This window comes from Phascolarctos cinereus, unplaced genomic scaffold (assembly GCF_003287225.1).
Source record: "Phascolarctos cinereus isolate Bilbo 61053 unplaced genomic scaffold, phaCin_HiC Scaffold_726;HRSCAF=1367, whole genome shotgun sequence".
In the NCBI taxonomy this organism is placed as follows: Eukaryota; Metazoa; Chordata; class Mammalia; order Diprotodontia; family Phascolarctidae; genus Phascolarctos; species Phascolarctos cinereus.
In genome coordinates, this window is record NW_027556098.1 from 194,562,997 (window position 1) to 194,707,175 (window position 144,179).

At 38.4% G+C, this 144,179-nt stretch overlaps 2 protein-coding genes across 2 annotated transcripts; one reads left to right on the forward strand and one right to left on the reverse strand.

The window, feature by feature from the left end:
• Positions 1-1,059: 1,059 nt before the first annotated feature.
• On the reverse strand, positions 1,060-65,200 carry AKAP19 (A-kinase anchoring protein 19). Its single transcript, XM_020993638.2, has 2 exons — positions 65,112-65,200; positions 1,060-6,468 (listed from the first exon to the last, which is right to left on the reverse strand). The coding sequence occupies exon 2, from the start codon at positions 6,305-6,307 to the stop codon at positions 6,035-6,037; it is 273 nt and encodes a 90-aa protein (XP_020849297.1). The 5' UTR covers positions 6,308-6,468; positions 65,112-65,200; the 3' UTR covers positions 1,060-6,034.
• Positions 65,201-122,611: 57,411 nt separating this feature from the next.
• Positions 122,612-130,497, forward strand: MSTN (myostatin). The gene is made up of 3 exons (XM_020993644.2): positions 122,612-123,024; positions 124,897-125,270; positions 127,602-130,497. Exons 1-3 carry the CDS (start codon positions 122,652-122,654, stop codon positions 127,980-127,982), a joined length of 1,128 nt encoding a protein of 375 aa, XP_020849303.1. The 5' UTR covers positions 122,612-122,651; the 3' UTR covers positions 127,983-130,497.
• The last annotated feature ends 13,682 nt before the right edge of the window (positions 130,498-144,179 follow it).

The window sequence follows — 144,179 nt, forward strand, 5'->3', positions numbered from 1 at the left end:
TTCGTTGTTCACAGTTTGACATCAAGGCTGACTCTGGTGGAGTACTGGCTGTTCCCAGGAACATGGGCTGATGTCACACGCAGCCTTTGTCCCTATAGAAGGATCAAATCCAGAAGATGAAGTCAGATGAAAACAAGAGAGCTTTTGTTCAAAATGGGCATTTGCATGACTGGGATTGACAGAAGAGCAACTAAGGCTGTAAAAGCCATTTCGGAAGGTGAGAAAGAATGTAAAAAAATGAATGGTAAGTTCCACTGCCAGACTTGAGAGGCTGGATTCAGAGTACAGCAGCTTTATGATCAGAGGTCAGTTCTGCTAGGGAGCACAGTGGATAGAGCCCTGGGCCCAGAGTCAGGAAAACTTGAGTTAAAATCCAGGCCCAGATACTTACTAGCTGTCTGACCTTGGGCAAGTCACTTAGCCGCCTCTTGCCTCAGTTTCCTCATCTGTAAAATGGAAATGATAACAGCACCTACCTCCCAATATTGTTGTTAGGATCAAATGAGATATTTGTAAATCTATATGTGTGTGTGTGTGTATATATATATATATATATATATATATATATATATATATGTACATGCACATGTATGTCTGTATGTGATAAAGGTCCTGTATAAATGTAGCTATTTTTCTTCATTCATTTTGTCAACAAGTATACTGTTCCCCCTTCATAATAAATTTATTATTTTTAGAAAGCATCAGAGCTGAGACTCAGAGAATGATGGAACAGGAAGGGACTGTAGGGATTATCTGTTCCAGTTCCTTTCATTTTAGCTAATAGTTGACAGCATTTTTCCTCCAAAGGATTCATAGCAGCAATGTGGAAAATAGGCTCAAATATCATAGTAATGGATACATTTGTTGGCACATATTTAAATTTTTACTTAGAAGTTCTTATAGTGGTCCTTCAAATGATCTTAGAAATTATTTTCAGAAGTTAAACTGATTTATACTCACTTTTTTTGTGGGGGAGGGGGGGCAAGGGGTCATTTCTGCATTCCTGAAAGAAATGTGAAGTCCTTTTATGTTAAAGACAAATGCCAAGCACACAACTAGGTTGATTACTTATTTTAATTAGGTAAAAGTTTGCAACTAGTTAATGGCAACTGAATTTTATTGTACAGTTTCAAAGAAAATTTTCACAAAAATACTTGTAAAAATATACTGTCATATGTATGCTTCAGTCATGGGGAAGCGAAGGAGCTTGCCAACAAAACAAGAATTTTACAAGGTAAAAAGCAGCCAGTGCTTGTAAGTAAACACAGATCCTACTCAGGCACACAACTACAGCCTAGGACAAGTGGTATTGCTTCTATTTAATTATGAGAGAGAAGAGAGTTATGTAGGAACCAATTTTGGGGGATAGCAAATCTCAGTTATAAAGTATCTCTGGCATGTCTGGTTTCTAAAACAAAAAATATGTATAATAACACTTTATTGTCTCAAATCCAATTCCAATAAAATGTTAGTCAGTGTCATGTGATAGGAGGATCATGCTACTTCATTTATTCTTCATGCTACTTAAAAATAACAATAATGCCATTGTATGACTAACTATCCTTATAGTATTCTTTTGGGGGAGATATTATAGCCTCTCTTTCACTTTTCCTCCCCTCCAAAATTGTGCTTTTAGTGCTAATAAACCAGGGGGCAGTTTGTAAAGAGATACTAAGGCAGTTGGGAATTGAGGACCTTGGGATCTTAGGTAAGTGATCTGAAAGGTAGGAAAATGAGCATGTTGAATTTGCAGACACATAGTGGGTTGGATAAGTGAGGAATTACCTTATTTCTTTGGGCACTGTGCTGTTCCCAGGACTGTCACTTAAGTTGTTTTTATCAACTTGATATGCCTCTGCCTTCCCTTGACATACACTGCCATGCCTGGATTTTTCTGAGTGAATGAGTTCATTCCAAACCCAAGTTTCATAAAGTAGAAGTTTTATATTATAAAGTGACACAGGCTTGGGAGATGGAAGAAAAGAAATGCTATTCCATGCCCTAAACTTACTGCCTTCATTTATAGCATAGAAAACTGCCCCATCTTCAGCCAGACTGTAGTATCTACACCCCTCTGCACCCCATCCCCTTCCAGTTTCATCACAGTTTTCCTTGTAATATATCAATGCCCAGGCCTGAATTGTCTCTTCCTTTTAAGCAGTCAGTATCTCACATACCTCCTCCCATATGTCTGTTTCCTCCTCCAAGGACACATGAGCCTGACTTCTAGGATGGGTTGCTGTTGGTCTCCTATCATGTCTCTGGCTGACCTCACAGGGTCTAGAGTTGGAAGGAGCCTTTGAAAGAAGATCATCTAGGCTAAGGTGTTTGTTTCACAGATGAGGGAACCACAGCCTAGAGAGGTGAAGAGACTTGCCTGAGGTCACTTGGGTAATAAGCCAGGATTGACATGTGGGTTCTTGGGCCCCAGAGATCATGTTGCCCCCACCATATTGCCTGGGAGAACCAATGAAGGACAGCAGTCCAATGTGAACGTATGAAAGAAACCAAATAGAGTAAAAGTCTATTGCAGAGATGATTGATCCATCTTATAACTAAGCCATATTATCCATTTTATATTTAATGGGAGGTGGCCTAGAGAAGCTTCTATGAAAAAGGGGCCTTGAGAACCCAGAGAGCCAGAGGAATCTGAGGTGCATAAATAAGGTTGCATTGTCTGTTGGTGATTGTGTGTGTATACATGCAAACACATGCTGGCCAACAGCAGTAGAGCACAAACAATAACTGAGCGACAATACAGCCTTATTTTTACACCTCAGATTCCTCTGGATCTCAGGTTTCTCAAAGCTTCTTTGTCAGAGAAGCTTCCCTAACCCCTCTCCCATGAAATATAACATATGGATAAGACTAGAGGGGCAATCTGGTCGAATACAGAGAGCCCTGTATCAGAACATCAAGATTTGAATCCTGGCTTTCCTCCTTTATACCTGTGTGTCCTTAGACAAATTACTTCATCTTCCTGGGTTTAATTTTTTCATCTGTAAAAATGAAGGTTGTCCCAGAATGAGCTCTAAAATCCTATGGCCTGTGGAGTTACTTGGGAAGAGCCCCATTGGGTCAGTTCATGCCTATTGTATTGTGAAAAACACCTAGGAGGAAGTTCTCTCACACTATACTGAAATATGGTTCAGGGCTAAGGCTAGGGATAGGATTTTTGGATAATTCTTGTCTTGGAAAGGCATAGCCAACTGTTGCTCATTTATCATCCCAGTTGCTAATGTTTTTTTCTTTACTCACCCACCAAAAGCCAGGGGACTGAAACAAATGCAATAGTTTTAGAACTATGAGATCACAGAGGTGGACCCAAAGTCCAGATGGATAGATATACTGTGGGGAGGGGTTATATTGTGGATATGAGGTGTGAAAGGCCATTAAATAGCTTTGTCTGGTTGCCACAATCCTCGTATAGCTATCTCTTTATATATCTGTATAAATATATATCTATATAAATACACACATGCATACATAGGGGTGTGTATACATATATATATGTGTGTATGTGTATATGTGTGTGTATATATATATATATCTGTATGTATGTATGTATGTATGTATGTATGTATGTATGTATATTTTACCCATTTCTTAGACTAGAACTGGAAACCAAATTTTATCAATTTCTTGACATTCTTAAACCTTCAAGGGCATTGTGGGAAAGTGAAATGATATATGAAAACTAAATGTGTTCTGAATTTCAGATACATATAACATACTAATTAAAAGCAGCAACTCTGAGGCTTTGGTCCGACTTTAAGCATGTATAAACTTTCTAAGCTTTTTCACCAGGAATTTACCACTATTGGGAATATTGTTATCAGCTGGAGCTGAGGGACATTCCATTTAGCATCGGACCCACAAATCTCAGCTCCTTCCATGAACAGGAATCATCTACATTTTCCTTGATTTTTAGCTATAACAGTAGGGAAAATGGAATGTTAAGAATCATACACTCCTTAAAAAAGGGCCTAGGTGGTGTACTTTTTATTGATCACGGGTCCAAATTGCAACTGGACTTAATGCACAAGATAATATCAATAATAAAGGTGACTTAGCACTCATTTTTAAAGAAATACGCTAGGTAGGATTCTCTTGTGTTTAAAAGTAATATTTTTTTAACTGAGAAGAGGTATCTTTTTTCTTTTTTTTTTTTTGGCTGCTTTGCAATGCAGGATACATATATCCTTATTTATATGCTATATCCTCCCTTTCCTTCTCTTTAGACTTTTTGGATGAGGGAAATGGAAACTGTGGGAACACTAACAGCAGGTCTGCATGGCTCATTTCAGTGCTAGATTGCAGTAAAGCATGGACCTTATCTACTCCTCTATGGTTAGTCCTAGAATTCATACCCAGTTTTTATTACAATGCTTTAAACAAATGGCCTGAAAAATATGTGCTTAAAGAGACCCTCCATGCCCTCCCCCATCCCCATGAAACTGAACAGGGAATAAACTTGCTAACAAGCTAGTACTCTGAACACTGGAGTCGGCTCCAGTTTAGACTCCATGGGTATGACCATACAAATAAATGATTCATTCTGAAGTTTTCTTGTTAAGTTTTTGGTAGCTGCTCCCTTGGAAAAGTCTTCGAGGGTTTTGCCATAAGGTGTTCACTCATCAGGATTTTAGTTTTCAGAACCAGGTCTGTGAAAGTGACAGAAGGAAACAGTTGCAAGGCACCCAAACATACCACATCAGCTTAGGCGAATGATGCTATAACTTATGTCTCTAAGTCCCCCATACTCTACTCTTTTAAGTAGAGGAAACGTGTTCATTTATGCTGACAGCTGTAATCAAACACACTCCATAAGATAAACTCATATATTCTCTGAAACAAATTACTGGGCCCACCTGGCACACATGCAGGCTAGCTTTGTAGGCAAGGTAGTGAGGAGGAAACAGAGCTTAATGGGTTTTTTGTTGGTTTGTTTTTAAAGATTTAAGCTCTCAATGCTTAACATCTCATTTATTACGCTAGCCAACCATAATCCCTTTGGGAATTTCCTTGATTTCTAGACTCAACAGAAGCTGCTAGAACAGCAATTAGGCAGGGCTCTAGGGGGAAGATGAAGGAAGTCTGCCTGCCTTGGCAGACATTGAAAACTTAATGCAAATTCAACATCAAGACTGGTGCCCTCCAGCTGGGGGTGGTATAAGCACCTGCTCATTCAGTTTTAGCATTTACGATCACCTCAGATTTGATGTTTACCAACATTTTAGGATTCGAAATATACTTAGGGAGTCCAAGTGATTTGATGACCTGGGGGTATGGGGTATGCATCATAAGGAATATGGTAGTTTAACTCTGCCATTGAAAAGTTAAGTGCTTTTCTTTAGTGTATTTGATAAGTTTTGTTAAGGGAAATCCTTAAGGGCCTCTTCAAAAATTCAAGCATCACTATTTTCTCATGATGAAAAAAGCACATAGGTTCTCTTTAGCTGTCTATTTCTGGACAAACAAAGGCTGCCCATGAATGGCAAAAGGGGCATTCTTGCTCTAACCAGCCCCAAATGTGGTGTTGTTATGGGAACCTACCCTTTCATATTGATGATCTTTGCCTGTGCAACGGTCAAGCATCATTAAATAGTAGAGCTAAAAGCATACATAAAAACAACAGGCATGAACAGTGATGTTTTTCATTCTTTGGCGATGCTGCATGGAGTGACAGGCTTGTCTCATGATTGTAGGAGAGCAGCCAGATAAAATGCATCAGTGCTACAAGACCCCATGTGGCCATTTAAGCTACATCAGACTACAATGAAGGCAAACAAAGCAGAAAACAAACATTCTTGACCTAGTGCTGATCACAACAGATGTTTCATTTATAAAGTACCTTACTCTTCCATCAGAGCAACTTTGGTACCAACATAAAAGATATTTTACATACAGCTGGAGTTCTATGTACTTAATTACACCAGTTTTTGCTTTCTTCTGTATTTGGACTAGCACCAATGTACACTGTTTAAACCTATAGTTTCACAGAGTCATCCATTCTAGAGTGAGCCAGGGAGCCTCAGGGCACTGCCTCATTCTCAATGTATGGGATGTCCCCATACCTGCTGTCATTGGCCGCCCACTGCTTCACCGCTTCATCCATGATTTCCTGGGACAGACGATGGGCATACTCCAACACCACCACCCTGGCGGAAGAATCCTTCACGACCTCTGTTCTGACAGAAACCATCGAAGGCTTTTCGGTTAGAAATCTCTCCTCATTTTCTTGTCTCTTCTCAGTTGAGATTGTGTTTGGAAAAGGGAAAGTTTGCTTTGACTTTATGCAGCCCATAGTAATCAGGAATCAGGCAGAGGAGGAGGGAGATGTCCAGGGCTACTTTAGCAGCATCCTTGGAATACTCTGATAGGTAACCTGATTGATAAACCAGAGCTTTTCCTCCTAGGAGCAGGAATTGACAACTCCTTTCACCACTCTTCTCATTTATGGTTTATCTGTCAAAAGAACAAGGGTGCAGTTTGGAGGTTACAAAATGCTCAATGACTGAACATCATTTGGTTCTCTAACACCTGTGTTACTTTTACAATGAAGAGTTGATACAAGATACAGAAATTACTTATTTTGCAGATAGAAGGAAAAACAGGCTTTAAGAGCTGGGATTAAAATTTTTTTGCAATTATTTGTCATCATAGTAAAGACATTAAACTTTAATTATGGGCTAATTGTTGTTAATTGTTTTTCCTTCTCCCATTAAGCAAAACTGGATGCTTTTTAGCTAGGGGGAAGTTGTTGATGCTATTGAGGGAAAAAGGAAGAAGTTCTTGATTTATAGACACAAAAATTTAACCCTTTCATCCTTGTCTGCAACTAGAAGGAATGTAAACTTTTTTCTCGTAAATGTTTGGTGTTTTTGTGTTTTTCCTTGCTGATCATATCTTATAAACACAGCATCCATGCAAGCCAGATATTAGAAGACAACAAGCATTGCCTATTTCTAACACAATGTTTGGTTTTTTTTAATTTTTGATAACTTTGTGGAGAACATGTAAGAGATTCTCCTCTTCCCAGTGTTCAGTTCATTTGGTAGTTGTTTTAGTGTTTTGATTTTTGGAGGGGAAGTACAGACCTGTGATTTATTTGGAGGAGAGAACTACTGGCTTAGGAGAATCAATGGATATAAATCAGCAACTCATTTGTCTATATAGTCTTAGTACCAGTGGCAGTGAGGCATAAATTTACTTGCCCAGAGTCATAAAGTTTCCGTAGATCAGAGTCGGAATTTGAATCCAGGTTTTGACTCCCAGATAGCTCTCTATCCACTAAACCAGTACTTTTCAAAATGTGGTTCCCAAGACCCTTTTCAGGGAGTCTTTGAGGTCAAAACTATTTTTATAATAATACTAAGACATTATTTGCCTATTAAAATATTCTTCTCTTTCTACCTATATATCTGTGTTGGGTCAGATTTTGATACTTCAACTAAAACATTGCAAGAGACTTACTGAAAAAGTAGTAATAATAACAAACATTTGTAGAATGCCTACTATGTGCCAAGTACTATGCTAAGGCTTTACAGATATTGTCTCATTTGGTCCTTACGACAACCCTGCAAAGTAGGTGCTGTTATTATCTCTGGCTAACAGTTGAGGAAACTGAGGCAGGCAGAGATTAAATGATTTGCCCAAGGTCACACATCTAGTAAATGTGCGAAACTGGATTTGAACTCGGGTCTTACAGACTCCAGACATAGCACTCTATCCACTTAGTCATTGGCCACCCCTAATGAATATGAGAATCTGTATGCTATTAAGCCAGACATTAGAGAGATTTGCAAAAATTATTTTTAAAAAAATGGCACTCTCTTTACTAATTTTTTTGTTTGACAAAAAAAATTTCCGTAAAAATGTTATTTATAAAAACATAATAGGTTTATTATTATTTTTGAAAATTAATAACTAGTTTTAAATATTGAGTGAAGTTCTAGTATGATACCTATTGATAGGGTTAATCCACATAAACAAAAAGTCCTTTGGGGTCCTTAATAATTTTTATGATTGTAAAGGTATCCTAGAACCACTGCACTAAGTCATGCCATCTTTCATGTTTGTTTAGCAGGTAAAATTTAATGTAGATGATGTGTTCATAGAATTTCAGACTTGAAAAAACCCTCAGTAGCCATCTGGTCTAATTCACACCTGAAGAACTCTTAGTGTTAGGAAGTTTTTCCTTACATCAGGCCTAAATTTGCACTTCTACCATTTGCTCCCAGTTCTCCCCTCTGAGGCAAAAAAAAAAAAAGTCTAATGCCTCTTCCAAAAGATAGCCCTTAAAATATTTCAAGACAGTTGTCATGTCTCCTCCCCTCCCCAGCTCCTCCGTCAATTTAAGCTTTCTCTTTGTGCTATACATCCTCTGTTCTTTCAGCGAAGCGCCTTGAGGACAAGGACTCTTCCGTTTGTGTTTTTGTACACCCAGAGCCTGGCCCAGAAGAGGCACTTCATAAAGGCTTGCTTGATTGCTACAGCATGAACTCAAAGCCCTTTACCATGTCTGGATGTTCTCTAGCTTAGTGATGCCTGTAAAAAATGTGCAGAACTGAGCAGTGCTGTAGGTGTGGTCTGACTAGGGCTGAGTAAGGAGCCTATCGATGACCTCCTTCCTCTGAGTTATCCCTCTTGCTTTCTGTAGCCTAAAATCCTTCTGTCTCTTATATGTGAGGCTGATTGAATGCCTTTGTTCTCCTGAGCTTTCAAACTGCAGTGACAGCCCATGAGAGGACTGACAGATAGAGGGGAGGAGGGAGCACAAAGAACTTCCAAGTATGGAGGGGGATGAGAATTAGGATCATAGGACTTGGATCTGGGAAGGTCTTTAGAGGTCACACCATCTGGCCCCAAAATTTCACAGATGAGGAAACTGAGGGGAAGTGACTGGGCTGAGGTGAAAAGGTAGTAAGTAGAAGAGCTAGAATTTGAACCTTGGATTTTCTAGGTATAAATCTAGTCATTACTACCTTGTTTACATGGCGCTGCAGGGCAGAACAGGAGCCATGGGTGAATACTGCAGAAGCTTATTGAGATTTAGTAGGAGGAAAAAATGAAAAATTCAAACTGTCACAAAATGGATTGGGCTGTCTCAAGAGGCGATATTTTGTGTTAGGTGGCTTCTCTTTCATGTCATGGGAGACCTGTAAGTGGCGGTTAAGTTGACCAACCACCTTTAGGATTTTATACAGGAGATTTATGTTTCAGGGTAGTTGGGCTGGATAACCTCAAAGGTCTCTTCCAACTCAGATTCTGACCAGTAAATTAAGTTCTCTCATTTGGCAATATTCTCAATTTTTCAATATTCTCCTGAATATCTAAATCTTTGCCAAAGATTTAAGGGAAAAAAACTTAATTGCCTACAAGAGTCATGATTCTGAATCTGATAGTTCTAAAAATGTATGTTGGGAAAAAACTCAGGTTCCCAGTTCCCATTTACCACCCCTGCTCAAACCCCAAAGGTAGCTGACAGAGAATCTACGACTCTATACAACAAGCTAAGCACAGGTTTGTGTGTGTGTGTATCTAATGACTGAGCCCTGTCAAGGTCAGGCTTTGTGTAATGCTCTAACTTCAGATTTTTAAAGTGTGTAATGCTCTAACTTCAGATTTTAAAGTGAGCAGGAGTTGCTAAATTCTCCTTATTATACTAAACATGTTAACTGTACTCAATGATAGTAAATTATTCCCTTTGGAGTGTATTTCCTACATAAGGATTCTTTTTTAGCCAGTTATTCTGAAACACAGATAATTTTTTCACAGACTTGACATAAAGTCACTGTTAAAATCCAAGGTGTCACATATCTTCAAATATTATCAAAAAGGATGTATCAAAAGCCGTCATCCTGGGCTTCTGAAGGAATGTGGGATTTTTAGCTTGTAAAAGAAAAAAATATCTGACATGTATACGAAAGGGTAGCCTGTAGAGAACAGCACAATCCAAAGTGGATGCCAACCACATGACCCCAAAGGGTATGTGGATTAACCAAATGGAAGATGAGTGACATCCTACAATAGGCAATCATTGGCTTATTTCCAGTATCATAGCCTCTACCCATTGTCCCACAATACTCCCTCACTCTGCTTCCCCCTTCCCCTCCCTCCAAGATTACCTTGTGGTTGTAGTAGTTGCCAGGCTCTGCACTCTGGGGGAGGGGCAGAGGCCTGCGACTGCCCCCCCCATATTTGCTGGGATAGAGTGAGCAGGCACGAATGGGTTGTGAGCATTATCTTTCCCCACAAAGGCCACACCTCTTTACAAAGGTATACCCCCATTCCTCTAGTCACCCAGGTTTGCAACCTCAATGTCATCCTTAACTCTTCACTCCCCTTCACCTCACATATCAGTTGTCAAATCTAGCCATTTCCATCTCTATGTATCTTGTATGTGTCCCTTCCTCTCTACCCATCATCATTACTGCCCTAATTCAGGCTGTCATCATTGCTAGACTATTACAACAGCCTCTTGAAATTGATTTCCTTGATGCAAGTCTCTTCCCACTTCAAATCATCCCCTCCACGTCACTCCTCTACTCAAACTCCTATTGCCTCCAGGATCTAGGATCAAATATCTTTTATCTCATCTGTTTAAAATTTATCTTTTCACATCAAATTATGAGGTACATAATTACTAGTACAGTAGTATATGTATGTAAATTCATAAATCAGTAAATTGACATATTGGGTAGTTGATGCTCTAACACTTTTTACTGCAGATGTGCATGACCCCAGAAGTTTGGAGAGCACTGCTGTAAAAGATGGAGTAGATTTAATCTGTTTAGTATCAGAAAGCAGAAGCAGGCCCAATAGGTGGAACTTACAGGGAGGCACGGTGATACAGCTGACAGGGCATGGGACTTGGAAGTTAAAAGGACCTGGCTCTGAATTCCAACTTTGCTACTCACTACTAACTGGACAAGTTATTTATCCTATCTGTGCCTCAGTTTCTTTCTGAATTCCAACTTTGCTACTCACTACTAACTGGACAAGTTATTTATCCTATCTGTGCCTCAGTTTCTTAAACTGTAAAATGAAGGAATTGGAGAAGGTCCCTTCCAGCTCTGTGATCAGCAAATCTTACCTCATTAATAAAAAGTCAATATGAAGAAGTTTCTAATGGAGCAGTTGAAAAAAATGGAAGGGTTCCCAGTGAGATAATTAATTACCTGTCAGACTCCTGCACTGGAAGATTGGACTAAACCTATTTCTAAGGTCCCATCTAATCAGAGGTGTGCTGGAGCCAGCTCATACACACTCAAAACAGCTGATTGTTAAATTTTCAGCATGAGTATTTACACCTCAGAAATTGGCAAACCCATGAAATTGGGGTTTAATTTATTTTGTTGGTTGTCTAGATTTAAGAAAGTCATGTTAGTAATGTGTTAAATAGTGCAAGTTAATCTTAGGAGTATATGTGTACTTTTTTTTTTGAGAACCAGTTGTTAAACATCTACCAGCATTCCACTGCTTCCAATACTGTGAAATTATCTCATGGGATCTGTGCCAGAACTTAGATGAAGAAATCCATGTTAGAGAACAAAATATCATTCTGACTGACTTAATATTATCACTTAAAAGTACAATAAATAATGTGCTTTCCATATGCTGTTAGCTAAAACAGGTGGCTCTGTTCCATAGGTAACCCAAGGTCTTTTCCTGAAAGGAAATGATTGGCAGTTACAGGGAAGCTGATTTCAGCTCAACCTAAGGAAAAAACCTTCCAACAACTGAAGTTATCCAAACAATGGATGGGCTGCCTGATCACTGGACCCAGTACTATATCAGAGGAGGACTGGTTGCAGAATGTTTATAGCCTGGAGAAGACAAGACTTGGTGGGGGGAGGAGGGAGAATCATAGCTTTATAGATTTAGACCTGGAAGGGACCTTAGAAGATCAGAGAGCCCAACCCTATCATTTTGTATTTTGCAGCAGACTTCAGATATTCCTAGGACTGTCAGGTGGAAAGAAGGATTAGACCTATTTTGTGTAGCTTCTTGGGGTAAGTAACTACAATGTGAAGTTCAATGACAGATGAAAAACCACAGTCACCATATCTGGGGGATTAGAGAGAGGGCCACCAGAAGAAATCTAAGTTCTAGGAGAACATTTTGTGACCTAACAAAGCAAAAGTAGACACGTAAGAGCTTCCAAGTCTATAAAGAGATTTGTATGGCCTTTACATGTTACTTGGCTGTATATTCCTACCAGCAAGAGCTACACAAGGCATTATGTTTTTTGTTTCTGTTTTTCTTTAAACTTCCAAGCTTCCACCTAGAGCCACATTAAAAATAGGAACCAATAAATCACCAAATAGATTATTACAGCTACTTGCATAATAGCTTTTAAGCTACTTGTAATTTGAGGTAAGAAGAATTATGTAATAAGATCATTTTATTAACCAGGTAAATGTTAAAGGAGCATAAGGCATATGATAAGAATGTGGAATCAGACAAAACTCTGGAGCCCACTGCCTGTAGATGGTGGAGTACACTTAACTTTGTGTAGCTCTAGAGGGCAGGCCTGGGGCCAAAGGTCGGAGCTGTCAGGGAGGCCTGGTACAAACAAGGCACATAGGCCTTGGGAGTACATTAGGACCTGCCTACAATTTCATGGAACTTCTTGAGAATTAAAATAGAATTCTTGCTTTGAGGTATTAAAGTCCAAAATGACCAAAAGTATGCTGATGTTATTGTTTGAAAGGCACAAATGAATTGATGGGTACTATCCCAGGAAAAGCAAAGTAGAATTACTGTCTGTAGTAACTAACTAGTGTCATCTCCCTTCCTTGTTAACCAGCATGGTACCTAAAGGAGTCATTAAAAAAAACAGAATTTTCCTTGCAACCCCCCTAAGAACCAAAATACCTTACAACTGCTCACAAAACAAGTTTTTTGCTTGTTTTTTTTTAATTCACTAATAATGCAGAACTCTTGAACCAAAGCATGGACACCTTGGGTCTTCCTTATCTCAATTACCACATCTTGAAGGCCTTTCTATGATTACATCTTGCCTACCTTGCACACTGCAGCTCCTTAATGATTTCTTTTGGTAGTTTCAGTTTAAAAGTCCTGTTTTTGATACTGCCCTAATTCATTCTCAACTTTTAGGGAAACCATATTATGGTTCCCTACTTTATATTCTTACTATAATTCTCCTATCCTGCTTGTGGACTCCAGTCTCTAAAAGGGATCTGCCACTGTCTGATGGCAAAGCCACTTCTTGCCTAAATTGCAAGAGGCCCCTCCACCCCATACATGTGCCAGTCAGCAGTCCTTTGGAACCGGAACTCCATATGCTGCACTGAGTATATACCTTTGGCATTACATAAATGTTAAGTACCATTGAGATTGAAAATTTTATGCATAGACCCTGCCACAACCTCTGCACACAAATGTCTGTAGGTCACATTTTCCCCTGATGAGTCTTCAGCCAAGCTAAGGGACTCCCTCCAGACTTTAATTCTGTGATAGTCATACTCCAAATGGAGTCCACATCCACAAGGATGTTGACGGCCTGAGGCTGTGTGTATAGGTAGCACCAAAACATGCAGATTAAAAGCTCAGTAATCCAATCTTCCTTCAGAGAGTTATTTCCATGACCTAGGCTCTGAACCACAATACCACACACAGGGCCACAACAAAGCAATAAGGGTGCTACGTACCCACAGAATAAGGCTTCTTCCTCACCTTCTGTATCACTTTGATATTATTGCTGTTTAGCAGACTACCTTCAACAAACAAGGAAATTCAAAGAAGCAAAAAGAGGGGTGGGAGGAGCCTTCACAAGCCTGGCATTCCTCATGTCAACACAGAAAGCATATGCTAGCACTGAGTATACTTGTAAGCAGAAGCTATAAATAAATGTTCTACTTTCAGTTCATGGGCCCTTCCCCTTGACCAGCTGTGAATCTAATGTTTGTCAATGAAAGGGAAGGCTCTGCCTTCATCAGCCCCTAGAAAGTAGGGGCAGTACTGGATGCCTCCCCAAGCTACTCCCCCCCCCCAGAACAGGGCCTAAACATCACATCTGTTTTGTAGTAGCTTGGGCAGAGGTCACCACTGTGTATTAACAGTAGCAAAGGACCAGACCAGTAATTGTCTAACAGTATCACAGCCAGCCACAAATGGCCATCACTATGCTACACATTATCAGGTAAGGGTACTATAGAACAAGAAACATTTTGCTTGGCAAGCTGTTCCAAAATTTTAAGTGAAGGTGGGTAGGTAATGCAATATAGACTATTGCACTTGGGAGTTAGGAAGACTTAAGTTCAAATCTTGCCTTAATCGATAAGTGATCCTGCCAAGTCACAACCTCACTCTGCTTCCGTTTCTCACCTAGAAAATGGAGATAAGAATAGCACCTACCTCTCCGGATTGTTGGGAGGAACAAATAAGATAAGTTATGTAAGGTCCTTTGTAAACCTTTAAAAAAGTAGTTAAATGCCAACCATTATTGTTGTTATTATTATAGAGATCAGCAGCCTCTAAGCAGAGAGCCCTTTGGATTTTCATCATTAATGAAAAATTTTAAATCCTTAAAACATAGTTAGAGTCTAGAGGTTCTCCACAATAAATGGTGTGCCACTGTGCCTAATTCAATGATGAATACTTAGCCAATGCCTAATAAATATTGACTGATTTATTATTTTAAAAGGTGATTATAATCTAAACTTATATCTCACTGAAGATCAGCTGTGCTTTATAATCATTGATCCCACTGACAAGCCTTCAGCAAGAGGCTGGTTTATTATATGTGAAGGGGTTTGTTGTTTTTTTTATAGTATTTTATACAGCAGGAAAAAGACTCCAAGAAATGTATTAACCATTAATCTAAGTCAACAGTCCAGCAGGTTATCTGGTTGCTTTCTGGGACAGTATGTGCCAAATACACATGAGACATTTCACTTTTCAGGCATTTTGTATTCATCTTGTTAAAATGGGCCAAATTGGTTGACTGCAATCATATTTTAAGTACTCATATACTAAATGCTGGGTTCAAATCTTATGGCCTTTTAGTTCACTTAAAAAAATTGAATAAAACTGGCATATATGTAGTAAACAACAGCAAAAAAATAAAAACCCAGTTTTCATAAGCTTCGTATGACTTCAGGGCTACTCCTCAGACCCTTTAAAGAACTAAAAGTTAAAAGATTCCCTTGCCACTAAAAACTAACATTTACAGAGCACGATGTAATGAAAATCATGCTGCATTTGGGAATCATGACAAACTGCAGAATTATGGTTATCCTACTTCCAAATAGTTCACATGTCTGCAAAGGGCCCATGCTTTTTCTCCAGATCAAGTGGTCTTTTGCACTTGCCAAAATACTAAAAGTGGCTTCCTCTTGGTGTGAGGTGGAATGGGAAAAGAATTGTTTTTTCAAAGATTTTTTTTTAGGTGCTCTGTGGAAACACTGAACGTTCCTAAACAGTAAGAACATTAAGTCCTAAGCCACAAACGGCATCTCCAGTTGTCAGAGAAGAAGGACTCTCTGGACCACAGAGCCAGCAAACTAATCTGCCTTCATCAGGTCCTTAAAGGAAGTAAATAAATGGACGATAGGGTAAACCTTCTCTGGAGATGTTACCCTCCACTAAGCCTTCTTTGGCTCCTAGCCAGATTCTAGGGGAAAAGTTTGCCTTAGGGCCCATCGCAAAAGTACCTGGACGTGAACTAGGCCTAAACCATACCAGACTCCAGCAGAAGGGGGAGCTCTAGACATGTTGTGGAAACAACTCGTTCTCTGTAAAGTACCTGACTAATTAAGGCTCTTATTCAAATATATTTTGGAGACTAGTACCTATCTCTTATCCTTCATCCTTTACCCCCGAAAAATAAAGCAGGTTGACAAGGTACATTATATGCTAAAGCTGCTAGAATGAACAATGAGTGCATAGCAGAGCTGTGGATAGAGGGGTTGGTCAATGGAATCTCACTGAGTTACGGAAAGGCTTATAAACACATACCAGGTCTTCTACTCAGCTAACACTTTTAAGAAAATGCAATGGGGGCTTGGCCCATGTATAGCCTAACTTCATGGGAGATTTTCACATATCTGGACTTGGTAAAATAAGAATAAACTCATGCTTTCTGCTACTAGAAAGAAGTTTCCTTCTCTCCTCCCTGGAAAAAAATACATGCAGCTAAAAATGTAGAGTCTATCATGGTTATCTGAGAGTCACAAAAGCCACATCACAGCAGAGACTTAGCAGCTTTTCCTTCCAAAACAAAGAGGGCACGTGCAATTGCTCATAGTTGGAGTGTAAAAATAATTTTTTTCCAAGTGCCAATTGGTGGCAAGAGGGAGGGCAGAGTTTTCCCATCCCTTTACTTCTCCCAGATTTTTGCCTAAATCAACTAATATTCATAGAAACATCTACTAGTCTAATACTTAGACAAAGGTTGTAGAGATGGTAGACACTTAAGAGACATCTGGTCCAACTACGTTTAAAAAAAATTTTTATACAATTTTTTGTTTCCATGTTGCCTAAAATTTCTCCGTTTTGAGACATCCCATATAGCAAAGAATTCTACTCCATTTTACAGACGAGGAAATTAAAAGACTCAGGGAAGGGAATATCTTGCCCAAGGTAACGCAGATAGTACACAGAAGAGCTGGGATTTAAACCAACGTCCACTCATTCCCAAGTGATCTTATAAATGTCTTAGTTCTTTTAGTACAAGATTTATCCCCACCCCTCAACTTGCAATCTAAAAACACCTGGCATTTGAGTCCTAGATTGTGACCTGCCCTGTGTAAGCTTACTTAATGACCAAGTCACTGCTACATCTCACTTTCTCCTAAATTCACTGGGATTGCTAGGAGGTAAGCCAACAATCAGAAGTAGCACCCAACCCCTTCCCCTCTCAACTTCACTTTAATTCATAAAGCCGGATTTTTTTTTTATTAACCACTTTTAGAATGCAGAAATCCTTGATCCAAGCTGGCTATTCCCCTGCCCAAGCTGGCTCAGGGGTTTAACTACTCATTGATCCACACAATCTCCCCTCCCCCCAACAGTTTTCATTTGTTGGGATATAATGTCTTACTCCAAAAGGGTGCTGGATTTGGAGTCAGAAAACCTAGGTTCTAATCCTGCCCTATATCTGTGTGACCTTTGGCATGTCACTTAATAAAAATAACAAGAGGAACAGCAATGATAGCTTGCATTTATAAAGCACCTTAAGGTTTGCAAAGCACTTTACAAATAACTCATACAACAACCTGGAGAGGTAGGTGCTATTATTATCCCCATTTTACAGATGAGAAAACTGAAGCAGGGAGATTTAATGACTTGCCTAGGGTCACACAGCTGGTAAATATTTTAGGATAAATTTGAACTCAGGTCTTCCTGACTTCAGGTCCAGCAGTCTTTACTTCACCTCCTAGCTGCCTCTAACAACTTTTCCAGGTCTTGGCTTCCTCATCTACAAAAAGAGGGGGTTGGTCTGAATGACCTCCAAGGTCCCTCCCAGCTCTAAATCAATGATTTAGCTCACCTCCTCTCCCGTCTGAAATTCAGGAAATAAAAAATAGCTGCTTTTCCCCAAAAGGACTTGGGCCCCTGATTTAGAACATTTCCTGGGACCATATGTCCCACATAGTGACATCTTGTCTTACTGATGTTCTGGCTAAATGATAATATGGTGTCTGGCACATGAAAGAGCTGATCTTCACTCTACATACTGAAAAGCGCTTTATGCAAGGGCTGTATGTTCAAGGAGCAGACACATAGGAGCAGGGTGGCGGTGTCAGAACATGGCCATCATTGTTTAGTGGGATACAACTGGGCCATTCTTTTAATTAGTAGCTGAGGCAAGGAATCTGGGCATGAATCAGAACTTGGATCAGAACTGGCACAGATCCCACCCCCACCCCATTTGCAATGCCACCTTAAAACTTCAGAGTCCCCAAACACTAACAATCTGGGGAATCATGTTCAAATTTCCTTCTTGTGACGAAGAAAAAGTTTATTCACTTCCCTATTACCACCTTAAGGTTTTAGAGGCCTGGCAGTTTACCATCACTTTGACAAACATTACTAACTTAGCTGATCCTCTTAACACTCTCCTGGGGTAGGGAGGTAAGGTATTACTTGCTCCATTTGGCAGGTAAGGAAATTGTGGCACAGACCTATTCTGGAAGGGTGCTGAGGTTATCTCTATAATTCTATAAGGTTTTTTTTGTCTCATTGTTTTCTTATGACATCTCAGATGGGTGGATAGTGCTGGTTGTTTAAGAGAAATGTGAGGATGAAAGAGACAGCAGTTTTGGGAATAAATCCTCTTTTCCTCTGTAACTGGCCAGCCCACAGCATGAAATCAGTATCCCTCACCTCTCCCCACTCCTGAGATTTCATCATGCCCCACATCCCATAAATGAAGGCAACTGTTCTCTCAGAAGTAATCACAGACAAACACACCTTGCCATGTTAGAAAGTAGTCTATCTTTGTTCACAACTGGTATTTCAACTTTAAACATTTCAGCCTACAGGCAAAATACAACCTAATGCAACAAAACCCAGTTCAAATACAGGAGGTAATAGTGGGTCCCAATCGCTAAACAGAAAGTGACATGTACTATCAGCTGCAATTGCCTTATGAGGTGGCTTTGATTGACTTGATTTATGAGAAGGGAGGAGTGTTTGTTGAAATGACTGTCAAAATAAAATATACTGTCAATAGGGAAAAAATAAACCAAGCCTAATTTGCATGGGGGTTTCTCAGCAGTTTAGCAGAAACATTCCTTTAACGATGAGAGGGCAGCAATTGGTGAAGATGAGAGCGTAGGTCTGGAACATACCCAGTAGGAGGGGACTCTTCTTTTTCATGTGTCCTAGATTTCTGTGGCCATGGTCTAGCAAAGCCTCTAGGCTCTTTCCCAGAATAATGTTTTTCAATGCATAAAATAAATGCATAGAATTGCAAAGGAAACCAATTTTACTGAAATACAGATAACAAATGTTTAAAAAAAGTTTGTAGACCTGAGGTTAAGAACTCTTGATTGAGATATTAAAACTAAGTTCTTCACTGGGTCAGATCAATGATGCAATTAGCCCTGTGCTTCTGCCTCTGAATAGTGTGCCAACAGCACACTATTCAATGAGCTAATGTAGTTGGAAAGTAGTTGGGTGCAATGGATAGAGCACTAAGCCTAGATTTAGGAAGATCTGAGTTCAAATCAAGCCTCAAACACTTACTATGTGACCCTGGGCAAGGCACTTAACCCTATTTGCCTTAGTTTCCTCATCTATAAAATGAGCTGGAGAAGGAAATGATAAACCACTCCAGTCTCTTTGCCAAAAACACCCCAAATGGGGTAACGAAGAGTTGGGCATGGGTGAAAAACAACAAAAGTTGTTTTATATGCCGGTGGCATTTCTTTGATTAAGCTACAAACCCCACAAGGCCAACAACAGTATATCTCATTACTTTTAAGAATTCCATATTGTAGACACTTAATGCTCACTGGGTTGTTGGAATGGATTAATAAAAATTAAAAGCTGTCCCCACACCAAGTTACTGCCAATAGTTATTTGTTTCAAAACCCACAAAGCCCCAAACAGTAGTAGCAGGCTCAGTTTCTTATTTAACACTTATTTAATCTTAGATTCCTTGTCCTTTCACTTGTCATGCCTTAGCAAATCCCAATTAAGCCCATCCTTCCTGTTCTCCCCTACTATGCTACTAATTCCATTGGAGGAAGTCATACTGCCATGTTGCTTGGGTCCATAACAGATTCAAGTTATTTAAACTCAATGGGGTCCTCCCTATTATATGGCAGTCCTTTCATACTTCCTCCAGTGGCTCTTCTAAACTCTCTCTTCCCTCCTTACAAGCCCCTTAGACCACTCTCATCCCCCAACTCCACCCTTTCTCCACAGAGGGCTTCTGCAGTTAGAAAATCAAGGCTGTCATGAGCATCCTCTTCCATTCTACTTCAAACCCCAAAGCCCCTGTCCATTGCCCCATAATTCTTCTCTACTACTCTAGTTTCTCAGGGAAAAAGTGGCTTTCTTTCCTGGTGAGGTCAAACCCCCTATTCATGCCCATGATCCCATCCCATCCAAGATAATGACCACTTGATTTCATGCACACATCTCCTTCATCCTTAAAAAACTTGCACTTATCAAATCTGGCCTCAGACAACAACACTCACTAGCTGTGTGACTCTGGGCAAGTCACTTAACCCCATTGCCTAGCAAAAACAAACAAAAAAACTTGTACTTGATCCCTGGCATTCTCTCAGCTGTCGCCCTACATTTCTTTTTCCCTTTCACAGCCAAACTCCTAGGAAAAGTCCAATGCTTCCATTTCCTCACTTTTCAACCCTCTGCAGTCTGGCATGGGACCCTAATCCTCAAATGAACTTACTCTGTCTGAGCTTAAAGTAATATGATTCTTAACTGATAAATCCCCCATGGCCATTTCTTTGTCTTCATGTTATGTGACCTGTCACTTGGTTGAAAACACCTCCAGGCACTTGTATCATTCTTGACTTTTTCCTTTCCTTGCACACCCCCTAGAATCAATCTGTTGCTAAGGGTTGGCAATTCTGCCTCCACAATATCTCCAGCATCCTTTCCCTCCTCTCTACTCATGTGACCACTATTCTAGTTGAGTCCTTCAGCATCTCTCCCCTGGATTATTACAGTAACCTCCTTTTTGGTCTCCCTGCTTTCCAGTCTCTTCCCTTTTCCAGTCTGTGCTCCATATACATCTGCCAAAATATACTTCCTAGTAACAGGTCTAAACACATCCTTCTGCTCAAAATTTTTCATGAACTCTAGTGCCTCTAGGATAAAAGACAAATGCCTCAGCCTGGCTCCAATTTACCTTTCCAGCCTTATTTCACATTATCCCCCCCTCCCCCTTCATGTAGTCTACGTCCCCCACCAACTACACTGCTGGCTGGTCCTCAAATTCCACATCTCACCTCCAGGCTCCATGTTATTGAACAGACTGTTCTGTGTCTGGAATTCACTTCTCAACTCACTTCCTAGAATTTTTAGTCTCTTTCCAGGTTCTGCCTTCTATGAGAAACCTTTTCTGATCCACCAGTTCTCTCCACCTTCAAATTACCTTGCATTTACTTATCTTTGTATGTGTTGTATCTCTCCAGGAGCATATAAGCTCTTTACAAGGGAGAGATGAGGGGGACTGATGACTAACTTATATTTGTGCTTGTATTCCAATTCCCTAGAACAATGCCTTCTACACAGTAGGTAGTTAATACATATTAATGTAAATTAACTTCGTGAATTCTACTTAAGATAACATACTGGTAATATATATACATATATATACACACATATTATATATATAATATACACACACACATATTTTTGCTGAAACTAATATCTTTTAAAATTAAATTTTACTTAAGGATCTCCAAATGTCACACGTTCAGAAAATTTCCATTTATCATAGATAGATTGGTAGTATTGACAGAGGCCAGAAAGTAGTACTATCAACTCCTCATCTGTAAAATGATGATGGATTAGAAACTGGAACACCCCACATGTGACCTCAAGGCCGAAGGTTCCCCACCCCTGGATTAGATAATCTCTAAGGTCCCTTCCAACTCAAAACTGATGATGGAATGAACTGTTTTGTTTCCATCATCATCATCATCATCATCATCATCATCAAATAGCTGTGACTTATAGAAGACTTTTAAGTTACAAAGTGCTTTGTATATCTTTTTTCATTTGTTCCTCCCAACAAGCCTGGGTGGGGGTATTTTGTGGTATCGTTGGGAATAAGAGGGAGGGAGATTCAGACTTTGCAGCTAGGTGGCACAGTGAATAGTGTGTCAGGCCTGGATTCAGGAAGACTCATCTACCTGAGTTCAAATTTGGCCTCAGACACTTACTAAATATGTGACCCTGGGCAAGTCCCTTAACCCTGTTTGCCTCAGTTCCTCATGTGTAAAATGAGCTGGAAAAGGAAATGACAAACCACTCCAGCATCTTTGCCAAGAAAACCTTAATGGGGTCATGAAGAGTCTGTCACAACTGAACAACAAAAGATTCAGACTGGAACACGCTATTCAAAGAGCTGCTTAATGGATTTATCTCAGTCTAGAAGGAAGCCTGAGGAGTCTATGCCCTATCTTCTACAACATTTTCATAGGCATTGATGAAGAGAAAGAAATGATCAGATCTAGTGGGGATAGTTAATAGGTTAAATGAGAGAATTAAGACTTTAGAAGTTGGCAAGTTGGAGACAACTAGCCAAAATGCACAAGATGAAATTTCAGTGGGATGGGTAAATACGTTTAAGTTTAAAAAACAAATTCTACAAGTACAGAAAGAGCATACTTAGCTTAAGAATAGTTCATATTAAAAGGCTTTGAGGGCTGCAGTTGAATAAAAGCTCTCTGAGAGACAACAGTGAGATGTAGCTACTGAAAAAGCTAAGACCATGTGCAGAGTAGTAAATTTAGTTCTGTGCAGCCACTTTCAAAGAGAGACACTGACAAGTTCATCCAGAGATGATATGCTGAATTGTTGAAGAGACAGTATAGTAATTGTTTTTTAAGTAGTTGAAACACTTATAATATGGAAGAGGGATTAAATTTATTTTGTGTCCCTCCAGTTAGATTAATGAGTAGAAGGACAGGAAGGAAGGTTTCAGCTTAATGTAAAAACATTTACTAGTAGCTGTCGAAAAGAACAGAGATAGGTTGCCAAAAAGAAGTGAGCTGCCCATCGTGGGAGGTGTTCAAACAAAAATTGAATGGCTGGTCACCTGTCGGTAATGTTATAGGAAAGGATTCCTGTATTGTTTGACAGTTTGGATAAGTAATTTTTTGTATCAGGGAAGATCAGGAAAATGAAACAACGGGTTGTGTTTTTTTATATTTGTGTTTGATAAAATTTCCCCAAGGCTTGGGCTTACTTAATCTTCCATTTTCTCCTGATGAAAGCTTATTGTAGAGCACCTTAAAGTTAACCCAAAAGAAAGAATAAAGAAACAAGTAAATGATGTTCAGGTTTATGTTCCATTATCTTAAAAGTCGATTTTTCATGCCTTGGTACTACTAAATTGAAACATGCACCATGGCAAGCATCCTGTGCATCATACTGAAAGAACGAATGCAATGGAAACGACTCCCAAACTTCCAGTGTATGTGTGATGCATAGGACGCTGGCATTTCCCAGGACCACCCCAAAGGCTGATGAATCTGCTAGATCAGCCTCAGTTTTCCTTCACATCTGCATGGTAATTGATTGCTGGATCTGTCTGACCACGGTGCTCACGGAACGAACTGCTAACAGCCTCTGACCGTATCCCACCCAACGCATTCAATGCAATCCTCAACAGCTCTGCCAGACGAATAAAATGTTTTAGTACCTAAAGCTTTGTAGATGTAAGATACCTCCTCATAGGATGAGTCACCATCGGAGGGGAAAGGAAGGGGCATCTGCAGAGTAGCGTGTAACCACCCTTTCGTGCCAGTGTCTGGGGGGCTCGGAACCACCCGGGCCCGTGCACCCGGCCCTCCGCACCACCTGCCTGGCTCCCTGCCCCGGACAGATCAGCGCCGCCAAGTTGGCGAAGACGGACGGACAGAGGACACGGACACACAGACACACACGCACGCGCGCGCTCCAGATGAGCACTTACTCGCCCGCGGCCCGGACAGCTGCTGCAGGAGCGTGCGGGGGGCTCGGGCCGGGCCCGGGAAGCCCCGTCTGCGGCGGGCTGTGTTCATAGCTCTGGGTCGGGTCGGGCCGGGCCCCCGGGCCGAGCTCCCGATGCCAGCCGGGGCCAAGGGTCTGTCGGCGTCACGGGCGGAGAGGAGGGAGGGGGCGCCCAGCGGGGCAGGTGGGCAGGGAGCGAGCGAGCGCAGCAGCAGCTGCAGCTGCGGCCGATGGAGCCGCCGCTGCCTTCGCTGCCCCGGGCTCGGAGGGGCGGCTGCGGCTGGAGGACGGGGCGTCCTTCTGGCCGCACGGGCGCCGCCTCCAGCCCGGCCCGCTGTCCTCCCCGGCTCTCGCCTGGCGCAGGCGGCAGCGGCGCCGCAGCACAGGTGGCTCCTGCTCCGTGCGCTCCCGGAGCGCCCCAGCCAGCCGAGGCTCTGCAGCGCCCCCTGCTGGGCCGCGGCGGGGGCGGGCGGCCAGGGTCCTAGCCTGCGGAGCCCACAGCGAGCGCTGCTGCCGCCGCTGCCCCCGCTCGCTGCCCCCGCCGCTGGCCCGGCCTGGGCCACGTCAGCCTGGCTGCAGAGGCAGCTGACCGCAGAATTCGAGAACGCTTCCCGTCCCATCCACCTGGCATCCCACACCCTCGGTCCACCCACACCCACTGCAACAGGTGAGCCACACCCCTCCTCCCCATTACTTTGGAAGACAATTCTGGTGGCATAATGGATGAAGTAAGGAGGTCAGGAAAACCTGAGTTCGAGTCCTGAGTCAGACACTTACTGGCTGTGTGATCCTGACAAATCACTTAACTGTCAGCCTGTTTCCTCTTCTGTAAAAGAGGGCTAATAATGGCACCTACTTCAATGGGTGGCGTTGGATCAGATGAGAGAACACGTGAAACCCTTTATAAATATGAAAGTACTATGTAAACGCTAGTTACTGTTATCACTGCCAAGCCTGTCCTGGATGTAAACCCAGTGGCAGAGGGTGACCTTCTCAGGAGGAAGACGAGTAACCTTGAGGATTTGGAGTGTTCACTACTGTTCAATTAGATTCAATTCAACACACATTTATTAAACACCTACTACTACGTGCAAGGTGTAGAGACAGAACATGGTACAGAGGACAAAGAACTACATTTGGAGTCAGGGGGCCTGGGACACTTATTTTTCTGGGACCAAGTTTCTGTATGTATGAAATGGAGTAATCCCTAAGGCCTCTTTGAGCTCTCAATTTATAAACTTTTGATATAAAAATGAAAAAAGAAACCCTACCACTCTCAAGAAATTTATCATCTAATGGGATGCAGGGGAGAGGGCTTTATTTACATGACTAATAAAAAGGAGAATGGGGCAGAGCTCCAGATAAAGTACTCTGACAAATCTGAGGAGGGAGAGATCAGCTCCCTTTTGAGGAGAATGGGGAAGCAGGGCCAGAAGAGACTTATCTGAGGGAAGAGTTGGCCTTGGCCTAGGGAGAGACAACAGACAAGCAAATGGAGGGGGCATTCTTGACATAGAAGACACCTAAGCAAAGGTGCCAGGAGGTCTGACAAGAACTGGGGGTAGAGAATTGTTCAGTTTGGGACAAACGAATAAAGGCAGAAAGGTAGAATCAGAGGGTTAGAGCTGGAAGGGACCTTGGAAGGTCGTGTAGTATGACCCCTCTCTCTCCTCCTTCATGGTAACAGAGGATGAAACAGGCTCAACATTTGCCCAATATCACACACTCCAAGCTTTGGTACCACAGCGACGGAAACCTGTTTCCTCTGACTCAAATCCAGGATTCATTCCATGATATGACATCATGGCAGGTTGGAGCTAGACTGTCAGGTGTTTCAAATGTCAAGACTGGAATGTAGTGAAAAGCATTTATTAAGTCCTTACTATGTGCTAAGCCCTGTGCTAAGGAAATTTAAACTTTATTGGATAGGGAGTGTTAAATTATTGAAGGTTTGTGAGTAGAACAAACTCTGATCAGAGCAATGTATTAGGGAGAGTACTTGGATATCAGTGTGAAAGATGGACTGGAAAGTGATACTACAGGCAGGCTGCTGGAGTGGCTGGGGTGGAAGCAGAGGTGGCTTTGAAACATACCGAAAATCAATAGAATTTGGGAATTAATTGGCAGGGGTGTGAGAGGAAGGTGTTAAGGATGAAGTAGGGGTCAAAGATGATTCTAAGCCTGGATGACTAGGGTGTATAGTGGTAGTGTAACATACTAAGTCCTCCACAGGAAGAGAAGGCAGAAAAGGAAGGATTCCATGCCATGGCAAAGAAATTGCAGATGCTAGAAAAAACACAGAACCCCGGATGGGTTTTATATTAATGATAAACATTACTATATTTTCACCATGGCAAACAAGGACAAGTCCCCCCCCACACACACACACACTAATCCCCACAAAAGATCAGAAATCTTAAACCTATCTGGTTTTCAGGGCCAGCGTAAGTATCTATCCTCTCTACATGACCAGGTTGTAGCGCTGCTTTCCATCTAACAGGAATGGGACAACACAATAGGACAGAGACAGATAAGCAGAGTAGGGCACTTTGGTTCCATTTTGCAGGTTGGGGTCCAGGCCAGGGCAGGCCCAGTTTGACCTCAGGCGGTCCATGATACCATGGACCACAATCAGCTAAGGTCAACCCTCGAGGAAATCTGTGGTTCCAGAATTGATCTGGATGACCTGTAACCAAGCCAGGGAGGGTTTTAGGGCTACTGGAACTGAACCATTCTATTGCCCTAAGAGGCAGCATGGCATAGTATCAGGAAGATCCAAGTTTGAATCCTGCCACAAATAGTAGCTTTGTGAAGCGAGGCAAGTCAATTTATCCCTCAGTCTCAAGTTTCATCCTCTCTAAAACTGAGATATGGGCAGCTGGGTGGCGCAGTGGGCAGAGCGCCAGGACTGGAGTCAGGAGGACCTAAGTTCAAATCTGGCCTTAGACAGTTACTAGCTGTGAGACTTTGGGCAAGTCATTTAACCCTGTTTACCTCAGTTTTCTCATCTGTAAAATGAACTGAAGGAAATGGCAAACCCAGTATTTCTGCCAAGAAAACCCCAAATGGAGTCACCAAGAGTCAGACACAACCAAATACCACCACAAACTAAGATAATAGCACCTGCCTCCTTTTGCAAACCTTTAAATGCAATATAAGCCATCCATTTCTCAATTCTCCCCCGCCACCCCAATGTTTTCTTTCTCTCTCCTGTCCTCCCTGTCCACTTTTCCTTCTCTCATATGCCAGAGTTCTAGAGCACTAAGGAGAGATTACACCACTATAAGTCAACCAATAATCATTTATTAGTCACCCACTTTGTGTCTGTCGCTGTGCAGGGTGTTAGAGATACAGACAAAAAGGAACTAGCCCCTGTTCCCAAGGAGTCAGTCCAGCAGGAACACTGGCTAACCTAGGGTCATATTAGAAGAGGATCTATCTTTTTCCTCCTTTCTGCACAGCACCAGTCCTTTATGTCTAATAGCCATGGGAATGCAATATTTTTTTTAGCAACATTTCCTTCCCAATGTGTGTAACAGAAGTCGGCAGACAAGTCATTTGGCTGAAAACCTCAAACTTTTGTTCTACCTTTTGTTCTACTCCAGTGATGCAACAAGGCTGAGGATTTGATCTCGTGATTTACCTTGGCTCTCACTGCAAGTAAACAAAACATATGTGCTCTCATCTGTAGGGTTTAAATGCTTGAGAAAATTAATTTATCTTGCCCCTCTCTTCTTAAAAAAAAGACTGAAACATATTTTCCATTTGAGATATTTGACATTCTCATTTAAAAAAAAATCAAAGGTCAACAGAATTAATGCCCATCCCCCTCATCCTAAGAATTGTTTGCAGTGATCAGAAAACAGTACAGAAATTTGGCCTGACTCTCATTCTTCACAGTCAGTTAAAAAAAGAAGGGAAAGAGCCCCTACATCTTGAAGCAGAAGGTAACAGAGCAGAAGCTAACAAGCTCACTATGATGTAGCATGCATTCCCTTCAAAGTGCCAGCTTAGTGTGGTGGGAGGAGCAGGGGAAGGATGGTTGAAGACCCAGGTTCCTATCCTGTGTCTAGTGTTTTCCAGCTGTGTGACACAACCTTTTGGAGTTTCAGTTTCCTCATCTGTAAAATGAATATACTATTATATGCACTACTTACCTCACAAGGTCTGTTCTGAGAAAATCAATGTAACTTTAATAAGAGCGAATGGCTAAAGCCCCAAGAATGTTCTTTAAAATGTTCAGTCTTAAGAATTAAACAATTGTATAACTTTAGAGTTGGAAGGAACCTTAGCAATTACCTAGCCCAAACACCCTATTTTACAGATGAGAAAACTGAGGTTAGTTATAGGAACAAAGAACAGAAAAGGATAAAACCAGGCTTTGCAATGTTCAGTCTGGTGTTGGATTTACCCTGTTTGTGACCAAAGGGTGTACTTCAATGCCCCTTTCAGGTTTCAGCAGGTCATATCTGCACATGAAAGGGCAAGAACATGGTTACGCAGGTGGAAGAAATCATGGCCTTTTCCCTGCCCAGTCATTCACACTGGAGAACAGAATAGGTTTAAGATTAGAGGACTAAAGAAACCAGAATTGTAGAATGGTCAAGGAATTACTGGGTAATTAGCCCTTAAGTCTTTTATAGCTGAGGGTAGCAAGGTGGCACAGTGGACAGAACACTGGGCCTGGAGTCAGGAAGGCTCATCTTCTTCAGTTCAAATCTGAGTTCAGACACTTACTAGCTGTGTGACCCTGGGCAAGTCACTTAACCTTGTTTACCTCAGTTTCCTTATCTGTAAAATGAACTGGAGAAGGAAATGGCTAACCACTCCAGTATCTTTACCAAGAGAACCACAAATGGAGCCCCAAAGCATTGGACACAACTGAAACAGCTGAATGACAAAGAAAGCTCCTTCTCCTTTGTTTAGAAAGAATATGAGGGAATAGGTCAAAGTGGGATACAGAAGAGTGTTTGATTTAGGGGAATGGGAGGATAAGGGAAGGATCTTTGGAGCGGGGGTAGGTTATAGAAGGAAAGTAGAGGAGTCAGGAAGGATAGGAAATAAGAGATATGCACAAACAGAAAAACAAAGATTAGGGGTAGAATCTGTTAGGGAAAGCATATGTTTATATGTGTATGGATGGATGTATAAAGAAAGAAAATTACTTTTATTCTATTTTATGATTCATGATAGGAACTTTCTTCTTATTGTTTTCTTAAGCCTAGATGAACAAAGTTTAAAAAATAGATGGCTTATTAATAACTATTTCAGAAATTTAATATTTCTTTAAGATTCAAATTACTCAAATGGATCTGTGATCTCATCAATGAAGATGTTCCCTGCATAGATGCCACAATTTTGCCATCAGGCCTCTTCCTTGCTTTCTCTTGACATCAGAGGGTTCTCAATGGAGCCCATGGCCTACGTGGTGGTTATTCCCTACTTTCAACACATGACCAGTCTTGTACATCTATCTTCTTTGCAAAGAGGATCGTTCCTTATTTGTTAGGTGTCCCAGGTCGCTAACACCTATCATACATCTCTTCATTGCCTTCTGAGTGGTACTCATTTTTAATTCTTTGGAGACCATAGTGTTCCACAGCTTTCATCTAAACACCATCACTGGTAGGATACAAAAAAGGTGGGCCTTTCTCTTTGTGACACTTTGGGGTTATTAAAGAAGCTTTGCAAGAGTTAATCCAGCTCATTCTCCCTCTTCAGTTTAACAATGCAAGCATTTCCTCGTCCATTTACACGGTTGGTCCAAATACAGGCATACTGATTTGAATGGACTCTAAAGATTGTCCATCTAACTGCATTTCCACTCTAACACAATGCCTCCCTAAGCAGGAGTTGGGGCATCTCCCTCCCAAGAGGGAGATAAATGAGAAGCAATACGGTGATAGCTTTAGTTCCCCTAAAAGGTCAAATACTGTTGTACTTATCAGGGGCACGTTGGTAAATGTTTAACAATCCTCTCTCTGAAACTGAAACATGACAAGCTAAAATGCAAGCACTCACAATGCACTTTTCAAGTGTAATCTGAATTATTAACATTTTCTCCATCACTTTCTTAGGCCCACACAATCACCAAAACAATAAATCAAGCTCTAATTTGCCAATTTTTCAATCTGAGGTGTATAAATGTTCACACTGAAAATTTAACAGTGGACTCCACAAGCTGGTTCAAGCTGGCTTCAGCCCACCCTGGACTTATTCTTAATATCTTTCACGCTGATCTCTGGAAGAAAAAAAATTTTTAAACACCACAATCGTTTTGCTGAAATTCTGTGGACTTCCTTCAGGTGAAGCATTATTGTTTTAAATTTTGGGAAACAACAATTTCCAAAATTTCAAAACTACAGATGACCTGAAGGACAATAGGAGGATTTAAATAGGCTGTGACGTTGCTAATGATTGATTTACGTGCAAGAAGTGACATAAAACATATTACACGTATAACCTCTATCAGAGTGCTTGCTGTCTTGAGGAGAGGGGAAGGAAGGGAGGACGGGAAAAAAATTTGGAACATAAAATCTTACAAAAATGAACGTTGAAAACTGTCTTTACATGTAATTGGAAAAAATACTATTAAGAGGGGCAGGAAAGACAGCTGATGATTTTGGGACAAGATACATGGTGAAATAAGAGTATGACTCTCTTAGGAGAGACATTTGTTGCAAGCTATATTATCCTTAGCTAGCCAAAGGACCAATAAGACCATGTGAGATGTTCACTTGTGCCTGCCTCAATAACATCCATTGTCCCATATTAAAAAACATGGAATTCAGAGAAATAAAAAACCTTAGGGATAATCTAGTATAACCACCTCATTTTATAGATGAGGAAACTGAGGCCCAGAGGAGTTGAATGACTTGCCCCAGATCATTCAGCTACTGAGGAGCCAAGGCAGAATTTGAACTCAGGTCCTCTGATCCCAGAGGCAGTGTTCTTTCCCCCATGCCTGCTGCCTCTCAAGGATATTCAGACCTGATACATCATTCAAACAGGAAGCTGACAGGCAAAAGAGAGATGGAAGGCATGGCTTAGGTCCCCAGCAATATACCAGCCCATCAGAACAAGCTGCCCCCTTTAAACGTATTCTGTGTCAGGCAAAGAATCTGCATGAGACAAACCATCCTTTCACTGACCCTACTCTCCTCTTTCAAAGTTAGTTCTCATATGTTCTCCCCAGCCTACTCAGTGCCAGCTTTCCCAGATTTAGACCCTGCTAAAAACACTTCTCTGACCTTCTGCCTAGCACCTGTGAGGGCTTACTTTAGGAAGTCTGGTTTGATTGGCTATGGAATCGAATTTATTCACTCGGTTCACAACCAGGACCCCAGCCCCACTTCTCAAGAAGAGGGTCTTTTCTTCGGCACCGTGGTACTGCTCCTAAATCACCAGCATACATCTAGGGCCCTTAGGGGTAGGGTTCAAGTGTATCTCATGCCAAACCCAAACAAATTCTGCTCCCCCATCTTGGGTAGAGGAAAGAGTACTGGTTTTGAAGTCAAAGGACCCGGGTTCAAATCCTAACTCTGCTGTTTACTATCTGTCTAATCTTAGACAAATCACTTAACCCCTTTGGGCCTCAGTTTCCTCATCTGTAAAATGATGGGAGTGGACTGGATTATTACTAATGTTTTTGCTATGTACTGAGATGAATTTGAAGCCTTGCAGAAAGCAAACAAGTTGCTCTGGAAGTGGGCACAGCCAGCTGCCTTTGTCTTAAGGGTACAATTAATTACCCAGATTCATTCATCCTATAGGCAGAGAATTTCCTGGTATTTCTGGACTAATGCAAACTATTTATGGAACTCTACCTTTGGGAACTCCCCATAAACGATCCTATTCAACAAACATTTATTGAGACCTTTTTGATGTACAAGATACTGTTCTAGGAACTGGATATAAATACACAAAACATAAATCATCCCTGCCCTAGGGGAGCTTATATTCTATTGGGGCAATACAACATGTATACAAATAAGTGAATCATCAGGAGATAACATGAACAAGTAGAGACAGGGCTCAAAGAAGGCTTCTTGGAGATGGAGCTGAACTGTGCCTTGAAGGAAGATAAAGAGGCTATTGAATAGTCTAGGTAAGAGGTGATGAGGGCCTGAACTATAGTGGCACAAATGTGTATAAGCAGAGAAAGGAATGAGATGTAAAAGATGTGGAAGTAGAATTGACGATTCTTGGCAAATTATTTAAATGATTGGTTATGAGGTGTTGGGAGTGAGGAAGAGGAAGGGATGACTCTGGGGTTACAAACCTGGGTGGTTGGGAAGATGGTGATAGAGGAGGGGATGGTTTAAGAGAAAATATTGAGTTTCTTTTGGGGGTATGTTGATGGGATGTTCACTGGAGAGTTCTAGCAGTCAGTTGTCAATGAAGGATTGCAGTTGAGAGGTTAGGACTGGAGAAAAAGATTTGGGATCATCTGCAAAGAGGAGGTAAATAAACCAAGTAGGTGAGATCTGCAAGAGAAAGACTGAGGAGAGAAAATGAAAGGTGGCCCAGAAGAAGGCACCAGGCTCAGGCAGTGGGAGATAGATAATGAACAAACAAAAGATGAGAAGGAACAGATAGGTAGGAATGAAAGACAAGACCTGAGGAGAACAGTGTCAGAGAAGGCAATGAGGAGAGAGGGAAAGAGGGGGAGAAGGGGGAAGAGAAACAGGAGGGAGGGAAGTGCGAGAGCACGAGAGGTATATATATATAGAGAGAGAGAGAGAGAGTGAGAGTATGTGAAGAACATTGGGTAGTGGATAGTGTTAAAAGGCAAAGAGCAGTCAAAGAGGATGAGGACTGAGGAAAGGCCATTGGATTGAACAACTTAGAGATCACTGTTAAGTTTGGAAAGAGCAGTTTTATTCAAATGGCAGGCTCAGAAGCCAGACTACAAGGGACAGAGAAATAAATGAGGAGGTTTGAGGAGAATAGGAAGTGCTGGTTCTACCAAACCCATAGAGCCTAAATGTCATCTGCATTTGGGATGAGTACCCCTTTCCCTCAGTACTTGACCTGTTAGATTGGTTGGTAGGGATAGGCCTCCTGGGGGCATACAACATGATATTAGTGTGGATTCCACTTTGCATTAGGACACCCCTCCCAGGAGAAGCTCATCACCTCTAATCTCACCACCATGCCTGTAACTCCAGCCTTAATTGACACCACCTCACTCAGCCCCACCCCCCTCTAATTAGAGGGCTGGAGGGTAGAGCACATCAATTGGTATTGGACCTGGTCAGTACATTTGTATAATTTTCTCCAGCAATTTTTGGCAGCTGAGGAATAGAAGCAAGGAACACACATGGTAGGTAGTGACCCTAGACCACTAAGGTAAGTCAGGAATGATGGAAGAGCAAGGGGGCAAGGGATTCCAGGAAGAGGACAGTGTATAGTTGACCTCACTGCTATAGAGTTAAGATAGTGACAGTAGGAAAGGGAGGCCAGAGAGGCAGTGATGGATTGGGAGAGCTATGCTTCTCTGGCTGGTTCTTTTGCTCTCCACTTTAGCAGCAACTGGTTGAGAGTTACAGTCCTCTTCTTTTTTTTTTTTTTTTTACTTCTGTGAATTTTCACCTTCTTTTGGAAATGAGAATGGTAGTTGGAGAAGAAAGGTTGCAAAATAAAGATCCCCTATATCAGCCTGACTGCAAAAATGTAGCATTGATATATATTTATTCTGGAAGTTAAAAAAAATACCCAAACCAAGCTGCATTCAATCAAATCTGAAGCTGTGAGATAATCTACAAGTCATCATCATCATCATCATCTCTCTCTCTCTCTCTCTCTCTCTCTCTCTCTCTCTCTCTCTCACTCACTCTCTCTCACTCACTCTCACTCACTCACTCTCACTCACTCTCACTCTCTCACTCTTTCACTCTTTCACTCTCACTATCCTGGTCTACCTCTTGGTTCAATACATGGTTAGGGGAAGCCTATGCATTTAGGGGTATCAGGTCTGGCTCATCCTGAAGCCTACCCTTCAATATCACCCTGATTCGTGGCCACCCACAGATCAGCCTACACTGCAGTCCATCCAGAATTATCAGTCCTAACAGTCTGCCTCAGTCTACCTATTCCTGACCCTTGAAATTGACCTTCCAAAGCACCGTATTTTACAAATCACAGCTTCAATGGATTTAGAAACTCAGTCGTTTCTTGACATGAGTCAGTCACCCTGCAGTCCCAAATTTCCAAATGGCAGTAGAAACAACAGAGAGGCATTTACTTCAGTCTAGATCTGTGATCCAGGACGTTAAAACCCTGTTTGACCAAATATGTGGTAAAACATTGTGAAATGTTAAGTCTGAATATTAGCCACTCCTCCCTTTTCCAAGTGTCAGGAAAGATCTGTTGCTTGCTTTTGGATAATCCAGCCATTGTGTAGGACTCGGGGAAGGTCATGTTCCACACTGAGCACTACTAGAAGAATTGCCAAGAGGGAAAAAAAAAAACCTGCTACAACCAGCTTTGGCCTCCTGCCAGACCCCAGTTCAGAGCTCCGCCATCAGAACTGAGGCTGTCAGGATGTTTTTAGCACTATCAAGGCAGAAAAGCTGCCATCTCATTATGATTATGGGATTAGCCTATTCCCAGCAGCACCAATACCAGCCAGGAATCTACTTACTGATTAGACTTGGGATTGGGGTTCTGCACTGAGGTGTTGTTGTTGTTTTTTCTTAGAAAGAACCAGCAGAATGGTTTATCCAATCCTGCATTACTCATAAGAGTGCTAGGGAGGTTTGTTGTGAGGAGTAAGGAGTTCTGTTTCTGCTGTGCTCATAACACCTAAATGTTGCCCACATTTGGAATCCTCAATACTTGCCCAAGGTGAGTTAATTGAAGGGACAGTGATATTCATCAAATTGTACTCTTAGGGGTATACAGCATGGTCAAGCATGGAAGGCTGTCAATGGAAGGCTATTTTCCAGACCTGACCTGTGTGCTTTTGATTGAGTTATGCTTTTGGTTTGGGCATCACCCTCAGAATTCAGTATTTTAAGACCTTATGGACCAGAGTGGAGTAGTCTATTTCAACAGTATCCTCAATGGGCTCCTGGAACTCCACCTACCATACTATATGGGTCCAGGTCACCTTCTAGTGCTTGGCATCAGTGGCACTTAGATGTTAAATTATGACGGTCTGAAGAGCATGAATTTCAAAGTCATACACAGACACATCCATTATCAGCAGATGGGTAATAATGATTTATATTAATGCTTTAAATATACCATCTCCTTTCAGCCTGACAACAACTCTGTGAGATAAGTAACTCAGGTATTATTATTGTTGTTTTTGTTGTTATTGTTGTTCCCCTTTCACGGATTAGGAACCTGACAATGAGAGCAGTTAAGCTGTCCTGTTGCTGCTCATATGTGACTAAACCCTAATCCTGGGGCATTCTTACTATTCACATTATCTTTTTCTGGTCCTGAAATTTGGAACACTGCTGGAAGCCACACAACAAGGTGGTTAGGAGGCTTAGTGAACAGAGTGCTGGACTTGGGAATCAGGAAGACTCGAGTTTGAATCTTGCCAGCAAATCACTTAACTCCCTCAGCCTCAGTAAAATGATGATTCCAATAGCACCTAGTTTGTATGGCTGTGGTGAGGATCAAAAGAAATACTATATGCAAAGCAAACCTTGAAGTGCTATGTAAATGTTAACTTACTGTGTCAGCCTTGGTTGCTAAGCTCTGAGGATACAGAGCATTCAGCAATAAGTTATAAAGGAGTTTATATTCTAATGGGGAGGACAAAACAGAAAGAGGTGCTGGAAAAGGGGGAGGGAGGCAAACAGGTGGTAACATGGTGTGGAACTGACTGGAAGTGAAGGCCTCAGTGTAGGCAAACCTATCAGGGTTGAAGGATCCAGGGACAAGGTCCAGATTAGGAGTGGAAAGGTTATAGTTCAATTAGAGGTAGCCTGTCTAGAACGAGTCTTGATTTGCCAATGATGAGTCAGTCACTAAGTGGCAGAGCAGATTTTGAACCTATAATCACAATAAATATAATAAAACTTGGATATTTTGATTTTTCACAATATTGAAACAGTTAAGACATACAGATGAATATTTTAAATATTTCCTAGTTATATGCACATATTAGAAATTCAACCTTTTACTTCTTAAAATGCACCATTATCATAGGTAGATTAGATTTCTAATATAAGAACTTAGCAGCCTGCCCAAAATGCTTATCTTTTTGACAATGGGAAGATAATGCTATTTTCCTGTAATTACTAATTGCTCCAGCTTGTGTATTATTCATATTAAAGAAAAAGACTTACATTCTGTCAGATTTTGCTGACAGATTCAGATACCTCCTCAGAGCAGGATGAACAAATTTTCATGATTCATAAATTCTTAAGAGTTGAGAGGCACTTTAAAAATGACCAAGTCTAATCTTCTATAAGGTCACAAAATGGGCCCCCAGAGTTCAAAGTCTGAACAAGTCAGGAACAGAGATGATTGGGTTCTTCCCTTCTCTAGTACTTAAATCTATTTGTAAGCCAACTTGCTTGGTAGCCTAGAGTACTCAACTCAACTTGGGGGTAAATGGGTTAAGTATATGGGAAATTTTATTTCTCTGATCCATAAACTCCTCCTCCACCCTTCATCTTTCTCCTCCCACTTGTTCACTAGTATCATCATTTGAAGAGGCTGAGAGAGTTAGTGGTGTGCTAGTCACGAAGCTAATATGTGTTTGAGGCGATATTCAAACTCAGGTCTTCCTGACTCTCAAAGCACTGTTGGCCTGTTTTAGTGGTTCTTAAAATCTTAGAACTGTTTCTGTGAAAGACTTATTCTTGTATTAAACTATATTTGTAGACTCTTAGAAGGGATCTTGAGCTATTATTTCACCAATTGCTTACTTTCAGGTAGGTGAATGTCTGTTTTCTTGGTGAAGACCTATATACTCAGTCTAGTCCATGCTAAGATTTTATTACCTACTATAATGGGTGAAGAAGATGTCTTGTGCCCAAGCTCATTTTTTCTTATTGTAATTCAGCATTTTTCTTCTAATCAGATTTCTATAAACATTTTTGTTGGTGCTGTTGTTCAGTCATGTCTGACTCTTCATGACCCCATTTAGAGTTTTCTTGGAATGGCCTGTCACTTCCTTCCCCAGCTCATTTTACGGACGAGTAAACTGAGACAAACAGGGTAAAATGACTTGCCCAGGGTCACACAGCCAGGGCATCTCTGAGGCTGGATCGGGTCTTCCTGACTCCAGACCTGGCACTTTATCCACTACACCACCCAGCTGCCCTTTTATAGCCATGGAGAATAATTAATTGGTACATAAAAATGTGCCTTATAGAGGTGCATTATATTGAAGATGCAACCAAATTGCTCCTCAGAGTTCTTTGTTTCTTGTAAACAAGTCTCAATCCCTTTCATTTTTGCTTATAAGAAAAGTTTCCTCCTTTTTATTCATCTTTGCCTCTGTAGTCTAATTTTTCCATATCATTTTTGGTGTGGTCACCAAACTAGAAATAATAGCTTAAAACCACATTTATTAATGCAGAGTCTGGGGGGGAGGAGGGAGAATGACTTCCTTCATGCACACTGTACTCAAAGAGAACATAGCATTACACAGCCTCTTTTTATTCCTACATATGTGACACTTCAGATACTCCCTTCTTCTGACTCATTTTCCATTGTTTCATGATTTTCCAGTATATAAAACAATTTTATGAAAGTTCATCTTATCATAAAACCCCTAAATTTCCACTTTTTTTTCCTCCCTGGGTTACAATAGGTATGTGTTTTTTATAGGCATTTTAAAGTTATGTGACTAGTCATTTGGGGGAATAGGTGACATCCTGTCAGTTTGAGGAATTGGAGATTTTAATTTAAAAAGGAAAAGATTTGCAATAGCTCCCTTCACATAATGCTTTACAATTAGAAAGTGAAATCCCAGTAAATACCATGATGTGGGTACTATCCCCCATTCTAGAAATGAGAAAGCTGAGGCTCTGAGAGGTTAGCTAACTTTTTGAAGTCATGGGACTTGTCAGTGGCTGAGCTGAGCTCAAAACTCCTTTTTCTGATGCTCCCTCTGTCATCCTGACATGTTATTTGGAGGATCATTATGTGGAAGAGTTGTTCAACATGGCTGCCACAGGCAAAACTCAAACTAATGTGTGGAAATAATAGGAAGATAAATTTGGGCTCAATATCCAGAAGAATTTAGTAACAATCAGAGCTAACAACAGCCGGCCAGTGGCTCATCAGATAACAACCACGAGGCATGCTGTAAAGGGGTTCTTGCATTGAATGGGAGCTCCAACCAGACAAGACACACAGGCCCTTGGCATCTCTACAAAGGTTCAGTCTTCAAACATGAGCACACTTCACCTTTAAGTGTTGCAATGGTCTCCATGACAATATCAGAGGCATTCATTTCTCAATTTCTCATTTTGCACCTTTACCATACAGCAAAACATGACAAAAACCACCTCTCCTATGCAGTATGAATATGGTTACCATATTTTTTGAACCAAAGCACATCAGGCATATGGTCTGACAGAATATTCTTTCTCTGAACCTTGTTAAAATAACGTGTTCTTTACTTGAAATTAGGACTATCCCCAGACAAACACGGGTGGTCTGTGTGTTGTAAGTTAAAGATGGCTACCCCCTACAATATAATGTAAACTTTCCATATACCTATAAATCATTTGGATTGCATTTAGTAGCTTAAGTGCAAAATTACTTTCAGACCTATGACATTTCCATTTGGTGGAGGGGGTGTCCATCTATGAGAATTGCTTTTTTATAAATGTGAAAAGACTCCAATGGCCTCTTATTTGACACTGTGGGACCTTTCCATCCATCTGATCCTCTCAGGGACTCAGTTTCTATGATACTGCTCTGTCATGGTGGTTTTTCTACCTCTCTGACTTCACTTTTTTAGGCTTTTTTTTTTCTTCCTGAGAAAATGTAAGAGGACCCCAAGGCTCTCTCTTAGGCCCTTCCTTCTCTTAATAATTCTATTTACTTTCATGATTTCAATTATTAGCTCTATATAAATGGCTCCCAAATATCTATTTCTAGATTCCCTAAGATTTAATTCTGAATTTTCAACTGCCTGCTGAATCAATTGACAGGCAAAAATCAAGTGCTTCCTATGCATCTGGCACTCTGCTAAGAAGAGGCTACAAAAACAAAAATTGAAATAATTCTCAAGGAGCTTACACATATTGGAGGAAACAGCGCACACACATATAAATATATATAAAGATACAAATAAATACAAAATAGAGAGGGAGTAGTTGGAGGGAACAGGGCAGGTTTCTTCTAAAAGGTGGTTCTTGAATTGCATCTTGAGGAAAGGGGAGCATTCAATGGGGCAGAGGTGAGGAGAGAGAACATTCCAGGAATGGGAGATACTAAGTGCAAGGGCATGGAAGTGGGAGTTAGAGAACCACGTGTGAAGAGATGGACTTCACAAGCTTCCAGTTTGACTGGACCACAACAAAGAGTACAGGAAGAGGAGTAATGTACGATGAGAAGACAAGTTGTAGACTACAAGTTGTAGTCTGACTTTAAAAGTCAGACAGAGAAGTTTCTATTTTGTCCTTGAGGCAAGCAATTGGGATTCGCAAGAGCCTATGGGCAGATTTGTGATTAAGGAAAATGAGATTGGCAGTTGTGTGTGGGTGGAGTGCAATGGAGGGTGGGGAGGGAGGGTGTTATCTACCTTGTCCTGACCTGGGTGGGCTTAGGCCCAGGCAAAAGTCTGACTCTTGAGGCAGGAGGGGGTAGATGAAAGAGTACAGTATTTAGAACCAGCTAGTCTGAATTCAAATCCCACCTTTGTTACCTGGGTGACTCTGCAAATCACATTCTTTCTCATCTGTGCAATGAGTGGGTTAAACTAGAATTAAGTCCACTAGATGACCTCTAAGGAAGATGACCCTTCCAGATCCAGCTCCCAATCTAGGTGCTCTGGTCACCAAGAGCTTGCCTACCTGTTTCATTTTGTTTTAATGCTGCTCTCCAGGCTACTTTGGTAAGCCCTTTTCCTCCAGGTTTAAATAGGAATACGGGAACACAGAGAAGGAGGTCTGTATGTCACAATGCCCAGTGCCCCGCCCAAAGCTTGTCCTCACTACACCACTTCTGTAGCTGCTTCTCCCAGCCTCCTCCCTCCCCATCAGTTCTTCTAGTCCCTTAGTGGATTGATCTCAACTAAGGGAAGAAACCCAGACAAGTAAGCTAATTGACATTAAAGTACGATAATGACTAGTATACTTAATAGGTTCACTCAAAGGAATATCCTTCTCTAATTTAATAGTAACCATGGGGTGTGCAGTGTCTGGCTGGCTTCAGGGGGTGGGTTAGGGTATCTGAAGCCCCCTCCCAGAACACCTGGCTCAGATCCCATTTGTCTACATTCTGTCCATTAGTCTGGGCAGGGTCGTGTCTGCACTATACAATCCAATCTCAATCTCACAGTTTAGGCCCTCCTCCCTCTGGCTCCCTCTCTTTACCCTATCCCTATGAGGTCTCATTTAAGGGTCACTTACAAGACATACTGTAGGAAGACTTAAAGAAGTGTGGTAAAAATAAATGAAAGCAGACTGATATTAGAAGGCCCAGTGCTCACTTTCCCAGCTTGTGCTTCCTTTCTGTTCCCTACAACAACCAAGGCAGAAGATAGGACAAGAGCCTGGAAGATCATTTCCCCATCATTCCTAGGCAGGTTTTCACCCTAGGCTTCCCTCCCCATCCTGCCCCAATCTTTGGTGAAGAGCAGCTTCCAGTGCAGGAACTTGGAGCGCCCTGTTGGTTGGTAATGGTGTGGTTTTGTTCCAGGTGAGCATGGAGCTGCACTTCTGCCTCCAGCCCTCTTTTTCTGGTCTCCAGGCATGTGCACTTAATTTGGTTTCTGTACCTTTAATGCTGGGCAAGTCTGAAGGGCTTCTCTCATGATTCCAAGCTGCCTGGGTATCACATATCCCCCAAAGCAGCCAGAGAAGGGAAAGGCATAGGCAAACCTTAACCCAACCTCATTGCTCAGCTTCAGAACTCAGTCAGTCTTTCCTTTAAACCCCCTGTCCTGGCAGTGACCTCTATACCCCCTTGCTTCCTCTGACCCCCAGATTTGTGGGATAGGCAAGGAGGGTCATCAAAAGAACAGGTCACATGTCTGGATCCTTTAACAGTGTACAAAGCCCTTCAGATACAATTTCCCAATTGCTCCTTTCCGTAGCTCTATGAGGTAGACGTGCTAGGTACTGTTATCCTCATTTTACAGATGGGGGGGAGGGGAAGGATCAGAGAGCTGAACTAACATACCCAAAGCCACAAACTGTAGTTGCAAACCCAAGTCCCCCAACTCCAACATCAGCTTCCTTTCCTTTGTTAGCTAACTGGTCTAGGGTAGAAATTTCAGGCTGTGTGACAAGTCCATTTGAAGTTCTACTCTGTGCCTCCTGGTCAGCATTTCTGAAGACTATATCAGTGGAATGAAATCTCAGCAGGTTATGACAAGCTGAGAGGGTTTTGAGTATGGGCCCAGCAACAGAACATGTCCACGCAAGGACTCTCCTAGCTAAGCTGAGAAAGGCTGATTACCAAATTGGCTTTAGGGTGATGAGTTTTGTTTGATCCACAACAATTCTTGGAGAGCATCTCTTAAATTGTTGAGGGACTGTAATTTGCACCAGTGGATTGAGAACTTGCATTAACCAAAGAATGGATCTTTGAGGCATTAAAATGAGTGTGACAGGTCATCAGGAGAAAGATTGTGGGCAAGAGCAGGCAGGGTGTCTTCTCTAAGCCTCCTAAATATTAGAAGTCCAAAGGTCATCAGAGAGGACAAGATGGTCAGAATATTAGACAAGAGTGACACAGTATAATGATAATTGTGGGATAAGGCCACATCTACATTAACAAGATGGGCAAAGGGAGGATGGAGTTGAAAAGGAAAGTGGAGTCAGTAATAGAGTATCTTGAATGCAATTCAATGAAACATTTATCAAGTACCTACTATACCAAGGCTAGTAGTCTGGGTGCTGGAAATACAAAAACACAAACACAGATCCAATACATAGGGAAACTTGAAGAAGGAAACACAATTAACAGTGGGAAAAGTGGGAGAAATGAGTGGAGGTGGTACATTGAAGGAAAATAAGGATTCTGAGGCATGAATGAATGAATAAAGCATTCATTAAGCACCATGTGCAAAATGCTGGGGATACAAATAGAAAAATTAAGACAGCCTCCTATCTCAAGGAGCTCATGTTCTAATAGGGGAGACAACACATATGGAAGGTTTCAACTACAAGTTGGATGGGAAAATCCCATAATCCTTAGGGCACAGTGGCAAAGCAGATGTTAATGCTCCTTCTTTAATGCCATTTCCACTGATAAAATTATATCAAGTTTATGATGTGAACTATTTGAGAGAGCCCAAGATTTTGGTGGCAAGAACTTGCTTTTCCAAGTCTTCAGTAGCTGTGGCTGCAGGCTGCATCTTCCCTGGGGCTGTTTCCCAGGATGACGGCTGATAGCACTGGGCTGGAAGCATTGCTATTCCCAAGGCTCTTGAGTTCAGGATCCCAGGGTTGTCTCCATTAGAGTCAAAGGGAAGATGGTGGCCAAGGTGGTGGTTTGACTAGCCTGGCACCTGATGCCTCCTGGCTCTTCCTCAGAGAGCCTTGAGCCTTCCCATGAGGTAGCTTGCCTGCCCCATGCGTGGCATTTGTTTGGCAGTTAATGGAGATGGCTGGCCCCTTTTGCACCGGAGTTGCCTCCAAAGATGTTGGCTCTGTGGGTTGGGCTGTGAAGCTAGGACTGGGATGGGAAGTGCTGCCACTTTCAGGGCTCCCATGCCTCTGACTCTAGGTAGCAGGTGACCAGCAGTTGTGGCTGGTAGTAATGGGGGAAAAGGCCCTACTCTCCATAACGATTTCTTCACTCGGAGGGAGGGTGGTACGTTCCAAATTTGTATGAATGCATGGAGTTAGGAGAATGTCAAGTTCAGGGAAGAGATAGTAAGTCATTTCTTTTGGCTAGAATATAAAGTATGTGAAGGAAAGTAACACAAATTGGGACTGGAAAACATTGTAGGGAGGGCTTTAAATGTCAGATCCAGAAACCTCTATTTTCTTCTCAGAACAATAAGGAATTGCTGAAAATTTTTGAAGCAGGGAGAATGAGATCAGTCCTGTCCCTCAGGAAGATCATTTTTGTTGCCTGTGTGTAGGATAAGTTTAGAGAAGAGAAAGACTGGAAGAATGGAGAACAAGTAGGAGGTTAATCCAGCTGAGAAACAATGAGGGCTTTCATTACGTGGTAATTGTGTGAATAGAAAGGAGACATCAGATATAAGAGATGTCATGAAGGTAGAAACAGTAAAATTTGGCAACAGATTGGATATATGGAGTGAGTATGTGTGAAGAGTTGAGGATAATAATAATAATAATAGCACGTTAAAGTTTGCACTTAAAAAAAAATCTCCTCCTATCCACACAACAATATTGGGAAGTAGGTGCTATTATTATCTCCAATGTACAGATAAAGAAATTGAGGTAGATAGGTTAAGTTGCCCAGGGTCACACAGATAATTAAGTATCGAAAGCTGGATTTGAACTCAGATCTTCCTAACTCCAAGTCTTGTGCTCCCTGTCCACTTTATTACCTACCTAACTGACCTTGAGGTTGTGAGTCTGGATGACTGGAAGGATGGTGAGTATAGGTGAAAGGTAACAGGGGCCTAAACTCGAGTGGCGGTCCTATGAGTAGGAAAATGTTGTGAAAGTAGAATTTTCAAGTCTTTTTTGCTTTTTGGTGAGACAATTGGGTTAAGTGACTTGCCCAGGGTCACATGGCTAGTAAGTGTCAAGTGTCTGAGGCTGGATTTGAACTCAGGTCCTCCTGACTCCAAAGCCAGAGCTCTATCCACTTGTGCCACCTAGCTGCCCCAGAACTTTCAAGTCTTAAAAATGAATTAGATACATGAAGGATAATGGAAAGAGAAGAGTCAAGTATGACTCTAAGGTTCCAATTCTGAATGACTGGAAGGACTTGGGTGTCTTCAACAGAAACAGCAGAGGTTAGAGGAGGAGGGGGAAGATGAGTCCTGTTATATACATGCTGCTTTTGAGATGCCTGTGGGACCTCCAGGTGGAGATATCCAGAAGGCATTTAGTGGAACAGGAGAGAGGATATAGCAATGGGCGTATGAGGGAACTATCTACATGAAGATGGATGAAATCGTCACAGAAGAGTATAGAAAGAAAAGAATAGGTCCAGAGGATAGGTACTGATCCATCAAAGGCTATGGAGAAGGAGTAACAAGCAGGGCAGGAGGGGAACCAGGATAGTGCCGTGTCACGAAAATGAATCTATCCATGGTGCAGCCTATCTAGAGGAAGTGCTTCCTGAGGAGTTTAAGACGTCATGCTATTTGTTATCACAGACAGGAAGAGAGAATGTTCTTTTTGAATGCCAGGCTGGAGAACTTAGATTTCAAAAGAGAGGTAGAGACAGTAGGGAGCCACTGACTATTCTTCATCTGATAAATAAAAATCGTGTTTGGTAAAAGATGATCTGACTGTTGTGTGAATAATGAATGGGGATGGGGGAGCCTAAAGGCAGAGACACTGAGTAGCTGCATTAGTCACCCAAATGCAAGATGAGGATGGCTTAGATAAAGTTAGTGAGCCTGGAAATGGAGAAGGATTAGTATAGGAGATGTTTTGCAGACCATTCTTCTCATTCATAAGCCTACTCGGCAGCCTATCAAACCGTTCTCTTTGACAAGTTTTTCTGTGTTTTCTCAGTGGTTCTCTTGCTGGCTACTCTCTATCTTTGTCTTTTTCAGTGATTTATAACTCTTGAGACTTATGGCACCAGTAATACATTTAGTGTGATGATTTCAAGTAAATGGGAAATTGATTTTGGTACAAAATGATAGAGTACCTATTAATTATGTATATACAGTTCATAAAAAAGAGACACAGACGGTTTCTGTTGAATACATGCCTAAAAATCGACCTGCCTCCCTCGGCCTTTTAAGGCCTTTTGTCAGTTCCTTCCTCTATGATACCAGTGCACTCCCCTCTCCTCCACCTCCCCACTTTCTTTTCCCAATCAATATAGCTGACAAAGAAGACCTACTTACCACAAGAGGAGCAAGCCAGCCATGAGGAAGGAGACTGCCAAAGCACCTCTTAACTCCACCAGGCCTGTGGTGTTTATCCACCGAACCACTCTCTTCCCTGTGCTCGTTCCCCCGGGCTGTCTCTCTAACACCAATCCATTAATTAACTTCCACCTTTGCACCCTCACCTTACCTTTACCCTCACTGACTTCTCTTTCTTGTCTTAGTTGAACAACTCACTCAAAGGCGACCTTTAGGGGATGTGACCACATGTGTGTTAAGTAGCAGATGGGCAAAGTGAGGATGAGGTTGGAAAGAGGCAGTGGAGTCAATTATACGTGACCTTGAATGCAATTTAACAAACATTTATCAAGCACCTACTCCATGCAAGAGACTATCCTGGGTGCTGGGAAAACAGAAACATACAGGGCAGTGAGGTGGGCAGTGGATAGAGGGCTGGGCCCAGAGTCAGGAAGACTCGAGTTCGAATCCCACCTCAGACACTTGTTGGCTGTGTGACCCCGGCAAGTCACTTACCTCTGTTTGCCTCAGTTTGCTTATCTGTAAAATGAGAAGGAAATGGTAAACCATGCCAGTGTCTTTGCCAAGAAAACTCCAGATGGGGTCACGAAGATTTGGACGTGGCTGAAATGACTGAACAATGACAACAACAACACAATATGTACACAGGTATGTGATACCGAATAAGTTGAGGGAAAGAACATTATAGGTTTTTTTAGAAATAGAACAGCACATTTTTTCAAAAGTTCATTCTATTTCAGTTGATAATAAAGTCGACTTCGGATCATGTCTATATTTCTATCTCATATCTCCAACTCCAGTTTCTCTAAGTAAATGGCTTAAGACTTTTTCTAAATTCTTTAGTCCTGTTCTATTCATTCCAGAACTAGCTTTTTATAACAGCATGCCAAGTTCTGATTTATTATTAATTTAAAGATGTTTGCCGGGAAAGGTTAAGTGAATTATTAACCAGACTGATTATGGCAACATCTCACTAATTCACAGGTCAAAATTCCAGTAACATCAACCAGCCAGAACACAGACCTGGCCCTGTTAGCATGTGAAAAAAGCCTCTAAGCAACCCAAATACTTGTCACAAAAGCCCCTCTATGGAGGTTAGGAAGGCCCTCAGGCTCTAATGCAGATCTTTAACAATTACTAAGGAATAATTCTTAGTTTATGGGTCTCCTCAGATCCATGGCGCTGCTCTTTAGCGACAGATCTAGTGATCACACCGTCGGTCCCTACGGCACCCTGGTCTACTTCAGACAGATGGGGCTGTGCTGATACAATGATGTATGTGCGTGCAGAGGTGAGACTCGGGAGAGGGGCCTGACGGTGAAAGGAGCCCTGTGGGGGCATGGGCATGTGTGCGTGTGGTGTGAGGAATGGTAGTTTAGTGGGAGCCAAGTCTCGAAGGAAGCTTGCTACCACCCTAGAATGGCCTGTGTAGTTAATGGACTGAGGTCTTTAGTCCAACAGACAAAATGGGCTCCCAAATCTAGGCACAAAGTCAACAAGTGTCAGCTGCGGTGAGTGATGCTCACATGAATTCATGCACCACACACGGGTGGTGTCACAATTCTCTTGGATCTCTGTCACCTCCGACCAAGTTCCTTCTAGAAGCACTAGCTTCCTTATTGATACAATGACAGGATTAGGGTGAATGACTTCTGAAGTCCTATCCCACAATGAGATATGTGTGTGGTGGGGGGGAAGTGAAGAGAATAAGCATTTATATAATAGCTGTTATGTGGCAGCTAGGTAGTAAGTGCATAGAGCAACTCTAGAGGGCTAGTCAGGAAGACCTGAGTTCAAATCCAGCCTCAGACATTTACTAGCTGTGTGATGCTAGGCAAGTCACTTAACCTTGTTTGCCTCAGTTTCCTCATCTGTCTAATGACCTGGAGAAGGAAATACAAACCACTACAGTATCTTTGCTAAGAACCCCAAATGGGATCATGGAGAATCAAACGTGGCTTTAACAGCTGAATAACAACCATATGGCAGATGTTATGCTAAGTACATTTTTTTAAACCAGTTATCTCATTTGATCCTTACAACAAGCCTACCAGGAAGGTACTGCTATTATCCCCATTTTACAGTTGAGGAAACCGAGGCAAAAAGAAGTTAAGAGACTTTCCCAAAGTTGCATAGCTATTAAGTGTCTGAGGCCAAATTTGAACTCAGGCTTTCCTGACTACAGGCTGGGCACTCTAACCATTGTTTCACCTAGCTGGAGAAAGTATTTACTGATGAATTGAAGATGTCATGCTATATGCCTCAGAACCCTAGGATTTCAGATTGGAAAGGGATCCTGGTAGTATCTAGTCAAACCCAGACCTGAAAAAAGGTTTCCCGTCCTCCACGATGTACCTGAAAAATCTCTGATTAAAGACTGCATGAGAAGGTGACATTGCACCCCTCCCATCCCCCCAGACCCAGTTTCCCAAGGCCTACTATTTCACTTTTGACTAACTCTGATTGTTAAAGAGTTTTTCTTTACATCAAAACTAAAATTTCCTCTTTGCAACTTCCACTCATGGCTCTTGGTTCTGTTGCTGGTAACCAAACAGAAAAAGTATAATTTTTCTTACATGAAAGCCCTAGAGATAGCAATCAAGTCCCTCCCAAGTCACCTAATCCTTCTCATCAGGCCAAACCCCCCAGTTCCTTTAATTCTGCCTCACATGGCATGGACTTGATACCCTTCCCCACTCTGGGTGCTCCCCTGTGGACACTCTCCAGCTCATCGGTGTCCTTTCTGAACTAAGGTACCCATATTGGAACTCACTACTCCAGATGTGGTCTGACCAGGACAGAATACAGTGGGCCCGTTCCGTGTCTTCCTCTCTTCATGCTGCCCAGTAGGATCACATTAGCTTGCTTGCTGGCCATAGCACACTACTGCTTCACAGAATGTTGCTTAATCTGATAACCTACCCTCCCCACCCCCCATCTCTTTCAAACTGCTATTTGACCCTCACATCTTCCGTCCTGTACTTAAGAAGCTGATTTTTTGAACCCAAATAAGACCTTACATTTTTCTGGATTAAAATTTAGCTTAAATTTAACCCATTGTTCTAGCTCATCCAGATCTTCTGGAATCCTGATGTTGTCATCAAATGTATTCACTATTCCTCTTGGCTTCGCATCATTTGCAGATCTGATAAACATACCATTTATGTTGTTGTTTTTTTATCCAAGTCCAGAGGTATGTGGGAGTGGCTTGGCCACATGGCCAAGAATAGGGCTCAATTTTTTTTGATGACTAGGCTTAAGAAAGTGATAGAGTAAATGTTAATAATGATAGAGCCAGGTACTGATCCCTGAAGGACTCCACCAAACTGTTATCAAACCATTAATCTCCATCTTTTCCATAAGAATATCATAAGAGGTTTTGTCAACTGCCTTAGAAGGAAATAAACAAAAATTTATTAAGTGCCTACTATGTGCCAGGCACTCTATTAAGTAAGTGCTTTGCAAATATTATCTCATTTGATCCTTAACAATAACCTTAGGAGGTAGGTGCTATTATTATCCTCATTTTACATCTGAAGAGTTAGACAGTAGTTAAGTGACTTGCCTAAGGTCATACAGCTAGTAAAGTAAATTTCAATTTGAACTCAGGTCTTCTTGACTATAGGCCGAGGAGGCATCTAGTTGCCTTTTTCGCCTTGCTAAAATCTAGACAAATCCACCTGATTTGTTAGTTGAATAACCTTGTCAAAAAAAAAAAAAAGAAATAAGGTTAGGATGAAGCCAGGCTGGATCTTTGTGACCATCACTTCCTCCTCTGAATGTGTACTAATTATCCCTTTAATAATATATTCTACAATTTTTTTCAGGAATAGAAATCAAGCTTACCCAGTGGCTTATAGTTTGAAGCCTCCACTATCTTTCTTTTTTGAACATTCAGACATTTTCCCATGTGTAGTTCTGCTATATTTCTCCCATTCTCTATCATCTTTCATAGTGGCTCAATATCACATCTACTAGTTCTTTCAGTTTGAGGATATAGTTCATCTGGGTTGGTGCCTTGAACTTATGAAGGACCTGTAGGTTGTCTCCTTACTTATTGTGGGTATCAACTGTCAGCCATTTTTGTTCTGTCTTTTCCAGTGCAAAGATCATTCTCCTTGGTAAAGAAAACAGAAGCAAAATAACTGTTGAGCAGTCTTGCCTTCTCTCTATCATCAGTCATCTTTGTCCCATCCACACCCTGGGCCATCAGTCTCATGCCTTCTTTGTTCTTCTCCCCTTAACACTTTCATAACAATGATACAACAGAACCTAATAGCAAAGGCCACCACCTTTTGTTTCCTTCAGCTTTTCTCGTTCATAGCTCATTCTAAGGTGGATCCCTCCTGATAGTCTTCTTGCAGGACTGTTCCAACAGTGGGATTGTATGTGTATATATATATGTGTGTGTATGTGTATATATGTATATGTGTATATATATATATGTATATATGCATAGATGTATGTATGTATCTCCTCCATCAGCTAACCTTACTTCCACATTTTGTACATTGTTTTTACAATCTGTGTTCTTTAGTGAGTTCCCTGAGCATCTATGTTGTTCTCTTTGGACAATTCTCTTTTTTCCTCCTAGTTGTTTCTCTTTAGGTCTCTAGAGTTTCATTCTTCAGAACTTCCCATCCACTGTCGCTCAATTCCCTTTTAGAATTTTAAACTATGGAATCCTTTCCCCTTTCTTTGAAATCTTTTCTTCCAAAACCCAGGGTACATGTCCCACTATTCCCAGGCTTCTTTGTTTTTATTAAACATTCTACCACAAAGGGGTCACTTCTCCCCGTGATTCCTAGAAAGCAGGCTGCCTAAAATGTAATCAATGAAAACTAATCTATAAACTTGGGAATTATAACGTGTTATGAAAGTAAGTTAAAGGTTATGGGATAAGTACAAATAAGAGATGGTAGAAAAAAAAGTAGGGTTGGAGAATGATAACCTGTCAATATTTCTCAAGCACAGTCCCGGGGGAGTGACACATTATATTTGGGAAAGATGAATATTCAGCCATGGTAGGGCAGGGCTTAAATATCTCTTAAAATTATCTACTGTCCCTGGCTCTGATTCCATACTCATTAAGCAACCTGATCTCTAATTTGGTTTACAAGGTATCCTGATACCAAGAAGAGGGTGCCCTAAATATAAACATAGGAATCTGGTCAAAGGGAACTAGTGTGCACCAGACTTGAAGTAAGAAACCCTGGGTTTGAATTACTGTTCTGCCACTTAACTAGACTGAAGTGACTTTGAACAAATTATTCTGACCTCAGTTTCCTCACATATAAAATGGAGACAATATTTGCACTATACATCACAGGGTTGTTGTGAAGAAAGTGCTTTGCAAACCTTAAAGTGGTTAGTGATTAGAGTGATTACTATCAGTCAATCATTAGGATCAATCAAACATTTACTGATCACCTACTTTTATGACAGTGTTGCATAATGATGGAGGACCAGGTCTTGGAATCGGGAAGACATAAGGCTCAAGCTCTGCCTCTGACCCCCATTACGGATAAGTCACTCAATTTTCTGTGTAAGTTACAAATAAGTTACTTATCTGCATGAAGTCCCAGGTCTTGACCAAACAAACAAATACAAAAATCCTAATAAATTCAAGCTCATGTGTCTGGGCCTAAGGGGGCACAAAGAAGTATAAGATATACCCACCCTGTAACTTAAAGGACTTTACAACCTAATTAGAAATCGAGAGCAATACAAAAAGAGAGCAGGAAAGATTAAAAGAGTTCCGGAGACAGCTCTTAGAAGTTTGCTGTTGTATGAAGCCAGGCTACAGAGGAAATTACCTCAATCGTTATTGATTGTAGCTTATTTCCTCCCCTTCTCGAGTACAAAAATGATCCTATGATCCCAAAATGGGAAAGAGGCAAATGGCTGCAATAGAAACTTCTAAGAGTGTTCCAGAGTCACTGATGGGACGCATCCCGACGTCTCATCAACATCTGCATTCTCACAGTACCTCCTGCATATCATAACATGACCCCACCCCATCAAGAAAACATGACAATATGTTCCATATGATCTTTTTTCTAAAGAGCGGATCTGACCGTATCACCCACTCCTTCATGAAACTCCAGTGGTTCCCTAATACCTTTAGGATCAAACCAAACGCTGTTTAGCACTCAGACCCCTTCATGACCTGAGCTCCTCCTACCTTTCCAGTCTTCTTACACCTCACTCACCGCCACATACTCTTTGGCCCAGTAACACCAGCATCCTTGCTGTTTCTTGCACAAAACCCTCCCTCTCCCAGCTCTGGGCATTTTCTCTGGCTGTTCCCCTTTGCCTGGAAGGCTCTTCCTCCTCATTTCTGCCTCCTGGCTTCCTTCAAATCCCAACTAAAATCTCATCTTCTATGAGATACTTTTCCTGACGCCCTTTAATTCTGGAACCTTCCCTTTGTTTCTTCATCTCCAATTTATCCTATATATAGCTTTTCTGTACATAGTTATTTGCATATTATCTCCCTCATTGGACTGTGAATTCCTTGAGAGCAGAGACTGCCTTTCTTGGTATGCCACAGTGCTTGTGCACATAGTAGGCACTTAATAAATGCTTATTGACTGACTGACCAACTTTTCGAGAAGGTTTTAAAGTTTATGGTATGTTTTAGAGTGATTTTTTTCATGAAAAATGTTCCAGCACCTAATAGGTCAATCTTCAGCTATCTGGAAAATTTAGTCATCCAAAATGATATTTCCTGACAGTTCCAAATAGTTGAGGTCTTGCTGTATCTCTCTATTAAAGACAAAGTTTGGTTTGTATTTATAAAATGAATAGCCACAAAATCTCAAAGCTGAGAGGAACTTCATGGGTTCAACCCATAACAAAAAGAATACCCACTGAATATACCCAAGAAGTCAATATCCAGCCTTTGCTTAAACCACTATTTTACTGAGTCAGTTCATTCCATTTCTGAATAACTGACAATTAAAAAGTTTCTCCAGACTTGAAACCTAAATGTTCCTGTTTGAAGTTTCAACATATCATTCCTTGTTCTGTCCATTTCAGTCAAACAGAACAAATCACATCTGTTTCCCAAATGGCAGCCCTTCAGATACTTGAAGACAGCCTTCATGTCCCCTTATGTCTTCTCTTCTCCAGGCTAAACATAAAGTTCTAACCTATCTCATGTGACATGGGCTTAAAAGCCTTTCCACCATTCAGGTTGCCTTCTTCCAACTGATCATTCCTTCCTAAATTGTGGCAAAAAAAAAATCAAACACAATATTCAGGTGTGGTCTGAACCAGTGCACTCTTGCCTCCTTAGTTCCCAAAGCTATTTCTACCATAATCAACCAGCTCTTCCATTTTACCAAGAATAAGATCCAGAATATAATTCCCCTTTTTTTTTGGTTCCTCCAACCACTGAAGAATTAAATTATCATTAAGGCCAGTCAAGAAGTTATTAGCTACTCTGTTTTTTGGCAGCAAGAGCTTCAGCAGATGGCTGGGTAATTGAAGTATCTTCCAAATCTCTCAGATAAAATCAAATGTCCTGATGACATCTTGGCTAGTGCTTTAGCAGATTTTCCTAGCTTATGGCTGGACATGTGAAGGTACAGAAAGACTAAGGGCCTTTACTTGAGTAGAAATAAACCTAGTAATGGGGATAAAAATCAACCTCATTCAAATGTTGTTTCTGTCATTCTATTTAACGCTGTTCTATATTGTTGGTTGGGAAACAAGGACATTGTCAAAGTCTCTTTTTTCTTCACAATTTTCCTTCTGCACACATTCCACAATGAGAGCATTTCTTTCTAAGAATCACCTCCATAGTGCTTATAGTTCTACCCATAAGCAGGCCACCTCCATGATCTCAAACTCAGAAATTCCCCTCTCATCACGATCGTTTACTCATCCATTTCCCCCATTTCCGTATTGCTCCTCCTTGACTTCTGTGCACTTTTTTGGTACTGTTTACCACTCCCTTCTCCATAGCTCCCTCTCCCTGGATATTCTCTCTTTCCTTGCCTTCCACGTCCCTGCTCTCTCCTGATTTTCTTCTGACGACTTGCTTCTTGGTGTTCTGCTTTTGATCTTCATCCATTGCATGCCCCAGTAGCATGGGTGTCTCCCAGGGCTCTTTCTTGGACAACTTTTCTTCCTACACTTTATCCTTTAGTGATCTTATCAGGTTCAAGTATGCAGATAGATATATAGATACAACTCACTTGAACTCTAGTCACATATCATTAACTCCTTCCTGGACATTCCCTCCTGGATATACCATTGACATCTCAAACTTGACATGTCCAAAACAGAACTAATTTTCTTTCCCTTGAAAGTTGCCCCTTCTACGAAGTTCCAATTCCTCACTTCTGTTGAGGGTGCCACATTCTCCCAGCTCCTGAGAATCATTTTAGACTCTTTTCTTAGTGCCTCCCAACACCATTCAATCAATTACCAAGTCTTGCAGACTCTACATCCATAACATAGCTCACACCCATTCCTTTTTATCTATTCCTGTAGTCACCACTTTAGTTCAGTCCCTTACTTCTTCTTGACTATACTACTGTAATAGCCTCTCATCTGGCCTACCTGCTTCCAGTTTCTCCCCTCTGCAAGCCACCTTTTACACAATTATTTAAGTAATACAGATGTGAACTGGGAAGAACTATGGGCAGATGGGAATTGGGAAGAACCTCTGAGTTATTGTGGACTTTGGGGTCAAGAGCAATGGGAATAAGAGTCCTTTTAGATTCTGAAGCACTGGATTTTATCAGGTGGCAGAAATGGCATGGCTATCACAGCAAATACAAACTTATTTCCAGAATATTCTACCTCAGTCTAACATACTTCCCTTATCAAGGCATGGCGTGTAGTCCAGGAAATCGGCTCTTTTGCCCCTGAGCTCCTAGCTTTACATACACCTACATATATCATTTAATTTCACATAAGCAGCTGTTTCCTCCCCAATTCCCAATCTAAGACATTGGAGTGTCTTATGGGAGCAAATGCTTAAGGAAACTTATCACAAAGCTATGATCAGGGACCTTACCCACCTACCTGGCATTCAGGAGCCAGCAGTAAAGTAAGAATGGAAAAATATGGAATAGACAAAGATGGTGGAATAGGAGGAAAGAGTACAGTCCAGCTCCTCCCACAATTACTTCAACAAAGATCAAGTAAGTGCACCAGCCTGAATAGTGTTTGGGAAATCCAAAGCCAAACCACAGTGACTTATTTTTCCAGTCCAAGTCTCTATAGGAGACAGCCAGAGGGAAAAGGGAGAAAAAGGAAAGAAGTACAATGACAAAGAAGTAGAATGACAAGAAGAAAGGCATCTTTCTTTCTTCCTGATAAGTTGGAAATCCCAAATCTCTGTTATGGTTCAGAAGTTCCATTAGGTTTTAATCACAATTCTCCTAAAATTCAACCCATCATCAGCCCATGGTGATGGGGTTGGGGAGCACAACAACAAAATAAGGAAATGCCAGCTGTGGTGATGAATAATGGAGACTCTGTGCATCCTGACTGCTATGGTAGCTGTGAAGACTTGGTGGGAGCTACGAAAAATAGACCATTCGGGCTCTGACAACGTCACTGATTGAGTTAGCACCCTGGAAGGTGTGATTAGTCCCATGAATCTAAGAAATAGAAGAGAGTGGAATAGGATAGGGTTGCAGGCTAATCCTCTTTGGAACTATGATGATAATTAGCTTGACATAGAAGATAGCTGAGTGGTTATCAGAAGAAAGTCAAGTACTTTGGAAGACAAGTCAAATCTACAAGCAATAATTAAGCATCTTCTATGTCCCAGGCACTGTGCTAAGCACTGGGGATACAAAGATGGCCAAAACATAGCCCTTGCTTTCAAGGAGCTCACTGTGTAATGGGGGAGAAAACATGTAAACAACTATGTACGAATAAGCTACATACAGGATAGATGGGAGATGAGCAATAGAGGGAAGGCACTAGCATAAACAGGAACTGGGAAAGGTTTACTATAGAAGGTAAGATTTTAGCTGGCACTTGCAGGAAGCCAGAGAAGCAGATGAAGAGTGAGAAAATTCCAGGCACGTGAGACAGCCAGGAAAAATGCACAGATAGGAGATGGAGTATTACGTATGAGGGAAGTCAAGGAGCCAGGGTCACTTAACTGCACCACACACAGGAAGTAGCAAAGATGTAAGAAGATTGGAAAGGCAGGAAAGAATCAGGTTATCAAGGGCTTTAAAAGCCAAACAAGATTTTATATTTTATCTTGAAAGCAACAGGGAACCACTGGAGTTCATTGAATTGGGGTATGGGTGATGACATGGACAGACCTGCCTTTTAGGAAGATCAATTTGATAGTTGACTGGAGGATTGACTGGAGGAGGGAGAGACTTAGAACAGATAAGAAATACCCTTACCGTAATGCTTTGTCACAAGATAGCTTTAACTATTAAAATGATCAAAAGTAAGCATGAAATAAACTGAAGATATGCTTTTATTATATGCCAGGACTATATTATAACAAAATTGGAAAGAAATCTTTGTAAGAACTTTATATTGCTTTTTTTTTCACTGCTATCTGGAATTCCAAGTTACACAATACTATTTAATAGCTTAAAACTGCATTTAGAATTTTGGGATACCCTATATATCAGTTAAGGATCAATTGTAAGAAATGACTTCATTTTTAAATCTAGACTAGATGAAATAAGAATAGAAACTGAGAAGTTATTTAAATCTAAAGAAGAAAAAAATGGAAGAACCCAAAGGCATTGAACATCTGCATAAGATAAATTCCAAAAGTTCCACCTAAGAATGAAATGGATGATTAAAACTAATGATGATGTCTCAAATGATTTTGGAAAGATAGGCATACTTTTGACTAGAATTTTTTTTTAAGTTTTATTTTTTTAATGAACAAAAATTTCTCCTCACCGCCTTTCCAATTAGAAAAAAACAACAACAAAGAAAAACAAAACTTGTAACAAATATGGATAATCAACCAAAAGAAATTCTTGTATTGGTCATGTCCAAAAAAGAAAAAAAGCCTTAAGCATTCTGACTTCATCACCTTTCTGCTTTGACTGGAATGGCAAAAAAAAAAAAAGTCCCTTTTAGTTTGATGGCATGAATCTAACAAAGAAACCAAATATACCAAACAAGGAAATATATAAAAGATGGTATATGCTATAAATATCATGACTAAATATATTCTTCCACAATATTTGACAGAGTAAAATATTTATAATCTGCACACAAAAGTATATTCTCTGCCTCTTGCCACAGTAAGGATTATAGGCAGAAACATAGAGCTTTCTCAGAACCTAGTCATTATGTACAGTAGAAAACTTGAATGCCATATCATTGCCCAATTTAATACAATGAAAAACAAATAAGTAGAATGGAATCCAGAAAAAAATATATATATATATGTATATCAGAAATTCTTGATACCTGTCATTAATAACAATAACTAACCTTTATGTACCTCTTTAAAAATATAATCTTATTTAATCTTTATGACAACCCTTTGAGGTAGGTACTACTAATATACTCATTTTGCAAATGAGGAAACTGAGGAACAGGGTAGTTAAGACTTGCTAAGTGTCACAGAGTCTGTAAATGCCTGAGGCAGGCTATGTTTTGGACACTAAGGCCAGCGCTCATCTACCATGCCACCTAGCTGTCTCTGTCACCAAGTGAGGGCAAAAGCTGCAAGTTCAAGGTGATAGGAGGAGCTGAAGACCAAAGAATGAGATAAACAATTCAATATCAATCTATGCTATAATATAGAGATGAAAGCTAAACTATAGAACTTGAGAAGCAAAGAAATTAGAGAAGAGAGCAAACTCCCTAAGAAGGAAAAAGTGGGAAATTTCTGATTGGTAAAAGAAGTTCAACAGAAACAAAAACAGGTTTTGGATTAAACATGAAACAAAAGTTGGTGTAGCTTGAATGTAATAAGCAACAGAATTGGTTACATGAGGGAAGTTATTGAAATTTTGGTTTTCCTGCAAAACTAGAAAGTGGCAGGAGCAGAAAAAATCCTTAATCATTGGCTCAAATGCTTCATAATAGCACATGATTTAATAGTACCTGCTTTCTCTGACGCAAGCCTCATTCCATCTTTCTTAACAGACGGTATCACATATTTATTACCAAAATATAAGAACACTTCTGAATAGAAGCCAATTACATTTTTATATACTTTATACAAATCATTCAAAGTTTGTATTACTTATAAAATCTATAAACACAGGAAACACCAAGGAACAAAACCGTTGATCAGAAAGTGGTGTATAGAGCAGCTATAAATGATTCAATAATTTTTTAATTAGCCACTGAAAAACACCATAATATTTATACCACCTTTTTTGATTATCACAAAGCTTTTGCCTAATTTCCTCACTCATGGCTTAGTCATATACAGCAAATATATAAAATACTGGAGATATAAGCATAGTGGGAAACACTAGAATATTTGACGTTCCCATGGAAATCTGTGCACTATTTAAAACACACCACAACAGAATACTGTCAAGAACAATAGATGTAAAATAGAAGTCTGCAAAATATGACCTGCAGACCACATGTGGCCAACCACCTATTTTTGCATGCCTATAAACTAAGAATAATTTTTACATGTTGAAATAAAATTTTATTGTATTTAAGAATGTAAAAACCATTCTTTTCTGTTAACTGTGCAAAAATAGACACTGGCTGATATTTGGCCATTGGACCATAGTTAGCTGACCCATAAAATATAAAACATGATACTCACCAGGACAGTTTAAGTTTGCTGTGGTTATGCCTGGCCTATGCCTATGCTTAGCCTTAACACCATTATCATCCCTTCTGAATAGAACCAAGTGTGATTTGCAAGGCAAAGAGAGAATCTTACCAAAGCACTATATTAACCACTTGATATACATATATTATATCTAGTTAAAGATCTACTGAAAAATACATCAAACAGTTTACTACCTCATTTCACAGGAGCTTCTCCAGTGCTATGTCTCCAACATGTCATTTGGACTTGGAAAGTGTAAATGTATTTTACACTTAATGCATTCCAAGGAAGGATTTGCACTTGAAGCTGGACAGCAAATTGAACCAAGGGATGATGGTAATACTTACAAATAACTTGCTCTTCTTTGGACAAGACCTACTGAGCATGAAAGCTTCCACAGCTGAGGCTATGTGTACTAAAAGGCTACCTGGAACCCTGAAGTCAAAGCTTAATGGAATAACACAGAGCAATTAACAGCTATACAATACCAGTTGAAAGGTATAATTTGGTACAGCAAAATGGCTAACAAATGGGACCTAATGTTAAGAAACACAAGTTTGTCATGACAAGGTAGCTATAGAAAGATGGCCAGGTCCTCCTTAGTGAGGAAGAAGAACCCATGATAAACAAATGAAAAATTAAGCATCTCATGTCCCAAAGCAATAATTGAGTGTAATTAAAAGTGATTTATCCTTGAACAAAATCTAGATAATAGTTAAGATCCAAGAGTAGAATCAAGAGGCATTCTATGAGTGAAATCCACATGTCACTTAACTAACAATATATCAACAAAGAAACATTGAACAAATATCTATCATATAAATTTGGATATAGAAACAGAGGTTTATTTATGATAGTGATACAAGATTAGGTTGTTGCCAACATATATATACAGAAAGGTAATTTAGGAGCTCTCATTGATTAATGCAAGTCATACAGTGATATAGTGGAAACTATGCAATATAATCATTGCTGATACCAAAAATGTAGCGCTTACCAGATACCTATGAAGACATGTTTAGGCATCTAGAATCACATACCAGAAGCTCTCTGTCCTCTAAAATGAGCAGATGAAAAATTCTTGTAATACAAATACAAATTTGATAATAGCCTTAAGAATTCAGTAAATAGGGGCAGCTAGGTGGCTCAGTGAATAGAGCTCTGGCCTTGGAGTCAGTTCGAATCCAGCCTCAGACACCTAACACTTACTAGCTGTGTGACCCTGGGATCCGATTGCCTCACCCCCCCCAAAAAAAATTCAGTAAATAGATTTTACTGGGATAGAAATTTCTGTAAAGATGATAATAATAATAATGATAATAATAATAATAATATTGATAACTAGCAATTATATAGTGTTTACTGTGTACCAGGCACTGTGCTAAGCATTTTAACATTATTTTCTTATTTGACCCTTACAATAACCCTGGGACATAGGTGCTATTATCTGCATTTTATAGATGAGGAAACTGAGGCAAATAGAGGTTAAGTGACTTGTCCAGGGTAGCCCAGCTATTAAGTGTCTGAGGCCAGATTTGAACTCAGGTCCTGACCTCACGTCAGATGCTCTATCCACTGCCACCCAGTTGGCAATGTAACATTGATTCATAAAAATGTACTCCATTTTTATGGTTTAGTGGATAGAGTGCTGGATCTGGAGTCAGGAAGACCTGAATTCAAATCAGGCCTCAGACACTTACTAGAAACTGTGTGACCCTGGGCAAGTAACTTAACCTCTATTTGCCTCAGTCTTTTCATCTGCAAAATGTGGATAATAATAGCAACTACCTCCTAGGGTTGTTGAGGATGAAATGAGTTGTTTCTGAAGCACTTTGCAAATCTTAAAGTGCTATATAAATGCCTGCTATCATTAATTAAGAACAATAGTTTTAAATAGATATTGTTATACTAAGTACTCACAATCTCAAAACTACATGAAATGAAGTTGTTGTTGTTGTTTTTAACATATAGAGACCTCGCGGAAGAAATTTAAACCACATGGGAAGAGGATGAGATGAAGACCATTCCTCTTGCCCTATATGCCACTGGAGTTGTCCTACAGGTGCTTTCAGTAAGTCTACAGAAGATGAATTACATCCCAATGCTTTTCTTCAATTATTGTACGCAAGCTTTTTATCCTATATGTGCTGATCCACAGAACTAAATATACAACATAATAGCAGCATAATGACTGGCCCTCAAAATGTTTGATGGGGATTTTGAAACTCATCAAAAATAGGAAAAGAACAAGATGCAGAAAATTGTGGAAAGATGACTTTGCATTAGGACCTAAAGGAGCCCAGATCCCTACCCACTCCACTCCCCAAGCATCCCAGTGGTAGGTTCAATGATAAAGAAAACCAAAGAGAAACAGCTATAAACTCCTTCATCCAGTCCAGGGCTACACATTGTCAGATTCCTGTGGAGGCCTGAATGGAGACAGGTCACAGTGGATGGAAAGAAGGCTTGCAAACAGTGGGCACTGAAAGCATAAGACAGCAACAGAGCAATGCCTCACTCAGGGTTAGACTCATGCCCAGGGGGCTTGGCACCAGATAGCCCTACCTGAGGCAAAGCAAGGGACAGGGACAGGCCCGACTCCAGCAGCTTGCACTTGAGCCACAGCAGGATGCAGATTCAGCATCCAGGCAGGCCAGCACCCAGGCAGGCCAGCACCCATGAAGCCCATGGTCTGAGCCATAGAAGAACCACACTGGGACAAAGAGCCAGGGCAGCACCGAGGAAGCAAAGCACTTGCGGTCTTGCAGGAGGCACAGACTACAGTATGGGTCCTGTCAGATTCACAACAAGGGGGATGAGAGCAACTCTAGGTTTGATACTATCCAAGAAGGAGGCAGAGAGGGGCCAAGCCCAACCCCCAGGTCATCCATCAGTAGAAAGCCAGAACTCTCAGTAACCACATCCATGACCAAGGAGAGTCTACTCATTCCATGCAAGAGCAGAATCTGACACAGGAACAAAGCCTCAGTCCAGAAAGAGAGGCCGGAGACATAAGCAAATAGAAGAAAATGCCAAACAGAATGAAGAAATACTACAGACTGATGCAAGCCTGAGAAGCAGACCCAGAAGAGAGGGCACCTCCATATAAATCCAAGTAGAGCCTCTGAGAAAATAATGGATTGGCCACAAGGACAAAAGTACGTGGCAGGAATGAGTGAAAAGATAGAAAATATGGTATTAGGTGAAATGAGGAGAAAAGAAGGGCAAGGAGAATTAAAATATTAGGACAGTGGTAAACCTTACCCAAGCACTGAATTCCCTGAAAACTTGAAGGGGCCAAACAGAAAGCAACAACCCTATGAGACAACAAGAAGTTTGTGATAATCAATATCTGATTTAGTGAGAAAGTTACAAAATGATCCTGTTTTATAATTGATTCTATTTGATGTCATTGCTGACATTTTATTTAACTGGCTAAATCATGTTGCTTTGTCTGAATTAAGTTCAGAAGTTTATAGGTTTCTAAGTTCATTCTTCTCTGAGTTAAGTTTAAAATTTTAGTTTCCCTATGAAATGGGAAAGATCACTAATCAATGCTTTGAGTGCTTTGCTTTATAGTCATTTGTCAGTTGTAATTATCTTTATAGAATAAGAAGTAACTGGGTGATCTGTAGGAAGAATATAGATCCAGGGAAAATCTGTGTCTAACCAAAGTATGATATAGTCCTAGGGAAATTCCTGTGTTAGTTGACCTAAGGAATATAACTATAATTATTATAAAGTGTGTAATCATTTAATCATCTTTATATTAAAACATAATGAGCTTCCCTGAACTGACAATGTCAAAGGGCCCTGCTTGAGCCAAAAGCCCACTTCAGTAAAAGGGCAATGACCATTTACAACATAACTAGCCCATTTGTACCATGCGTGAATCAAGAGAACTATAAATAACTGTGAATCTTGTATCTCAGGGTCTCACACCATACTGGGTGGACTATAGACCACAACCTTTGTTTCCCTTAATGAAAGTTGGTTTCTTTTCCAAGAAAGACTTCTCAGTTTCTTTTTTACACCTCTAAATCACTTTAATTCAAAGCAACCTGTTATCTCTAGACTACTAGCTGACCTTGTACAGAGGATATTTGTTATCTATTATATTATTAATTATTCTTGCAGGTGAACTAAATCAATCAGAATTCCCAGGCAGCAAGATGGAAGGAGGGGTTGTTGCTGGCTCTGCATTCCCTATTTCCAACTAATCATATTGTTCCATCACACTTGTGATGCTTCTGACTTTGCAACCAATTGTACTGTCTTCCCCATTTATGATGATGCCTTCTGTTTTTTGTATGCTCCTCCTTTTTTCTATAAGAATGACCTGTCAGCCCTCATTCAAGGTCTTAGCTTGCTTGGGAGGCTGAGACCCTGCTTACTGGCAAATTTATACTTTGTTAATAAATTAACAGAGCTCACAGCTTGTGCCTCAGTTTAATTTCTATCATGACATTAGATCATCAATAGATGGCTTAGATACAAAATGATAGCGTTGATGTAACAATTTATATAACACTTAACACATAGTAGGCACCTTACAAATATTACCTCAGCTGATCCTCGTGACAATCCTGGGAGGTAGGTGCTGTTATTAGCCCCATCTTACAGTTGAGAAAACTGAGGCAAAAAGAAGCTAAGTCACTTGCCCAGGGTAGCGCAGTTATAAAGTGTCTGAGTCTAGATTTGAACTTAGGTTTTTCTGACTCCAGGCCTATCACTCTATACATTGCACCATCTAAGTTACATAAATTAGAGGAATGAGAAACAAAATACCTTTCTCAGCCATGGATGGGGAAGAGTTCATAGCCAAACTAGAGACAGATAAGATCACAAAAGATAAAATAGAAATTTTGATTACATAAGAATTTTAAAAACTCAAGCAAAACCAACGCAGTGAGAATTAGAAGGCAAACAATTAACTGGGGAACAAAATCTTTGTAGCAAGTTTTTCTGATAAAGATTGACAAAGATGACAAAGAAGGAAAATTACAATTGTTGGAGTGGCTGTGGGAAAACATAACATTAATGCACTGTTGGTGGAGCTATGACTTAATTGCATAGTGATTCTGGAAATCAAATTGGAACTATGCCCCTAAAGGCATTAAACTGTACATACCCTTTAACTCAGCGATAACACTACATGGCCTGTTTTTTGTTTTGTTTTTTTTTTAAAGAGTTCAAAGAAAGAGGAAAACGACCCACATATATACAAATATATCAGTTCTTTATAGTGGCAAAGACCTGGAAACTAAGGATGTTAGTCCCCATCAGCTGGGAAACAGAGAAACAATTCGTGGCATATGAATGTAATTGTTGTTAGCGACAAAGGCAGCTGAAGTGTTAGAAAGTTCAGAATCTCAGACATGTCCAGCACTGGCTAGTCAGAAGTATTTATTGTATCTCAAACTTTTATTCATTCTTACTTTATTGGACTTCTTGACTTTTTTTTCTCTTTGATATATAAGCATATATAAGTTTCTGAGTTGGAGAATTAACCTTTTTTTCCCCTTAGACTGAGATTTTTAACTAAGGTAGCACTCTATCGGTCATGTGCTTTTATTTTATGTGATGCTAGCTGGATAAACAAAGTCCTAAGAGTAGGTATCTATTCACCAAAAATCACCACAACAATAGAACCGAGGGCATTGGTCCTCTTCAGAAATCAAAAGCTTCTGTCAGGAGGAACTGAATCAAATAAACAACAATGAAAATTTTCAATGAAAATAGCAACAATTCAATGTGATGCTTTTTTTTTGCAGATTTTAAAGTAAGTTTCTGAATTCAATGTAAACTATAAACAGCGTAAGAGAAAGTCAGTTCTTATACATTTTCAATGAGTAAATGGTGCTCTTACCATCCATAGTATAAAACTTATTTTAATAGCAATTTACATAGAATATAACAATACAACATACTCTCAGATCTTGACCAGTGTGTATACTGCCCATACATGTATCTACATGTAGTATACACATGCATGACATGACAATATAACCTGCATGGTTTTTAGCCTTAAGAAGTTCTTACTACTTTACAGAGAATGAGAGAGCTTCCACAAAATTAAAATCCAGTCTTCTTTTAAGTGGACCAAATTATGGTTTAAAAGTTTTGAACTTTACAAAGTACAAAGTAAAGGTGCATTGCAAAGGAAGCAAATGGGAAATATTGAAACCTGGATAGAATGACTATTCTTTGAAGATTTAACATCTAATTCTGATAAGAAACATTTGTAAAAGCTTCAGCAAAGAGCAATTATTTTAGATGTGTGTCTGAACCTTAATTTGCTTGTGGAAATCGTGATTTGCCCACGGTCATACACATAGACATTTATAGATATATTTTGTATGAGTAGATCATGTATATTTTGCTGACAACCATATACTAGGTGTCAGTTTTGGGTAAGTCCCCGGGTTTTTGACTCTGTGTTCAAGGATGATATAATCACACACGCTTTACCATGTTTGATATTTACATATGAAAATGCAAAGGATCTGTGATTTCATCAGTGTAGGAAACTACCAGTGTGACAATTTCTTTCACTAAGCTGTCTATGACTTAGTAGTTAACCCCTAGGGAGTAGCCTGAGGCATAAGGAGAGCTTGTGACTTATTCAGGTCACATGTAGCGCTAGGAAGTGTTAGAGGTAGGATTTGAACCTAAGTCTTCAGGCCCAACACTCTATCTATTATACTACATTGACTCTTTCTATATGAATGGATGTGTGTATATATTTACATATACCCACACAAATATTTTATGTGATATAACCATAGAAAAACAGTGCTTTATTTTTTCAGGAGAAAAAAATGGGGTTGATGCCAACTGGTATCAGGAGGTATTGTCCATCACATTGACCAAGGTTCCTGAGTGCCATTTACCCTGGCCTAACCCTGACTCCACACTCACAATAGGGCCTCTCTGCTTTTCCCTCTAGCACAGTTCCTATATTCTTTCCTCTGGCAGCTTTTACTAGGCCACTGTCAGCACTCATATATATGTGTGTGTGTGTGTGTGTGTGTGTGTGTGTGTGTGTGTGTGTGTGTGTGTGTGTGTGTGCGGTGGGGGGTTAGGGGGTTGAAGGGCAGAGCTGGCTCAGGAGATTGGAAATATAAGCTGAAAGAAGGGAAGAGGCAGAGTGAGGAATGGAATAGGTCAGGAATAGTCATGTAAGGGGGCACAACTTGTACTTTCAAGTTATGAGTTAAAAGGTACTATTGTGTTATTCTGCTGGTATGATCTCGTAATCACTGGGTCTTAGGGTATTAGAACACGTGTTTTTTTTAAAAGTGTGCTTCTAGTCTTGAAGGACAGGGATATACATGTTAGATTTTTGAAACATTAAGCCATTGTATCTCATGCAGTTAGAAATAGTTACAGTACACTCATAGCTAGGAGCAAAAAGCAATAAAATTCTCTTTTTTTATTGTGTCAGTCAATAAAAGGTAAAGAATTTAGTATCTTAACAGCTGTTAAAAGATATTTTACCTTATATAATGGGATCCAAATAATCCAAGGAAGATATCAGTCCTACATGGGTTGTTCAGCTGAAGGTGAAAGCCTACTGTGAGGTAGCAGCAGCTGGCTCTCTGCCACCTTTTGCCTAGAAACGGTTGCCAGGCAGGACCAGATTTGCTCACAAATGCATTTTCACTCAATGATAGGTATTATGATAGTGTGTGTTCCACCATTCAGCCAAGTTTCATTTAAAGGAAAGAGATTTCTTTGTCAGCATCAGACAATAGTTACTTAGGGCTCTCATGAACACTGCATTGTGTTTAGGTATTTCCCAACCAGAGAGGAGATTATACTTGAGTTTTAGAAACCTCAGACTATTTTAGTAAAGTTTTAACTCAATAAATTTTATTTTCTCATGCTGAGTAAAAGTGTTGCTTAGAAGGCAGAACAGTGGATATAAGACTCATTCTATTTCTAGTTCTCTTGCTCATAAAGGCCCATTGTTACATGTCATTTCTTTTGTTTTTGTTTTTGTTTTTTTTGGTTAGGCAATGGGGTTAAGTGACTTGCCCAGAGTCACACAGCTAGTAAGTGTTACATGTCTGAGGTCAGATTTGAACTCAGGTCCTCCTGAATCCAGGGTTGGTGCTTTGTCCACTGTGCCACCTAAGCTGACCTGTTACATGCCATTTCAAGTGTCTTTTGTGGTTAATATATAGAGATAATAGATAATAGATCTTTAAAATATTTGAAAAGAGCTAAAGGATACCTTCATTCCACAACTTTGAAGACTTTTTATTTTTCCCCCCAGTATCTACCTCAGACAAAGCTGATATTCTGAAATATCATAAACCATTAGTCATTTCTCCACCATACAGGGCACAGGAGGAAAATCTGTATTACTGTAACTTTGGGGAAATTAGATTATACTTTATGGATATTTATGAAATTATAAAACTTATTCATGCTCATTGAGTTGGTAGGATATAAGAGCCAAAATAGGAATAAGAAATGTACTGCTCCATTCTACAGTGAGCTTTTTAAACTGTTTATTGAGTACCCTCTTTGATGTGTAATCACATCAAATTCAACAATTCCCAAAACAAACTTTTCCTATTAGATAGCTCTGCTTCCCAAATTCCTTCTTTTTGTCAATTCAACAATCCACTCCAACAAATATTTATTAAATGCCTACTGTCTTTAAGGCATTGCACCTTAAAACAACAACAGCAAAGTCTTTGTCTTCAAGAAGCCTATGTCTCACTTTGGGCTAAAACATGTAGACAGATAAGTTGATACAAGATAATTTGAGAACAGGTAGCACAGTGGATAGAATGTTGGACTTGGAGTCAGGAAGACCTGAGTTCAAATATGGCCTTTGACACTTAATAGCTGTGTGACCCTGAGCAACTCACTTAATTTGGTTTGCCTCAGTTTCCTCATCTGTAAAAATGAGCTGGAAAAGGAAATGGCAAACTACTCTAGTATCTTTGCCAAGAAAACCCCAAATGGGGTCATAAAGGGTTGGACATGAATGAAAAATGACTGAATGAGAACAACAATCATGATGGGCTTAAACTATCTCTATGAAAAATGCCACATTTTACATTTTTTTTCACTTCAAGATTAGTTTAATTACAAATCATAGAATCATGTGAATTTCTTAGAACATGTATCCAAAGCATGTTATTTCTGTTAAAGCATATTATTTTCTGTTAAATTTCTATTTCTGCCTCAGAAAGAAAAATAATTTTATTTTTAAATATATTTTATTCCCCCACAATTACATGTTAAAATAATTTTTTAACATTTGGGTTTTTTTTAAGTTTTGAGTTCCAATTCTATCCTTCCTTCCCTCCCTTCCTCCTCTGCCTTCTCCCTGAAATGGTAAGCAATCACATATAGGTTATACATGTGCAATCATGTAAAAAAAGGTTATACATGGGTAATCATATAAAAAATCATATACAAGAAGACTCGAATAAACAAAAACTAATGGAAGAAAGTGAAAAATAGCATGCTTCAGTCTACATTCAAATAATATCAGTTCTTTCTCGATAGGTGGATAGTATGCTTCATAATTAGTCCTTTGGGATTTTCTTGCATCATTGTATTGCTAAGAATAGCTAAGTCATTCACAGTTCTTCACTGAGCAATATTGCTGTTACTGTGTATAACATTCCCCTTGTTCTGTTCACTTCACTTTGCATCAGTTCATCTAAGTCTTTCCAGGTTTTTCTGAAATGATCCTGCCTGTCATTTCTTATAGCACAATAGTATTCCACTACAATCATATACCACAGCTTTGTTTTGCCATTCGCCAACTTATGGGCATCCCTTTGATGTCCAATTCTTAGCCACCACAAAAAGAGCTGCTATAAATATTTTGTACATATAGGTCTTTTACCCCTTTTCATATTTTTGGGATATAGACCTAGCAGTGGTATTGTTGGATCAAAGGGTATGCACAGTTTTATAGCCCTTTGGCCATAGTTCCAAATTGCTCTCCAGAATGATTGGATCAGTTCACAACTCTACCAATAGTGCCTTAGTGTCCCAGTTTTCCCACATCCCCTCTAACATCCATCACTTTCCTTTTTTTTTTTGTCTTATTAGCCAATCTGATAGGTGGTACCTCAGAGTTGTTTTAATTTTCATTTCTCTAATCAATAGTGTATGTCAGTTATTTTTGACATTATCCTCCCAGTTCTCTTGTTTGTAACCTCAAAGTTATCCTTGACTCCTCTCTTCTTCACTTCCTTATCCAATCAGTTGATGTCTTGTCAAGTCTCTTTCCACAATGTCTGTTGTATCGGTCCCCTCTTCACATAATCATTACCTTAATTCAGGACATTTCATTTCTCACCTGGACTATTACAAGAGCCTTTACTAGTCTCCCTGCTTCCCTCTCTCCCACCTTTAACTCATCCTCCACCCAGCTTCTAAAATAATCTTTTTGAGGCACAGTCTTGACCATATTCCTTCCCTCCTCATAAACCTTCTGTGACTCCCCATTGCTTCTAGGATAAAATACAAATGCATTAGTCTGATGGTTTAAAGCTCTCCATAATTTGTCTCCCAACTCTTTTCAGACTTATTCCATATTACTTCTTCCCTTCACTAGCTCTATGTTCCAGTCTAACTGGACTACTAAATGTTGCCCCAATTTCTCAATTTCCCCAGTTCCCCGACACTACTCCTTGTTTCTATGCGTCTGCACAAGAATTTTCTACATTCTGTGATGCACAACCTCATCATCTTGACTTCTGAGAATCCTTGACACCTTTTAGTGGTCGTTCCTCTCAGGTGCCACCTTCCTAATAAAGACTTCCCTCACCCCAATCTCTTATTGTTTAGGGCTCTCTCTGTCTCATCAAAATTACTTCATGTTACATCCACCCACACACCCAAGCCCCTATAAGCTCTATGAGGGCAGGGACTGTTTCAGTTTTGTCTATCTCCAGTGGTTAGCATACTGCATTAGTATATATAGACATTTAATAAATTTTTTAAATAGAAATGAACATTCTGAATTAATTTGTGGGACTCTCTATTTACCTGCTAGCTGAAAGCAGGTTTTAGTTGGCATTCACGGGCATGGGGGAGGTTGCAGAGAGAGAACCTCTATCTCACAGAGTATTACCCAAGAAAGCACACCTGACTTTGGGATCCTGGGCAATCATAGGTTATCCCTAAAGTTGACCAGTAGGTCAGTTGGGGTGAGTGGGGAGAAACACAATAAAGATATGCTTTGAGGGAAGCATTGAAAGAGAGCCCTGAAAAACAAACTGTGTCTAACTGACTGTTGTACCAAAAGCTACTTCTAAATTCAGGGTCTCCTCAGCCAGTTCTTCTGCAGGTATATTTATGAACCAGTTTATGCAGTTGGTTGGTTACCCTATATCACTATACTATAGTATATGCTATAAGAATCATTCCTTTGGAATCTGGTGAATGATCACTGCCTCACTTCTCTTTACTTCTTTCCCATTAACTCAGACCCCTTACTAATATTGCTGTTTTTGTTTTCCACTCTGACAGATGTTGCACCCAACTGAGTAGTACTATAATTAGAACATACTATGCATACATGTATTATTTTGCACTGTCACCTTCATTAGAAATTCATTTTTCATTGCATGAACAGTTGTGGGTTTAATTGGTTGCTTTAGAAGAAAACTATTTAAGATATTTCTTCTGTCTAGAGAAGATATTAAGTGTTGAGACAATTCTGCCTGCTAGGACTTGTACAAAGATTTTTAGGAAATCATTGTCTCCTGGCCAGAAATACATTTGAACAAGGCAATTTATTTACAAACCCACCCTGCAAATAGATATCCCTCAAAATGTAGAAGAAAAGGAAAAATATCCATGTTACTGTTCACATTTTGCTGTATTAAAAACATTCCAGCGCTATATGTAGGAAATAAAAATATATTTGTAAAGCAATACAGTAGTATGCTCAATAAATCATATAATGTACATTCTGTATGCCTCTAAATGTATAAGATAGATTTAAAAAACAAGTCCAGTGGAATTGAGTCCGGTATTACTAGTATAACTGTATATTTGTTCAGGTTTAACTGTAAATTGCTCAAGCCCATCTATAATGATCTGTAGCTTCATTCATGAACTCTACTTCTTCATGCAATCCTCAAGATACTAATAAACTTTGGAGAGTTTTTGGTTTACATGCAGAATTTGGTTTTATGATTTCTAACACCTAGAAATAATAGTGCAAGCCTTACTGCTTGGAACTATTGAGATATCTCTCCAACCATCTGCTCTCAAATCAGCACCGTTATAAAAGCTTCCACAGTTAAACACTTCTTTGACAAGAGTAAGTGTCCAATATCACACTATTCTCTAAATTCATCACTTTGTTCTCAGTGCCTTGGAAACATGGGATTCTAGAGCTAGAAGGAACAACAGAGATCATTTACTTCAGCCCCCTCATTTTACACGTCGGGAAACTGCTTTCAGGAAGTCAGGCAGTGGGAGGGAATAACAGCAGAGAGAGAGAGAGACAGAGAGACAGAGACAGACACAGACAGACAGAGAGACAGACAGAGACAGACAGAGACAGAGACAGAGAGATAGACAGAGAGACAGAGGCAGACAGAGATAGAGAAAGACACAGATAGACAAAGAGATTTAAAGTTTTGCAAAGCACTTTATAATCATCATTTCATTTAATCCTCACAACAACCCTGTGGTATAGGTCCCTCAATCACTATCACCATTTTAAACATGAAGAAACTGAGACTAAATGGGGTTAACAAATGTCAGGAGTCAAATCCAGGTCTTCCTGATTCCACGTCCAACAGTGCTGAGCCACATCACCTCTTATTTTCATTTTAGATTCCCCATTTCTAAGTAAATGTGAAGCTTCCTTCTCCTTTTCCCTCCCCTCTCTCTTAGCCTTCCCTGAGTCCATAGGTGGGTGGAATACAGTCCCTTTCCCTTCCTGTCCCAGGGGCCAAGGTGGTACAGTGGGAAGCACTTTAACTCTGAAGTCAGAGAACCTGGAGTAGAATTCTAGCTTTGCTACTATCTTGGGCAAGTCTCTGGTCTTCAGTTTCCTTTTCTATAAAATGACTGGGTTGGACATGGTGGCGTCAAGCACAAAAACAAGCAGAGGGCACTAAGCTGTACGTAAGGGTCCTTGTCAGAAGCGTCTTGACGTAGTTTTCAAATCTAATGTTATCCATGTTTTACTGCATTTTTATTGCTTTTGTTCAATACTCCCCCGTTACATTTTGATCTGGTTCAGGCCTGCCTCAGTTGTGTTCTGGGCTTGGCCTTGTCTGATGCCTCTGGAGCACAGGACCTTTTTGGTCTCATCCCATCCTTCTTATCTCAAGCACAGATTACCTGGATTGCAAAAACTGGTTTCAAATAGTTCATTCCAAATTGTTTTTCATTCAAAAAGTTTCATAGTCACTTTTTTAAAAAATAGCATATAGATATTTTAGTGAACAATAAAACAATATTAAATATTGTGGGGAGATATTTGCTCACAAGAGAATAAGAGACATTCTGCACCAGAAGCTTGAGCTATGCTTCTTTCAGGACGCATTTACAATACAGACTTAAAATGGTTTCTCTTTTTTTTTTTTTTTTGGTGAGGCAATTGGGGTTAAGTGACTTGCCCAGGGTTATACAGCTAGTTAGTATCATGTGTCTGAGGCAGGATTTGAACTCAGGTCCTCCTGACTCCAAGGCTGGAGCTTTATCCATTGCGTCACCTAGCTGCCCCTCAAAATAGTTTCTTGATGAAAAAAAATCATCATGGAATTTCCTCAAATGTGGGAACAAAGCATCATTTAGAGATTCTTCTATTTCTGGGCAAAGAGGACAATATCCAGTTAGGCTTTTTAAATGATTCTTTCATTTAACTACAATATGTCTTACCTTTACTTAACATTTATTTAGCCTGTTATAGAGATATGTTGTTTCCATACTTTTAAACTATATAATGATACTTCACTTTTTTCATAGTTGAAACAAAAGAAATATGATTCAGGCTTGATAAGCAAAAGAGGCCACAGGCTTACAAACTATTGACTGTACCTTTGTTGTTGAATTATTTCAGTCGTGTCCAACTCTTTTGTGACCCCATTTGAGGTTTTCTTGGCAAAGATACTGCAGTGGTTTTCCATTTCCTTTTCCAGCTCATTTTACAGATGAGGAAACTGAGGCAAACAGGGTTAAGTGACTTGCCCAGGGTCACACAATTGGCAAGTGTCTTGAGGCAGATTTGAACTCACAAAGATGAGTCTTACTGACTCCAGGCCAGACACTATCCACTGTGCCACCTAGCTGTCAACTGACTGTATCTTAACTAACAATAAACAAGTTACTGATGTGGATAACATCAGAATCAATTCTCTGTATATAATCAGACTATTGACTAGGTAGAGCAATGTTTATAAATCAGCTCCCAAATTTGATAATTAGTTGACCAACCATCACTTATTATGGAATCATTATATGCCAGGCATTATATTAGGCACTGGGGATGCAAAGATTTTTGCTGTTGTTGTTGTTCGTTCTTAGCTTAGAGAAGAGAAGAGAAAACACAGCTCTCTCATTTCTTGCAGGGTTGGGTAATTATGGAAGCAGAATTCTGCGTATGCTATTAGACGTTTGATGTGTTGGTTAGCTTTTAAAAACTATTAAACATTCTTATTACAAGAGATCACTTGCTGGTTGGAGAATGAGGAAGGAAAATATTTAGAAATGAAGATGATGCAAAAACAAAAGATATCAATAAAAACAAAAGAAAAATAAAGGTCTGCAGAAAACTTGGTGTAAGCCTCAAGCCTTATCATCTTTTACACATCACATTTACAGATAAAATTATTTGGAGAACAAAACAAATGGAAAGGAAACAGAAGTGATATATCAAGGTATCCCCAAAGGGTCTATGTAGTAGAACCATCAAATTAGGACTCTTCATACTTCAGTCCCCTGAGTGCTATGTGGAAGTCACAATGGCACTTAAGCAGACAAAGTGAGGAAGAGAGGTTGGACCAGACCTAGAAAAATCCATATTGCAGACAATGCAATTTTGAAAACATGGAGGATTCAGTTTAATAAGATTTCTCAGGGCAGGGGAAGATGCCAAAAGAATGAAAACTATCATGGATATTAATACTAAGAAAGGTAATTAAGAAGACATAAAAATTATCATCTTCCCATGTGAGTTTTTCTGATCTCATAAAACTTTATGAGAATAATCTATACATGTATTGAGAGTATTCTTGGTGAGATGAGGAAAAGGAACAAGCAAACTTTTGCATAAATTTCTTACAACAGACCACATTTTTGAATTCACACAATTAACTGAAAGGTACAGAGAATACAATTTATTGAATGTTAATTGTGTTAAAAAAAATTGACCAATTAGACAAAACATGGCCTTAAAGACTCTTCTACAACAGTTTCTCATACATATGTTAAGGTCATATAAGATTCCTCTGATTACAACCACAGGGAGATTGTGGGAAGATGGTAGCCTAAGCCACAAATAAGCTTAGATCATCTGCAAACATCGAGCTTAGAAACACACCAGTTTATAAAGAAATGAGTCACATATAGACTTCTCCAATCAAGCCCAGGGATCCACAGAAGACCCCTGAATCCTACAGAACCCTGAAAAAGATAAGCTGGGATTGGTGGAAAGTGGAGCACAGGGAAGGCCCTGGGATTCCAGGAGGGTTCTACTGGTGTCCAGAGGCCGAAGCCCAGCCTGTGGTGTCCTTTAAGTCCAGGGCAATGGAAGTCCCACCTTCAGGGTATAGGGAGCACCAGGGAGGGTCCAAATGGCACTAGCAGCTTGAGCCCAGTGGTAGGGGAAAGGTCTGAGGCATGGGACAGCCCTGGCATCTCGGAAGCCTATGGCAAGAGCTGCAAGAAAAAACCAAGAGCCCAGCACAGGAGCAGCCCCGAGTCCCTTGAAAAAGGGAACTAGTCTGGTCCACTATGCTCTGAACCAGGAAGACCTTGCCCATGACACTAAGTTGTGGATCTTTTCCCAGGTACAAGCCTTTAACCTAGACACTGAGGCTAATGAGATAATCAAACAAGGAAAACTGAATAACATGAAGAAATACCCTGGTTTGAGGGATACCCAGTGAGTATCCTCTATAGAGGATAGCAACTTCACGAGACCAGCTAAAGCCTCACAGGAAAAAAATGTCCTGGCCACGAGGCTTATAAGACTATCTGGAAGAAATGAAAGAGAAGAGATACAAAATAGACTAGCTGGGGAGAGGAAAAAGACAAGGAGAACTCATTACCTTGGAACTTATGACAGAAAATCTCACCCAAGAACTGAATGCCCTGAAAATTAAAACAGGCCAGACAGAAACAACTCAATAAGACAATAAGGAATATTGAAACAAAATCAAAAGATTAAAATAACAGAAAAAAACATAAAATATATATATGCACACATATACATATACATACATATAAATGTATATGTACATACATATGTGTGTGTGTCTATGTGTACATATATATGTACACACACACACACACACACACACACACACATATACACACACATTGACCTGGAAAATAGGCCAATGAGAGATAATCTAAAGAATTATCTATCTGGGGACTTCTGGTTCCAAGATGACAGAGTGAGGAAGAAACCCTCTGCAGGCCTCCTAAATTTCCCTCCAAACAACTAGAAAACCGCCTCAGAATTGACCTAGGAGCAAGCGAAAAGCTCACCAGCACAGCAGGAAAGATCTGTCTCACCGGGGTGGGAGGGAAGCGAGGTTCAAGAGCAACAGAGCAGCCAGCCTCACAGTGGGGGGTCTGCAGCAGGGCTCCAAGCCTGGGGCAATCCACAAGCAAGGTCCAGCACTCCTGCAAACAATTAGCCCCTGGTAGTCTCTGCAGTGACCCATGCCCCAGCACAAGCCACAAGTGAGGCCCTGACTCCATTGCTGACCAGTAGTGAAGCTCTACCTCAGGGCTGGCCAACAGTGAGACCCTGCCCTGGGGCCTACCAGCAGAGAGAGAGAGAGAGAGAGAGAGAGAGAGAGAGAGAGAGAGAGAGAGAGAGAGAGAGAGAGAGAGAGAGAGAGAGAGAGAGAGACCCTGTTTCCATAGCAACCTAGCAGCAAGGCCCCATTCCTGGGGCAGGCCAGCAGATAAACCCCATACCCAGGGGAGGCCAACAGAGAGCTGCCCCCCCAACCCCAGTATAAACCAGAAGGGAAGCCTATCCTCCAAAGAAAGCAAGTTGCTAAGCCCTGAAGCCTGTGAAAGCCAGCAGTAAGACCCAGAGCCCCAGCACAAAAAGCTTGGGACAGTGCAGGACCAGAGCCCAACTCTCACATAAAAACACCAAGACACAAAAAAGGCTGAAAAAAATGAGAAAAAAAAAGAGCTTGACTATAGAAAGTTACTATGGTGATAGGGAGGATCAAGGCATAAACTTAGAAGAGGATAATAGTGTCAAAATGGCCACATGTGAAGCCTCAATGAAAAATGTAATTTGGTCTCAGGCCCAAAAAGAATTCCTGGAAGAGCTTAAAAAGGATCTTAAAAAGCAAATTAGAGAAGTAGAATAAAAATTGGGGAAAGAAATGAGAGTAATGCAAGAGAATTATGAAAAAAGAGTCAATAGCATGGGAAGATATACAAAAATCTACTGAGGAAAATAACTCCCTAAAAAATAGAATTGGCCAAATAGAAAAGGAAGTACAAAAGCTCAGTGAAGAAAATAATTCCTTAAAAATTAGAATTGGACAAGTGGAAACTAATGACACCAAGATATGATAAAGCAAAACTAAAAAAGTTAAAAAAAGAAATTTCTCATTGGAAAAACAGCTGACCTAGAAAATAGACCCAGGAGAGATAATATAAGAATTACTGGACTTCTTGAAAGCCATGATAAAAAAAAAAAAAGCCTGGACAACATCTTTCAAGAAATTATCAAAGAAAACTGCCCTAATATATTAGAACCAGAGGGCAAAATAGAAATTGAAAAAATTCTTCAATCACCTCCTGAAAGAGATCCCAAAATGAAAACTCCCAGGAACATCATAGCCAAATTCCAGAGCTCATAGATCAAGGAGAAAGTATTGCAATAGCCAAAAAGAAACAATTCAAATACTGTGGAGCTACAGAGGGATTACACAGGATTTGGCAGTTTCTATATTAAAGAACCAGAGGGTTTAGAATATGATATACTGGAAGGCAAAAGAGTTAGGATTATAATCAAGAATCAACTACCCAGAAAAATTGTATATAATCTTTCAGGGAAAAAAATGGATATTTAATGAAATAGAAGCCTTTCAAGCATTTCTAATTAAAAGACCAGAGCCGAATAAAAATTTTGATCTCCAAATACAAGACTCAAGGGAAACATGAAAAGGTAAAAAAAGAAACTAGAAAGAGAAAACATAAGAAATTCAATAAGGTTAAACTGTTTGTATTTCTATATGGCAAAATAATATTTGTAACTCTTAACAACTTTATTACTATGAGAGCAATTAGAAAGAGTATATGTAGACAGAAGATGTGGATATAAGGTGACTTTGATGGGATGATATAAAAAAACCAAAATAAGGGAATGAAAAAGAAAATTGCACTGGAAGGAGGGGGTAGATTGAATGGGAGCAAATTATCCCACATAAAAGAGGCATGAAAGAACTATTATAATGGAGGGGAAGATGGGGGGAGGATGGCAGGCAAGGCTTAAACCTTACTGTCATCAAAATTGGCTCAAAGAGGGAATAACATACATACTAGATTGGATATAGAAATCTATCTTACTGTATAAGGAAGTAAAAAGGGATGGGGATAATACAAGGGGGGAGGGGAAACTGATAAAAGGGAGGGTATATTGGGGGATGTGGTGATCAGAAGTAAAACACTTGTGAGGAGGGAAAAGGTTGAGGGTAAGAGAGAGGGGGGATAAACAAGCAAAAAATAGCATGGAAGGGAAATACACAGTTAGTTATCATAACTATAAATGTGAATGAGATAAACTCACCCATAAAACAGAAGTGGAGAGCTGAATGGATTAAAAACCAGAATCTTATAATATGTTGTTTACAAGAAACACATTTGAAGCAGAGAGATACAGGGTAAAAGTAAGGGGCTGGAGCAGAATCTATTATGCTTCAGCTGGAGCAAAGAAAGCAGGGGTAGCAATCAGACAAAGCAAAAGCAAAAATAGATCTAATTAAAAGAGATAAAGAAGGAAACTATATCTTGCTGAAAAGTACCATAGACAATGAAGTCATATCAATACTAAACATATATGTACCAAATGGTATAGCATCTAAGGTTTTGAAGGAGAAATTGAATGAGTTACACGAGGAAGTAGATAATAAAATTATACTAGTGGGGGAGTTCAACTTTCCCCTCTCAGAACTAGATAAATCTAATGGAAAAAAAAAAAGAAAGAAAAAAGTTGGAATACATTATAATATTGGTAGAGCTATGAAGTGGTCCAACTATTTTGGAAAGCAATTCTGAACTATGTCCCCAAATTACTAAACTGCATTTACTCTTTAACCCAGCAATACACTTCTAGGCCTATATCCCAAAGAAATCAAGAAAGAAGAAAGAGGATTTATATGTACAAAAATATTTGTAACGGCTTTTTTCATACTCGTGAGAAATTGGAAACAAAGGGCATTTCTTCCTATTGGAGAATAGCTAAATTAATTATGGTATATTAATGTAACAGGATATTATCATTTCATAAGAAATGACAAAATAGGCAGTTTCAAAGGAAAGTGGAAAGATTTCTATAAAACAAAGTCAGCTGAACTAGGAGACTAATTTATACAAGATAACAACATTATAGAGAAAAACAACTTTGAAAGACTTTAGAATTCTGATCAATGCAATGATAAACCATGAGTCCAAAAGAATGAAAATATAATATGCCACTCACTTCTTGCCAGAAAGGAGATGAATTTAAGATGCAGAAAGAGATATGCATTTTTGGGCATGGTCATTGTGGGAATTTGTTTTTCTGGAATATGCATGTTTAAGATGGTTTTATTTTGGGGAGGGGGAAGAGTGAGGTATGGATTATAAATGACTGTAAAATTAGTAAATTTATTCAAATTTTTGAATGAAAGAAATGAAAATACAGAGAAAATTTTGTCCAGAGCTTTTTTGATTATTAATGTCAATTGAGGCATAAAAGAGAGAGACTTATGTTCACTAAAGGTACTTGCCATTGTTTTGGAAAATGTCCTATGCAAGTACTAAATGGAAAAGGAATTCCTTGTTATTGGGGAGATTATCCAAAACACTTTTTCATCAGGATATGCTACTTATTGGATCAAGTCCCCATTGCCTCAACAATGAGATACATGACTACATAAAACAAATCCGTCTAAAAATCCACACAGGAAAAAGAAAAAGATGAAGAACTCTTATTGGCTATAATATAGACACAGTCAGATGGCTAGTCTATAGGGTAATACATTATCCTATCAGGTTGGGCACTCCAGATTACAATGAGCTGGCCTCAATACTGAGTAGGTGGATGAGAAAACTAGATTATATTTGGGAAATTGTGCAATATTTCAACAATCACCAGCTCCTCCCTAACACAAAACCCCACCTTTTTAGCAATAATTTTTTTCCTGATGATGCAGTAGGGTTATGAATCCTAGAACACTACACCGTGTACAAAGAATTAAAATTACAAGTAATATGTTGTATATTTCCAATGACAGCATATACACTAGATATCATCTAAGAAATGTATAATTCTAAATCAAGGTGGGCTGGTCATATAGAGAAAGGAGGGATAAAAAAAAATCTCATAGGAAGGTCTCTATCACGTTGGGTAGAGCTTTCAACATGGTAAGTAGATCCTCTATACAGGATATAGGAAAACACGAACAAGCATCACACAGGATGGGAAGGTTCAGATAGACTTTTAGCTTTTACCAAAAGGAGTACCATATTGATGGTATCATGAATTCCTTAAATTTTCAAGAAATGGTACTGTGAAGTTCCAAATGAAACCACATTTTTTCATTTTTTTTTTTACAATATTGAACTGATAAGAGGTTGAGGGTTTGTTCCTGGAAAATAGCATGATTTGAAGGGCCAATCTATCAGGTAACTCATAAGTTTATTTCTGAAGCAGTATATGACAGATTGTATTTGTTACCCTAGACACCTTCCTTGATGATTCATTCCCTTTCTGCTCTCCACCTCATGTCACTAGTCATGCCAAGTGGGGGAGGGGAGAAAGGAAATAGTTTCCTTGTGAACCTATGGGAAAAGATTTTGCTCTTATGTATTTTTCCCCAGAAATATTTATTCAAAGCTACATATCAGTCTGTTATGGGATGGGCTTCCCATCAAACTTCCCAAGCTACTTTTCAACAGGGATGGATAATTTGGGTAACACCAAAAACATAATGAAGTAGGGTCTACTCCTGCCCTGAACAATCTGGGATAGATGGTGACCTACAATAGAAAGTGAGTAGAGATGTGGAAGGAAGATAGAGGGAATCTTATATGTCAGTGAGTTTGAAAGAAGGAGTGGTCAACCTTGGAAAGGGTGTCAAGAGGTATGGTGTTTTCAAGAGAAAGCTAAGTTTCAGGGAGCTCCATGAAATAGAAGAAATGTAAGAAGAAGAAATCTAAGATGAAAGAGAGTTTAACAATAGATAAAGGATGCAGAGGCCACAGTGGGAAAGGAGAGTGAAGGAGAGGAAAAGAGGTAAAGCTGGATAGGGATGTGTAAGGGGAGATAACACAGAACAAGAGAAAGGGGCTTTAAAGGTAAGGAAAAGGCAAGTAGTCCCTAAACATTTCTATTAGAGTACAGTCCTGGTGGAAGATGGGGAAAATTGTCCCCTTTGTCCCCCAACTTTGACACTGGTAAGTGTTCCTTTGCCCTCTTCTGAGTTGCCAATAACTCCCCTGGGGGTAGAGGCTGGTGGTAAACTGCAAAATGGCATGAGGACTGTGAGGAGGAAGAGAAGCCTGGAGTAAAGCCCCTTTTGCTCACCCTAGTTTTGGTTCTGGTTATTCTAGGTTTCAAAGGCATTCAGGAGGAACAAAATAGGGTTTCTTGGCGCATACATAAAAATGAGAAGAGGTGACCCTGGAACAGGATGATCTGGGGATATCAGTTCTGGGGGAAAGAGCCCTTGATAAGGATCAGAACTAACCCTTTCCCACTCTCAGAACTAACCCTTTCCCACTCTCAGAACTATGGGGATTTTAATTTCTGACCTACTATGTAGAGAAGAAAGTAAGACATTGTAATAGGAAGAGAGGAAGAATACAAGACTCAGGTTGGGGGAAGATTCAATATTGTGAGAACCATACCTTAGTATTTGGCAATTGGGAATTGAGAGGAAGTGGATTAAATTCTACTCAGGAAGTAGACTCTGGAAGGAAGCAGCACAAAAGTGATGTTCTTTTAAAGTCTTAGTGTCCCCTGGTTGGTGTAAAAGGGTGTTCAGGACAAACTGACACAAAACCCCAATGAAACAGTCTGTCTCAAATGGGGAGTATTTTTGCTTAAAGGAATTCAGAATGGCACACCCACAGAAACATCTCACCTTCCCCCAACCTGCCTCTGGGAAGCAGATACAAAGTGCAAACGTAGGGGATTAAGAAATTTTCTGAGAATGTACTCAGTAAGTATTAAAATTTAAAATGTGACCAGGGTCAGAAAATCCCAAGAGACCATAATTTAAAAGACAACTCTGTTTATCCTTATCTCTCACAGGGATTATAAAGAGCCAGAAATTTTCAGCTGGTTGCATACAGGATTTCCAAACTGTCTTTTCGGGAAAAAGAAGGGTCAAGAGCAGTACAGGAATACATTTCACAGGCTGTCTTGAAGGTGGAATACAAACATTGAAGAAGAGTACTTTATGCTTAAAAAAAAAAAGAAAAATGTTATACATAGTCTAAATATAGTCATCAGTGGCTTTTTGGTACTAAAAATCAGTATTTTAAGTGTCAATGAAATCTTGAATAAAATTTTAAGCATATGCTTAATAAAAAGCTGACAGAAGTGGGGGCAACTGAGAGATCAAGTCAAGTGATTGAGGAAAGCAGATTAAGGAATACAGTGATTAGAAAGTTTGAGGAATACTATAAAGGTGTGTGGGGGTGGGGAAAGGTGCCCCAGGAGACAGCAATGAAAGCTGAAGGTCCGGAGAGGCTAAAAGACATTCAAAGGTAAAGAGGAAAGCTTTCAGCTGGAAAATAGACATTCCCTACCCTAGAAAAGGCAGGAGGAAAGAATATCTTAATTACATGTGAAAGGGCCAGCAAGACTATGAATGTGCCTCCTAGGCACTATATCTTCATCTTTGTCCCAAGCCGCTCATTTAGGTAAGATTCCCTTAGGAATTAGGGAGGTGAAAATGACCGAACTGAAATTAATTACCCTATGGAAACCTGGAGTGGTTTAAGGAAGGAAGGGATTTCTGAGCTAGGAAATATGTGTTCCAAGGAAAGGTGATCTCCTTCCTGCCTGGAGGGGAGCAGGAGCCTCCTAGTTCGGGTTCTAAGAAAGTCTAAGGGAAGAAGCTTCTGGCGATCTAAAGCTAAGCTAAGGTTCTTTGCCCTGGATGAAAGAGCTTTGTAGCCCCAGCCTAGTCAGTGGCTGAAGTGAGAAAAAAGACAGCAGCGGCCTATCAAAGATCAGATCCAGAAAATGTGAAGCTCAATCTGTCCAGTAAAGATGCTGCATTCTAAGAAGAGAACAGTGGCAGAAGAGCCATCCTGGCCTGACTAGTAGGGGATGCTGGTAAGGAGCTAGAACCAGCCACCAAGTGACCTGAACCCTCAGAGGTACAGCCCAGCTGAGATGTTGATCCAGTAGAGATACCGTACCTTGTAAAGAGCCAACCCAGCTGCAAACACAAGAACTCATAGTGAACTTGATAAACTCGAAAGAGAAAGGATATTGAGGCCCTACAGCGCTAGAATTGTGGAATGCCTTGGTCCCATGTGTTCCCTATCCATGGGCCTCAATACTCCACTCCTGAATGAACTCCAAGTATGTCTGTGGGAGAGGATTTGCCTGCTAGGGAAAATGCTTTGTAACCATTGTCCTTACTATTTGAGCAAATGCTTTTGCTAAAGAACTAAGTAAGAGGCTCTTCTTCCCATTGGCTGGGCTTCGGAGCTCACAGTCTAAGCAGGGAAACTTCTCCCCAGCACCAAGGACAAAAAGGGCGAGAAACAGGGCCAACAACTAGGGAGGGGGCCTGAGGAGGGATAGAATCTGGGTGAACAGGATGTCACCTGATCTCGTGACACGCTGCTTTCTCAGCTTCTGAGCAGCTTCTGAGAAATGTAGGGAGGGGTCAACACCACTGAGGGGGCTTCACTATTTCAGCTCAAATAGTAAGGACGATGGTTACAAAGCATTTTCCCTAGCAGGCGAATCCTCTCCCACAGACATACTTGGAGTTCATTCAGGAGTGGAATGTAACATACATGATGTCAATTCTTTAGAAGTTATCATCTTATGTTAGTAAATATGGCAGTTAAGAATACCAAAGAATAACGTGAAAATGGTTATCATTGGTCCAGTTACCAAAGTATCTAGAATGAATCAGACTAGAAAAACCTGATTTGTCTTCTTGAACAAATGTCAAAGTTACAGTTGAAGTGAACATATCTAAGCATGGCCTTTGGGAAAATGCTTTATCAAAAACATATTCAGAAAAGAGTACAGTCTGATTTGAGTTGAACTGGTAACACAGAATAAAAACAAAGCAAAAGACTGCCCCCAATTGGCACTGATAAAATCAAACCAAGTCAGCTTGGGGTGGCAAAACCTAGGTTATGCCTCGGTTTTTATGAAGTTTTAAAATGGAGAAAGCACTTGGAAATATAGGAAATGAAATCACACTATGGTAAGGAATTATTGCTAGACCCAGGGCACTGATGCACTCCACCAAGTCTCTCTCTCTAACGGACCCTTCTGCTCTGGACCCATGCATGTGGTCTGTGTTGAGTGCAATCCTGGCCTTTCATAGCAAAAGGGGTTAGGCTCCATTCCTCACACTTTTTCGCTCACTGAAGCCCCACTATAGCATCATAGGGACACATTGTTTAGAGATTAGGTTTTGGTTTATATCTGTTTTCCCAAAGGTGAGAACAGAAAGGTACCAGTGTACAATGTAAATCAGGTATGGGAGAGGTATTTAGTTAGTATAGACAATATGAATAAACATAAAATACTCACAGTGCCCATTAGCAGAACAACTTAAAACAGGATTAATAGCAATTTATAACTATGTTACGCTCAGAAGGCTGATATTCAAACCTTATAAGAACAAAGCAGTTTTCAGGATTGCTGATTAGACATTTTATATTCATATTTCACCTTATCTCTGTACTATTCAAATAACTCCTGGTCCATGTCATCTGGTAAAATTGACCAGGTTCAGTACAACCCTCTTGTAAGTGGTCATCATTTCCAAGAGGATTGGAGTAGTTGATATTCAGGTTAAACCTGATGGGACCTAGGACCTCTTGACTCCTTGAACTCACAAGGTCACTACCAAAACTGGACATACTAACTTCAAGATATATTTGTCTAACATCAGGAAAAATAAACACAAAAAAGCCATCCAAATCCAGGCTTAGGCTTGCTTAAGCGAGCTATATGCTTTAGTTGACATTTGCTCACGGCCTCACGATAGAGCGGGGAATGGGGCAAACTTCCATTCCCTCAACTCCTTGAAGGAAGTGGCTTGCAACTGTCTTGACAGGATCCAAAGCTAAAAGGGAAGAGGGGCCTGATGATAGGCACAGTCTTGTTAAAGCAGCCCTTAAATCACCAGCCCATTCTTTTCAGTGGCCAGTAAGGGAACCCTTTGTCATTTCAAAGCAAAAGTCTCTCAACAATGAGTTACACATGGCCACCAAAGCTTACACATAGTTGAGGGGAGGCAGGTAGAGCAATTCTGTATGTGTTTTGTGGGGCTGGCTCAATGTCCTCCCTTCCCTCTGACAATAAAGCAGAAAAAATTAAATAAAATCAATAAGAAGTTCACATCTGTCTTCTTCATATATACCACCCTCTCCACCTTAGCCTGATGTTCTTTTGAAGACCAATTTTAACCCCCCCCCCAGAAAAAAAGGAAGCTTTTTCTTCTGTAGATTCATTGACACTTTAAGTGAAGGAAACCTATAAAACTTTGAGTAAAACTGAACATCCTGAAATCATTTGCAAATTTTCCCACCATTCGCACTAACCATGAAGTTGTAACATTGGCTTAGCCTCTTGTTATTACGCAATAGCTTTCAAGCTTCTCTGGACAGAGTCCAGAATATGTATATATTTATTGACTAATGATTAAACTACAGTGCTCAAAGTGGAGGAAAAGCCAGGTTATAACTTTATCATGTAAGTCATATTCCATAAAAGCTTTCCTAATTACCAAAGCACATGGGACATGACCCCTTCCTGTCCTTTACAAGTCAGTTGTTTATTGAGTTATTTTAGTTCTCTATCAGAGAACATGAATAAAGAGAAATCATTAATTTCTTCAGTATTGGGAGTTTTATGGATCTAAGCTTATCAGCTCAATATAGAAAAAATCTTACATATGAAAAAAAGCACTTAAGTTACTCAGACAGATGCCTGAGGTATTCAAACCCTCTCATTTGTTTCTAGTTCCACCAAACCATGTATGTGGTCAATTACTAGTAGTTAATCTGAAAAGTCCACTATCAATAACTGGCATAGAAACTCCCACAGGTGTGTCATGTGATGTCCGTTCTTCCTCTAGTTTCTACTATCTTTTTTTTTTAAGAAAAACCTCACATAACCTGATATAAATTACAGAAATGAAACAGTAAGATGCACATTGGAAAATTTTTATATTGAAATGACCATGCCTGTTATAGTATCTCCATGCCATAGATAGAGTTGTAAGATTTACAAGTTGTTGAGGGAAGAGGGATTGCCATTGTCACTGATGATACTTTCCGTATTAGAATATCCAGTTATTCTTAAATGATATGGTAGTTGGCGAAAATGTTTATTTATCATGAGGTTAAAACAGTTGCCTTTAATTTTTATCTATCTTTTAGCTTTAGTTTATTCATCTATAAAATGGAGATAATAATATTTTTACCACTAATCTCATAGGGATGTTGTGAGGATCAAATGAGACAGCATATATAAAGCACTTTGAAAATGTTAAGATGTTATAGAAATATTAACTAATATATTTATAATTATTATTATCCCCCATGCTATCTATGCTCTCTAATTGCTAATTGAGACAATCTTGCCACTGCATTATTCTCTTATAATTTTAATTCACTAAATATTAAAATATGGTTAACTGTCTTTTATTACTTCAGTTCTTTCAGTGCTATTTCTTTTTTACTTAAGCCTGATAAATCAGGTATATCTCATGAGATTGTGATGTATGGACATACAACTGTTATTCATTAAGCTACACTGTCCTGGGTAGGTAAATGGATGTCTGTGTTTAGAACTAATTTCCCCATATTATATTCTTATAAAAATAAATATTCTAAAATATTATTTGTAATTTTCATGGCCATTAAGTCAGGCTTATTCTCATTATACACATACAGACTCTTAAGAGCTTGGGGCTGAAAGATATCTTTTGAAGTTACTTGATCTTATCCTCTGCCTTTTTTCAAAAGGAAAAATCTAACCCTTTCAAGATAGACGGTTGACTCTTTTAAATAGTTTTCATGGAAGAGTATATCAGTGCAGACCATCTAGAGGGACAGTCCCGCCTCCAAGAGAATATTGAGATAACAAAGAAAGAGGGGCAGTCTGCACCAGCATGGTTGTAAATAGGCTTTATTGCGCAGAGCTTACTCACAAGGCCCATCCTGGCTGGCCACAGGCCAATGGTACATCTCCATACCACGAGTAGGCCAGGCCAGATACTACATAGAAACAGAACAAAGAAGGCTTCGTGCCAAGAGATGGCTCATGGTCACATGGGTGGGTACATGTAAAATTTCCCGTGGGAGCTGTTTTACTGTTTACAATAACTGCGATGCCATAGGTCACATTCTCAGGCTCTTGTTCCCATCATACAAAGGGGTTCAATAACTTTTCTTAAAAGGCTGTTTAAATCATTCTTATATTTAAGAAGTTTTTTCCTTCTCCAGCTCAGCTTCACATTCAAAGCCCTTCATAACCTAGCCTTTTCTGACCTTTCCAGGCCTCTCACACCTTACTCCCTGATACGTACTCTTCAGTTCAGAGACACTGGCCTTCTAGATGTCCCTAATAGCTAGAATGCTCACCCTCCTGGCTTCTCTGACTTCCTTCGGGATTAGACTCAAATGCCACCTTCTGCAAGAGCCTCCTCCAACCCCACTAGTGCCTTCCCTCTGAGATCACCTCCAACTTACTTTTTATCTATTTTGTTTGCACATAGTTGCTTACATGTTGTTTCCCCCACTAGAATGTGCACTCCTTGAAGGCAGGCTCTGCTTTTTCTCTCTCTGTATCCCCAATGCTTAGCAGAAACCTAGTAAGTACATGTTAAATGCTTGTTGACTTTGAAAGTGGGAACCTGAATGGTGACTGGAAGCTTCCTCTCCAAAGTAAGAGGGAAAGCATTGTTTTCAGGAACGGTTGCTGCAAATATTTGATTTTTTTAAAAAAATTCCTTTTCTGTTCCAATTAAGTACTTCTGCAGATTCTATGTTTTTCCAAGGTTTCAGTTAGTCTAGTCATTAATGAATATTTAGAGCTATGCTTTCCAGACTTTATAGATCCACTGTTTTGACCTGGGTTGGGAACTTAAGTCATACTTCTCAGAAAATATCCCCCACAAACATATATCCAAATGCATGAGGGGATAGTGCTGGCTGGTCCACAGGTAACATATATAAGGTACAAATGACAACAATACTTGCATTCTCCACTTCATAGAATGGGTGACAGCAAAATACTTTGCAAATCTGAAAGTGCTATATAAATGTCAGCTTTATTTTTATTATGTACAAAGTACTATGTTAGGTTTTTTGCCATCAATATGCTTACGAGCTAATTTAAGAGACAGGGCATACGTGGGTAGGTAAAAAATTAGAGAACAAGAATTAAATTAGAACATAAGATAATAATACAGAAAATGTCACAAGGTAGCATGTGATTAAGGGTCAAATAAGTAGTTAAGATAGTAAGGGGAGGGGGAGATAACTGAATTAGAGTGAGACTTAAGAGGTGGACCTTGAAAGATGAGTATGATTTGGATAGGAAGAGAGAAGAAGCAGGGTACAGGTATTTCAGGAAAAAGAATTTATAGGAACAAAGGCATAGAAGGTATGAGAGGAAAGTAAGTGTTCAGGGGACAATGAATGGATTCTTCTTAATGCAGTAAAGAGTTCACTTAGGGGGATAGCGGAAGATGAGCCTAGAAATGGAAGTTGAGGTCTAATTATGGAGGATGCTAAGTTGTAGGCTAGAGAGCTTGAATTTTATCCTGTAAGCCATTAGAGAGCCATTGAAGGGTTTTGATAAAAGCAATGACATAACAAAAATGGAATATTTGGTAGATCAATCTCAAGAACAGCTCCAGTTAAACATGGAAAGATGAAGGAGAGCTCTGGGGAGAGATAGAACTAGTAAAAGGGGAACCAGAGGAGAATAGTATGAAAGCTAAGTGTCTTGTCAGTAATGTCAAAGTATGCCAAATATGAAAGCTAAGTCTTGTCAGTAGTGTCAAATGCTGAAGAGATATCAGAGGAGCATGAGGACTTAGAGAAAATGTGGAAATTATATCAATTCAGAATTTTATTTGTCCTCACAAAGTCATTTTATAAAATTAGTAGTAGATATGTTTTTATTATATGATCCCAGTATATTTGTAACTAATGACCAAAGTACCTTGTTTTAGAAAGGTTCAAAGATAAGATTTTTAAAGCATATTAACTAACTAGATAGAATTCTTCACAGGAATTAATACCAAACAGGAAAAGGGAAGAGGAAGAACTAACTGGTAGTGGGGAAGAATTAAGAATACTTTTTACTCAAGTGACTCTGATGTCACAATCCTCTTCACAACAAAGAGCTATTTAAAAGGGATAGTAAGTACGTGAAAGAAAAGTGAAAAAAGTCAGAACGTCCCTGATTAGGCTCAATGATTACAAAATAATATGTACTGTGAATCATAACCCTGCATGTTATTTTTATGAACTTCCTTTACATACTGGATTTGGTGACAGAATATCATGGTCGACTAAATATTATTATATTATATTATATTATATTATATTATATTATGTTATGTTATGTTATGTTATGTTATGTTATGTTATGTTATGTTATGTTATGTTATGTTATATTATATTATATTATATTATATTATATTATATTATATTATATTATATTATATTATATTATATTATATTATATTATATTATATTGTAACTGTGTTAGTTACATGGGTTTCAGTTAATTTATTTTTCTCATTTGCCACTGACAAGGACTGGAATTTTAAAACAACAAATGCCTTTTTCATTAACAAATGGCCACTGCTCTAAATGATGAAATTTATGATGAAGTATTTGCAGATCGAATATAATACTTTTTTCTTGGCAATCATAGAATCATATCTTCAGAAATATAGTCTGAGGAATATAATTTCAGAAAAAGGCTAGCTTGATGCAAAATGTCAAATGATAAGCTATTTGGTTAGTCCATTCTATGAAACCAAGGACTTAGTGTGTTTCCTAATGAAAGCAGAAATCTAAATACTGTTTACGTACAATTGGGGAAATTGAAATTTGACTACAAATTTTGTTACTTTTTGGTAATGATTTTGATCTTTATTCTCACTGGTTTGACTCCGTAACTGCAGACAGGTAATGGCAAATGATTCCCCCCCATGAGTCATTCCTTTTTCTCTTTAAATATCAATACAGGCATACTTTGTTTTATTGTGCTTCACTTTATTGTGCTTTGGAAATAGAGTTTTTCTTTTTACAGATTGAAGGTTTGTGTCAACCCTGTGTCAATCAAGTCTACTGGTACCATTTTCCCAACTTCCTATATTCACATCATGTCTCTTGTCACATTTTGGTAATTCTCACAATATTTCAAACTTTTTTTGTTATTATCAAATCTGTCATAGTGATCTGTGATCAGTGATCTTTGATGTTACTTTTGTAATTTTTTTATTGAACCATGCCCACATAAGATGGTAAATTGAATTGATAAATGTTGTATGTGTTCTGACTGCTGCACAAACTGGCTGTTCCCATCTCTCTCTCCCTCTTTTCGGGCCTCCCTATTCACTGAGACATAACAATATTGAAATTAAGCCAATTAATCACCCTACAATGGCCTATAAAGTATTCCAGGGAAAGGAAGAGTCTATCCATGTGGCAAACTTCATTGTCTTATTTTAAGAAATTGCCCCAACCTTCAGCAACCACCACCTTAATAAGTCAGCAGCTATCAACATTGAGGCAAGACCCTCCACCAGCCAAAAGATTATGACTCACTGACGGCTCAGATGATGGTTAAATTTTTTTTTAGCAATAAAGTATTTTTAATTAAGGTATGTACATTTCTTAGACATACTATTGTACTCAGTAGACTACAGCAGAGTGTAAATATAACTTTTATATGCACTGGGAAACAAAAAAAATTGTGTGACTGCTTTATTGCAATATTTGTTTTGTTGCAGTGGCCAGTAACCAAACCTTGTATCAAGTTTTTACATGTGATGTTATTTGATGTTCTCCATATCCAGAACCTTATGATTCTTTACTGAATTAGCTATTCATGATATAGAGGTGTAAGTCTATAAACTTCAGATCTTTGTTCATTTCTAAATCCTGAATCACATTTTTTAACATATTTTTCACTGTCTTCTCCTGTGCCCATCTTTGTATTGAAGTCATGGACTATGAAGTAATCAAGGTATATGCTGACTTGGTTTGGAGCATTCTTCTATGAAGAATTTGACAAAATGCTCCAAGCCAAGATGTTTTCACATGACCTGTGATTATCTTCATAAAGGTGATCTTTTTTGCTTGTGTTCATCATAAGCACTTTTTACTCAAGTGATGACCAAGGCATGATGACCAAGGACCCAATATGATATTTCTTGTTACCCTTGGAGTATGAAGAAATCAATTGTACCAACTTCCTTATTTGCCTCTCAAAGTCCTACCATAGCTACAACTTCTTTGTGTCTTCTGGCTTCATTTATATCAACAGTATAGATTCTTCCAGTAGCATATTACCTTACTGGTCTTTGCATAACTGTCTCCTATTTAGAATACCAATAGTGAAATTATCATTGACAGATGGTCTAAAGATGGTGGTACCTTTTTCTCCACTCTGCTACCGTTATTACAGAAGTAGAAGGAACTACATGCCATTTTGTCTTTTTTTCCTTGGGTTTCCACTGACAAATAATTCGATACCCTAGTGCTAGCCTGCTGGTTGGCCATTCTCTTCTTAGTGGGGCCTGTCGTTGGATGGTAGGCATGGTCAGTCACCAGGGTAATCACCATGTCTTTTAAGTTGTACTCTGCTGGTGTAGGCTTCAAGGATCCAGAAGTACTTTCGTTCTCTGATGAGGGTTCAGAGTAGGAGCTATACTTGTTCTATATGTGAATTTTTTTAAAAAAAGAATAGTACAAGAAAGAAGGGGTGTGAGGGTGGCTAGACAACAGTTTATGTGAAAAATATTTGGGGCTTTTAGTGAACTAACTCAACATGAATTAATATTGTGATATGGGTAGTCAAAAAAACTAACATCATTCAAGGGGTAGTAATAGAAGCATTGTTTCCAGAATGAAGGAGATGATTGTCCTACTATATACTCTGAGTCTGGATTATTAAGCTCAGTTCTGCTACATTAAGAGAGGGACTAGGTTGATGAATGTCTCCAAAACCATGCCCCATGAAGATCACCTGTATAAAGAACTGGGGATTTTTAGCCTTTAGACTTCAGTTACTTAAAGGATGGTCATTGGGAGGATGCTTGGCTCCAGAAGGCAGAACTATAAGCAAAAGGTGGAATAGGCTATACATAAATTTTTTTTAAGCAATTAGAGGTTTTTTTTTTTTAATGAAATAGATGTCTTTAAGAGGTGGTGCCTTCAACTGAATCCTGAATGACCACTTTTAAGGGATTCTGCTCATGTTTGGGCTGGGATAAATGACATCTGAGGGCCTTTCTAATTTTCAGATTCTGCAATTCTGCTCTTCTTGTAGCCATAATTATTTGCCCTTGGTATAAAATTCAAGTCGACTCAGTTTGATAAGCATTAGTTACCTATTATGTGTAAGGCACTATGCTGCTGAAAAAAGTAAAAAGATTCACAGATCATGGCCCCTTGATTTCAAAGAGATTTCAGTTGAGTAGAGAAGCAAAGGTATGTACACAGATAGCTATGGTGTAAATTAGAAAGTAAGTACAAAGAAGACATCTGCACAGTGTTCTAAATTAGAATGAATGCTTTCTAATTCTCTAACACCATGGTAAAGAGAATCCTTATAGAACATTAGGAGTCATATATAACTTATTCTGATCTTACCTCCTACCATTGACCTTTGTTAATAGAATACCTGGGACACAATGGGAAGTAACTGGTCCACAGTCTAGTGTGCCTCATATTTCCAGCTTCCAGCTTTTTGCAGAACTATAATTTTGGAAGAAAAACTAATGATGGTTCTCAGCAGAAAGTGCTGCCACCTACTGATTCATCTCAGAAGCTCAGAGAACTTGGTGAAACACACATCTCTATTACTGCATCATGGACAAGGTTGTTGTTTTTTTTGACTACCAATCAATCAGTAAACATTTATTAAGTGTCTACTTTGGGTAGCTAGGTGGCACAGTGGATAGGATGCTGGACCTGGAGCCAGGAAGACTCACATACCTGAGTTCAAATCTGGCCTCAGATACTAGCTGTGTGACCCTGAGCAAGTCATTTAACCCTATCTGCCTCAGTTTCCTCATCTGTAAAATGACCTAGAGAAGGAAATGGCCAACCACTCCAATATCTTTGCCAAGAAAATCTCAAAAGGGGTTGGACATGTCTGAAAAATGATTAAACAACAAAGTTTCCATGTACCAGCAAGTTAACTACTTCCTGATATCCCTTGAATTCCCTGTGGAACTACAGCCAATCCTTCCTTTCCTCAGATACTCTTGAAGCCAATAGTTATAGAAGGAATGTTCCCTCTAGTGTTATGAATGGCACTATTTCTGTCCAGCTCCAGTGTCCTACTCTCCTAATTCAGAGTTAGCTGTAGACAAAGTCTTTAAATCAAAACACTTAATTCACACCTAAGGAAAGTGTTTGTTTGGGGTTTTTTTTGAACAAGTGAATATTAGGAAGAGGTAAAAAGTTATGTTGCCTCATTCTGAGAGGCAATGCTATTTATTCCAAAACTTAAGTTCAGAACAGGATATTAAATAAGGAGACAGGATGAGAATGGTAGCTCTACTTTGTTTCTCTCTAAGCTCTTTGGAGCTCATACCATAACTAATATCCTCACCCTGTCCACAGTTTGAGATTGTTTCCAATTACAGGGTGTGCTAGAGCCAGCTTGAACTGGCTTGTGAGAGACAATTGTTAAATTTTCAGTATGAGCATTTAACCTTGGAAATGGGCTAGCCCTACAACTTATAGCTTGATTTATTGTTGTCGGTTGTCTGGACTTAAGAAAGTGATGGTGAAGAATGTTAACAATGAAGATTAAATTGAAAAGTGTGCCCTGGGTACATCTTTTCAGAGAGCTGGTTGTTAAATATTTATTAGCATGCCCTGTAAATATTTTATATGTACAATAGTTGTTTGCATATGTCTGCCCTGTTAACAATGTGAGCTCTCTGAGAAGAGGGACTGGTTTTTTTTTGTCTTCCTGACTCCAGGCCTGGTGCTGTATCCACTATGCCATGTAGCTGCCCAGAAAAAATAGAAAATTAATGTAGTTGGATCATTTCTATGACTTTCCCTCATCCATTATGGTAAGACCTTCTTTTACTCCACCATGGCCTGTATCTGCCCTCCCCACCAATAAATCAGGATCAAAATAAGTTCTTTCCAACCCCTCCTGCCACCTTACTCAATGTCCTATGTCCTTTTCATCCACCAATATTCCCTGCAACCAGGACAATTCGGCTTTCTCAAACCTCACTCCCCCAAATTCATGCATTCATTCAACATGCATTTAGTTGTTGACTAGGATCTCCTACCTACTAGCTTGGGAAAATCATTTCAGTTCTCATCTGTAGAAGGAAAGTGTTGAACCTGATTACCTCTAAGTTTCCTTCTAGCTCTGAATTTTACATGGAATTATGAATCTATAAAGAGATGATCTTTAAAATACCTTCAAAAGTCAGGATTCTATGAATTGATTTTTTTTAGGAGGATTTTTTTCAGGGCTGGATCCAGGATTCTCAGCAGTGTATTAATTATCTCCTAAGCTTTCTGGTGAATTCTGAGATATTTACAATGTTGAAAAATGGTTCAACATCCAGGAAGTGTTATCATAGGCATAGGTCCATGTATCTAGGGCTGGAGAGGACCTCAGTCTAGAGGAGGAAACTGAGGCCCAGAGAGGTCAAATAATTTGCCCAGTGTCACAAATGACAGTTAGAATTTTAATTCAGATCCTCTGACTCCAAAGCAAGTGTCCTTTCCACTGTATCAGTCTGCCTCTCACCTGTACCCCTGGATCTTCACAGCGGTCTAAGTAGAAGACCCCTTTAAAGCTCACTGGTGGAGGTACTTGGGTGTTTCATTCAAATGCTAATATGCAACTTTAACAATATGGACACAGTCTTTTCTCTCTTTTTTTTTTTTGGAGGCAATAGAGTTAAGTGACTGATCACACAGCTAGTAAGTATTTGAGGCTGGAGTTGAACTCGGGTCCTCCTGGGCCATACTCTATCCAGTGTACCACCCAATTGCCCCACACATAATCCACTTCAGAGCTTGTTCAGAGTACTCTTACTGCCTCCTATCTACTTACTGCCCGGTGAAACTGAGGCCTTTTAGTTGGCTGCTGAGCTGGAACTAAGATTCCATACAAAAAGCCCCAACCAAGAAACTCCCTGTATTTCTTTTCTGCTGGTCCCTGGGGAGAGTGGCCTTTTCCCAGTGGCCTGGTCAATGAAATCGTGGCCTCCAAGGCAAGCCTTTGTATCAGATAGGGCCACTTCCTATTTGTTTTCTTTCCTTTGATACATGACTTTTTGCAGTCTCACAAGGCTGGAGGAGCAGTGGTTCAGTGATGGCAGTACATAACAGAGCTGCGCCTAGTGTGCCAATGAAGCCTTGGGCACTGACCTGTTTGACCCAGCCCAGCAGTGGCTTAACCTGGAAGCTGAGAAGCCATATCCTCCAGGAAGGGTATTTATCCATAGGCTCTGCTGCAGTCAGAAGTGGGTTGGGTAAGGTAAATGCTTTGTAGTCACAACTTTAAGTTGCAGCCCACCCTCCCCAGGGGCCAACTAGTTTAAAGAGGAGGGCACCCCAGGTTCAGGAAGGACGTTTTTCTCTTGCTCATTCTAAATCCTTCTAGTAAATGTCCCTTTATAAAATCTAAAAACTATTTAAAATAGTGATAATTCCTGGGTCAACCAATGATATATAGGAGATACAACTGTAACTGGTGTTTGATTTTGGGGAAAACATTAGAATGGTGGCTCGAGCCAATAGCATTAAAGAAGAACAAGATTACTCTGGGGGTACCCCTAGCATCCTGAAAGGGAGGTGTAGCTGTCTTCTGGGAACCAAAAATACCAGTGGGAATGGAAGTGGGAGTTGGATCCCCAGCATCAATGTGGTAAGATAAAAGAAATTTATATCTTTATATTCACTAACCTGTGGTTGGTTTCCTTTGTAATCATATATTCTAAAATATTATTCTGAGAAGGGCTTCATAAGCTTCATCAGACTGCCAAAGGGGTCCATGACAAAAAAAAAGATTAAGAAGCCTTTGATAGAATTTCAAGGGAAATAATGAGAAAAAAAAAAAAGAAAAGGAGGCATGAGGGCAGGGAATAGTATTGCTAGAACTCATTTTATAATATAGAACAATAATCATTAAAAAATATTTGGTATTGGCTAAAAAATAAAAAATACATAGTCCACTGGAACAGACTAGATAAAGGTAAAGAAGCATCAGAAATGATTGAATTTGATAACTGAGAAAAATAAATTATTTGAGAAAGAATTCCCTATTTGACAAGAATTGCTGGGAAAACTTGAAATAATAGAGTGATTATAATGTCTATATTCTTTGATCCAAAGATCTGTTGCTAGGTATATACTCCAAAAATATCAGAGATAGAAAGTAACTTGCCCAAGGTCACGTAAATACTAAATGTCTTGGGCCAGATTCCAGCTCATCTTCCTGTCCAATGCCTGATTCGACTACACTGACTTTTTTTTCTGTTTTGTTTTGTTTTATTTTTGGAGACGGGCATGTGAGTGGGCCTTTGGTTTGATGGTTTCAAGTCCTTTTTTCAGCTCCCTCTCTAAAAGAATTTATCTTTTTGATGCAGAAGTTACCACTCCGCCTTTACACCTCCAACTAAGCAGGCTTCTTAGATGCCAAGTATGAAGAAACAGTGAATTATTCTTGATTATGAGGTGCTAGGATTGGTTTAAATAGAAAGAAACCAAACAGCTCTCTTTCTCTAGGGGTAGGGGGTGGGCAGACTCCTCAACACTGAATTTCCTGGTGTCCTGGTGACTCTGTTTCCCCTCAAGTGGGACTGTCACCTCTCCCCATCAAATGAGGGCATCTTTCATACAGATTATTCCTGAAGTTTGTAGGGCATGATCCATATGCAAAAGTCACAACTCTGCAGCTAGATCCAGATGAATAGACAGAGATAACCTGATCCAAAATTTGAGATATATGTAAAACAAAGCCCTTCCTAAAAGTTACTTGAGGACCCTATAAGTCACTTTATAGAAAGCCACTTTGAAAAAGTAAATTCAATCTGTCCTTCATTAGCAAAATGAGTTAATACAGCTACTTAGCAGTTTATTTTTGGTGGGACTATAGATTAAGGGGAACAATATGGCATCTTATAGTAAGAGTTACAAAAATGACCTTTAACCCAGTAGTCATAAACTGAGGATAAATCCTAAGGATGTTTTTTTTAAAAGACCTATCTGTACAAAAATATTCATAGAAGTTTTAATTTATAATAGAAAAATAAAACATTGAAACAACTTGCATATTCAATTATTGGGGCCTGGCAATGTAATTAAACACCATTGAGCAATATAAATGACAGATATGTAGAGCTCAGAAATATGGAAAGAATAACTCACATATTAATTACACCTGTATTTTTTTTTAAAAAGCCAACAATGGCAACAAAACTTTATAAGAACTCAGAAAATATTTCAGAAGGGGACAAATACATTGCTATTGCATGTATTATTATTTTAAAGAAAAAAATGTAACTAGTTCATATGTTATGGTTGTATTTATAGGTTTTAGTCCATATTCCATTTGATAATTTGTATTATTTAAGAGCAATATTAACTTTATGATTACAATTTTTTTAATGTGAGCTTTCTTCACAGAGGTGGTGTGTACTTAGGTGATTAATATTTTCCAAGTGTTCTGAAATTCAAGGTTGGAAGTTTCTTCTTGTATTAAATAACTTGCCTGGTAACTTAAGAATCAGAGTCCTACTGTGAGAATTATTACTTGTCACTTTGTCAATGCATAAAAATGCTGGATGGATTGCCTAGATGTCTTTCAGGTGACCTTGAAAGCTTAAAAGCTGATTTCTGGTTTTAGTTTCCTTGTAAAATCCTTTGGACAAAGGTAGGAATGGATCATTTTTCCACAGAGTTCTCTGGCTAGCTAAATTCTTTCTCTGATCCTCCAGATCACATCATGTTCCCTCGTGTTTCCAGGACAGTGTGCAGAGTTGATTCCGTATGGTTTCTCTGTAGTATACTAAAAGGAATAATCTCACTTTAATGGCATTTACAAGGAAACTGAGCCTGAAGCCTGGTTTTCATTTTCAGCCTGAGGTCAATCAGAATAGTCAGCAAGGCAAACAAAGAATTTTATGTGCAGATGGACAACTTGTTCTTGAAGGAAAAGAAACAGACTATAGAAACTTGCCTCCCAGCCAGGCTGAGTTTTCATATTAACAAAGATTTCTTTATTGTCAACCTTTATCTTGCTCTAAGTTACTTCAACCTGGTTAATTCTCATCATTCACAACTTTTCTATTATCCCTGACATTGTAAATTATTTTACTCTTCCATCCTGTCTTCTGAACTCAACTTTGGTGACATTTTATGCTCCCGGTCTTGGTTCTTCTCGCGCGTGCGCATGTGTGTGTGTGTGTGTGTGTGTGTGTGTGTGTGTATGTGTGACTAACCTCCATCCATTATCCATTCCCTATGATTTCTTAAATTCCTTAAGACTCTTCTTGGTCTGATGTTTTTCTTCTTCCTTACTTGCTACCTTATGGTATTTCCCTATGCAAATGGTTTCAATTATTATCTGTATGTCTCCTGAATCTTCATCCTTGTGAGACAATGTTAAGTACTTGGTGAGTATCACAGTTGACACTTGAGATTGAGGAAAATTATTATCTTCTTATTAATATAATAATCAATTTCATACATGGGACCCAAATATCCTCTTTTTGAATGTTAATAACCAATTATTAGTAGGTCAGTTATTAGTAGGTTTTTTTCCTCTCTTTTTATTTTCTCATTCAAAGCCCAGTCCTTGTGAAGGACAGGACTGACAAGAAAACATTCTCCTCAATCTTGGGCAGGACCCCACCCAATTAGGAGAGTTTATTTCTGATTAAAGGATAAAGAGCAGGGATGGGGAACCTGTGGCCTTAAGGCCACATGTAACCTTCTAGGTCTTTAAGTGCAGCCATTTGAATGAATCCAAATTTTACAGAACAAATCCTTTTATTTTTGTTAATATGTTTTTGTTTGTCTTTTATATTTATATTTAATTTTTTAAATGAATGTATTTAAAATACCAAAGACTAAAATAAGTTTCAATGAAATAATCCTTCCTTGTTGACTGGCACAATTAGAATATTAGTAATCCATAAGCGCTAAATTGATAGCTGCTATGCTCATTATTTAGTTCTAACTTCCCCTGCCTAACTGACACCACTAATCGCAGGAGGCTGGTTGACAAGAGTTTATGGGGGTTGAATACGTCAGTCTGTTATCAGCTTTTGACAATGGTGCACTGTGTTTCTGCCTGAAGTGGAATTTGTGAATAATTGCACAGCTTGGCAGTAATTTTTAATTCTGTCTGCTTACCAGCCCATCATGTCAAAGAAGACCAAGAGAACGCTGAAAGAAGAAAACAGATTTTTTTAATAAGGATTGGGAATTGCAATATTATCTTGTTCCTGCTAAAGATAAGATGATTTGCTTACTGTGTGATGCTGCAATATCAACATTAAAGAAATTCAATGCTCATCAGCATTATAACACTCTTAAGACCATAAATATTTTAAATTAGAGGGGGAGGCATGAAAGGTTGTACTGCAGAAATTCAAAGAGGAAAAGCAAAAGCAAAGACAATTCTTTCAAGCAACAATAAGACCTGGAAATAATGCCACTGAAGCAACTCATAAAGTAGCTTATGTCCTCAGGGAAAAGGGGAAGTCATTTAGTGATGTAGAAATTGTGAAAGAATGCATTGTCAAAGTGGTAAGATGCTTAGAGACCTATAATGTTTCAAAGTACAAACAACTGCCTCTTTCAAGGAGAAACCATAACTGATCAGCAGCATGAATTAGCTTTCAACTTAACAGAACAATTTCATGCAATACTTCAAAAGGAAAATATATCTTATTCAATTGCTTTGGATAAATCAACTGATACTACTGATTGGGCACAGGCTTTATACTTCATTCGGATTATAACAGAAGATATTCTTTGCTACAAAGAGTTACTCGCACTGGACACTTGCAAACAGAACATGAGGAATAGATATCTTCAGCAACTTTCAAGATAAATGTCGTGAAGTTGGACTGACTTTGGTAAATTTAGTGAGTGTATGTACAGACAGTACACCTTCCATGACAAGAAAACATGAACGGTTTATTGAACAGACTAAAAAAAAAAACTATTAACAGATCCAGATACTTTCATTTCTTTTCATTGTATCTTGCATCAGCAAAATCTCTGCGCTAAAGCTACTATTTTAAGTGACACTTTGCAACAAGTGTATTGCTAACTATATTCGTGCAAATGCAGCACAGCATCATCAATTTTGTAACATGATGAAGTTGAACAATGAAGTGCACTGGCTATCGTAGGGACAGATGTTAGCCAAAATTTTATCTCTGCAAAAACAGATAGTTAAATTTTACGAAGAACAGAATCAGTGATGTGAATTATGAAAGATTTCTATAGGAAAGCTGTATTTCTGTGTGATATTGTGTCAAATCAAAATGACTTGAATATTTCTTTGCAAGATAAAACCAAGTCTATATATGATACACAGCAAAAAAATCCAAGCATTTTGAAAAAAGCTATCTTTTTTCAAAACATTTCTTCAAAAGGAAATTTTGGATGCACATTTTCCCCAGTTAGCAAAGGTCATTGATGAGCAGGATGATATTTGCAAATCATTTGAAGAATACACAGCTGTTATAGACCTATTAATTGGAGAATACAATGAAAGGTTCACTGACTTTGAGAATCATAACATCACACTCAAATTAGCATTTCAGCCTCACCTAGATGGTATCACCAAGGCACCTAAAGAACCACAGATGTAACTGATTAAGCCCTCAGTAAATGACATTTTAAAGTCATTGTTCGCTGGTAAGAAAGCTCCAACTGAAATATGAAAAAATGCAGTAGAATAGCCATGCCTTCAGCAACATGCCCAAAAAATGCTTTCTTGCTTTTCAACCACTTATTGCTGCAAATCTATATTCTCCTACCTAACCCAAATCAAGACATCTTAAAGTCACAAATGACTAATACCCATCTAGAGGATTAACTATGCTACAACCAAATATTCAAATGCTTTCCAACAAAAAGAAGACACAACAAAGTCATTAAAAGGTTAGTTAGTTAACTTTAAAATTAACAAATATTTTTATTTTTGAAATTATTAAGTACATTATAGACTTTTACAAAATAATGTACATTTTTAAGTATATCCAATTGAAGTTTCTTGAATGTGGCCTTATTTGATTATAGCTAAATATTAATGTGGCCTTCCAACATGAAAAGGTTCCCCACCCCTGGCAAAGAGAATCTAATCTAGGTGAATTCCAGCCCATCGTGTTCAACTTAAGTAGTCTGGGCAGAGCTCTTTGTCCAAGAGCACTGACTTGATCAAAGTCACTATCCAGTCCCTCATTAAAAAAGGCCCACCTCTCATTATAATATTCATCCTCTCATTAATTGTTAACCAGAGTTGATTTCCACCCATCAGAGACAACCCCCTTTTCCAAAGGTATTTAAACATGTAGAGGCCTCCATGGGGGAAGGGATCTATAGTTACTGACAGACTCTATTGACTGACCACATTGACCTCATTTTATTGATTATCTGCTAGCCTGATTAATAAATTGATTATTAATTACCTAGAAACTATCTCTCTCTCTCTCTCTGTCTCTCTCTCTGTCTCTCTCTCTCTCTCTGTCTCTGTCTCTCTCTGTCTCTCTCTCTCTCTCTCTCTCTCTCTCTCTCTCTCTCTCTCTCTCTCTCTCTCTTTTTCTCTCTCTCTGACTTTTCATTCCTGTCAGGATATTGTACCAGCAATGGCAGCCCACACCCAGCTCATGTCCCACCTCATGTGGGCTTAAAGAAAAGCTGGGTGTCTCTTTTAACATTTTCCTGCAATTTATATTTTTGCTCACCAAAGGCACACCACCCTAGCCACCAGCTCAGTAATCCTGTCAGCCTGGCAGGATGTCTTTAAAAAAACAAAATCCCTCTAAGGCACATAAATAAGAAGCCTGACTTGTCAAGCTACCTTCAAAGGAGGGATGGGAAAGAAAGGGAAACCCTTGTTGAACCAGATTCTGAATGCATATAGCACGTGACATAAAATTATTGCTTGGGATTATAAGAATAGGACAATTTGAGTCTCTACGGACCCCACCTCTTATCTGGGGAATTGACAGCTTTCTCTATGGACCTTGTATATTGATTATTAATGGGCCACATGGTTTATTGGACACAGTAAAGTAAAAAATGGCAAAGGTACTGTCAAATGTCATCTCCTGTGGAGAATTTTGTTTGTCTCCAAACCTCCCCACACTTACCCTCACTTTTTGTTGGAGGGTTAAGGAAACATACTCTTGCCACCTATACCTGTAGCTTACCCAAGGGGTCAAGAAAGAGCTTTCTGGGGGGCAGCTAGGTGGCACAGTGAATAGAGGTCTGGCCTTGGAGTCAGAAGGACCTGAGTTCAAATCTAGCCTCAGACACTTAACTCTTACTAGCTGTGTGACCTTGGGCAAGTCACTTAACCCTGATCGCCTCACCAAAAAGCAAAAAAAAAAAAAAAGAGCTTTCCTGTCTGAGATCTCCCTGGGGGAAAGGATAATAGACACTAGATAGTAGGGAAATTGATGAGAGAAATGTTGGGGAATTAGAAAGATTTCTAAACTACTCACCAACTAGTAAGGCTTTCTTAATCTGCCCTGGCTCTTGGTCTCATCTGGGTCCAACTCTCTTCCTGTAGATTATCAATTGGATGACCAGGGCCCTTTCCCCTCCACCCCCTCAGATCCAGCTCTTCTTCTTTGCTTGTTCCTGCTTTCCCTAGAGAGGAGTCTAGATCTCAGCTGCCACTCAGGGGCCTGGGTCTCCCAGCTCCACTGCCACAGCTTGCCCTGGCCCAGCCCTAGAATGGCAGCTAGAAAGTGGCCATTTGGACACTGTGGTCCACTAGCTCTGATTCCTCAAAGTCAGTGGCTGCAAAACTGCCTGGCAGCCAGCTGCCTCTAGCTTTACCTGGCAGCAGCCAAGCACCTCCATTACCCCATCACTATTCAGAAGAAAGCCCTTCTCTGAATCTCGAGGGCAAACAGGAGAAAAGATGGAACATACAGTTCATCAATTGCTCTGTCTTCTCTTTTAGCTTCTTTTCTGAGAATGGTGGAGAAAATGCTATTCAGAACCTTCCAGTGATGGAGAAAAAGAAAACATAGTGATTACCAGAAATATTTCCTGGCACTTCTTTTTATTTCAAAACTGCCAGTCCTGGAGCAAATCATATTCAAGAAGAGATAAAGGGACCTTTCCTGGATCAGCCAGTAAGTCAACAAATATGTATTTAGGGCTTACTAGGTGCCAGGCACTTTGCTAATTGCTTAGGATCCAAAGGAAGGCAAAAAGAGTTCCTTATCCTCAAGGAGCTCACATTCTAATGGGGGTGACCAATGTAAAAATATTTAGGTACCTACAAGCTATATACAGTAGTAAATGGCAGATAATCTTAGAAGATAGTAGTAGCTGTGGGGACTAAGAAAAGCTTGCCCTAGCCTTTCCCAGGGATCAGAGCTAACTCATGAAGGAAGCCAGGGAAAAGAAGAGGAGAAGTTAAGGAGGAAGAGCATTCCAGGTATGGGGGACAGCTGATGCAAAGGCATAGGCAGAGATGGAAGATAGGGCATCATGGACAAGGAACAAGTATAGTAATATTGTTGGAATACAGTGCAGGGGGAATAAAGTATAAAAAGGCTGGAAGAGTAGACAAGGATCATGTTGTAAAGAGCTTTAAGTGCCAAGCAGAGGCCTTTATATTTGATCCTGAAGGTAACCGGTAACCACTGTGTTAGTTCTGACACTTGAACTTTGTCTTTATCAGAAATGTACACGTCAACACAAAGAATCTCTGCTCAGCTATCCAGACTACAACAGAAATGAAGCTCACCTCTTCCTGATTCCTCATTAATATCACCTGTCTGACAAAATCCTAACCCCAAGGCTCATAATCTTGGAATTATTGTATCTGTTTTGCTGTTCATATCCATTCCAACAATCTAGTATGCAAATTCTTTCTGTATAGTATCTTCATATAAATATTTCCACAGTAATTAAGCTTTACTGAGACCCTAATCATCTCATGTAAGGACATGTGCAAGAGCTGTTTAGCTTTTTTACCTTCAATCCACTCTAATCCATTTTATATATGTTTGTGAAAACCATACTCTGATCAGATCAATACTCTCCTCAAAAAGCTAGCAACTTCCGACTAACTTTCCAATCAAATGTAAGGTCCCCCTCATGTACAACAAAGACCTCCCATTAGAGATGTTATATAAAATCTGATTCTGAGGTCAAAGGTTCATGATCAAGGATTTGACACATAAAGGTTCTGGATTTTGCTTCCTAGAATAACTCAAAATAAGATTTGTAGAACTCGGAACTTTCTAACCATGCAAGTATTATCTGGCTTTCCCGGTTTTTAAAATGAGATTGAGGAGGCCATGCTATGTGAAGCTCTGAGAATGAAGGAATTGAGAATGTTTAGCTTGAACAAGAGAAAAAATTCCTCTTTCTTTTGAGAGTAATTCCATCCTTTCAGTCACTTGACTTGCAACTTTCTAGTCATCTCTGCCTCTTCTGTGTCCCTTACCATGCCCATAACCAATCAGTTACCAAATTGTGTCTTGTCCACATTTCCCACAATCTCTCCCCTTCCATCCACTTTTCTACCCATGCTCCTGGTCCAGGAACTCATGGCCTCCTGTCTAGATAATTGCAAGGAACCTCCTAATTGGTTTCCTTTCTTTTGGACTCTTCCTTCTCTAAACTATCTTCCACATAGTTCCTAAAATAAAATTTCTATTGTTCACATTTGATGATGCTATTCCCCTATTCAAAAGTCCCCAATGACTTCCTCTTATCTCTGGGAAAAACTACAAACTCTTCAATCCAGCAATGAAGGCCCTCTATAATCTGTTATATCTTTATGTACTCTATAGTCTAGCCAAATCATACTTTTCCCTGAATTCAATATACCATATTCTATGTATGTACATTTCCACAAGTCTCCTATGCCTGGAAAGTGCTTTCTTTTCATCTCTACCTCAGAATCCTTGTCTTAGTTTCCAAGTTTGACTCATTTGAGCTCATCATCTCATTCCAAGCTCCTTCCATCTTCTCTATAAGGCCTTCCTGGATACTCTCTCTCTTCAGGTGATATCATATTCCATTTGTTTATGTTCATGTTTTATTTTCCCTCAGTAAAATGTAAGCTCCTTCAAGGCAGGGAATTGATGAGTTTTTTGCTCATGTATCCCTAGGGCCTAGCACAGTGCTTTGCACACACACTTAATGAATATTTGAATTGACTTGTGGATGTGGAATAGACATATCTTCTTTTTAAATTATGTGAAAAGCTATTATGGAAAAGAGATTAGCCTGGTTCAGCTTGAAACAACCCTTTGAAATAGGTAGTATAAGTATCATTACCCCATTTTCAACATAAGGAATCAGAAGCTCTGAGAATTCAAAATTTAAGAAATTAAGAGGAATGAAGCTCTGAGAAATTACCAGCATGATCACACAGCTAGTAGGTGTCTCAGGGGGAAGCAGAATTCCTTCCTTCAAGGTCAGCACTCCATAGCCTACATGAGGCTCCTACAAAAGCATAAGTAAGCATAAGAGGCTACTCCACAGGAAGCTGAGCTGCCCCTCACTGGAGCTTTTCAGGCAGATGCTGGATGTCCAGTTACTTGCTGGGGATGCTTGAAAAAAGAGTTCTTGGTTAGGAACAAACTGGGCTATAATGAGATCCCTGTTAGCACTTAAGGATTCTGTCATTCAACCATGCCAGGACCTGGCCTGAACTCAGCAAAGAAGGGCCAGATTTAATTCTGAATTGCTGATGTTCTGTCCATTAATTTAATGTTGAAGGCTGCCATAAAGCCATGGTTGTTGCTATACTGTACAGTGCAAGACAGAGAATACCAAATGTCAAACAGCTGGAAAGCAGCAGGAGCAGTATTGGCGTTAGCACAACTGCCATGGCTTTGTGGAAATCACACCTGCTACTGCTGCTTCCAGCTGTGCAGCTTCTGGGCTTTCTGCTACAAGAGAATCCACCTATTCTTTCTCCTGTTCAGAAACCCATTTTGCCCTTTCTCAGTTTAAGAAGTTGTATGATATAGTGGATAGAGCACTGAACCACAAGACCTGTGTTTTCAGACCAGTTCTGGCCCCTACAATTTATGTGACACTAGGAAAATCATTTACCTATTATGAGTCTTCTTTTCCTCTACAGAATTAGAATATTAAATTTTCCTTTCTTTTCATTCAGGGTTGTCATCAGGTTGTTATGAGCTCAAATGAGATTATATATGTGAAAACACTTTAGAAACTATAATGCACAATACAAAATTACTTTAGAGATCCATGATTTTGTAAGTATGGGGATTCTTTCCTCTAATGCAGGTTGCAACTCTTCTAAGGTATAATAGACATTTTTTGTGAGTTGTTATCATTGGAGAAATTCATTACATGAGGGCCAGCCTTCTAGTTTTAAGCCTTTCCAAATTTAACTAGGATGGTCATCAGGCAGTAAATACACAGTCTATCACACAGCCTTTACTAAAAACCTTTCTAGATTTGTATGACCTGACAGAATTTGTCCTCCCACAAAGTCCACCTCTGCAATCCCATTCTCACCTCAACATATATACTGCCTTTCATATGGTACCTGCTAACCAGGAATTTGAAATCTTGTAAAAGAAACTTTGCACATTTTTGTGAATCATATGTACGTGAATAACTAAGATTCTATGCTGTTTAGGATCATAGGGCTATACATTTAAAGCTGGAAAGGACCTTAAAGGTCAAGAAATCTAATCCTTTCCTTCAATTCCCACCCCATTTTATTAATGAGGAAATAAATCCATAGAGGTGAAGGGACTTGCCCAAGCTCATGTGGGTAGTAAATGGCTGAGTTGGAATAAATGCAGTTGGAATTTATCATATCAGGAATTTATAGCTCAGGGTTACGATATCACAATAGGGGATGTGACTTTAGTGGAGAAATGAAAATATAAGACCATTACCTTATTTTGCTTTAACAATAACTATTTAATTCTTCATGATTTTATCCTCCATTGGAAAGGCACCTTTACAGTAGTGTTTGCTTAAAAGATGAAATTCAGAAAAAGAACTTGACATATTTGACATACTTTGAGTTAAAAGCTCTCTCTCTTTTTCTGTGTATACACACACATACATCTAATATCTGTATGTGTGTGTATATATATATATTATATATAGATGGATGGATGTATAGGTTGTACGTATATTCTATTTATTGATTCTATTTATTATAAAGTGGTTTATGTGCATTCACTGCTTCTCCTAGGAAAAATGTTCTGGGCATTTGTCCCTCAACCAACCTGAATGACTTTCAAACATTGATAAAGTAGATTTTATTCCCACTTTGAACTATATATGAAAGTCACCTGACTCTTCTCAGTACTCTTCTTTTCAATGGATCATTCAAAATACATATTTCAAATAAGTGAATGATTGTATTCTTATCCAGGAATTAGTGATCCATGAATAAGTAATGAATAGTGACAGAAGACCAGGCATTATTTATGATTCAGCTCAATAGACTTTGCTGGCAGGAATACTTCCTGCAATAAAATCTTTGATTGCCAAAAAACATTTTTATGATAAAAACTGGTTAGCTTCCACATGCACGAAGCCAAAAAACAAGCACTTGAAAACTTACCATAAAAAGGAAGTTTATCATTAAACTTGAGGGAAAAAAGCCAATGTTTTCCTTTATTTTTTATAAGTTCCTTTTTATAATATCTTTCTAAAAGAAAAGCCATATGGACAGACCCCTTTCCCAATAATCCAAGTTCATCAGTTTTCTTATTTTCCAAATTAAAATTACATTTCCCCCCTGTAGTTGACCCAACTGTTTTAGTATTTGGGTCTGGCCCAAGGGAACTTTAGCACTTGTGGTTATTAAAAGAGGAATTAGGAGGTGGTCTTGGAAGTCTAGGAGGGGCATCCTAGTCATCTATACACAGAAAATGCTGCAAAAGCCAGATAGGGGTTATGGCAGATGAGAACAGGAGAGAACAAATGGAGAAAAGGAAGAAAGAAGGTTGCATCCCATTCTGGGGACACATTTCCTCCTCTTTTCTCCCTTTTTTTTTTTCCAAAACAGATCAGATATTACCTCCATGAAGTCCTCCTTGATTCCTCAGGCCGAAAGTGATCTATTCATCTTTAAATTTTCCTGGAGTACTTTAACTGGATTTATCACGTGTACCCCTCACAATCTCTCTTGAATTAGACCAAATAAGATAATATTTCTAAAGCACTTAACACAGTGCTTAGCACATTAGTAGATGCTTAATACACACACATATATGTGCATATATATATATATATATATATATATATATGATGAAGTCTAGAGGTTTAGGGGTGCTGGAATCCCAAAATCATGACATGCAGGTCCTGCCTGAAAGAATTTGACCCAAGCCTTCTTTCAGCCAAATACAAAGTTTATTAGAACATCCTCTGTATTGGCCAGACTCTTAAGGAATCTGAACATTAGTGATGCCCATAAGGAACAGCAGGCATGAGGAAATCTCAGCTTTTAAGTAGGGGCTAGGGTGGATCTTATATACACTCAAATAATTTTGGGTGTTTGGAGGAGGGGCTGGGAGAAAGATCCTGAAGCTGGGGTGAGTTTTGGGAGAATTCTAATTGGAATGTCTGGGAGGTTGAATAGTCAATGGGAATAGATAATGAAGGGAACTGGAAGGAAGAGGTTTGAATGGGGTCTGGATAGATCAAAGGTAGGAAATATACTAGGGCTTCATTAGATTTTCAAAGGGAGAAAAACCATTGAGTGGTATATAGCCTCAGGTAACTGTTTGAGACTAGAGTGAGTTTAAAGAAAGTTTAAAGGTTTTCTGGGACAGGTAGACAAATGGGACCCAAATTCTTTTTTGGGGGAGGGGCAAAGGTCTCAGCTTGGGCCCATATCCCATCACATATACATATATATATACGTATATATATATATATATATATATACGTATATATATATGTATGTATGTGTGTGTGTGTATATCTATAGGTATATATATAGATATATATATACACACACACACACACACACATACACATACGTATATATACACACACAAACACACATCTATATATGTATGTGTGTGTATATATATACACTATATATGTATGTGTGTGTATATATATACACACACATACACATATGTGTACACACACACATAGAGCACAGCCCAGTGGATAGAGTGCCAGGTCTAAAGTCTGGAAGACTCATTTTCAGAAGTTCAAATCTGGCCTCAGACACTATGTGACCCTGGGCAAGTCACTAAACCTCTATTTGCCTCAGTTTCTTCATCTGTAAAATGAGTTGGAGAAGGAAATGGCAAACCACTCCAGTATCTTTGCTAAGAAAACCCCAAATGAGGTCATGAAGAATCAAACATGACTGAAAAACAACTGAACAACAGCACATATATATATATATGTATATACACACACACACACACACACACACACACACATATATATATATACACACACACATATATACTGTTCTGTATATATACTATTATATATACATATATGTATATAGATATAGATATGTGTGTGTACATACACACACACACATACACACACTCACACTTGACGGGTAGGTAAGACTGGTGTCTTTTTAAACTTTGTATTCCTAGAGCAAAGCAGAGTGTCTAATGCATAGTAACTACTTCATAAATACTTGTGGAATTGATTTGAAATCCTGTTTTCCATTTATCTTTCACATTTCCCCCTCTTCCTGGAGCCTGTGTGCTCTTCTTTCTTTTTGCTTCTAATAATTTCTCCAGGTCATTTCTTAAGTCTCTAATCATAACAAATGATGACAAATATATACAAAGCAAGCTATATATAGGATAATTAGGAAATAATTAACAGAAGGAAGACTCTAGAAGTAAAAGGGATTGGGAAGTCTTCCAGTAAAAGATGGGATTTTAACTGGGACATAAAGGAAGCCAGGGAGGTCAGTAGGAGGAGCAGAGAAGGGAGAATATGGGGAGGGGGGGAAGCATGGGGGAAAGCCAGAAAAAATGCTGGAAGCAGAGAGATGAAGTATCTTGTTCATAGAGTAGCCAGGAGGCAAGTATCAATAGATGGAAGAGTACATGTAGAGAAATAAGGTGTAAGAAGACTGCAAAGGTAGGACGGTGCTAGTTACGAAGGGCTTTGAAATGCCAAACAGAATTTTATATTTAATCCTAAAGGGAATAAGGAACTACTGAAGTTTATTAGGGAATGATGGGAAGAGGGACTGTTTGTGATATGATCAGACTTTTTAGGAAAATTACATAAGTGGCTGAATGGAGAATGTACTGGAATGGGGAGACAAGGTGGGCAGACCCATCAGCAGGCTATCATAGTAATCAGGGCTTGAGGAAATGAGGACATGTGCCAGTGTGGTGACTGTGTCAGAGTAGTGAAAAGGCGAATTTTAGAGATGTAGCAAAGGCCGTGGCAACAGATTAGATATGGGGGAAGCTGGGTGAGAGATAGTGAGGAGTCCAGAATGACTTATAGGTTGTGAGCCTGAGGGACTGGGAGGGTGGTGTTGCCCTCTACAGTAATAGGGAAAGTAGGAGGGTTAGGGGGAAAGGCAAATTCCATTTTGGTCATATCGAGTTTAAGATCTGAACAACCAGTTTGAGATGTCTGAAAGATGGCTGGTTATGAGAGATTGGAGGTCAGCAGAGAGTTTTGGGGCAGGATAAGTATATTTGAGAGTCATCAGCACAGAGACAGTAATTAAATCCATGGGATCTGATGTTATCACTAAGTGAAGTAGTACAGAGGGATAAAAAAGAAGGCCTAGGACAGAACCAAGCAGAAAAACATTATTAAGCCTAAAGACACCAGAAGATTATGAAACAATATCAATATTAAGTATATCTGCACTGAATGGCATACCATCAAAGTACTTTAAAAAAAAGTTAACTGGATTACAGAAAGATTTAGATGGTAAGACAATAATTATTGGGGCTTCTGGGTAACTGTTTAAGACTTAGACAAACGTATCAGAAAGATAAATAAATGCCTTTGTCTTTAAGCTGTATCAGTAATTTAACACTGGTACAGAAATATGGTAGAATTGTTCACAAAAATTAACCTATTTGGGTTTAATCAGTGACCTGTACTGTCTGTTATTCAAGTTAAAAATTATGGAAGAGGACAGAACTATTTTGGGGTCAGCATTTGCACAGATGTTTGCAATTCTTCGTTCATTGTGTGGTGAACGAGTTTAGGGCCAGGCAGAGTCAGATGACCCCTACTTGGGAGGCTGACCAAATAGGTCCTACTGTCAGTCACCAGAGAATGACATCAGCCTTTTGGTATTTATGATAACTAGGGCCTAGCAGATGTAGAAATCTGATTGGTACAAGTTTGAGCCCCAGGAGTCTCTGCAGGGAAGAGAGAGCTCTCAAGGAGAAGTAAAAAGATCTGGAGACCAAGCCTGACCCTTGGCTCTATGTGTATAGCATATTCTAATTGTGCATAATCAGGCATCCCAATCCCCTCCCTACTACTGTCTTAGGAAGAAATTGGTATAGTATGTGAATTTAATTAGGCCCCTAGGGATGATCACTCGGTATTTCAGGCACAGATATATGGCCCCCTGCTTTTCCATCTCACTGATAATTGATTTGGCTTTACATTACTGCAGAGCCCTTGAGGGTGGAAGTACCAGTCAAATGGAACTACTTTCTTTTCTAATAGCTATAGCTTTTCCTGCTCTACACTGGCCATCAGTCCAGAAACAAAGAGTTTCTTGCTCCTCCTCTCTGGAGAGAGAAGCTTTTAAAAAGTGGAAGTAAATTCTAGTGCAGAGATCAGTTAGCCTGGCTCAAAATAAATATCTCAAATATACCTTTGATAACTCGCCTCCTCCCAGGTCTTCATTGTCCCTTAACTTTCACTTAACCATCAGACAAGACCTAGTAGTGGATATTTATTCTGCTATTATGTGTATTCCCTCCCTTCTCAGAGATTGATAATCAAATCAACATTACCTTTGCTACTTGAAGCTTGAAGTGGAGCCCCACAGCTCCACTTGGTATTCCCATGCTCCTGAGTTGTGGGTTAGTTAGGCTGAAGCTTCCTTCCCTGACCACCATTTCCTACTCCTTCATACTCTTCTGTATCAGCCCCATCCTTCCAGTGACCCTATTCCACTTTCCCCTACCCTTCCATTGTACCTTCTGGAAACCCTGTTCTCTTGTTAATAACCTGCCCTTTATGCCAGACTTGTGCCCTTTCAACCCACCCCCATCTTACTTGGTGTATATTTTGTGTTTGCATGTTGTTTCCCCAATATAGTGTAAGCTCCTTGGGGAAAGGGACTGTTACAGCACTTTGTCTTTGTATCCCTAGCACCTAGAATAGCACTTAGCATACTGTAGTGCTTAACAAATGGGTGTTGAATTGAATTAATAGCTGGTATTTATAGAGTGCTTTTAGGGTTTACAAAACCATCTAAATACATTCTTATTTGATTCTTGAAACAAACATGTGAAGTAAGTGGATAATGGAGATACTATTATCTCTAATTTGTAGAAGAAGAGATTGAGACTCAGAAGGGGAAATGACTTGCCCTAGTCCCCAGGTGGCAGGCCCCCTGCTTCCCTGCAGAAGCTACAGGCTACAGCTGAGAACTGATGGAGGAGGAAGAGACTGTTCATTTGCCATTGACTTCTTGTAGGACTTGACTTGTCCTGGTACTTGACTGCATCACAGTAGATACTGGCCTTTTACACATTTCTCTCTTCTTTTCCTGTCTCAGCAAAAATCAGCTCCCTTCCCCATCAGCTCCTCTATTCTTCCTACCCTGTACCCAAAGTTTATCCAACGTGTGTGTGTGCGCGCACGCGCGTGCATGTCTCTGCGTGTGTGTGTGTGTGTGTGTGTGTGTGTGTGTGTGTGTGTAAAATTGTAAAATCTTTTCTGGCAAATGTAAAGACATTTCTAGATATCTAGATATCTGGGAAGCCATTCTGCCATATCTGCGATGAGTGTATTAGACATCTGGGAAGCCATTCAGTAGAGTGGAAAAATTACTGGCTGAGGGGTTAAGAGGCTTGGCTTCTAGCCTCACATATCCTACTACCTTGTTGTACAACTTTGACCAAATCATTTCCTTTTTCTAAGCCTCAGTGTTATCTTCTGTAAAATGAAAGTGTTAATTAGAATAGAGGATGGCTAAGGTCCCCTCCAGCTTTATGATTTGATGATAATTTAATTACTTTTATTCCATTTAAAATATCATATTATATGTAACCCTCATTTTGTACTTCCCAAGAGAAATATGTCACTAGAATCTGATTCTCTTAATGACAGAGGTGTTACTATATTCTCAAGAAAATTTAAAACTTATGAAGTAGCACTTCCAGTTACCTTTTCTAAAATGAAAACTATCATTTAAGTGCCTTCCATCTGTGATCTCATTTGAGTTTCATGACAACCTTGTGAATGAAGTAGGTACTTCAGGTGTTATTATTCCTATTTTATGGATGAGGAAACTGAGGGTTAAAGGACAGATTTGTTAGAGTTGGAGCTGGGACAAAGGATTTTCTTACTCCAAATCCTACATGCCATCCATCAAAGCCTGTTGTGTCCCTTCCACTTGAACAAGTATGCAAGGCAAAAGAAACTCTACTTTTAGAAGTTAAGAATTTAGAAAGAAGGATTCCATTTTCCTATCTACTCCTCTACTATGCTCAACTATTGAATCTTCCATACCCTCCATATTGTAAATCAAATATATTTTTAAACCGATGTTGCCTTGAGTATATCTAGATAATTTAAAATAAATTTATCATACAATCAATTTGAAGTTAATAATTATAAAATTACACCTAAATCTTAGGTATAATTTGTTAACTATATTATTTTGTTTAAAATATTTCTATTTTTTTTGTTTTATATATACATGCATATATAAAAGTGCTATCCAGTGGATAATAATAAATTAGAATTCTTGCATCAAACAAATATAGCAAATAGCTTCTTACCTTTGACAGCAGATCACAATTAATAAATTCCAACAAATCTTGAATAAATAAATCCCTTTGGATTATTGCACTCAAAAATCCAATAATCCATGGTACAGAATCCCTATGAGATAAAAAAGTTTTCTCATTCACTCCATCATGTAGGACTGTCTAGAATAAATACATACAAGTTACTCGGCAAATCCTAATGAAAAGTTATTATTACTTTTTAAATCTAAACTTAAAACTTGTTCCTTTGCTTCTGCCTCTGGTTACTAACATATGAAGCTGACTAGTTACCTATGATTTATGTGTCACTGAAATGCCACCTTAAAAGTCCACATGTTGTTGAACTTTCCCAGGCATTTCCCATTATTGGCAATATTTATTAAACAGGGTGTTGATTGGCAAACATTGAAATTCAATATGCTGAGTTATGTGGGTAGTTCTCCTATTAACTTGTTGGCAAACGCAGAGAGAAAAATAGAGGAGTCAGCTAAAATCATGGTAGCTCATCTTCAAAAGGCATATGATACAGAGTATGTGTCTGTAAGTAAGCCTAATGAGGAGACAGGGAGATTGAACCAGGCCTTCTCTTCTTCACAACCTATTAGAGCAATTCCTGTATAATCAGTGCCATGAATTGAGGGCACACTGCACAGACCAGGCAAGAAATAATACTGGTGCCCACCTGAGGCACAAGGCATGGTGAGGGTGTCTCTAATTTTAGTGCTACAGCCCACTGAGAAATTTCAAACAAGCTGTGTTTGTTTCAGAGCTAAATGGTGTGCCTCGAACTAAAATCTATACGGAGGGTCTGTAAGTCAGACCAAGCTCCTTTCAAAGACTTTATGGCAGAGCACAATGCTAGGAAATTAAAAACCTGCTCAGAGAGATTGCTTTGGGGTGTCTTAGACTTTCTGGGATATCTCTGACACTCTCTTGGAGGAAGATCTTAAAAGCAGCCTTATCACTTATTTGCCTCACCTATGTTTGGAAGAGACCTATGCTTCCAAGTGAGAGGCTTTTCTTTGCTAGTTAACATAGAAGCAATAAATAGCTGGCTATACATGAAGGTAACAAGGGAATAGAGCAATAGAGCTCGACTAGACAGACCATGAGGAAAACAGAAATACAGTCAATCCTGAACTTTTGTGGGGATAACATTCCTAGAAAACAGTGCTAAAGTAAAAAACATGAATGGTCATACATTGAACCTATGAAAAATAAGGGTTTAGTTCCTATGACCTCCTGAAACTGTAATCTTTCACTAGTGATTGCTAAAAATATACTTTTTATATGATTCTTTGTAACAAAACACTAATTCTGATAATATGCACTTCGTTTACTACATTCTCAGGTTGCTATTAACCATTTGAATTAAATAAAGTATCAAAATATTGGATACTTGATTCCTACATATTAAACATTGCTTTGTACAAATAATTGTATTTTGAACTTTAAAACACTCTGTCTAGTATAATGTTTCATGAAGCTTCTAAGTTCTCATAGTTTTGAAGAATTGCTTACAGATTTTTATGCGATGAATTTTGTATGTTGCAAGAAAGGAATGAGAAATAACACTTTAAAACTGAACTTGAAAGAAGAAAAATTCTGTCTCTATTATGTAGTTCTTAAAACTCCCAGCAGGGGACAGCACGCACCATGTTAAATATAATCAACAAAAATGTTAATTGTTTATAAATCTGGTTTATGTCCATTTTAATATGATAAAAAGAAAAAAAAATCAAAGGTAGAACTGTCCAGCTGAAAAAGATAACAATCCTATGTGCACCCTCCCACTTTAACAAATAAGCCACTGTACTACATTAGAGGTACTCACTGCATTAAAACTGATATTTTAATACAAGGTTTCTAAACACCCTAGCTCTAGAATTAGGAAAAACTATTCTGTATTTTTCAATATTCTCTAACAGACCAAGTGGCCTGAGTTTTGGTTAGGAAAATACGGACACTACTTCCATAGATGTCCTCTCACCCCACTCCACTTGAAAACAGGATTTACTTAAGAGCACATCTTGCAGGGGAATTAACTGTTTTCTGAGGCAACCAATTCTGCCAAAGCAGCAACTCAATTAGAAGCCAGCAGAGAAATGAAACTGCTTCACAGAAATTAAACTCCTAATAACTTCTTACCTTCTATTTATAGAAAATGTATATTCTCAAGCCCCAAATGTAAATTATAAGACTCTCTTTAGGGGAGTAGCTGGTTTATCTTGGTCATATTAGTCAAGCAGCTTAATTTGAATTTCCCTCACAGTTAAGGGGTGCCTTAAACCTGTGATGGATTTATTTCAATCTAGGGCTTAACTGGCTATAAAAATAAATATGCCCTTGACCTAAAATGAAGTAGAATAGTCGTATGGAAATCAGCAAGCTGGAGTAATGAAAATGAGGCTAACATCAAAATAAATTTATTAGATTTATTTTATATTCTCAGGTAAATTTTCATAAAATCTGAGAGAGGGGAAATTCTGGATGTATTTGTTGCAGACATTTCTGATTTATTGGTCAAGGGAGAGCAGAAGAAGGATGTAGGGAATGTTAGGAGTGGAGGGAGCACTGCCAGTGGATGAGGGCAAGCCTAGAGTGAATTTTGAAGGCTTAATAACTTACCTAACTAGGAAATGAATGCCCGTAACTCACTTCATGGAATTTGAAACTTGCCTTCATGCTCTTTCATTACATACATTTATTCTCTATACAGAAAAGAAAGTCTAGGTATCATCTGGGCTTGTCAGTGACTTTCTAATTTCTTTAAACAAGGATGACTTCTGGGGGACAAAAGATGTAGGACTGCCTGCCCTCACTATCTCATCAGAGACAAAACTGCAATAATACCCGTAGTGACCATATTTTCCAAACGAAAATTTAGGACAAATGGGCTTATACAGGCTGTTCCTGATATTTCTTGAACTTGTAAATGTATATAATTTAATTCTGTCATTGACATTACTATTGTATCCATACTCCAGTCCCCTCACTCATACAAATACACATTTTGTTGAACACTGGCTTTGGCATCAGAAGAGCTGAATTCAAATCTTGACTCTGTTACTACCTATATGACCTCAAATTTCCTTTCAACTGTATGTGTATGATCCTATGGCTTATGTTTGAATTTCTGTGAATAAATGCTATGTTTGTTAAGCCTCTGACCTTATCTGTTTTTGGTTACTTCTTTTTTTGGTTTGTGGTCATATTTTTATAGTAAAACTTATTAACGATTTTTCCCCCAGTTACATTTCATTGAAATATTGGAATTTCTGGAGCAGTCTGATGATGTAGGGAGATTATGGGTTAGATACAAGGGTGGGGAACCTGTGGCCTCAAGGCCACATGTGGCCCTCTGAGTCCTTAAGGGCGGCCCTTTGACTGTCCAAACTTCACAGAACAAAAGATTAACATATGTTAACTAAATTACCCTCAATAAAAGGATTTGTTCTGTAAGACTTGGACTCAGAAAGCCACACCCAAGGACATAGAAGGCCACATGTAGCCTCAAGGCCACAGGTTCCCCACCCCTGGGTTACAATATTTGAAAGAGGGACCTTCTATGGTGGCTGCGTTAGTTACTTAGTGAATAACATCCTTTGGGAATGAAGCTACTATATAAGGTAGGGGCTTCTGCCCCGCCACTGTTCTCTACGCTATCCCTACTTGTTTTGAATTGAAGGGCTGTACAGCTTTGAAGGCTCCCCAGACTACCAGAGACTCATGAATAGGAGAAGTTAAAAGAGGAGAAAAGAACAAGCATCTATTAAGTGTCTACTCTGTGCCAGGCACTGTGCTAAATGCTTTGCTAACATTATCTCATTTGATCCTTATAACAACTGTGAAAGGCAGGTGCTATTATTACCCCCATTTTGCAGTTGAGAAAACTGAGGCAAACCAAAGTTAAATGACTAGCCAGGAATAATAGCTAGCTAGCATTTGAACTCAGATCTTCTGATTCCAGGCCCAGAGCTCTATCCACACTGCCACCCAGCTGCCTTGAAATAGGCTCCTCTGCACTTCCCCTATGACCTGTACCCAATCAAGATACAGCAAGGCAGTAGCTCCAAGGTCCTTGTGTTAGACCCAAAGGACACTTGTAGCTCTGTCCTTTAAGAGTTCTATTTCCCTCCATGTAGTTATTTTTTACTTCAATATTTCAAAGATTTGTGATTTCATTGGTGTGGCTACTCCATCCACTGATGAAGCTACAACTCAATAGAAACAATTTAACTGAGTACCTAGTTAGCAAAAAATAAAAAAATAAAAAAGGAAGAAAGAAAGAAAGAAAATAAAGAGAAAGAAAAGAAAAAAAGAAAAAGTTAAAATAGGAAGCTACAAGATGATATTCTTTCTTCCTACAATAGCTGTATCCCATATCAAGTCCTTCTTGCCTCAACCCCATCATTACTCCCCCCTCCCTTTGATGCTTCCTGAGCAGTAGTCACACAGTATCCCAGGGTCCACCCAAAACTCCTCTTCCCTTTCTCAAACTGAATTTACATTTAAAAGCTGATTTGTGAATATGTTTTATGCTGCTTGGCCTAGGCTTTGGAATGGATAGTTATGGCTCTGGGGAAAAGCCATATTAAACATGAGACCTTAAAGCTTGCTACTATGTCACACACACTCTTCCTAAGGAAAGAACACACTGCTGATGTGATCCAGCAAAAACATGTAATATTGTAAAACCAGGACCAATGGGAGCTTGAGCAAGAGGAATGGAAGCCCCCCAATGGGAAGCCATAAAAACCATTAATACTTAGACTGAAGGTCATTTAGAGGTTTGATAAATATGATATTACTGCTATGAAAAGTCCAGAAAGGCTATAATTTTCTGTTTTTAAAATAAATGCTTTGTTATGTATTTTCCAACAAAAAATGGGAAACTAAATTCTTGTTTTTCCCTAATTTTTAAAATAAATAAAACCTAATTTTTAAAATAAATAAAACCAGTCCAACTTTTTGTTTTACAAAGGAGATTGGGAATGCCATTTTCTACCTTTGAGGAAATTTCTAACAATGAAGACACATCATAAAATGCGTTAACCTCATAAATCAAGATATTAATCTATGCATACTGTAAAACAAAAGAAACCCCAAACAGAAGAGAATTGCAGGCCTGGGACTAACCTTATCAGATAACCACAATACTATAAAACCAAGCCAGAATATAACCCAGAGGTCATTTGAGGACCATTCATCTGGGTCCAAAATGTCAGTCCACTGCTGGCTGCCCTCTAGGTGATTCACATGTAACATGGAAATATTTTATTTTCATTGTAGATAGAGCGCTGGACCTGGAGTCAGGAAGACCTGAGTTCAAATCTAGCCTTACATACTTACTAGTGTACGAACTGGGGCAAATTACTTAACCTCTGTCTGCTTCAGTTTCTTCATCTATAAAAAGGGGAAAATAACAGCATCTACCTTCTATGGTTATGGTAAGGATGAACTGAAGTATCTGTAAAGTGCTTTGCAAACTTAAAGTGCTACATAAATGGTAGCTATTATAATTTTTACTATTTTAAAAAATCAGATTTCACTTTTATTAATTTCTCTTTTTAAAAATGGACATTAGAGGGGCAGCTAGGTGGTGCAGTGGATACAGCACTGGCCCTGGAGTCAGGGGGAACTGAGTTAAAATCTGGCCTCCGACCAAACACTTAACACTTACTAGCTGTGCGACCCTGGGCAAGTACCTTAACCCCAATTGCCTAAAAATTTAGAAAAAAATGGACATTAGTTCCATTAATTCTACTCAGTTTTTTTTTAAATTGATCTATCTGTCTATCTATTGTGTTGTCAGGTGAGACACGAAGAGGTTGGGCCAAAATAATCCACTAATTATATAGAACAAGGGTTCTCAAATTCAAGATTTAAATTCCTTGACTTTTATAATCATATATCTATAGACTAATTTTTAATATAGTTAATTTTTCCTGCAAATGAACTTTTTGGAAATGTTAGGCATTTGAATGCTGTAATTCATTTTTAGGCCTCTAGGAGTATCCTTAGAACATGTGCTATAATGGCTAGAGAGCTGGCTTGGAAGGCTAGGAGACCTGGCTTCAAACCTTGCTTCTAACACCTACTGGGAAAATGACCTTGTGCTTAACCTCTCAGTGCTCTGGTCATTCTCTAATATTGTAAATTGCAAAGAAAGTGGTTAACCTGCAGCAGTAGAGGGAGTTTTCTTGCCTGAGTTCCCTAAATCTCAGTAAAATCACAAGTCAGTCCCCATCCTAAAAATATCTTTATAGTCATAAATGACCTATTTTTATAAGATTACAATATTGATTGTCACCATTCCCACTAAAATTAGATCAGACCCAACTTTATTCTATGATTAATTGTCATTGATTTTTTTTAATGCTTCATTCATATTCTCTTACTCCCCTTTTCAATTAAGAGCAGAGGTTTCTAAGATTACTCAAGTATAAGAGGTATATAGTCTGTGTCACTGGAACTGTACATGGCCCATCAGTGACTAAATGACATCATCATTATCAACAACAACAACATGATAGTTAACTTAAAGTTTGCAAAACACTTTGCATGTTAACTCATTTTATCTCATTATCAAGGTGACCTAATGAGTTGAGATAATCCACTCTGGCATTACTACTGCTACAGTTACTCCTTTAAATTCACTAAGAGGTACTCATTGACTTGAAGGAGTTAGACCCAGAACACTTTAAGAAACTTCTGCTTCATGAATTGGACCCTTTTCTTTAGACTACACTTACCTCCTTAAAGTGATTTGTAGCTACATCAAAGCGTTGGTAGTCTATGGATGACAGGATCTTAGATTTAGAACTGGAAGGGACCTTAGCATCCATCTAATTCAATTCCTCACCTTGTTGATAAGGAAAGTCAAGCTAAGAGATTTGCTCTAGGTGACAAATGGCAAAGTAAGGATTTGAACCAGCGTCCTTTGACTCCAAATTCGGCACTCTTGGTTCTACTAATACCAAGTCCAATCCCATATGAATATCCCATCCAGTGAAGAATTAATAATGCTGTTGTCCAAACAAACTAGTCAGATGTAGTTTTTACTCCTGAACTTTGGCTGTATGGGGGAGAGACTTTCAAGAATGCCCAGTAAAACACAAGGCCAAGACCAAGAAGGAGAGTCCAACTTAAATCATCTGAGAAAATTTTCTTTTCCCTGGACTCCTTTTTATGATATCAACCAAGCTCAGCACCTAGGAGGTAGGAGTTCTGGAGTTTCATGCTCTTTCCTGGAGCTGGTGACCTAGTATGGTTGTAATCACTGCTCTTCCTGGTGGAGAAGGTACAAATAATCTTGAAATTCTAAATAGCTCAAAATCCATTCACTGATGATTAACAGACTGATTATATTTTTGGAAATGCCAAATCTTTTGATTTATTCCTTGTGTTTTATGTTCTTTTGAAGCTTGTGTATACAATGGGTCTTAGACTACAGCAATTTTTCATACCACGAAGGCCTAGAAAGATAAAATATATAGTTTTTCATCTATAGCATGACAGTTCAGGGAATATTAGAACAGTAAAGAACTTTAGAGATCATCTTGTCTGACTACCTGGACAAGAACAGTTCTAGCACATGGGAAGGGTATTTTTTTTCACGGCCCTATAATTCTTTAAGAAAAATGGTAGAAAAATTACTTCAAACATGTATATATGCTCAGGGGTCCTTGAAAGTATATAGAAATGACCATTTAACATTGTTAAGTCCCTACCTATTAAAATAAAAAGATACATTATCTAGGATTGGTCAAAAAAGACGATATGATTATAAGAAAGATGTATTTATCTATCTCCCTAAAATTGAAGCTGGATATTTATATACCAAGAAAATTGTATGACCCTGGGCATCTGGTTGCCTTTATCTTTAATGACGAAAAGATCAAACGAATTATACAATATTTTTCTCAAGGCATACATATAAATGCCCATATATATCTGTATGTATATATATGTTTCTATCATAAAAACTTTTAAAATATACTTAACTTCCTGAGATTACCAAGTTACCATGTAAATGTTCTAAAATAATAATTTATTAAGGTAAGATACTGGTGCCTTGAAGAATCTGATGTGAGCCACTATGATTTTCTGGGGAAAAGGTTGTTGGGTTTTTTTTGGTGAGGCAATCAGGGTTAAGTGACTTGCCCAAGGTCACACAACTGGTGTCAAGTGTCTGAGGCCAAATCTGAACTCAGGTCCTCTTGCCTACAAGGCTGGAGCTCTATCCATTACACCACCAAGCTGCCCCTTGAAAAGGTATCTTTTATAATGAGCCATTTAACTTAATTGGTTAGAATTCTATGAAGGTTTGCTTCATAGGCCTTATGAAGGCCAACTTAGCTTATGAGAGAGGAAATGTACAATTCTCTGTCCAATTTTGCCATTTGCCTCTCATCCCTCTAATATGGATAATTTAATGTAAGCCCATTATGAGTACTGGGAAAAGATAAAAAGTTGTGTGTATATGTGTGTGTGTGTGTGTGTGTGCATGTGCATGTGTGTGTCTGTATACATATAAAATAAATGTGAATATAGATACATGCATATGTGAATATACATATGTGAATATAGACACAAATATAAATGCATATACATATACACACATATATATACATTTACACAGTTTTATGCAATGATATGGCTCGGCTATCTGTTCTTTCTCCCATCCTCTTCCTATATAGGAACACATTAGCATCATGGTATAGTGAAAAGTAAACTGAATTGGGAATAAAGAAGTCTGGGCTCTTGTCCGTGACTGCCAATAACTCACTGGGAATCTTTTGACAAGGTTCTTTACCTCTCAGGCCTCTTTTTTCTAAGCTGTACAGTAAGGAGGTGAGACCAGGTGATTTCAATTCCAAATAAAAGTCTATGTCTATGTTTAATCCTCATAAGTTCTGAAGAAGGAATAGATGATTTTCTTCTTCACTTAAAAGCACACATTGATTACACAATTTATAGAATGCCACAAACTGCTGAGCAACACAGACTCAACGTTTTGGATTCCTGTTTTTTTTTTAATTAGGTGACATTATGTCCTTTATACACAATGAAGAAATACACCATCTTAGAGATTCTAAGTACCTACCCTTAGATTAGGAATATAACATCAAATATGAGCTTCTTAATATTAGGAAAAATTCTAATGTTTAAAATGGTCATTAAATCTTTTTAAAAATTCTACTCACACAACAGAAAAATACCAAAATATTAGTAGTAATGTAACTTGAAGTAAACATTAGAAATTATATTATCTAAGATAGTGGAAATCATTTAAGTGCTAAGAGATTATACTAGAAAACATAATGAAACTATTTTCACCAATATAAAAATCTTACCTTTCCTTCTTTAATTCATTTCTTCCTAACTGGTACTTTCCTAAAAACAAAGCATTAAAACTAAAAGATTAATTGTGCACAAGTAGTATAATTTTCTATGCTTTAAGTGCTAGTATATAGCATTAAATGATCTTAATTTCTGAAAGAACAAGCTGTGTCACATTTTAAGTATAGGGTTTAAATGAAATCTACCTATTTAAATTATAGCTTTCAAGTTACATTACTCACATTCTTTAAGTTTGGTTTGTGTTATTGTTGACATAATGTTTCTCTCTTTTTCAAAATGTCACATATATCTTTCACTATTTGCAGATTTATTTGTTTTATGAAGTGGTCAAATGAATCAGCTCACCCTTGACTGTAACAAAATACTGTTTAGTGACTTGTGACAGACAAGGTTTTAACCTCTGACAGCTAGATTCATTGTTGGAGCAAGAGCCAATCATAGATCCTGACGACACGTGTCTCATCAAAGTTGGAATATAAAAAGCCACTTGGAATACAGTATAAAAGATTCACTGGTGTGGCACGTTGTCTCTCAGCCGCTACATGCATTAAAAATTGGCTTGGCATTACATGCAAAGAAGAGCAAAGAAAAAAAAGGGGGGAAAGACTATATTGATTGCAAGATCATGCAAAAATTACAAATCTATGTTTATATTTACCTGTTTATGCTGATTGTAGCTGGTCCCGTGGATCTCAATGAGAGCAGCGAGCAAAAAGAGAATGTGGAAAAAGATGGACTATGTAATGCATGTACATGGAGACAAAACACCAAATCTTCAAGAATAGAAGCCATCAAAATTCAAATCCTTAGTAAACTTCGGCTAGAAACAGCTCCTAATATTAGCAGGGATGCTATAAAACAACTTTTACCCAAAGCTCCTCCACTCCGGGAACTGATTGATCAGTATGATGTCCAGAGAGATGACAGCAGTGATGGTTCTTTGGAAGATGATGATTATCATGCTACAACTGAAACAATTATTACTATGCCTACGGAGTGTAAGTAGTTTTTTTTGTGTGTGTATATCCACAATTCTGCTGACAGTTGTCCTAGCGTTTATGAGAAACAGATCTCTTCTCAGTTGCTTTTAACAGGCTGCTGGCTATAGTATGTAAGTGGGAGGGAGAAAAAAAAATTTTCCCTAAAAGTTTGTGAGCAAAATGCCAATAACAGTGGAATTGTTTTTATTCTGCTACATTATTTAATTTCTTCCTTGTTACACTGGAACAAATAATAAAATGCTTGAACAGCATTAAAGTTACTTAGCTTGACTATGTTATGGCAAATACAACATACTCAGGCTTCCTCTGCTAATCTTCCAGACTAACACAAAGACCAGAATTTTAAAAATGTAAACAATGTACACAAACAACACAATAAGACTGTTAGCTCTCTGGTTGCTTGAAGTATATATTAATAATATTAAATATCTTTCTAATAAAATTGAAGGAAGTTGACTAACTGGGTCTATTTTTAAAATCTCATTTTTTCCCTGATTGCACAGTATTTAAAATATATTTCTGCCAATACTAATTTGATTCCTGTGCATTCTTCAGTAATCAAACTATTTAGCTATGAAAGCTGTTACACTTAACATATTTACAAAAGGTAAAATAAAGAGGATATAATAAAGGGAAGAAATGTAATGAAAACATACCATAATAATGATATAATTGCATCTAGATGAGTAATAAGTAATAATGAAATGCTTGAATGAGAAACAAGGTAGTATGCACCTGAATTACTTGTCCCACTATTACCATTGTGCTGTCATTAAGAGTGCAGTCTCTACATTTCTATTTATACACTTAATGCTGAACAATTAATAACCTGCAAAACCCACTATTTTTTGAGTTATTGTTGTCTATTATATTTCTGGAATATTATATAATTCATATCATACATTTATAGAAAGCTCTAAAGAACAGGCACATGCACCACTGAAGCCAAAACTGGTACCTTAATAGAAGGGACTGAATATAAAAGGCTCTAAGTCATGAGTCTGTAATCTAGCTTTGCTGCCACTTCAACCTAGAGAACTAAAACAGCTAGTAAATACTAGATTTCCAATTAAATGAACAAATTATAATCACAATACTCTTTCTTTAAGACAATGTTGTCTAACAGTTCAACTAGAGATTTACTTCCCTCCCTTTTTTTTTTTTTACAGTTTTAAGATACTGCAAAAGAAACAAATTGCTAGTTTGCAGTCATCTCTGCTTATGAATAATATACCGGTATTAATGGAGATTTTTTCAACTTTTAGTTATTTCAAATATATAAATATTTAGGTATTATGAATCACTTGTTTAGTTTCATTCTTTGAAAATTGTAGTTCAGAACTGGCACATAAGAAAGGACTACTTTTTTCCTGCTAATTCCAAAGGCTAAGTAAGTAGCACAGTGTGCCTTGTCCCCAGGTAATTCAGGCCTGGGGGAAGGGTTCCTTCCTCCAGACTGATTGGTACAGCTGCTCAGTAAGTGTAACTACTCAGATTCCCAAAGAATTCTAAGTGGATGTTCCTCCACGGTGTCTCTTGTTCTCTCTCATCGTCATCATTTTAAAATTTCAACCAGCATTCATTCCTTTATAGAATTTTTCTTGGAATAAGAAGTCCATTTCTGACCAGTTGAAAAAAAGGATGTAAATTTAAAAACTGAAAAAGGTAATTGTAAAGTATATATGTTTGGGGTTTTTTCTAATGAATGAAATTCTATATAATATTCAGTATCAAAACACGTTATATTCATACTTTATGGGAACCAATATTCCATCAAGTTCATTAATTTTTTAATTTATCTGGAGATTTGGAGTTTGATTTTATGGATACCTAATTCAGTAATTTTTCTTTTTAAACATTCATTTATAGCTGATTTTCTAATGCAAGTGGAAGGAAAACCCAAATGTTGCTTCTTTAAATTTAGCTCTAAAATACAGTACAATAAAGTAATAAAGGCTCAATTATGGATATATCTGAGGCCTGTCAAGAAATCTACAACAGTGTTTGTGCAAATCCTGAGACTCATCAAACCCATGAAAGATGGTACAAGATATACTGGAATTCGATCTCTGAAACTTGACATGAACCCGGGCACTGGTATTTGGCAGAGTATTGATGTGAAGACAGTATTGCAAAATTGGCTCAAACAACCTGAATCCAACTTAGGCCTTGAAATCAAAGCTTTAGATGAGAATGGTCATGATCTTGCAGTCACCTTCCCAGGACTAGGTGAAGATGGATTGGTAAGTAATACCTGAAAAAAAAACCCCTCTATAATAGCATTTTCCTGTGAAAGTGACATCCTACATTTCTTTAACCTCACAGGCCAGTGATAGAGAGGTTTCTTCAATGGCATCCCTATACTCACCAGAATAAATTAACCTGACTTCATATTTTTTAGATCCTTTCTTGGTTTAGGCCATTCATCAATGGAAATCTTTTATTTTAAGAGGAAAAATCCACTGGCTTCTTTGAAATATTTACCAGTAAGCAGTTTTTATAAATATCTTTAATAGCGACAAACTCTTAAGTTTTATATTATTAATAATGGGGGAATTCATACAAAACCCCATAAAACCCTTATGGTGAGATCTAGTACATACCAAACACACCAAAACATTCTTTTCAGAAGTTTTAAAGATGTATTGAATCTGTTTTATCCTAGAACAATGAAACAATTTTTATGAACTATAAATATGAAAAGAAATTGTTTTTGATTACTACAATTAACTAAGCATAATATATTGTTGCTTATATTTAATAGACAAAGTCTTTTTAAAGCAATAATAATTATCACTTGTAGTCTATAGAAATATGTCCATATATTGATTTCTATATTGCAAACATTGTGAAATATTCCTTTGGGGATTATCTAAGGAAAATTTAAAATTTCCATTCTGGTGCTTAAGGTAAACTTCATCCTTTTTTAAGGTAGTATGTACTTAGGAAATACCTACGGATTTGATATTAACTTCAGCAGAATATAATCACATATAGATTATGAGAGAAAACTAATAAATTATATTCTCAAGCTCAAAAGAAATCAATTTGGAATTATATACAGTTCTGTATTCTCCATATCATTGCTTCCCTCTATTACCATGGATTTATTTACTGTGCATTGTATCTGTTCATTACTCTTTGCTAATATAGTTATATCAGAAAGATTCTGTTTTCAAACATTATAATGACTTTTAAAATAACAAATGCTCAAACATGATCAATCCTAACTGTAAAAAATTTGAAATGTTAATCTACAGTACTGGATCAAATTTCTTTCATTTAACAAAAATATTTACCCCAAGAATGATATAATATTATATATAATCAATAATGTCCTGTATTTGCTAATTCATTATTTGTTTTTAAATTAATATTGCTTTTCTTAATGTAATTACCATTCAGATCACATGATATCAATACAGGTGCATTCTAACATTCCAAATGGGTTCCAAGTTCCATTTAAAAAAAAAAAAAGATCCCACCCTTCTTCATTCTTCAGAATATAGGTGCCAATATTTTTATTATCTCTTTGCAGTATAATTATTATGGTCATTAATGTTCCAAAGACAAGTGTATATGTGTATCTACACACATGTACATATACATACATACATACACACACTTCAATTTAATAATCAGATTTCTCAATATTAAAAAAACATTTAAAAAGACTACTGTAGATGATTATTATCTATAAGTGGTAGGGGAGAAAATGACTAATACAAATCTAGGAAGAGACACTCCTTGAAGGGCTCAAAAATGACTAGGGAGGCAACATTCCTCAGTGGGACAAGCTCTAGATTTAATCAGGAAAGATGGGTTCAAATGCCTGTTCTGGCACTTCTTTCTGACCTTGGACGAATGATTTCACTTGTCTGGTCCTCAGTTTACTCATCTGAAAATGAGGGAGTTAGACTTGATGACATCTAAGGTCCCTTTCAGCCCAGAGTCTATAGTTCTGTATTTCTACCTGTATTTACCTCTCTTCTAACTCCTGTCCTCTCTCTCTCTGCCCCAATCATAATATGTATCATTCACACACACACACACACACACACACACACCCCTTTGCTTGAGTGTAATTTGTGTCTTCTATGGTTTGAAAACCTAAGTTTCATTGTGGGAGGAAGACTTGGACAAGAGCAGATATATAGTATGACTGCATCTATATGATTTCCAGGAACCATCACACTTTAAGCCCAGTCACTTTGGATTACTGAGCCATATTTATCTTCATTCATCCATTCATTCATTTTTTAAAAAAAGCTGGTAGGGGGAGGGTGCCTACCATGTGAAAGGCACTATGCTAGAGGTTGTGATGGATACAAATATAAATGATATAGTCTCTCCTCTCAAGGAGCTGAACTAGAAAGGGGAGATCAAGTCCATTGAAGAATTCCTTAGATGTTATTGTATCTTTTAAAGAGGATTTTTTTCAGGCAAGAGTATTTGTAAAATGATTTGCTTGATTAGTTTTCTCTTTAGAAGAATGCCTTGTCTGATCCCAGGGAATTATTTCAATGTGAATTACTTGATTCATATTTTCAATTCTTTTCCCATTCTTTACACAGAACCCCTTTTTAGAGGTCAGAGTTACAGACACACCAAAAAGATCTAGAAGAGATTTTGGTCTTGATTGTGATGAACACTCAACAGAATCTCGATGCTGCCGTTACCCACTAACAGTAGATTTTGAAGCTTTTGGATGGGACTGGATTATTGCACCCAAAAGATATAAGGCTAACTACTGCTCTGGAGAATGTGAATTTGTATTTCTACAAAAATATCCTCACACTCATCTTGTTCATCAAGCAAATCCTCGAGGTTCAGCAGGACCCTGCTGTACTCCTACTAAGATGTCCCCGATAAATATGTTATATTTTAATGGAAAAGAACAAATAATATATGGAAAAATTCCAGCCATGGTAGTAGATCGTTGTGGGTGCTCATGAGCTTTGTGTTAGGTTCATTACTTTACAAAATATGGAAGGTTTCCCCTCACCAATTTTTGAAACTGTGAAATTATGTACAATAGGTGACAAAAGGCCTAGAGTACATTACAGATTCACCAAGGCACAAGCTACCATATATGAACTAGAAGAAGAGAATAAATGCAATGGTTGGTATTTAACCTTCAAAAGAAAAGTTGCAATCAAAATATTATAATTTCCTTTTTAAAAAGGAAGGAGATAACATTTCATATATCACCATCTATCATCACATGCAGGTAAATAAAAGCAACTCTCCTTGTGTCCCAATGAATTAAAGAAGTGAACTTTAAAATACATTTCATCACAGCACTTAATCTCAATCAGAAAATTTCTATACAGTAATGGGATAATGCAGAGTTGTTAAATACCATCATTTCAATTTTCCACAAACACTTGAATTTTTAGTGTATGACAGTATACTTGGTAAGATGAAATTCCATGAAAATAGAAGAATACAGAAATTAGGGATGGTACACTATATTCATGGTTCCATTCCCATAATGATTAGTACGGTATGTTAATAATCTAAAACAATGGTGCTAATACAACAGGCTGAATGAAAGATGTTATCTGGTTGCAAGTATCCAGCAAAATATAAAGTTTCCCCTTTGCTCAGGTACCTTCAAATGGAGTAGGGTTTGTTTGATGAAAAGAGAAAGTTTTCTTTTAGTTGTCAGCTTTCAAGTTTGTAACATCCCTGGACAGTCTGCAGTCTACTAAAAGGCAGCAAGACATTAAGCACTTGACAAACCTTGAAGCGCTATATAGAGATCAACTATTACCTTTGTTGTAATTAATAAGACAAGTATAAATCCTAATTCAAAATCCAAAATTATAGCCTGCTTTTTTTTTTTATCAATACTGCAGTTTGCACTAAAACCAACCAAATGCAAATCAATGGTTCTATCAATGTTGTATAAAAATACTTTGATACAATTGCATTTATGTAATATGTATACAAGACTTTTGTAAATAATGTTTCCTTTTTTATTTACTGTTGGTATATGTTTATACTAAGAAAATTTCAAATTATATATTAAGGCACAAAACATGTTTTCAATTATGAGACATGATTGCTTGCAGAACAAATTTTATTAGCGATTAAATAGTGGACTTGAAAAAAATCCATATGCCAATAGTTAGATGGTTACATTACAATCATTTTATATTTTTTTACATTATTGACATCCTCTTATGGAGTCACAATGGCTGTATAATGTGAATATGCAATTTTGATGGTTTACTGTCAATATAATAAAACCGTAACGTTCCATGATTTTAATACTGTGCTGATAAACATTATTGACCATACCAAAAAGCTTTAATTTTATTGTCTCTATAGGCAGGAAAACAAACTGTTTTGTTGATCTTTTCAATAAAATATTGCAAACTTTTTTTTTGTAATTCTATACTAATATACTTTTTCATATGCTTATGTTTTACAAATTTAAATTGGCTTAAATATACTTATTGCAAAGAGAATTTTTTGGGGGTATCAAATGTGCAGAAAATCACCATAAGTTGTGCTAAAATGTTTTCACCTTTATGGTAAGATGCAAAAGTTTTTATGTTACAATGATGTATTCTGGATTTCTGGTTTTCAGCTTATCATTCTTTATTGTTGAAGATTATAGTAAAATATCAACCTGTTAATTTTCTTCCTCTTTTTCCCTTTAATTTATATTTTATAAAATTCTAAATATTTAACATTAAAATTTTTATTCAAAATGAAAACATAAATTACTCATTTAAAAAGATTTAGAAATTGTAAAGCTGTTCAAGTTTTGAGTGGATTTCCCTTCAAAAACATGGTCCACATTACTTGACACTACAAAAACAAATAATTGATTGCATCTGTTTTGTTTCCCTTTATGTTGACCTGGGTACTGTTTTCATAGATTCCGTTTGCAAGCAAATTGCAATGGGCAGGAATATAGGATACCAGAGTTATATAGTATAGACTGAGTTGAGTAACACATTGAAGCCATGTGCTTTCCCTGGCTCTATGAAGTATATGTAGTTTTTCCTATAGGTGCAAAGAAACTTCTGTCTGAATTACAAAATATTTACCAAGTTCTAGGACATCCTTAAGGGCAACATTCAATATACGCAAAGCAATAATTTTTTAATGTATTTTTGCTCCTAGCAGAATGGGGACAAATAACTACTAAACCTAAAGGAAGAATTAATTGAATTACATTTAATACCACTAATTGCTAAGCAAATTTCTATTCTCCAGGGCTTGAAAAGATCCAAGATGTAGTGCAAGTGCTGAACATGGAGTCAGAAGATCTGAGTTTCCACTTCCAGCTACAACACTGTCTAGTTCTATAGGAACAAATGTTGCATTTAATTTCTGAGTCTCAGTTTCCTTATCTGTAAGGAATAACATAGTCCACCTACCTCACAGGGCTGTTGTGAGGAAAGTGCTTTGTAAATTTTAAAACACTACATAAATATGAGCTATAATCTATGATTTCATCAGTGTGGTATCTCCTTATACTAGTGCAGATCACAACCTTTCTATGTCTTTGTAGATGGTCTTTGTGGGTTGCTGTGGCCAAAAAATTTAAACAATTATATCTTGTATGATTATGTTTTTAATTATAAGAGGTTACAAGCCTCTTTAAAATTAGCTAAGCTGATAGTTGGACATAAGGTAAGTATATCTCTGGGTCCATATGCAAAAAACCTTTTCAAATAAGTGGAATTTGTTTGATCTTATGCTTCATTGACATTACCTTAAAGACACCAGAGTCACTTCACTATCACAATGAGGCATTAGAGTAAGATTTAGTGAACCTAACAATTCTAATAAAGTTATTCCTGAACCACTAAAGAAAATTATTTACTACTACTTCCACAATAATATAAACAATGTCTAAGTACTCTTCAAAAGTTAATACTGACACTTCCATTGCGGTATCTATGATTTTAACACCTAATTAAACATTTGGGAAATCATCCTCAGGACAGTTATGTATTATTCAATATGGAAGTGATACTTATGATACAACACGATACTAATGCTAACTATTAGGCAAATTCTACAGAAAATTGCAAGGAAAATTTTGGCTTGTTGGCCAATTCTCTTCATGTTTTTATATTCTGAATCCCCTTCCAACACTGTATTATCGACCTCAAATTCACTATACTCCCTACACGCATTTCCTTTCTAAAAATAAACTCAATTGCTCAGTTGTTTTAATCATTTGGGGGTAATTTCAGTTGTACAGTTAATGTTGCTTTTTGCTTAAAGTGGTCTAGGAGCCCTGGATTATGGATCTAGCTATGTCACTATCTGTATGACATTAGAATGCTAATGTCATAATTCCAGACCTCAGTTTCCTTATCTATTCCACGGAAGGGTTGGATTAGATGATTTCTAGGGTCTGTTTAGCTCTAGTGTTTAATAAGTTAATAACTTAAATGGTAATTCATCTCTTTAAACACTATCCCATCCCATACACATGGAAAACAAAACTGTTATGCTATTTTTATTTTTAAATCACAAATGATTAGCTACAAAAAATTATAATGTTATCAGGATGTACATTAAAGATACTTAGATTTCATTTACATGTGACAAGAAGTACAATTTCTGATATTATCACTAAATATAGGGTAGTTTAAACAATTTCAAATAAAACTTTATATTTATGAACAAAAACTAAATCACAAAACAAGGCAGTCAGAAAATACTACGGGATTTGGAATTAGAAAGTCTGGGTTCAAGTCCCACACATAGCAGTATGATGTTAGGTGAGTTACTTTGTTTCTTAGGCCTCCAGAATAAGGAAATAGGGATAAAAATACGTGCATTACATACTTTTTAGGGTTGTTGTTGGGAAAATGCTCTGTAAACTTTAAAGTACTATAGAAATGTGAGCTATTGTTATTACCTTAGAAATGGGAAGACAAACGTAGAAAATGAAGAACATGTATCTCTTCTTTGAACACAATATTTAAATGTATTTACTCCATTCTTTGCAAAGGCCCACCTGCTATTCAGAGTTTTACAGCACAAAATACTTAAAAGGAAAGCAAAATGTGATTTTACATAAACTACTGTGCTGTGATAATACCTGGAAACAAAACTCAAATGGGCCATGAAATCAGTACTTGTGGGTACCTAAACTAGAATAGAGCAGATAGCATACAATAATTTTGCAAGTGATTATTGAATTTTCATTTAATTTTCCTCTTCATGTCTTATGGACCTTAAGAATTCTCAGGAAGGTCAATATTGAAAGCTTCACAAAGAAACAGGGTTTCAGGTTTCTAAACTGTGTTGCCTCCAGGAAAGAGTTCTTTTGCATACACTTGGTCTAATCCAGCTGTTTTTTACATCTTTATTTTGTCAGTACCATTTCCACTTCCTCAATAAACACACCCAAACAGTGATGTTAGAATCCAAATGTGGTGACTGCACTTTCTTTGATGGTGAAAAGGGTTCCTCATAAAAATCTTTTTTGCAGATCTTTTCCATTTTAGGTCTGTCAGTAGTGCTCCTTCCAGTTTCATCTTTATTTACCTTTGGGATGACTTTGCTTAAGTAGGCCTCTTGCAAAGTTCACTTTAAATTTGTTTTTCTTTCTGCTGCTTTTTTACTGTTTTATGAGATGATAATGCTCATCATCCAGTAGCCTCCCTCTTTAAGGTTTTATAAACAACTTAATATCCTAAAGCAGTGTTGCTTTTAGCTGCTATAGCTTGCTGCTTAGCAAGCTGACTATTTGCTAATGAAGCAGACTTTTAGGCTCTTTTCAACACCTCTTTATGGCAACTAATATGTAGGGATGTTCTTTCCTCCATTAATTTCCAAATTTTTTTGGTGCTAACAATTTGTGATTTGAAAAACACTAATGATATATTTGACTAAATGCTGACGACAAATGTTTCAGAATGTTATTCTATAATAACGGTAGAATTCTGATGGAGTATCTTTTTTGTTGTACTTGCATCCAACTCTTTGTGACCTTGTGGACCTAATGTCCATGGAGTTTTCTTGGCAAAGATACTAGAGTGGTTTGCCATTTCCTTCTCTAGTGGATTAAGGCAAACAGAGGTTAAGCGACTTACCAAAGTCACACAGCTAGTAAGTGTTTGAGGCCAGATTTGAGGTCAGGTTTTTCTGACACCAGGCCGAATGAGCTGTCTAGCTGTCTTATCTCTTTCTATACAATTATTATAAAAATTGGTCCAACATAAGACTATTTCCATATCCATGATACTTTGTGTATATGATTATAGCATTAATATTTTATTATTTTAATAGATCTATGAGTTCATCAGCAAAGGTACTTCCACTATAGTCAAATATAAACACAATATAAAAACCCATTCACACCATCTAATTCTGGACAATTTTTAGCCCTGTCTCTCTTAAACAACAACAACAAAAACTTCAATAGAGGTTCTACCTAACACACTGAAGATTTTCCTCTTTTTCTTTTAATATTGCATGTATGGGAGGCAAGGAACATTCTACTATCACCTCAATTAATGTATTCACAGGAGAAATCTAGATGGAATCAATCAAGAATTTTCTTATAACCCCACAACAATATAATCACAAATGATTAAGATTTGCCCTTACCCTATGGGTTTGAAACTCTTTGATTGGGTCAAGAAGAGAACAGCTTATTGGCTAACAAACACCAGTCATGCTTTGGGGGGCTTTACACAAATGGAAGAATTTCAGCAATTTGCCAAGCCAGCAGCAAGGACAATCTGAGGAAAGTTGGAACCAAGTCTTTAAGAGGGACTCACTCTTGGGGTGGGAAGAAGAAAAAGTCTCTTTCTCTTTCTTCTTCCCCACCCCCATTGACCATGTGACAGGAGAGTCAACAGAGAACCATAGGAGACAATGTCTCTGAGGAACACAGCATGAGGGCTTTGTGAAGGGAAAGACTGTCAGTGCCAGGAGTTGTGAATTAACCCTTTGCTACATGTATTCTCTATGTATGTACCTCACTATTATTGTATCTTAAGTTTGAACCTATTCTTTCCATGGCAACTCTGTGTACTTATGGGAGATTATATTTCAGACTTTTGGTGGAAGTGTTTTATACCAGCTATTATTATGCCACCGAATTAATGCCTTTTAATTAAAGACTAAGTAAGCAAATTGGCTCATTGTTAATGGGAAGCACAATGGCAGGGCAAAAGTGTTGGAAGTGTATCCCCTCAGGGTTACTTTTAGAACTGCTGCCTTCTGAGAATTCTATCTTTTGATTGTGGGTGCAAGTTGGGGCAGTAGCCCAGAGAAGGTGCTATGCAAGGATAACACTCAGGTTTTCCAACTATTATCCTACACATTTGTTGCATAGCTCTCTCAACTCCTTTCATGGTTGTACATATCCTTGATTTTTATGCCACTTCTGGCATGTCAGTCATAATGGGTCATATGTTGTAGCTTAATTCAAACTATCAAGCTTCTTTCTATTGCCTATTGGATAACCTGTGCCTGTTTAACAAATTATATGTTCAATTCTTTGTAAAGGATCACCTCTATAAAGACAGTGTAAGAGATAGCATGGCTGGTGGAAAAAACACTTTCTTATGGAGTCAAAGAACCTACCTCCATATACCAGAATTATGCCCAAAGGGCTATAAAAATGCGCATACCCTTTGACGCAGCAATACCCCTTCTAGGGCTGTATCCTGAAAAGATCATAAAAATGGGAAAAGGCCCCACATGTACAAAAATATTTATAGCAGCTCTTTCTATGATGGCAAAGAATTAGAAATTGAGGAGATGCCCATCAATTGGGGAATGGCTGAACAAGTTGTAGTATATGAATGTAATAGAATACTGTTGTGCTATAAGAAATGATTAGCAAGTGAACTTCAGAAAAACCTGGAAAGACTTGTATAGACTAATGCTGAGTGAAATGAGCAGAACCAGGAGAACACTGTACACAGTAACAGCCATGTTGTGCAATGACTGATTTTGATAGACTTAGTTCTTCTCAGCAATGCAAGGATCTAAGACATCTCCAAAAGTCTCATAATGGAAAACACTATCCACACAAGAGAAAGAACTGTGGAGTTTGAATACAGATTGAAGCATGCTATTTTGTTCTTTTTTCCCGTCTATTTTGTTTTGTTTCTTCTTTCTTGTGGTTCCTCCTATTGGTTCTAATTCATCTTTACAAGATGACTAATGTAAAAATATGTTTAATAGGAATGTATATGTAGAGCCTATAGCAGATTGCACGCTGTCTTGGGGAGGGAGAGAGAAAATTTAAAACTCAAAAGCTTATAGAAGTGAATGCTGAAAAAAAAATTAATATTTAAAAATGAGGATAATAACTGTACTTACTACTTCACAGGGTTATGAAGGAAAAGAGTTTTGTAAATTATGAAGCCCTATATAAATGTGAGTAATTAATGTATGTTGCAATATGTGCTCAATAAGTATTTGTTGACTGTATGATAATATGTTACATGGAAAGGCAATAATAAAATGCACTGATTTGTTATAGCTATTTCAATATTATTTTAGCAATGTGACAGGTGATATGCATACCCATTAAGAGGGAGAAATAATATCAATGGATTTTTTTACACTGTGACAGGCCTCCTTGGCTATACCATGTGACTTCCATCACAGTACAACAAAGAAATTAAGACATAAGCAAAAACTTATGTGTAATATACCATTCATTTGTGTATGCCAAATGACAGATAGTGTTGCAATTCTACTTATGTTAGTCATTTCCGTTCCAATTTATACACCATAAAACATCTGAAAATAAATTCTGCCCCTTTTGGTCATCTCTGAGTAAAATGTCAAGCAATGTAAAAAGGTGCTAAATTTAGATCATTCATGCTTAAATGGCATCTTGCAGAGGTGGCCTTTGGAAATGAGTGCATTTGCTTTGCATAGCATGCATGTTTTAGCGCAATACTATCTTTGTTGCCAATTAAAATGCTATGTGGAGAGTACATCTCAATGTAATCTACCAGTTTATGAATCAAAATACTCTAGGGAGTGTCATATATCCACACAGCGTTCTTGAATGGAAGATTTTGTGTCTAGCTATCCATTTTATCTGACAGATGGTAAAACATGTATTTTGTATTGACAGATAGTTGCTTAATAACCTAACAATTAGAGTTGCTAATTTGTTTGTTTCAACTATTGCTTGATATAATATAACTATAAAACATAACTTGATATAATATAACCATAACTCTCCTTCTAGAATTAGTTTTTCTGAATGTATAAAGGTACAACTATAAAACACCACAAAATTTCATTTGTGTTTGGCATTCATTTCAGTTTTGAATGAAATAATATACCCTGTATTTTTTTAAACAATATAGGCTATCTGATGATAATAATAGAGCATGATTATATGGTGCGTCAATGTTTACATGGAATTGGTACAAATATTAATATATTCACTTTATAAAAGATGAAACCAAGGCTCAGATATGCAAAGACAGATCTTTTGACTCTAAGTTTTCTGCTCTTTCCATTTACACCCTGTTCTCTCTTTCTCTGTAGCTTTCTGCTAGGCATTGCTACTAGGCACTGTGCTAGGTGCTTGTAATATAAAGACAATATAAAGTTTCTGACTTCAAGGAGCTTACATTCTCTCTAAATATGCAAAATATATACAAAATAACTACAAGGTCATTTTGTGTGTATGTGTAAGTAGTGATGAGGTAGGTTCTAGCAGCTTGAGGAGATTGTCTTATAACTCATGATAATGTAGAAAAGATTGTGAAGGTCTTTTTCCAATGCTACCATGAATCTATGATTTCACTGATTTGGGTATGTCTTCCATATTATATCATCTTTTGCAGTTTCTGACCATGTTTTCCCTATGAATACAGCAAAAAATGACTTGAGCAAACATCTAGTGTTAATAGCAAAAATATACACACAGTAAGGAAGATGACATTCACCAAAATTAGCTTAATACAATTCTAGTGCATGTTGTCAGGTTCTGATGCCATGGGGAGAATTTCTCCAAAAGAAATGCAACACTACAATTCACTGCAAAAGACAATCCAAAAGCAAAACTGTCACGAGGATATCCTTTAATTTTTGAATTTAATTTGTTTTCCTAATGGCTCAAAATTATATCTCTAAGAAAACAACTTTTGCCACAAATTCTTTTACCTCTGCTATGAAGGACTCTATTCAGAACAAAATTTGATTATGCGGTTTTGGCCATGCATCCTCCACAAGGCTTTTCCAGTTCCGCTCCCACGGACATTTACCCTGACTAAGCAGCCAAATGTTTCTTGGCCCTATTCCATGGAACTCAGAACTTTGGCATAACCTCTCAACCAGTCAAAAACAAAACTCATTTCTGTAATATGTTCATGCAAGAAGGTTGTCTGTACCATGACATCAGATCCTGACAATGTTGAGATATTATTCTGAAAGTGAAAATCAAGTGAGTTAGTAGGAATTCCCCACCTCCCCAAAAAACACTGATAGAAAAATTCTAACTTGTGAATAGAAGTCATCAGGTAGGATTTTAATTTAATATGACCCAATAATCTTCAGTGGTTATAAGTCTTCTTTTTCCTTCCTATATCCTCTATTATGGAATATTATAGATTACTCCTAACACTGCTATAATAATAGTGACTGGAAAGGCTGATAGGCTATTTCAATTTAAGGGTCCTAGGGCTTCTGTCCTTTGGTGAGGTGACCACAGATCTAGCATGTGGTCCTCAGCTTGACATGTTCAAAAATTTGATCAGGTTCTAGGAAATGTATTTGAATTAAATAAATTCACAATTATTTAATTCAGAAAACTTAGCATCAATTTCTTGATTTGTTATGGGGGGGGGAGGTGTTTATATACTTTTCCAAATGGTCATGTCTATCACTGATTGATACTCACAAAAAAACAGCCTGAACTTCTCCCATTGGTAGTTAATAACAATTCCAATTTCCCAAACAAAAGTTGCTATGGTATTTGTCCAGTTGTGATTATACCATCAAATAAGTGGACTAAAATTTTACCTCTGTTGTAAAACAGTGTTCTCGTGGGTACATTAGGTTCTTCAGAAGGAAACATAGATATCAAATTTCCACACTGGAATTTTATTCAAATAGTTGGCTTTATTTGTGGTTCATTATTCCACAGACAGAAGAGACAGGATCTCAGAATTGTAAGAGATCTCAAAAGCAATTTAGCTACAACCTGTATCTGAACAAGAATCATCTCCAGAACATGCCTGACAAATGATCATATAGATTTCTGCATAAAGACCCCCAGTGAGGAGGAACTCTTAACAGAGAATCACAGAATTTTAGAGTTGGACCTCTGTGGTCATCTAGTCTAACTAATACCTGAAAGAGTCATCTCTATAATCCATCCAATATGGGGATATCCAGCCTTTGCTTGAAGAGGGCTAATGAGAAGGAATCTACCATCTTCAGAAACAGCCTATTACACTTTGTGAGATCTCTCATTGTTAGGCAGGGTTGCCTGACATCAAGCCTAAATTTACCTCTTTTCCATGCATTGCTCCTGGTTGTGCTCTCTGCATGTTGATTGTGGGTTTTGTTTTGTTTTGTTTTTTAAATTTGAGCTAAGATTTCATCAGTATAAGGAACTCCTGAAAAGGAAGCAGGTCAGCATTTTAAAACTTAGTCATAGAAAGTTGCCCAGGGTCAGAGGGCCAGTATGTAACACAAGCAGAACTTGAACTCATCTCCTTAAATCCAAGGCCAGCTCTCTATCAACTATGCCAGGCTATTTACCCAGTGTGGAAGCTGAATTCCCTTCAAACTTGAATTTAATTATTAATGCAACCTAAGAAGATATTAGCTTTTTTTGACTATTATATTACATTGCTGATATAGTCTGAGTTTATAGTTGATTAAAAATCCAGATTTTTTGTTCTTTTAAGAAATTTTCCTATTTTTATTTTTTAATTAAATTTTGCATATTACCAATCAGCAAAAGTACACTTTCCCTTTCACCACCCTCCCCATCCCTCACTTGCATTGAGAAAGAAAGAAAAATAAAATCCCTGTTACAAATATATATATAGTTGAGGAAAAATTTCTGCAATGGCCATGCAAAACAGCAATGAGGACAACAACAAAACTCATTCCACACTCTTGAGTCTTTCACCTGTCTGTCAGCAGGTGAGTAGGATATTTCATCATTAGTCCTCTGGAATTGTGGTTGCTTATCATGCTGATCAGAGCTTCTAAGTTCTTCAAGTTGTCTGTCTTCACAATATTGTTGTTGTATAAATTGTTCTTTTGGTTCTGCTCTCTTCACTCTGCATCTGTTCATACAAATCTTCCCAGTTTTCTCAGAAACTATCCCCTTCACCATTTCTTATAGCATAATAGTATTCCATGATACTAATAATCCATAACTTGTTCAGCCATTCTCCAACTGATGTGTACCCTGTTAGTTTATGATTCTTTGCCATTACAAAAAGAGCTATAAGCATTTTTGCACAGGACCTATCCCTTTTCAATCTCTCTTCCCTATAATTTTCCTTTCTCTTTTCTTCCCTTTCCTTTCTACTTCCATGTTGAGCAAAATGCATTTCTGTCCCCAACTTTGTGTGTATATATGTGTGTGCACATGGATATGCATGTACATGTGTGTGTGTGTGTGTGTGTGTGTGTGTGTGTGTGTATTTATAGCATTCCATCATTTGAAGAGTTTGGATGAGAATGAAGCTCAAATATTAGCTGCTCCTCCAACCCCTCCTCTATGCCTGTATAAACATCTACTTGCACATACTGATTATGAGACAATTTTCCCTAACTTTCCACTCTCTTCCTTCCACCCCCACCCCAAATGTACTCTTCCCTTCTTCCTTTTCCATTCATCCTGCAAGATCATCAAAACATAATAGAGAACTACTCCTAGGCCCTCTATCCTTCCAGACTCCCTCTGCAACCTCTGATGACAATAAGGTTTAGAGAAGACACATGTTTTATTACCCCACATTAAAATATAAGCAGTTTATTTTCATTTGGTCCCTTGTCATTGTTCATTCATGTTTTCTTTTTTATATTTCTCTTAACTCCTATGAGTTTCTTCACTCCCAGAGTTTCTATGCAGCTGTGGTCTTAGAAGTCCTTTATTTCATTAAAGATCCCTTTTTAAACTTTAGCATAATATATCTTCAGTTTTGATGAATTATTCTTAGCTGTAAGACCACTTCCTTTGTCTGTTGCAGTGTTGTATTCTAAGCTCTCAGCTCTTTTGTAGTGGTGGCTACTCAATCTTGTGTGATCTTAACTGTGGCTCCTTATGCTTGAATTCTTTCTTTTTGACTGCTTTCAGCACTTTTTCCTTGACCTGGAGATTTCAGATTTTGGCTACAATGTTCCTAGGATTTTTCATTCTGGGGTTTCTTTCACTAGGTGACTAATGTATTCTTTCCATTTCCATTTTATTCACTGGTTCTAAGAGATCTGAGCAGTTATCTTTTAATGTTTCTTGAAATATTTAGGCTCTATTTTTGTCATGGTATTCAGGCAGTCAAATGATTCTTAAATTTTTTTTTGGCTTAATATTTACTAGGTCAGTTGTTTGTTTGTTTGTTTGTTTTTGTTTTTAACTGCAAGACGTAGTACTTTTTCCCCTCCTAAATCAGTTTTTTGACTTTGTATGTAATATTTCTTATCATGTCATGGAATCACTAACTTGTACTTGGTTCATTCTAATTTTCATCTAATTTTCAGGGAGTTTGTAGCTTGGGCAAAGTTTCTACTTCTTGTCCCAAGCTCTTAATTCCCTTTCAAATTCTTTCTTCCATAGTTCTCTTTTCTTATCCATTTTTTTTCCTCTAGCACTCTCAATGCATTTATAAAAATATTTTAAAATCCTTTTCAAATTCTTGCTGTATCTCTTCCAGGAATTCTAGTATAATTTGTTTTCAAGTTGTGTTTTTCTTTGAGAATTTGTTTGTTGAGGTTTTGGAATTATTCTATCATTTTGCATTTGTACTGTAACCTTCCTGTCATCACAACAGCTTTTTATGGTGGAATTCTTTTTCTGTTAGCTCATTCTTTGAAGCCTACTTCCTGATTTTGGATTTGATGGTAGAACTGGGCTCTGCTGAACTTATGTAGGGGTAGTCAAAGCTGGTCTTGGTGCTACTTTCTTGGGGTATTGATTTTGTGTTATTCTAGGAACTCAGGAACACCTCAAGCTAGGGACCTGCAAACCTATCCTCCCAAAGTGGTCTGATCCAGGGAAAAGTCTGATCACTGTCTCCCTAGTCCAAGCTCAGCAAGCTCCTGACCTGTGTTTGGGTCTGAGCAATATGTCTGTTAACTTGCTCTCTTTGAAATTTCAGTAGACTGCATCTGTACTCAGTCAATATCAGGCAACTGGAAAGCTCTGCTGGTTCAGTGACAGAACTATAGGCTCCCTTTTGGTCTGGGATTCCTAATCCAGTTAGTTATTCCCCAACAGGGTTTAGAGTGAGCTGGAGAACTGAAATTGAGAACCTATTCTGTTCGTGGGGTCAGAGTCACACAGAAGGGTAAATGCTCACCAAGTGTGTTCACTGTCATGGGCGATGTCCAAAAGAAAGAGGGATTCCTTTACAGGTTTGTGAAGTCCTATAGATGTTTTTATTTGCTGATGGATTATTCTGATTGCATTAAGTCCTATAATAGTACAGGGACTCCTTAATGAAATGCACAAGCACTTAAATGAGATTGGCCTAGCAATCTCTTAAAGAAAACACAAGTGAATGAACACTATATATTATCCAGAATGGGACATGCAGTTGTTGAAAAGGCAGCCCAATGAGTTAATCCATCAATACAGTCGCAGATAAAAGGCAAACTAGTTGGACTCAAAATTGACTAGGAAGAGGAAAGAGGAAAGAGGAAAGATTTTAGCTGGAAAACCATGCAAAACTCTTTTATTTTATTTTATTGTCTTCTGTTTTTTACATCATCATAGCTATCCCAAGTATCCCTCCTCCTCCTGGAGAGCACTCTCATATAAAATAGTGTTTTTCAAAGATAAAAATTTAAAAAAAGAAGAGGAAAAATATCAAAGCAACTGATAAATTTTTTAAAAAATCAGAAAACATGTACATGTATAACACTTGTGAACCTTCTACCTCCATGAAAGGGTGAGTTGAGAGTATCCTCTTATATCTGTTCATTCAAATAATGCTTGATCTTTATAATTTTGTCACATCCAATTCCGATTTTTTTTGTGTGTGTGTTTTTTCATTTGCATTATTATAGTTATTGTGTATAGTTTTCTTGGCTTTGCTTACTTCATTCTGTGTCAGTTCATGTACATCGTTCCATATTTTTCTGTATTCATCACATACACCATTTCTTACAACACAGCAATAATATTCCATTAAATGCATGTACCACAATTCGTTGAACCATTCCTCAATTGACAGGCATCTACTTTATTTCTGACCCTTTACTATCACAAAAAATGCTGCAATAAGTATTTTGGTATAAATTGGGACTTTCTTCTTATTGATGACTTCCTTGGGGTAGAAGCCCAATAATAGTTTTTCTAGTTCAAAGGGTATGGACATTTTAATAACTTTATTTGAATAATTCCAACCAATTTATAAAATATTTCATAGCTCCACCAACAATATATTCATGTACCTACAATTCCACAACACTTTCAACATTGACTATTGCCCTATTTTTGTCAACTTTGCCAATTTGTGGGGTCTGAGGTAAAACTACAGTGTTGTTTTGATTTGCATTTCCTTTATTAGTAGTAATTCAAAGCATTTTTAATATTGTTGTGAATATTTGCAATCCTTTTGAGACATTTGCAAATCTTTTGATCACTTATCTATTAAGGAATGACTATTAGTCATATGTGTATACACACACACACACACACACACTCCTTAGTTACCAAACTCTTATCAGAGAAAATTGATGTAAATATTTTTTCCCCATTCAACTACTTCCCTTCTTAACCTAGGTATATTAATTTTGAATGTACAGAAGTTTTTCAGTTTCATGTAATCAAAGCTATCAATTTTATCTTTTGTTATTTCCTCAATCCCTTTGCTTAAGAAGACACCTCCCACCCATTGCTAAGAGAGGCATGAGATTGGCTTCTCTTCTAGAATTTTTATAGATGATTTTTAATATTATGATTATGTATATATTAACAATGTATTATGAAATTTGGTGTAAGACACTGGTCTATACCAATTTCTGCCAGATTGCTTTTCCATTTTCCCCAGAAGTCTTTTTTTAATCAAATAGGAAGTTCTTCCCTAGATTATTTTTGTTTTACACTTTTTTCATAAATAGCATTTTATTTTTCCCCAGTTACATGTCAAGAGAATTCCAAATGAATTTTATTTTTTTATCAAGTTCTATAAAACATACAGTTGGTAATTTGCTATAGAATTAAAAGTGTAAATTTATGTTGCTGTGGTATTGTCACTTTTATTTTATTTCTGTGACTTAATCATGAGAACTGAATATTCCTCTAGCTATTTAAATTGCTCTTTATTTCCTTAAGAAGCACTTTGTAATTAAACCTACACAACGGGTGTGTGTGTGTGTGTGTGTGTGTGTGTGTGTGTGTGCGTGCACGCACGCGCACACACTTCGCCAGGTCAATTCAGAGATATTTTATGCATTTTGTAGTCAATTGAAATGGGATTTCCTTTCTGTTGTTGCTGCTTGGGTTTCATTATTAGTATACAGAAATCCGAGTGATTTTTGAGAGCTTACTTTGTAGCATGTAACTTTGTTGAAGCTGTTCATCTCAATTAGTATCTTTGCTAATTCCTTAGGGTTTTCCAAGTATGCCATCATATTATCAGCAAAGAAGGGTATTTTTATTTCCCCTTTACCTATTTTTATGCCTTTAATTTCTTTCTCTTGTTTTATTGTTGTTGCTAACAAATAATAGTGGGGAGGGTGAGCAACCTGGCTTCCCTCCCATAAGATTCTAGTGTATATCCATTGCACATTATTCATGATTATGCTTTTTCAATTTTTTTTTGCATCTATTGAGATAATCATGTGGTTTGGGATTCTTTTAATATGATTATTTATGTTGATTGTTTTCCCAATGTTGAGCCATTCTTACATCCCTCATATGAATACATCTTGGTCATAATGACTGCTTTCTTGAATACAATTTTATAGTCTGGAAGAATTTTGTTTAAAATTTTTGA

Excerpts from the sequence above, each read along its gene's own strand:
- AKAP19 (XM_020993638.2), bottom strand. The coding sequence starts at position 6,307 with ATGGGCTGCATAAAGTCAAAGCAAACTTTCCCTTTTCCAAACACAATC.
- MSTN (XM_020993644.2), top strand. The coding sequence starts at position 122,652 with ATGCAAAAATTACAAATCTATGTTTATATTTACCTGTTTATGCTGATT. Across the intron at positions 123,025-124,896 it reads TATTACTATGCCTACGGAGT|CTGATTTTCTAATGCAAGTG; the intron begins GTAAGTAGTTTT and ends ATTCATTTATAG. Across the intron at positions 125,271-127,601 it reads GACTAGGTGAAGATGGATTG|AACCCCTTTTTAGAGGTCAG; the intron begins GTAAGTAATACC and ends TTCTTTACACAG.